This window comes from Eleutherodactylus coqui, chromosome 1, assembly GCF_035609145.1.
Source record: "Eleutherodactylus coqui strain aEleCoq1 chromosome 1, aEleCoq1.hap1, whole genome shotgun sequence".
Classification (NCBI taxonomy): domain Eukaryota; kingdom Metazoa; phylum Chordata; class Amphibia; order Anura; family Eleutherodactylidae; genus Eleutherodactylus; species Eleutherodactylus coqui.
The window spans coordinates 384,843,835-384,988,013 of record NC_089837.1 but is presented as its reverse complement, the minus strand read 5'-3'; the positions used below and the strand labels follow the sequence as shown (position 1 = coordinate 384,988,013).

The following is a 144,179-nucleotide window of genomic DNA, read 5'->3' as shown; positions in this document are numbered from 1 at the left end:
TGATTCCTCTGCTACGGTGAAAACGTCAAATCCGCAGGCATCTACAATTGTGTTTGTAGAATCGTCCACACCCATTGACTTCTATTGAGCCAATCCGCACAGAATCCACACTGAAATAGAGCATGTTGCCATTTATTTTCTGCACCAAACGGACAACATAAATCTGCATACTTAAATTCAGTTGCGGATGCCAATGCATCCCTATGGACACTTTGAATTGCGCAAATTAAATCTGCACGAGGAGATTTGGCCTAAGGTGGCAGTGGGAACCGTTACCTACTGGACTCCTGTGCAGTTACATATGCTGTATGTTGTGATCTCTCAATTTACAGGTTACTAGTGAAGAAATTTCCTGATCGGTAACCAACTATACAAAATTGGCTGCTATCTGCACCTTTCTTCATCCTCACATCTGTGCAGGTTTGCTCCGCATTGTCCCTTGAGAAGCATTCCACCAGAATATTCTAACCACATATATTTTGCCAGCCGGGGGGCTTCCAGAGGTTTTCTTAACCAGACTAACATTTCACTATTTGGAGTGATGCATGCAGAATAAATATGGAGGAAGTCTGTAGGAAATTAGACCATTGTGTTGTGGAAATTTGCAGTAAATCCACAAAGTGCATCTGGCCTAAAAGAGAAGAACTAGCTGCTTCTTGTAGGTGACAATCCCATCAAGAACTGGGCTGGCCGCCTACTGATCTTGTCCTGAAACATCTACTTGGGTGACAACAGCCCATATTCCATGAATTGGAGAAAAACGTATAATTAAACCATACACACGTCCGAATCAGAATCCAGCTACTCAGTTTTTTTAACTGTTTAAGGAACAAGCAGTTTGGAAGCAGAGAGCCATTAATGGTGATAACACTGAACGGTTTCATAAGAATAAGCTATAGACACGTCTAGTTTTTCAGAAAAAATCATTTTTATTTAAGTAGTTAGCAGATGTTTAATGATTTTAATAGGTATTCTAGCTAAAAGCATTAAAGGGTTCCAACAATTTCTATCTATGGAATAAGGGATAATTAGCTGATCCGTGGCGGTCCGACCACTGGGACCCCCACGGATCACAAGAACAAGGGCCTGGTCAGTACCCGAATGAAGGAAGCGCAGGTGGAGCAGAAACACTGTACTCTATTCATTTCAATGAGAGTGCTTGACTCGGAAATCTTTGGCACTCTCATTGAAATGAATGGAGCACATTTTGCTTGCCTGGGCTTCGCGCGCTGCCCAACCTGGGCTTCCTTCATTTGAGGATCGACCGGGCCCCTGTTCTTTTTAATCTGTTGGGGTCCCAGCGGTCGGACCACCCCCTGTTCAGCTAGTTATCATTTATCCAATGGATGGGGGGTAACCTGTTGGAACTAGAATACCCTTTTAAAAAAATTACCAAATTTAAAATATAAATATCCCATAAACCCCCACTACCTCCCACCACCTTCCTCCCTTTCCCTTTAATTATTTATTACCGCATGTCCTATTATGCTAAATTCCTGTAACAGTGTTGTGTTTGGAATTGCCTGTTCAGCAACTGCCCTACCACAGTCAGACTTGGCGCTGGCTACTCTAGGTAGCAGAGGCTAGGGACCGCAGGTTTTCACCCTTTAACCCCTGTACAGGGATCTGGACTTCGCTGATACGAATCCCTAGGTTGCATCTCCAGAGTAGTCGCTGACTGGTGGAGCAAACAGGCAACAAAGAAAACAACAAGCCCTGGAGTCCATACTGGGTAATCAGTATAGCTAGGCAACAGGCCAAATCTAAATCAACAAAAAGAATTAGAATCAGTGAGCAAAACTACTTGCTATGATTGTTGCTCAAGGGCACGAAGAGGGAGTACTATTACTATTGGGGACACACTATTATTGGGGCCACTAAAGGAGTGCACCATTATTATTGGGGCTCTTATTTTTAGAGACATTATTACCATTGGGGCCACTATTTGGGGTACTATTGCTATTGGGGCCATTAGGGAGGTGCACTATTGCTATTAGGGTCATTAAGGGGGTGCACTATTGCTATTGGGGCCATTAAGGGGGCACACTTTTGCCATTGGGGTCATTAAGGGGGCTCACTATTGCCATTGAGGCCACTAAGGGGGTGCACTATTGCCATTGAGGCCACTAAGGGGGTGCACTATTGCCATTGGGGCCATTAAGGGGGCGTACTATTGCCATTGGGGCCATTAAGGGGGCGTACTATTGCCATTTGGGCCATTAAGGGGGCGTACTATTGCCATTTGGGCCATTAAGGGGGCGTACTATTGCTATTGGGGCCATAAGGGGGTGTACTATTGCTATTGGGGCCATTAAGGGGTGCACTATTGCTATTGGGGCCATTAAGGGGCGCACTATTGCCATTAAGGGGAACGCTATTGCTATTGGGGCCATTAAGGAGGCGCACTATTGCGGCCATTAAGGGGATGCACAATTGCTATTGGGGCAATTAACGGGGTGCACTATTGCTATTGGGGCTATTGAGGGGGGCGCACTATTGCCATTAGGGCCATTAAGGGGGCGCATTATTCCTATTAGGGCCATTAAGGAGGCGCACTATTGCTATTGGGCTATTAAGGGGGCGCACTATTGCTATTAGAGCCATTATTGGGGCGCACTATTGCTATTGGGGCAATTAAGGGGGAGCACTATTGTTGTTAGGGCCACTAAGGGGGCGTACTATTGCTATTAGGGCCATTAAGGGGGAGCACTATTGCTATTGGGGCCACTTAAGGGGTGCACTACTGCTATTATGAGCATTAAAGGCGTTTTCCATGGAAATACTATCCTGAAGATAAGTCATCAATAGTTGATTGGCCAGGGGTCCGCCGCTCAGGACACTGACCGAACAGCTGTGTAGGTACGAGATTTCAGCACCAACCTCCTTGTAGTGGCCGGTGCTTGTAACCGCAAGTACAGCTCTCATTGATTTCAATGAGAGCTGTGCCTGCACTAACAAGTGCTGACCACTACATGAGAAGTCGGCGCAGAGGCTTCTGCTCCGACCTCTGTTTTTGTGGTGCTAACGGCTTGCGCCCACACAGCAGATCAGTTGGTGTCCCGAGCAGCAGACTCCAGTCGATCAATTATTGATGACCTATCATGAGGAAAGCTCATCAATAGTATTTCCACAGAAAAACCCTTTAAGGAGGCACACTATTGCTACTGGGCCCATTAAGGGGGCATACTATTGCTATTGGGGCCATTAAGGAGGTGCACTATTGCTATTGGGGCCATTAAGGGGGCGCACTATTACTATTAGGGAGATTAGGGGCTAACCTGTTGGAACCGGAATCCCCCTTTAAAGTATTACCAAACATAAAATATAAATGTCCCATACACTCCATCCCTATTCCACAAAACCCCACTACCTCCCACCACCTCCCTATCACAAAAACTCTACCACCTCCCTCAGTACCCCACAAATCACCACCACCCCCTTCCCTATCCCAGAAGTCCCCACCACCTCCCTCCCCAACCCAGATATCACCACTACCCCCTTCCCTATCCCACAAATTCCCACCACCTCCCTCCCTATCCCACAAACTCCCATCACCTCCCTCCCTATCCCACAAACCCCCACCACCTCCCTCCCTAACCCACAAAACCCCGCCCCTCCCCCATATGTCCTCTCGGAATTAACTTTCAAATTATTTAATAATACATTTTCTATAATGCTAAATTCCTGTAACATTGTTGTGTTTGGAATTGCTTGTTCAGCAACTGCACTACCACAGCCAGACTTGGCGCTGGCTACTCTAGGTAGCAGAGGCTAGGGACCGCAGGTTTTCACCCTTTACCCCTTGTACAGGGATCTGGACTTCGCTGCTACGAATCCCTAGGTTGTATCTCCAGAGTAGTCGCTGACTGGTGGAGCAAACAGGCAACAAAGAAAACAACAAGCCCTGGAGTCAGTACTGAGTAAACAGTATAGCTAGGCAACAGGCCAAATCTGAATCAACAAACAGAATCGGGATCAGTGAGTAAGACTGCTTGCTATGATTGTTGCTCAAGGGCACGAAGGGGGAGCACTATTATTCAGGCCAAAAGGTGAGTGCACTATTCATATTGGGGTCGCTATTGTTGGTGTACTATTATTTTTGGAGACATTATTACCATTGGGGCCACTATTTTGGGTACTATTGCTATTGCGGCTATTAAGGAAGTGCACTATTGGTTTTGGGGTCATTAAGGGGGTGCACTATTACTATTAGGGCCATTAAGGGTGTGCACGATTGCTATTGGGGTCATTAGAGAGGTGCACTATGGCTATTGGGGTCATTAAGGAGGCGCACTATTGTTATTGGGGCCATAAAGGAGGTGCATTATTGCTATTGGTGCCATTAAGGAGGTGCATTATTGCTATTGGGGCCATTAAGGAGGCAAATTATTGCTATTGGGGTCATTAAGGAGGCGCCTTATTGCTATTGGGGCCATTAGGAGGGTGCACTATTGCTATTGGAGCTATTAAGGGGGAGCACTATTGCTGTTGGGGCCATTAAGGGACTGCACTATAGCTATTGTGGCCATTAGGGAGGCATACTATTGCTATTAGGGCCATTAAGGAGGTGCACTATTGTTATTGGGGCCATTAAGGAGGTACATTATTAGTATTGGGGCCATTAAGGAGGTGCATTATTGGTATTGGGGCCATTAAGGAGGCGCATTATTGGTATTGGGGCCATTAAGGAGGCGCATTATTGGTATTGGGGCCATTAAGGAGGCGCATTATTGGTATTGGGGCCATTAAGGAGGCGCATTATTGGTATTGGGGCCATTAAGGAGGCGCATTATTGGTATTGGGGCCATTAAGGAGGCGCATTATTGGTATTGGGGCCATTAAGGAGGCGCATTATTGGTATTGGGGCCATTAAGGAGGCGCATTATTGGTATTGGGGCCATTAAGGAGGCGCATTATTGCTATTGGGGTCATTAAGGAGGCGCATTATTGCTATTGGGGTCATTAAGGAGGCGCATTATTGCTGTTGGGGCCACTAAGAAGGTGCACTATTGCTATTGGAGCTATTAAGAGGGAGCACTATTGCTGTTGGGGCCATTAAGAGACTGCACTCTTGCTATTGGGGCCATCAAAGAGGCACACTATTGCTATTGGTACCAATAGGGGGGCAAACTATTGCCATTGGGGCCATTAAGGGGGCGCACTATTGCCATTGGGGCCATTAGGGAGGCATACTATTGTTATTAGGGCCATTAAGGGGATGCACAATTGCTATTGGGGCCTTTAAGGGGGTGCACTATTACTATTGGGGAGATTAGGGGCTAACCTGTTGGAACTGGAATACCCCTTTAAAACATTACCAAACAAAGTATAAATGTCCCATACACTCCCACCCTCCCTATTCCACAAAACCGCACTACCTCCCACCATCTCCCTCCCTATCACAAAACCCCTACTACCTCACTTATTACCCCGCAAATCACCACCACCACCTTCCCTATCCTATAATCCCCCATCATCTCCCCTCCTAACCCAGATATTACCACCACCTCCCTCCCTATTCCACAAACTCCCACCACCTCCCTCCCTAACCCACAAACCGCCACCACCTCCCCCCCTGACCCCAAAACCCCGCGCCTAGCCCATATACCCTCTCAAACTTAACTTTTGAATTATTTAATACCACATTTCCTATAATGCTAAATTTCTGTAACATTGTTGTGTTCGGAATTGCCTATTCAGCAACTGCGCTACCACAGCCAGACTTGGTGCTGGCTACTCTGGGTAGCAGAGGCTAGGGACCACAGGTTTTCACCCTTTAACCCCTGTACAGGGATCTGGACTTCGCTGATACGAATCCCTAGGTTGCATCTCCAGAGTAGTCGCTGACTGGTGGAGCAAACAGGCAACAAAGAAAACAACAAGCCCTGGAGTCAGTACTGGGTAATCAGTATAGCTAGGCAACAGGCCAAATCTGAATCAACACAAAGAATCAGGATCAATGAGTAAAACTACTTGCTATGATTGTTGCCAATAAGTGAGTGCACTATAACTATTGGGGCCACTATTGTTGGTGCACTATTATTTTTGGAGACATTATCACCATTGGGGCCACTATTTGGGGTATTATTGCTATTGGGGCCATTTAGGAGTGCACTATTGCTATTGGGGCTGTTAAGGGGGTGCACTATTGGTATTGGGGCCATTAAGGGGGTGCACTATTACTATTAAGGCCAATAAGGGTGTGCAATATTGCTATTGGGGTCAATAAGGAGGCACACTATTGCTATTGGGGTCATTAAGGGGGCGCATTATTGTTATTGGGGCCATTAAGGAGGCGCATTATTGCTATTAGGGCCATTAAGAAAATGCACTATTGCTATTGGGGTTATTAAGGAGGCACTCTATTGCATTTGGGGCCATTAAGAGGGCCCACTATTGCTATCGGAGCCCATAACGGGGCCCACTATTGCTATTTGGGCCATTAAGAGGGCGCACTATTTTTATTGGGGCCATTAAGAGGGCACACTATTGCTATTGGAGCCATTAAGGGGGCGTACTATTGCTATTAAAGTTATTAGGAAGGTGCACTATTGCTATTAGGGGCATTAAGGGGGCGAACTATTTCTATTGGGGACATTAAGGGGGCACACTATTGCTATTGGGGACATTAAGGGGGCACACTATTGGTATTTGGGCCATTAGGCAGGTGCACTGTTGCTATTGGGGCCATTAAGGGGGCACACTATTGCTGTTGGGGCTATTTAGGAGGTGCACTATTGCTGCTGGGGCCAAAGGTGGCAACCCTAACTACTAATGACTTATCCAGCAGGAAGTAGCGGCAGGATTACATCTTCATTTTCACATCGAGCTCCATTTGTCGGCAACGTTGTTGCTTCCAAGTGCTGTATGTTTCTGTAGCAAATGTAAGACCCCCTAAGAAGAAATGTAGAAATTTCATGAGAAAATACCCCAATACAAATATGCTGTTAGAGGATTCTGAATGCCTGATCTATGAAACACAACACACGAGCCGCCTGTATGCAGGTGACCTTTAATAGCCGGGGAAGGCCATAGATTGTAAGCTCTTCTGGGCAGGGATTTCTTGGTACTATTGTATTTTCCTTTTGTACAGCGCTGTGTAGTATGTTGGCACTTTATAATTACAGAATAATAGTAATTATATCGCCCCTTTGTGTTTCTCTTCTGTTCCCGCTGGTTTATGGGATTTGTACTAATCATTTGACGACTTATAAAACTGATCTCTCAGGCGCTTATCCATACTGACAATGGGAGATTTATGGCCTCATCTAAAGTCAGTTGTCTTTGTTGCCCATAACAACCAATCACAACGCAGCTTTCACTGATTACGCCGCAGTTTTATCTCTATTATATAGGGACATTTTTGCTATCTGCTGTGAGTCCCTACTGAGGACCCGTTACTGTGGCTGACGGAGGAGGCTGTTACTTAGATTATGTGTAATGTACGGCATTGCGGTCTGTATTTGCCCCCATTATACAATGTACAGGGCAGGGTGGTCGTTACATACACAATCAGAATTGTATCATTCTCTCATATTTCTACAATTTCCAGAGCTTTCAGTAATTTGCATTAATCACATTTTATTTACTTCATATAATAAATCTCCTCGCCCTCCAGTTAGCGTGTTTTATTTTATGTTCCGTCTTTTTCCAACTTCTGACTTATCCGCTCTCTGTTTACTTTCAAGTCTACATGCCCTCTCCCTCTGAGTGTACCAAAATGGCTGCTGCGACCATGGCAACCGTGGTAACAATGCCCGTACTGGCTCTCTGACTGACCTCTGGATAAAGCTATTGTATCCAAAGTAGAAACCTCTGGATAAAGAACATTTTGGGGCGGAGTATGGCTGCCGTTAACTTTGATGTCCTAATTTATCAAATATGTCCATGTTGCTCATAGTAACCAATCACAGCTTAGCTCTGATTCCTTATACTGCTGAAGTAAAATGAAAGCTGTGCTGTGATTGGTTCCTAGGGGCAACAAAGATTTCCATGTACTCTTTGGAATGGGTGTAGCAAGGGGCTTCCATGGATGTACAAAGTGCCCCCAATATTGGATGCCAGGAGGGGCACCAATAGACCCCAGATGGGGTATTTACACCTGAGATGGGGCAGGGAATTAAATCTTTGCCCTTGGTGACAGAAATCCTAGCTACAGCTACATGTTAGTATGACCTTCACTGCACCTTCATCTTGGCGGGAGTTCGTTCTTCATCTTTATATTTTACGGCAACAGATGACTGGCGGATGATCTGTTCTCCTCGGGTGGCAGATGGAAATGATGCGCAATGGAATCTTAACGGCTAGTAGAACACGCAGGAGGCGGGGCTTATCCATTGTGACAATTGGAGATTTATGACACGTTTTAAAAGAACAATTGTCTTTGTTGCCCCTAGCAACCAATCACAATGCAGCTGTCATTGCATATTCTGCTATTGAAAACTGAAAGCTGCTTGTTCTTTCAGACGGTTTTCATAAATCTCAATAATGTTTTACAAGCAGATTTTGCTGCAGAATTCCTGTGTATTTGCTTAAGCCAAAATCCACAACAATTCTACGGGCATGCGGATTTGGGTGCAAGTTTTTTTGTCTCCTATGAAAGCACTCTCACATTGTAGTCAGATTTGCCACTGATGAGTCTAGGAATGCTTGTCGACAATCTCTCTTGAAGCTGTAACTCTTGCCATATTATTTGTCATCCCAATGTCCCAAGCGGAGCGACACATAATTGCAGAAACTGCAATGGAGATATACGTTACAATACCGTGGACACGAAAAAATCAATGACTGCAATAACATTATTTTGTGTTTTAGTGCCAATTCACATGGCCGTATATTCAGGCCATGTGCTCTCCATGTATTCCATGGACTGCACGCAATCCCATAACAGCTTATGAGGCTGCCACATTTTTCACATAGACTGATGTAGTTACATGCTCTGCATTTTGCTACAACCTGCACTGTATTCTCCTGGGATAATCTATGGATCATATCGTGTGTCCCCCAAAATAAGACCTACACTGAAAATAAGCCCTGCCCTGATTTCTGGCTATTTTTGGGGAGGATTCAAATACAAGCACTACCCCGTAAATAACCCTTCACAGAATAAAAGATCAATAAAAATTGAATTAAAAAAACGAACAAGGGTCTGAGAGGACCCTGACAATGTATAATGGGTACCTCTCAGCTAAAAGGTTCAGAAAAAGAAGTGCAACAAGAAAACTGTCCACATATATAGCTGACAGCTAATGGTGTTACACTCTTGATTATGATTGGCGACACACAAAAATTGATATAGATAGATGTGTTAAATTGCTCCAATCAAAATCCAGCCACACAATCAAGGTGACTTAATATTGTCCCTTAGCATGTTAGACTATATATTCATAGGACAATTCCATACAAGAGGACATTGTCACTCATGAAAGGTGACTTAATTCTGTCCTTCAGGATATTAGACAATTTTTTATCATAAGCCAACTCACTGAATAGGGGCGAAGAGGGCTGGGGATCGTTCTGACCCACCTACCGCCGTTTACAGTAAGCAGGCAGTCATGCAGTCGGTGCATCCATTTTGACTGAATAATAATCATTGATTCTCACGGGATAACAGGAGTCCAAACGATATGGTTCCAGGTAAAAACATCTTAAATTGAAGACTAAGTGGTAATGTTCCTTATTTTCGTGGCTTTCCAAAAGCCGTCCAGCTGGGCGGAAACCAGAAAAGTGGAATCCCCTGCGCAGGTGTGAAACCACAAGAGGGGAATAACATTGTGTTCCAGTAGCTAATGCAGTACCAACATGTTTTTTTCTCTGCATATCTACAATTTTTTTTTTTGTTTCTCTTAGCTAGGGATGATTTTCGGGTTAGGGCTTATATTTTAAACCCTTCCCCCTGAACATCATCGCTGTGGGGGTTGCCTTCATCCCATTCCTTTCAATGGGGCAGCAGCAGCGCCAGCCCCATTGAAAGCAATGTGCCAGTAGCATCGTGGTGCTTTCATCCCTGCTGGAAGTTCCATCATCACTGAACACTGTGACAGCGCTGCCACAGTGTTAAGTGATGAGGGAACCTTTGTAGAGCAGCTGCGCTTACCCAAGCAAAGCTGCTCCAGTGAACGGGCAAAGTTTCATGCGCTGCGCATATGAAACTTTGCCCGTTCACGCATTTTCCGCTTATACCAGCAGCACATTTTTTCGTACACCTCGGTGCATAAAAAAAACGCGCTCATCTGACCTTAGCCTAGTGATCAGGCAGGAACATTCACTTGCCTGATCATTGGCTTGTGTGAAGGTGCTGCTACTGTTTACGCTGCAAAAAAAAGGGAAGCCTTCATACAGCACTAGGTTTTAGGTATCAATATATGGCAACAAAAAGCACTTTTAATTTTTTTTTTAAGGGTTTTTTTTTAGAAGTAGTAAAACAAAAGAGAGACAAAAATAGATATATGAACCTGGTATCCTTGTAATTGCATTGAGTCGCAGAGGAAGCGATTCTTTTTTTCCTGCACCATGCATACCATAAAATCAAACCCCAAAACAAATAATAATCCTATCTTTTTTTGTTTTTCACCCCACTTGAACATTATATATTTTATGGTACATTAAATTGTGCCACTAAAAAAATACTTGTTCTGCAAAAAATAAATTATTATACAGTTATGTTAAGGGAAAAATAGAAATGTTAGAAAAACAGATCCCAGCAGCACACCTACACAGGTGTGGGATAATTGAACTGGCTGGGTGTGGAGTTTCCCCAGCCAGCCAATCCCCCTGGTCTGCTGCACATTAATACCAGCTCCTTTGATTAGAAGATGCGGGTCATTTATTCATTTTATCTAAGAGCTGGGTGTTTTGCATGTTTAGTCTGAGGAGTTTCTTCCATGAGGATGGTCTGGACACCTCTAGTCCCCATATGCATCTTATGCAGACCCCTTCTCCTCTTCCCTTTGACAGGTGCGGTCTCCATATGTCTGATGTCTTGATACTGTTCCCTTTATGTCAGTTTGGTGTCTGACTCTTGCCTCTTGGTGTGAGGACACCTAGACGAGCTATTAATTACTATCTGTATGGATTAGAGTTCTGAGTGGGATTCCTGTTCTGTGTTATTGGTATGAACAGCAAAATGTTCTGGTTGTCTGAGACAGTGGCCAGACATTAGGTGTGAATAGTCCTGCTCTGTATATAGGTGTGAACAGTGACATGTTTTGTGCATCTCTACAGGTACCTAATCAGGGATAGCCAGGTCCAAGGTGAAGAACATGGGACTGTCCTTGTTGGGACGCCTACCCTACTCTTAGCCAAGGGTGTCTCACTTCCCCTCATTAGTATGGGACAAGTTTTCTTCTATTTTTGCCTGGGTTGGTGCATTCTCACTTGCAAAGTGAGGTGTGGTGCGCCTGGCAGACGTAACAAGAAAGCTATAGATCTTAAAAATCAGAGATGTAAAAAATTAAACATGAAAAATGAAGGACCTTCAAGGGGTTAATACTACATGGGTTATTTCCATATTTACTATTCATAAAGGTGGAAATCTGTGCACATAGAAACAATCACTATATCAATATATATACACAATATATATCAAACAGGAACTTTATTACCTATCGATACTAAATTAAACAGTAAAAACTGTGCGTATATTTCCAAACTAAAAATGTAACTGATACTATTTAGTATTAATATTAATAGCATATCATTGTTAAATCCAGAATGCCCTTCATGAATTTCCTAGTACAAAATCTGTATAGTTGTTACTGTAATAACAATGGGTCATGCATCTTTCACATTCAAAGGACATTTGGAGAGCATACGTGATTCCATATGTTGGCACCTGCATTAGGAAATATTCTGCAGACAACATTAGTTCTTAATCCTGGTCTATGAAAGCTTTATTAATCAAGTAATGTAGTGACACTGCAAGTGCAAACTGTAAAACATGGATTTTCTTCCACTGCGCTGTTTAACCACAAAATTATTCTTGGAGAAAGGTTGGTAGAAGTGTTACTCTGTTTAACCAGCAAATGCAGTTGGTGGTATTCCTTTCACACCAAGTCCAGTTATCTGTAACACAATGAAAATGTTGTTCATTAGATTACAACTACACCATTACAGAAAAATCCTGTCCAAAAAATATAAGAATTTATCTACATCTTCTCAAAAATCAGTACAGCAGTCTGTTCACACAACTGAGTGGCATGAAGGATATGCCTTCAATTGGATCCAATGAATACCATTGGCTACCACTGAAACAATTAGCTCTTGTCAAGTTTCTATCAGGGCTCTGTGTTTTTCTAAAAAAAAAAAAAAAAAAATTCACACAAAAAAAATATAAAATGTATAAAGAGAGCACATTCACCATATTATATGATTCATGTCTAGACTAGGGACTGGGGGTTGAGGGCAAAAAGAGAAACAGTGGGGTAGACCATTTAGAGCACATCTGCTTGATAAAGTCGGTGTACGACGAAACGCGTTGCACATTGGCAATTTGATTGTCAATAAAGGGATATTTTTGCTTTAATTGGATTACATCTGTTCCCTGGAGTATTTTCTTCCTAAAGAGCGCTGGAAAGGCATTTTTTCTTTGCATTATTGCATCTGCTTTGCTATTTTAATGGGTCCTTCCTGCCAGTAGGACCCACACCCTGCAGCAGCTCTCCGGATTTAGCCCCTCTGGATTGGAAGCGTGGGAACCATTACCACAATATTTGCTACAAGCTCACTTGGATGTGGAGGTGATAGTGGAGTCCCCCCAGGACAAGTTCCCATACCATTGTTTTATGTTCACGTACTACCCGTACTCAGACCAGGAGCGCTATCCTAATATTGTTTGATCGGTAATATGGGTGAGCTTGAAGCGAGAATGTCTGATGAAAATTACGATATAGTTGGAATAACAGAAACATGGCTTGATGATGAGTGCAATTGGGCAGTGAATTTACAGGGCTATAATCTTTTCAGAAGTGACCATGGAATCCAGAAAGGGGGAGGGGTATGTCTGTATGTTAAATGGTACCTAATGCCAAGGCTATGAGAAGATATAGGTGCAGGAGATGAACATGTAGAATATCTGTTGGTAGAAATACAGGGAGAAAAAAAATAAAATCCTGATAGGGGTTTTCTATAAGCCACCAAAAATAACTGAAAATTTATTAAGATAAATAGAAGAGATGTCAAACCGCAATGAAGTAATTATTATGGTGGACTTTAATTAGCCGGATATAATATGGAAAGACAAAACCTGCAAATCTCACAAGGGTGATACGTTCTTGAGAACAATTAAAGCTAACTACCTTACCTAACTTGTGCGGGAGCCAACTAGAGGGAGGGCCACTCTGGACTTATTAATAACTAACAAACCAGACAGACTCTTGGGGGTGCAGTTGCAGGGACACTGGAAATTAATTATATTGTGGTCACTATTTCCCAGCTGTCATTCAATAAGAAGCCTTATCAGGGAGCGAGAAAAAAACTAAACTTTAGTAAAGCAAAATTTGATCAACTTAGAACTGATCAAACATAAACATCCTCATAAATAACAGTACAGACAACAAATGGGAGAAGCTTAAAAACATCCTAACTAGCTAATGTGAGCAGTTCATATTCTTTAAAAATAAAAGACCTAGAAGGAAAGCAATGTGGCTCGAAAAGACTAAGAGGGGCAATAAATGAAAATAAGAAAGCGTTTAAACTGCTAAAACAAGAAGACAATGAAGAAGCACTAAAATCATACAGGGAAAAAAAGAAATCATGTAACGAAAAGATCAAAATTGCTAAGGAGGCGGCAGAAAGACTTATCGCCAAAGAGAGCAAAAATAACCCTAAATGATTCTTCAATTATATTAACAGTAAAAGGATTTGCACTGAAAGCTCTGGCCCTCTAACAAATAATGCAGGAGAAATCATAGAAGATGATGGGGGGGAAAGGCAAATCTATGAAATTGTTTTTTTTCAAGTGTATTCACAAATGAAAAAGAAATGTCACATGAGATGCAAGGGAATAAAACGAACTCCCTACTAAATATTGTATGCCTAACACAGGAGGAAGTGCAGAGCCGATTAAAGAGGATTAAAATCGATAAATCGCCAGGCGCAGATAGAATACACCCAAGGGTTCTAGGGGAACTGAATGACGTGATAGCTAGAATGCTATTTCTTACATTTATGGACACTATAGAGACCGGGGTTGTTTCACTGGATTGGCACATTGCCAATGTGGTTCCAATATACAAAAAGGGGTCTAAAAGAAAGCCTCGTAACTTCAGGACAGTAAGTCTCACTTCAATAATTGGAAAAATATTCTAGGGGTTTGAGACCCGCCATCCTTAAATACCTCATGGAAAACAATGGCATAACTCCTCATCAGCATGGGTTTATAAGGGGTCGATCATGTCAGACCAATATGATCAGCTTCTACTATGAAGTAAGTTCTAGGCTGGACCTGGGAGTATCTATTGATCTTGTATACCTGGATTTCTCTAAAGCATTTGACAGTGTGACGCATAATAGGTTGATATATAAAATGAGACAACTTGGACTGGGCGAAAATATTTGTATCTGGGTAAAGAACAGGCGCAGAGATAGAAAACAGAGAGTGGTAATAAATGGTTCATACTCTGATTGCGCCACTGCTGCTAGTGGGGTGCCCTAGGGTTCAGTATTAGGCACCATTCTGTTCAATATATTTATCAATGACCCGATAGAGGGACCTGCACAGTAAAATATCAATATTTGCAGATGATTCAAAATTATACAAGATAATTAATACAACCGAAGACAATGTACGGCTACAAACGGACCTAGATAAACTGGGTGAATAGGTAGAAAAATGGCAAATGAAGTTCAACATTGATAAATGTAAGGTTATGCACATGGGCAGGAGAAACGGATGTCACCAATACACACTAAATGGGTCATTGCTAGGGAAAAGTGATATGGAAAAAGACCTGGGGGTACTTGTGGACTGTAGACTTAACTGGAGCAATCAATGCCAGTCAGCTGCTGCAAAATCAAATAAAGTCTTGGGGTGCATTAAAAGAGGTATAGGGGAGAGGGGCAAGAACATTATTCTTCAACTATATAAGGCACTTGTCAGGCCCTCTAGAAACATAGAATGGTAGGGTTTAAGGGACCTCCAGGGTCTCCTGGTCTAACCCCCTGCCCAGTGCAGGATTCACTAAATCATCCCAGAGAGATATTTCTCCAGCCTTTGTTTGAACACTTTTATTGAAGGAGAACTCACCACTTCTCGTGGTAACCTGTTCCACTCATTCATCACCCTCAGTGCCAGAAAGTTTTTTCTTATATCTAATTTGTGTCTCCTCCCTTTCAATTTCATCCCATTGCTTCTAATCTTTCCTTGTGCAGATGAAAATAGGGCTGACCCCTCTGCACTGTGACAACCCTTCAGATATTTGTAGACAGCTATTAAGTCTCGTTTCAGCCTTCTATTTTGAAAGCTTAACATTCCCAGATCCTTTAACCGTTCCTCATAGGACATGATTTACAGACTGCTCCCTATCTTGGTAACTCTTCTCTGAACTTGCTCCAGTTTGTCTATGTCTTTTTTAAAGTTGGGTGTCCAGAACTGGACACACATGGGATATACTGTGTACAGTTCTGGACACCGCTGCGAAGGAAAGATGTTGCAGTGCTTGAGGGGGTTCAAAGAAGGGCAACTAAATTTATAAACCAAATGGGAGGACTGTAATACCCAGAGAGGCTATCAAAATTGGGATTATGTACCCTGGCCAAAAGACGGCTAAGGGGCGATCAAATAACTATGTATAAATACATTAGGGGACAATACAAGAATCTCTCCCATGATCTATTTATACCCAGGACTGTGACGGTAACAAGAGAGCATCCTCTCCATTTGGAAGAAAGCCGGTTTCATCACCAACACAGAAAGGGGTTCTTTACTGTAAGAGCAGTGAGACTGTGGAACTCCCATGCATCAACACTCTTTGACATCTGAGGAGGTGGTGATGGCGAAATTCATAGAGGAGTTTAAGAGAGGACTAGATGTCTTTCTAGAGAGCTATGATATTGCAGGATATAGACATTAGGTGACCAACAGGGTTGTTGATCTCGAACGTTGATCCAGGGATTACTCTGGCTGCCATTATGGAGTCAAATTAGCTAAATTGGCTTGTTTTTTTTTTGTCTTCCTCTGGACCAACAAGGGGGAGGTTGAAACAGACTGAACTAGAACCAACTCCTCATCTGCCTCCCGACTTTTAACACTTACCTCCTCCCTTGGCTTATCACTAATCTCTGACTCCCACACTCAGAGATGGCAACACATTCGATTTAGTTTTCCTCCGTCTCTGCTCTGCCTCTCACTTTACTAACTCCCCCCTTCCACTTTCAGATCACAACCTTCTCTCTTTCTCCATCAGGCACCCTAGCATCTCCCGTGACCCACCTATCTATCGCACCTCTCGGAACCTCCAGTCTGTCCACACCCAACAGTTTAACGAGACAATTCAGTCTTCCCTGTTCCCTATCTCTCTCCTCCCTTGCCCTAACCTGGCAGCCGAACACTACCACACCACCCTCAGCCGTGCCCTGGATGACGCGGCACCACCCGTGACTCGAGCCGTTAAACACAGACCACGGCAACCTTGGCTCACATCCCGAACGTGCTTCATCCGGCGGTGCTCTAGGTGCGCCGAGTGGCTGTGGAGAAAGTCAAAGATGCCAGCAGACCTCCTCCACTTCAAATTCATGCTTAAAACTTATAACCTAGCCCTTCACAATGCAAAGCAAGTTTATTTCACCTCCCTTGTCTCCCCACTATCCTACAACCCCAAACAACCCTTTGAGACCTTCCACTACCTCCTCAGCCCCAAAGAACAGGCCCCTGCGACAGACCTGACTGCTGGAGAACTAGCTGCCTATTTCAAAGAAAAAAAAATCGACAACATTCAAGAATAAAACTCTGAAAACTGCATGGCTACCCCCGATCCCAGTTTCCACAGCACTGCTTCCAGAACTTACTCACTTTCTATGTTAGAACAGACGATGGAGGAAGAAGTCTCCAGGCTGCTTTCCGCTGCCCGCCCCACCACCTGCACCAGCGACCCTCTCCCCCCTCACCTCCTCCGGTCCCTTTCCCCAGCTCTCATTACTCACCTCACCACAATCTGCAACCTCTCCCTAACCTCTGGCACTTTCCCCTCCTCATTTAAACAATCCATCATATCCCCTCTGCTTAAAAAAACCAACACTGGACCCGACTGATGCTACCAACTACCGACCCGTCTCAAACCTCCCCTTCATCTCCAAATTACTAGAATGCCTGTTCTACTCCCGCCTTACACGTCTTTTCTCTGACAACTCACTCCTCAACGGCGTCCAGTCTGGTTTCCGCTCTCTCCACTTGACCGAAACTGTCCTCAGAAAAAGTAACAAATTACCTGATGACTGCAAAGTCGAGAGGTGACTACTCCCTACTAATCCTCCTTGACCTGTCTGCTGCATTTGACACTGTCGACCATAACCTCCTCACTATGCTCCGCTCTATTGGTCTAAAGGACACTGCTCTCTCCTGGTTCTCTTCCTACCTCTCTGACCGCCCTTTCAGTGTCTCCTTTGCTGGTTCTATCTCCTCTCCACTTCCTCTCACTGTTGGGGTACCCCAGGGCTCGGTCCTTGGTCCCCTTCTCTTTATCTATACTGCCCTAATTGGACAAACCATCCACAAATTCGGCCTCCAATACCATCTCTACCCAACTATACACCTCCTCTCGTGAGATCTCTGAACCATGCCTCCAAAATATCACTGACTGTCTGTCCGCTGTCTCTAAAACTATGTCCTCCCTTTTTCTCAAATTAAACCTCTAAAACTGACTTCCTTGTCTTTCCACCTTCCAACCGACCTCCCTTCAATATCTCCATTCCAGTCTCTGACACCATCATAACCCCCAGACGGCATGCCCGCTGCCTTGGGGTCACACTGGACTCTGACCTCTCCTTTACCCCCCATATCCAATCTCTGACCCAAACATGCCACATGCACCTCAGAAATATTGCTAAAATATGGCCGTTCCTCACCACAGACATGCTAAAGACACTTGTGGTCACCCTCATCCACTCCCAGCTTAACTACTGCAACTTGCTACTCATCGGCCTCCCCCGCACTAGACTCGCTACACTCCAATCCATACTAAATGCGGAAGCTAGGCTCAGTTTTCTATCCAGCCGTTACTCAGACGACTCTGCACTATGCCAGTCACTGCATTGGCTGCGCATCCACTGCAGAACTAAATTTTAACTTTATCTCACCCACAAAGCTCTGCATGGGGCCATGCCAGCATACATCGCCTCCCTCCTGTCAGTACACCACCCAGCCCGCTCAATCTGATCCGCTAACACACTCAGACTTAACACCCCTCTAATACGAACCTCACATGCTCACCTACAGGACTTCACCAGAGCAGCACCCATCCTCTGGAACACTCTACCCCAAGGCATCCGGACAATTCCCGATGCACGAAATTTCAGACCTGTTCAGGGAAGCATACCAAATCTCCGTCCTCCCTAGGGTGCCCCACCCCGTTTGCCTTCTAATAACGGATTTCCACATGAAATCCCCTATTGCCGTTTTCCCCATGCATTTCTCCTACCACCCCCCCCCCCTTTGAACCTCCTGTACCACCCCCAACCCATTTGTTTCAAACCGAATGTACCTCACATTGTGATTGTTGTATTGTTTTGCATTTATCTATGCCTGAAAGCACTGCGGAATAAGTTGGCGCTATACAAATAAAGATTATTATTATTACTATTATTATTAGATGGACATTGTCTTCATTCAGCCTAACCTACTATGTTACTATGTCTCAGTGGTTGAGTTCAGTGGCTTCCCTGGCATAGTGAAAGATCATACAGGTAGGCGGAGCCTGGTGTCAAACTACCTCAATCACCAGTTTTATCCAGGAATCAGGGTATGGTGACACAGCTAGTTTAGACTTTGAGACCGCAAACGCTGCAGAATTTTTTCTGGTGGAGTTACTGTGCAAATTCCGCAGTCATGTAAATGGAGATCTGGGAAATCATCTTTACATGGTGTGGAAATTTTCTGCAACGAATCTGTAGCATGTTTATTTATGCTACAGATTTCTGCTGCAGAATTTAAGCCTTGCAATACAAGGGTGAAATCCCATAACAGATTTGCTCTAAAAAGTCCTCACCAAAATCTGTGTTTACACGGGCAAGTTTGCTATGCAAGATAGGTGCATTGCGAGACGAATACAAAACTCGCACAAAAACAGACCCCATTGGGCCTATTTACATGTGCATTTTTTTTTCTATCACAGCAGTATTGCAAAATAGAAAAATCACAGCATGCTCTATTTTCTTCTACGCTTTTGCAGAACTATTTTGCACACTATTTCCTATGCCTGACTTAAAAATCACCCCTCACAGATAAAGATATAAAATATGTTAACTTTTATTAAATTATTAAAAAAAAAATGGGCTTACACTGACACTAACAAACATGGATCGAGACGAAACAAGGAAAACCAAAGAGGTGAAAAAAACCCTGGTTTAGAATTGAATGGGGAATTCACCACCTTGATAGTATGTGGAAACAGGTCTATTAGTCCCTCCTGATGTATTTAGGGATGACCTGTATGAATTAATGCGAATACTGCATGTCGGATCTGTTAATCAGATCCTGCCAGATTCTGCTCAACCGGGGTGTATATAACACCCTTAGGTGATTGATGGCAAATCACCTATCTGGATACACGGTTGTACGGTGAATCCCCAGTTATGCCACAATATTCATTTGCATATTCAAAAGTTTTTGTTTCAGGATCTGGTTATAGTGTACTTGGGTATTTAGTTAACCAGAACCCACAAACAAGTTCTTTGCACCTTGGTAGTGCTGGATCTAACAGCTCGAAAAACGAGCTAGCCGTGGCGTTCGGCAAATAAGAGTCTATGAGCTCACTGTTTGCCATAGCGCTGTGCAGTAATATTCAAGGAATAGGTTCATGCTCAAAAATAGGCTCGACGCGTTTCCCTATCCGATTTTTTTTTTGGATAGTTCCTCAGGAGCAAAAGGTACGTATACCGTCAGTTAATATGCAGTCCTTTTTGTGTGGACCAGTCGTCACCAGGGTTGGTGAAAAAATAAATTAACGATATGGTTTTTCCCGGTGGATTCACGGTTTAACCACCAGTTTCTATTAAAGGAATACCGTAGGATACGGTTATAAGTTCCTTTTTCTTGCTCTCAATATGCGCAACCAACGAGTCAACACTATCTGTTGGACCGACCAGTGTTCTGGTATAGATGTCGGTACCATTACAGAATATATCATTTAGTGAGAAAGGTTGGAGCTAAATGACCCTCGATATACATCAGTCACTTTCCAGGGACTTGTCTCGCAGTGAACAATCACACTTGCGGGCCCAGTCTCTGGAGGGTTATTTTACGTTTAAAGGCTCTATCCCCTAGCTTTACCTATAAGGGGCTGCATAAGCGAATCCCCTCTAGGTTTGTAATTGTCCCCTAATCTGTCAGTGATATAGCTGTTTGTCAGTATATAAACAGCCAGAGTCAATACTCCGTATATCACACAAAGAGTGACTATTAGTTTAGGAGAGAAGGAAGAGTGAACCCAGGTGGGCAACATCCAGGGTTGAACCCCAAAAGATACAGGGAGAGCCTAGATAGAAAGGACAACACCCCTAAATAGTCCCATCCACAGTCAGATGGGGCCCGGGTGTGTGGCCAAGACAAGGAGAGCAAGAGGTAGTGCCTGCGGCTCTGATGGTGATTATTAAAATTTAATAAAAGTTAACATATTTTATATCTATATCTGTGAGGGGTTTCTAAAGTTTACATAAAGATTTTCATACCACTGACTTTCTTGACTTAAAAATCACAATTTAAAAATTTTCTAGTACAGTTTTGAAAATCACAGCTGAACTGACTGCTTCCAATGGCCATTAGGGCTCTTCTGCAATGAGGCAGTTTGCATGCATGAGACTCAATGTGTATCGAGACTGAACTGATCCAAGTATGGAACAGCAATAAATTACCTTGTAGATTCCCCCCGACTGGGGCTGCCTTGCACTCCAGGCTTCATCCATACCATCACAGGCTGTCGTGACATACAGTTCTGAATAATCCTTTCCTCCAAAGCCACATGAAGTTGTCTTATCCACTGGTAGCTTCACAGTCTGGATCACCTTCCCTAAAAAACAAATATGTAGTTTTATATCTATTATACTATCAAATGGTCTTACAAGTTCATTATACCCAAGAATACAAATTGTACTGAAGGAGGCAGAGTTTCAGCACCAGTTGTTCAGTCAATGTGACATACTGTGTATGCATGAGGTATATGTAGCACGTTAAAGCACTCCACAAGTGTGAAAACAAGAAAGCCTCTACATACTAGAAACATCGGAGCAATAGGTCGATACCGGTCAATCCAAAACTGGTGAAAATAGCACCTACTGAACCCCCTAAATGAATACAGTATCCATGATAGAGAAATGAGTGTGGATGCAGCACACTGACACTCAACCTTCTGTTAGTAAGGGAGCACCTGTGGGCACTGATGCACGCCTTGTGGATGAGGACCCATCATCCAATGTCCCCCCAGGAAAATATTTCCAGCACATCATCGTGGAAGAGGAGAGGGGGGAAGCGTCATCAAAGAACACGTAAGAGGGTCCAGACAGATGACAACTCAAGATGGGGCAAGGCAACAGCCCCTGGCAATGACTTAGTGGTCATTATTTCTTCTCAGAGTTTGACGGTCATACAGGTACAGGTTTTGGCGAAGGGTTTAACGTTTTGTCCAATACGTGATATTGATTGGTTTACTCTTGACATAAACTGCAGAGCGTTCTTTAGAAGATTAAGATTGTGTACCTATTTTTCATCTAATGATGAGGGTGGCTCGGAGATTGGCGCGCAGTCCAACCCCCATGACTGTTTTACGTCGGTTAGGGTTGGACTGCGCACCAAGAGCCGCTTTCAACCACCTGATTGTGACCATGCGGTTGCCACATATGCTAAACATGTTGCTCATGATATTGCATCTTTGAAAACACAATGTTATAGGTTTACTGGTGGTAGGAACCTGAGTAAGGATGAATTTATGGCAATTAAGTCTTTGGAACAAAACCGCGCAATTACAATACGTGCAGCAAATAAAGGAGGAGCGGTAGTCGTCATGGACACTGAGATGTACCATGGGGAGATATTGACATAGCTGTCTGATTCTGATGTTTATGAGCCCTTGAATATGAATCCAATTGAGGGATATATGAATGAATTACGTAGCGCTTTAAGTGAAGCTTTGATGGTGGGCATCATTGACAGACAGTTGTTCGATTTTCTATGTCCATCTCATCCTGTTGTCCCCATCCTTTACACCCTACCCAAGATTCACAAGGATCTTAGGGCACCACCTGGACACCCAATTATATCAGGGAGGGGATCCCTTTTCAATAATACATCCCGGTTCTTGGATAGGGTGCTACATCAGTTTGCCACTGGAGCACATTCATATATTCATGATACGTCCGATTTTTTTCAATAAATTAAGTAAGATCAAGCCAGAGGAAGGGGCATTGATCGGATCTTTCGATGTAGTTTCGTTGTACACGAATATACAGCATGTATATGGTCTACGAGCGACTAGAGAATATTTACTGCAGTCTAGTTTATCCAACAGATGCATTGAATTTATTATGTCTCTGCTGTCTATGATTTTGGAACATAATTTTTTTTCTATATGACAAAACGTTTTACCGCCAAAAACAAGGTACGGCGATGGGGTCGAATGTGGCCCCAACATACACCAACGTGTTCATGCGTTTTGTCGAGGAACATCATCTGTGTGCCTCCCCCACCTGGGCTTCAGTGCGGGTGTGGTGGAGGTACATAGATGATGTTTTCGTCATTTGGAAGGGGACGGCTGAGGAACTTACAAGGTTTCATCATAAAATTAATGGTTTGGTTCCAAATTAGAATTTTACGCTTACCTATTCTAGTGATTCTGTCCAATTCTTGGGTGTATTTGTTCGCAGGGAAGGATCAATCTTCAAGACTGATTTGTTTACTAAGAATACGGACCGTAACAACTTGTTACATTATAGTAGTCATCATCCACTCAGTGCAATTCAGTCTTTACCCTGGAGCCAATTACTCAGGGTGAGACGCATTGTACATGATGATTGGGTAGAACCACGGTTAGCAGCTATGTGTGATAAGTTCACACATAGAGGCTACCCTAAAGAGCTGGTTGGGAGGCATAAGACTAGGGTTTTGAGAATTAACAGGGAAGAGTTATTAACACCAACTAAAAGAGCAAAAATCTGAGAGGATTCCCTTTGTGGCCACCTTTGGCACAATGAGTGGCCATATTAGAGGAATCATCAACAAACATTGGCATCTGCTCTCACTGACACCCTAATATTAAGGAATTCCAACAGTTACCGATTATGTCATATAGTAGGAGTCGCAATTTGAAGGACGATGTAGTGCACAATGTGAGAGCTGATGATATTGCCTCTAAACAGTGGTTGTTGATTCCCCTTAAGAGAGGTAATTTTATTTGTAGGAATTGCAGTAATTGCAATAATCTACTTAGAGGTGAGAGTTTTACCCATCCACATACGGGGAAGCTGTTTAGAATCAACAAACACTAAACCTGTCGATCTGACCACATAGTCTATATGATTACCTGTCCTTGCGGTCTATACTACATAGGAGAAACTATTAATGAAGTGAGGGTCCGCATTAATTCCCACAAAAGCACCATTAGAACTGGTAAAGTTGATCTTCCAATACCAAAACATTTTCAGGATGCTGGGCATTCCATCAGCCAGCTGAGGTTCAGAGTTATTGACTCAGTACCCAATAACATTAGGGGTGGTGACCAAGAAAGGCAACTGAAGATACTTGAAGCAAGGTGGATCTACATGTTGGATACTATCCATCCTAGGGGGCTAAATGTTGATTATAACCCTCTTCTGTATACATTGTGATATATTCTCAAATCATGAGTCTATACGTTGGTTTGCATATACAATTTTTAGGGTATATTGTAATATTGTTTTTATTGTTTTATAGGGACTCCAAGGTGGGCTGAAGAACCTCCGGCTGTGCTGCCTGTCTGTAGACACCATAAACATTATTGTGAAAGCCATTTGTACCAATATTTGTAAGCACAAGTGTGTTGACCTATTTGGTAGAGAGGATGTTTTGTAAAGCTAGGATTATGTTGCAAAAAGACATTGCCTACCTAGTTACAACAGTATACTCCAGTGCATCTAATCTTTACACATGCGCCGATGAGGTGATCTGGCGGAAGACGGGACACTTTAGAATCTGTGCATGCGCGGCCAATCAGGTGACAAAACAGATTGGTCATGTGAGTGGAGTAGGAGGGATCGAAAGTGACATAGATATGTCCGGCGGCTATTGCCGGCGGTTCCTGTGGATCTGGTATCGCGAAAGCTGGGGGAATCGGGCACCTGCGCAATGGGCGATGTCGGCGCAGGTGATCACTACAGACGCTGCAGACAGCAGTATGTTCATTATGTTCCTAGTGAACCGGGCATGGATTTAAACTACGGCTGTGATGGATCGGAAGTCCACTTATTCGGATGCTCCTCACCTGAGGGTAATATATATGGTGATTTATTAATTGTGATTGGTGGGGGCATGTAACTGTTCTGTATATAAAGAGGACATATGCATTGTGTTGTTCATTGGCAAGACTTTGGCAATAAAAGGAACTTTCTTTGGGAATACAACACTGCCTGTAACATTTGTACCCTGGATGCTGCCTTATTTCTGATTGATAAATGAGTACAGTAGGTGCTACATGTAATTGTGTGGCTCAGTTAAAAAGATACAACTATCAAGTGTGTCCCATTTCTCATATCCTTGATAAAAGATCAGGGGACAGAAGCAGACATTTGTCTGACAATAATATCAGTGCTGTGAGCATTTCAATCTTGTCCCAAAATTTCGAGAAAACGGTCAGGAACAACACTTATGGATTCATATTTACTGTTCTTAAACACATATACAACCTGTCTGAGGGTGGCTTCACATGAGCGTGTTTTTGTGCGTGCATACGCACGCACAAAAACACGCTTCTATTTGCAACAATGAATTCCCTATGGTGTGTTTACATGTCCGTGCTTTACAGGTGTGTGCCTGCATTGTTTTCAATGGAGCTGCGGTGCAGGGGTGCCGGCAGTCCATTGTTTTCACATATGCACACACACACGTATATAGGATATTCCACTTTGCAGCTGGATGTCTAGTTTTGCCCATTTGATGTGGATCTGAACTTCCAGACTAGTCCTTGTACATGGGATTGACACGTGTAGAGGGGCAGTGAGCGGAACATACAATAGTTTTCTTTTTTTTTAATCTCTATTTCTGTGCTGCACCTTTTGTTGCCGATATCAAGGCTTGCCGTGGGTGCAATTACCATGCAAAAAAACTACAATTCCCATGATTCCTCTCTCCTCTTACAAAAAACTAGGACAGAGGCGGGGCTAGCCGATGAGGGACTAAGACCCTCATCTGCCGAGCTCCCCGCACCAGCCCGCCTTACATAGCACCCAGACCCGCCGAAGGCCACAAAACTCACCCGAGGATGAAGGGTAAGAAGAGGAACACGCGGGGAAGGAGCCTGAGACCAGCCGCGGGCCCACTGTTGGCATTCGTGCGCAGCAATACACAGGTACACCGGCGGACCTCACCCGACCCAAAACCCTCCAGCAATGACACCGCTGAGAGAGAGGGGGAGGGAGAAGCTAGCAGCCGGAGCAGAGGCGCAGGCCCTGAGACAGAGGGCAGCGCGGGTGCCGTGGAGCTCAATGCCGGACACCTTCCCCCAGAACACCGCACACAGAAGACAGCAGAGGAGGGCATGAGAGCCCACAGTGCAGCCCAGATAATGGAGTGTGGAGACTCCAGGGCTGATACGCACACATCAACCCCTGGTAAAAGCAGCTGGGGTCAGCATCCAGGAGAAAGGCAGGGGCGGCAGACTGCTTCAGAAAGTGAAGCTTTCCCCCCCCCCCCCAACGAACACACACCAGCAGCAGCCACACAGGGGAGATATGCACTTTATAGATTGACTTTGGTCCAGGGTCTATCTGCCTCTCCCTCTCACAGCCAAACCCCATCAATCCTAGATGGAGAACAGGAACAGTGGGGATTGGAAGGCACCACAAGCCCCCTGGGGAAAACCAGGGGCCATCAACCAAGCCCCCCAACAGAACTTTTCCCCCCATGCCAGCCAGGGAACAAAAGCAAAAGCCAAGCTCCAAAGAGTCATTGCACCCCTCAGGTGACTCCAGGCACACCGCGACCCCCACTGCCACAACGCACCACTCATAGGCGAGGGGAGGAAACACCAGCTCCCCAAGAAGGGACTTCATCAGCAGACAGCGGGCAACGTGAAAGAGACACAGATGCCCAAAATCACCTAACGAAGACAACATACCTAAGCATTTCTCCAGCTACCAGCTTTCCCACCAGACGAGACACTGTAACGCAAGTCACCCGAGCCCAGGACGAGGGAGACGAATGGGATTGGAAGGAACACCTGAGAGCCATGCCAACCAGGCAAGAATTGGATACCTTATTTCGTCGGCTGTAAACAGAGCGCAAAAAATATGTCGCAGCCCTCCACCAAGAGATCCGCCAGGTGGGTCAAAGAGTAGAGGAGATAGAGGAGGCTCAAGGAAAAACTACTGAAACCATCGACGCCCACACACAAGAATTGCTCACTCAGTCCCAGCAAATTTCTGACCTGTTCTCACTTCACGATGATTTGTAAATACGTCATAGAAGAAACAATGTGAGAATCAGAAACCTACCAGAAGAGATCGAGCCAAACCTGCTGGAGAAGTAGGATCGAGAATTCTTCAACAGCATTTTGAAAAGACCAGCCGACACAGAGCTAGAGATTGACCGGATCCATCGTTCCCTGGGCCCAAGGCCAACAGATCAAGGGATGTCGTCTGTAGGATCCATTTCTACAAAGACAAGGACTTAATTCTACAGAAAACACGATCTCTAAAAGACCTATCCTTCAAGGAATCAAAAATTATGATCCTGCCGGACCTCTCCAGACGCACCCTGCAACTACGCAAAGCACTGAAACCCCTACTTTCGCTTGTTCAGGAAAAAGACACTCCGTACCGTTGGGGTTTCCCATTTCAACTCCATGCCAGAAACGACGGCAGAACAGCGAGTTTTCGAGGTCTGGGAGATCTCCCAGGATTTCTCAACACCCTTGGATTCCCTACAGTATCTCTCCCCGACTGGCCAGCTTCATGCGCCTTACCAATTCCACCTCCAAGAATGCTTTGGCAGACTGCGGGACAACAACAAAACAGCCAACGTAAAGCCTCAAGTCGGAGAACAAAAGAAAATCCCAGAAGCCCAACAGGAGACTGACTCCAAATCTGTGCTTTATCACAAGAGTCGTGTTTCTTCCCAAGCTCAATTAGCTTAAGTTAACTAGACGGGTCTTCGAGCGGCGGGTGGCTGCAATCTCCAAACAAGTTTTCAATTTAGTCTAATTGCAGTCGAGGGTGCAGGGGGGGGGCGGGTTCCTTTTGGGCTACTACCCACCCAACTAGGGAAGGCAGCATAGGAGATAGCCGTTTACTGTCCTGATTAGGCAGACTTTGGTTTGAGTTAGGGGTCGTAGGTCCTATGTGTTTTTGTTTTGTTCTTTTGCTCATTTAGGTCTATCCACATTTGTAGTTTTGTCCCCCCATACACCCTCTCACCCCCCCCTCTTTTGTCTTCTCCCCCTGCTTCAGTCCTGTCCTGGGGCCGGGGACGGTGAGCCTAGATCACGGATCCTGGAGCAGTGGAAACCATGGCAGACTTGACATTTTGCACATTTAATGTTAAGGGGCTGAATGTCCCTCAAAAAAGAAAGCAAATTCTCTACCATCTCCATAAAAAGGGGGTCATGGTGGCCATGCTCCAGGAAACACATTTCAAATCGGGTGGTGCCCCAACATGCAGCTCACGCCAATACCCGCTTTGGTTCCATGGTCCAGACCCGTTGAGAGCAGGCGGAGTGTCTATCGCCTTACATAGAACCTTACAGCACCGGCTGGTTACTTCTCGCATAGACCCAGACGGCAGGCTAATTTTTCTCAAACTAGAGGTAAAGGGTAATTTATTAACATTTGCCAATGTGTATCTTCCTAATCAGAACCAGACCTCACATGCATCCAGAATCCTGAGAGAAATGGCAGAGTTCGCCGACGGGTCGAAAATTGTCCTGGGTGGAGACTTCAATTTGGTGCTGGATCCTGTCCTGGACACGTCCTCGGGTAAGTCCTCCATCTCCCGTGTGGCTTTACGGTCCCTCAAAAAAACTTTAGATTCCTTACACTTAGTGGATTTGTGGCGAATACTTCACCCGGGTGTCAGGGACTACTCTTTTCACTCAGTGGCGTACAATTCCTATAGTAGGTTAGGCCTCCTTTTGGTCTCCCAGGGCCTCTTGGACTGTTCCGCGGGTTGCTCATTAGGGAGCTTCTTGTGGTCAGATCATTCACCGGTTTTTGGGGATCTGGCTCTAGGGAAAGTGGCGCGGGGAGGCCACTCCTGGAGACTTAATGACAATTTCCTCAGGGACCCCATCTGTGTGTCAGATATCAGAGACAAAATTCAGGAATTTATAGAGGTCCACCACACCGACTCCACACCATCTCCCGTGAAGTGGGAATCCCTAAAATGTGTTTTGAGAGGAGTCCTGATATCACACGGAGCACGCCTGAAAAGAGAGATCTGCCGCCCTGACCGCTCTCCTCTCAGAGCTTAACATCAAAGAGACGGCAAACAAACGACAACAATCCGACACGCTTAGAGCCCAAATTTCATCCCTAAGACAGCAAATCCTGTCTCTCCTCGATCAGAGATCCCTAATTTATAGAGACAAATTGAGGAGAGGATCATTCGAATACGGGGATAAATGCGGCAGCTGGCTTGCAAGAACCCTACATCCTAGAGCGCCATTAACACATGTCCCCAGAATTCAGTCACGAAAGGGGCATCTCTTTGACTCGATAGGGGATATTTTGGAGAAATTCAGGACCTTCTATAGTAAATTATACAATTTCGAGCCGGGAGACGGGACAGCAGGGGACTATCTCACAGCTAATGCCCCTTGAAGGCTGACGGATATGGAGAGAGAGGATCTGGAGCTACATTGTACACCACAGGAACTCTCCGAGATAGTCCAAAACCTGAAAGTGGGCAAAAGTTTGGACCGGACGGGTTCCATAAATTATTCCAGAGGGAACCTGCCCCAGTGGCGATTGAGGCGTTCAATGCAATTAGTCGGGGCCAACCCTTTCCTCCTCAGGCACTACAGGCTCATATCACAGTCATCCCTAAGCAGGGCAAGGACACCTCGGTTTGCGGAAATTATAGACCCATCTCATTAATCAACATAGACATTAAAATGTTTGCTAAACTCCTAGCCAATAGATTCCAAAATATTATTCCACGGCTGGTGCATAGAGAACAGGTGGGCTTTGTTCCGGGCAGAGAGGCAAGGGACAACACCATAAAGACACTGTCTTTCATCGATAGAGCCAGATTCTCCAGGACTCCCCTATGCTTGGTGGGGATTGATGCCGAAATGGCATTTGATCGAGTGAGTTGGCCCTTCCTCTCTGCCACACTGGACAGTATAGGCATGGGAGTGCGGATGAAGCTGTGGATAATGGCTTTATACCATGACCCCACAGCAAGTCCGGTTAATGGGATGCTGTCAGGGGTTTTCCAGGTGAGGAATAGAACCAGGCAGGGGTGCCCGCTTTCACCATTCCTGTACATTCTGACCATGGAGACACTGGCAAATGCTATCTGCAGTAATACATCCATCAGGGGAATGCAAACGGGGAAACTAGAACACAAAATGGCCCTTTTTGCAGATGACCTGCTCCTTTATATGACCAATCCCCGAATTGGTATGCCGATGCTCCTCGAAGAGTTCAAAAGATTTAGTAGGGTCAGCAATTACAAAGTCAACGCCCAGAAATCCGAGGCCCTGAACATCACACTCCCGCAGACCAAGGTGTCCCACCTGGAGGAGTCGTTCCCCTTCTGCTGGCGCTCCACGAGCATAAAATACCTTGGAATTCAGCTCCCTGCAGACGCTTCCCAGGCATTTAGACTTAACTTCCTCCCATTCGCGGCGGGTTTAGAGAGCGACTTAAGCAAGTGGGGTCCCCTGTTTTTATCATGGAGTGGAAGGGTCAATGTGGTCAAGATGGACTCGCTGCCTAGGTTCCTCTATCTATGCCAAATGATGCCGATCAGACTCCCAAGACAATACCTGAAAAAACGGCGATCCTTAATAACAGCGTTTGTGTGGAGAGGGCGCAAACCACGCATGTGCTTTTCGCTTCTGACGAGGAGAAAGGACAGAGGGGGCCTGGGCCTTCCTGACTTCACCCTCTATTATCGTGCAGGTATCTCTAATTGCGTGCTGGATTTGCTAAAACACAAAACATCGAAGCTGTGGGTAGAGGCGGAACACGAAGGCACATCAAGATATCTGCAGGCAGTTTTCTGGATCCCACCCAAACAGATCAAAGCCCTACCCATTTTATCCCCATTTTGTATCCAACTAATCAAAAATTGGGCAGGTTTCGCGTACTCGAAAGGCCTGGGGAGGGTGCCGGGCCCTCTCACTCCCCTGGTTTTCAACCCTCAGTTCGAGGCCACTCTTAGGAGCCCCGCGATCCTGGCGCTCCCGAACACCCCAATCCCAAGACTGGGGGATGATGTGTCCCAGTTGGGTCTGAGATCGCTCCAGGAGATTCTGGGAGATAGTGAGGCCCAGCCTGGGAATGTGGCTACAATACTTCCAGTTGAGAGGTTTCGTGCGGACACTGACGCCCCGGGTGAGTGAACTAGGCCCCCCCACGGAGTTTGAGCGACTGTGCCTTTCTTCTTCACGCCACAGGCACATGATCTCTAGACTTTACGGGCTGTTGCTGTCTCGGGAGATGGAGGACGAGGAACCTGACTATATGGGAGCATGGGAAACTTTTACCCCCGAGGACTGGAACAGGGTATGGCTCCTAACCCACACACTCTCCTCGGCGGGTAGGGTTCAGGATCTGAACTTCAGAATATTATCTAGATGGTATAGAACACCGGATCGGCTCCAGGGGATGTTCCCCCAGACCCCCTCCACATGTTGGAGATGTAACAGCAGCAGAGGCACGATGACACATATCTGGTGGAGCTGTCCTCTGGTGTCGAGCCTCTGGAAGGAGGTGATGGAGCTCTACAATCATATCTGTCACACGAGGGTGACTTGCACTCCGGAGTTGGCTGTTCTTTCTATGTTCCCCAGCCGATAAGAGAAGCAAGGAGGAGTCTCCTCCGATTCTTCATTATAGCAGCCAGAAGGATCATTCCGAGACTATGGAGCTCCACCGACACAGATAATGTGGGTGGAGGAGCTCCATACACTCATGCATTTTGAGGAGCTGGGGGCGGAGGAACCAGAGGACTGGGAAAATAACTATAACATTTGGCAGGCCTGAATGGCTTTTAGGTCCTCAGGTGGGCTAAGAAAGTGTCTGGAATTAGGCACCCCCTGAAATTGAGGATCAGTGGCGGACCTGAAGATGAGAGGATCCGGTTATGGCTCCTGTTTCCTCTCTGTCTGACCCTTCCCCTAATGTCTGGTCCTGGATGTGATCCTCCCTGGTCTGTGTACCCTTTTGTTGATTTCCACATGACTATTTGTATAGACCTCATCCTCAGGTATATTACTGGAGATATCGACCCATGGGGCCCAGGGCGGGGAGTGGAGGGAGTTCCTGCTGGGAGTTTGGGGAGGTGAATGCTAAAGGGACTTAACTCGAATGGCGCATCTAGCCCGGCTCATTCCAGTGGGGGCCTTGTCGGCCGACTTCGCTTGAAGATTGGTGAGCTCTGAGGGTTGAGTTAACCCCTCGGAGAGACTGTGTTACCAGCAGAATGTTGTGCACAACCTGGACAACACCCGGCCCTGCACTGCCCACTGTCTTTGGTTTAATTCACTACTTTGAATAATGCTCACGACAACCCCACCCTTTCCTAACCCTATTTCCCCCAATCTTCCTTTATTTCGGTTATGTTAAACTGTATGCTGGAAAAATTAATAAAACTTCCTTTGAACCCAAAAAACTAGAACAGATTTACCAATCTATTTACTACGCTATTTTGTCCTCTAGAAATTAAAGAAAATCATGTAAAATAGAGAGCAAAATTTCAGTTATATAAGACTGGTTTTACATTTGCATTAGAGGTTCAGTCGCAGATCCAGCTCAAAATGCATGCAGTGAGCTTTTTCTTCCATCCAAAAGCAAGGCACCTGAGCGCAAACCGAATGGACTCCATTATAGTCATCCTGAGACTGAGCCATTCGACTGCGGGGATTCCCCTTTCCCGCTCCCCAGTGATGTTTTCATTGGCAGTGAGTGCATTAACAGTTTGGATATCACCACATACCTAACATAGATAACACTCTCTATTGTAAATTATTCTACAGATTAGATGTCAACTTTGTTTCCTGTGGCTCTTATTATTATACTACATACATGTATAGTAAATCATGCAATGAAAATATTCAAAAAAGCTTAAATCAATTAACTTTTTTAGCATCCTACCAGCCTGCGGATCAATACGGATCACCCGTCCTCCATTATAGCAAGCAACCCAAAGTTTCCCCTCTGCATCTATGCACATGCCATCAGGAATCCCTTCGTCCTGCTGTAACTTGTACACATGAAGGCGGTTGGCTGCGGAGAGAAGCAGTTATTGTAATTTACACTAGTCAGCTCTAGCCCTGCATAGAAATACATAATTGTAAGTTTTTTCTTGATCAAAATTCAAATATTCTTGTTAATCTTATTCACTATTCTAGAGAGAAAATAATCAGTCTCTCTGATCGACAGCAACTGTGCATCTCGTTCTGTAGAGATCTGGCGTCTCCTAGTCAGCTGACCATGACTTGACCTAGTTTTCACAATGCTTGCTGTCAGTCTGTGCAAAATCATCTGTATTAAAAACTGTATAGTTGGTTAATCCCAATGGATTAAAAGTTTTGCTGTAAAGAGTTATTTTAAGGCTGCTACCACGAGGGCAAATTTGACAGTGCTACAAATCGCATGTAGGTAGAGCCCATGCCTTCCTATTGGTTCTTCCACATGAGCCATGCTTTGTAGCCTGCGGCCTTCCTATGTGTTGCATCGCATGAAAACATAGTTTTGATGCAATGCCAATCAGCCAATCAGAGCCAGTGCTCGAGGAACCAATCACAGCCATTCATTAAATGGCTGTGATTGGCTGAGCTGGGTGCTCGAGAACCAATCAGAGGCAGAGCTTCCTGGAGGTGGGAATTTTCAAAGTCCCAACCAGGAAGCTCTGCAGGAGAACTTCAAGCAACTGCCAGGGAGCTTCAGGAGAGATGACAGCGCCAAAAAGGTGATGTATTCTTTTTTTTTTCTTTTTTTTTTTTATGCAGCTAGGGATTATTTACAGGGTAGGGCTTATATTTCAAGCTCCTGCCCCGAAAATCTTTGCACGTGGTGCTATAAAGTTGCGTAACTTTGTAGTCACAAAAAAATGGCAATATTGCCGTGAGAAAACGCAGAGATATCACGCACAACACCGATGCGATATCGCTGCAATTTTCTCGCAGCAATATCACGTCGCTCGTGTAGAAGTGACCTTAAAGTGAAAGACCGCTATATTTTGGTATGACGTCGTATTTTACAGAAAATATATTTTGTATTTATCCATAACTTCACATTAAGATCCGGTGAGATTGTATAATGTCTTTGTAATGCTACGTATTGGAAAGTAACGAAAGAAAATTAGTACCCCTCCTAACCCATATCAAAGGCTTCTCAGAGAGCAAACCAAAACTCTGCTCTGCACTGATGGAATTTTTTTTTTTTTGAAGAAGAAGAAGAATCTAGTTTGGCCTATATCCTTATAGAGCCTGATTATCAAGCAGGAACATTTGCCTGGATGGTTGTTGGCCATTTTATACAGCCCAATGATCAGGCAAACAATCATCTGACATATCAGCAAATACTTGTCCATTGTTTGGGGTTTCTTTTTTTGCATATTATATATACTTATTGGTTGACTTCATATCTTCCCGTCTAAATAAGGAGATGTGCAGCTGGCCAATGATAATAGTATGAGGACAAACACAACCATTTGTCCCCATGCTGCAGATAATCTCCCTATGTACACAAGTGGAACTAGCACTGACCGGCATACTCATTGTTGGTCAGCGCTCATTGGCATGGACTGATTAGCTGCCCATGTAAAATCACTAAGGTTCATGTAGCAAAGCCTGTTAGAAAGCTGAACATTGACATAGGGAAGCTATTGTACCTTCCAATAGTACTACAGCGGTATTATACCAGCTACCATTAGTATTCACATTTAGAGCTATACTACCCTGTTTCCCCGAAAATAAGACGCGTCATATTAATTTTTGCTCCCAAATATGCGCTACGTCTTATTTTCAGGGGGTGTCTTATTTCGCCGTGGCAAATCCATCTGTGGCCGCTAATCCCTCAATTGGCCAGCTTTGTGGACGAAATTTCTCAGAAATCTCGTCCACATGGGACAGCAAATCTGTCACGGCAAAGCTTGGAATAGCCGGTTTTGTGGTGCGGATTCACCAGCCACAGAAACGGAAAAGCGTGCAGCCAGGTCGCTTCAAAACAAGCGGCTGAGTGCCGTGGGTTTTGAAGCAGCGCTTTCCTGGCGGAAATCTCGCTGTTTATCGCTGTGGCCAAACTGCGAGATTTCCGCTGGAAATACGCTCTGTGAGAACCCAGCCTTAAGAATCACACAGGGTGCCTGACTCTCACACAGAGCCATAAAAAAAATAAGGGCTGTTATGTAACGTACCTGTCTGCAGACAGAAGTTCCTGTACCACTTGTAAGCAGGGATGGTATTGCAGCTTCCGACCACCAGGGGGAGCTCATCACAGCAGACATGTACAGCAGGAACAGAACGTACAGTATGGACTTTTCCAGCCAACAAGGGGAGCTCACAGCAGCACACTCGTACAGCACAGCAGGGACAGGATAACAGCAGACTGTCTGCAGATCTACCTATACATCTGGAGGTAGGAGACAACGGGGATGGCAGCAGGGGACAGGCCTCTTGACTTGCCTGCACACTTTACTATGCCTTACATTTGGGACTTCTGCAAATTTCAGGGGGTGTCTTATTTTCAGGGGGTGCCTTATTTTCGGGGAAACACGGTAGCTTGTTTTCTTGACAAAATTACACGGAATCCATGTCTTTGTATTTCCGCAGATAACAAAAACAATATGAACTCATACAATGCTATGTATATACTAGAAGCTAAAAATACTGCTTACTTACATGTTTTTCCTGTTTTCACATCATAATCCAGTGCATCAACTGTATATGAGAGGCTGTCAATATAGTACATGGTTTTGTGATCCAAAGACCAGTCTAAACCATTCGAGATATCCACCATGTCAAAATGCTTCACCACAGAGTGGTCTTCGTACAAAGTGAATAATGAACCCTGGTTCCTCTCCACAACTGCTGGACGGATCTCCTGGGCCATGGTGCCTGCAAGAAGACTTGCTAAGTTAACTTTCTCAAATGTTTTGGGTCACATAGAGAAAAGAATGGAGAAAAAAAAGATGGTTGGTAAAGGAAATGGTAGTCTTTTTTATTTACACTAGTTTTCATAAATTACATTATAATTAATAATTACACAATTGTTTATAACATGACCTGTTCTATACATTTGATTTAATAAACAGTAGATTCAACGAGATATCGAAACATTACAATGACGACCATGAACCTCTCTCCATTAGGCCGCACTCGCATGAGTGTATTGGTATAGCGTGTGGGTCCAAGTTCTGTCCAAGTTTACTCTGTTACAAAGTCAGACAGAACTCTGAATGATATCATCCATGTGAATTAGGCCATAGAGACCAGAGCCGCTAAGTAAGAGCAGCTCCCATTTAGGAGAAGTTGGCCAGTCCATGTATGACATGATTACACACTCATCATGGCTGCATACTTCCCTGCCAATATCAACTGATCGGCAATACCTGGTTTTTAGAACCCTTGCCAATCAGCTGATCATCGGGTGAAATTTTTATTCTTTTGTTGAGGAGTTGTCGTAGTGAGACAACCCTTTCAGGGTGGTTTCATGCACAATGCTTTTTTTCTCCAAACATATTTTTTGTGGTATTTCTTTTTTTGTGTCAGAAATACGTTGCAGCTAGATGCCAGCTGTAAGTCAATAGTGAAATATGAAATGCACTACAAGCCGTTTATATTTTTTCATATGTAATTTATTTTTACGTCAGTGACATCACGCAGGCTGTAGATTTGATGTGTTTTCTGATGATTTTGAATGTGTTTCTCTATAGAATAAAAGCCCATTTAAAAAAGTTGTGTGAAGTAAAGAAAACACCACCCCCAAGACCTCTAAAAACATGAAATAATACTAATCACCACTTTTCTTTACACGCATTCGTTAGGGCGGAAAACGTCACCAAAAAGTGTATAAAGGAAGCCTGTGTCCGACTTCACATATAGCATACTAGTGGAACTTTCCTACACCAAATACCACAACTAAACACAGTGCAATGTTACTGAATGGGGTTTCAACCAACACCAATCACTAACAGTGGAAAAGGCCGCTGCAGGTAAGTCATGTTGCGGATTTTCAAATTCAGAGCATGCTGTATTTGTTGTGGAAAATTCAGTGCGGATTTCATTCGTTTCAATGTAACAAGTAAAACCTGCGGCTAAATCCACACTAAAAAAATGCAAATTTATTACCGATTTAGGGGTAGAATTTTACGGCAAATTTACAGCGGATATTTTTTGCTGTTTTTTAAACTTGTCTTAAGCTGGTATTGGTAATTAAATTCCACCGCACCTGCAAAGAATCTCCCCGCTGGATCCACTTTTCCATCATTAAAACGATTATTGGGCTTATCTTCATCAACCCGAGCAAGGGGGGTTACTGACTTGTCTTCCCAATTTAGGGCTGCAAATGTAGTGCCTGCGGCAACTGCATAGCCACCAGACTTCCGAAGGGCAACAGAGCCGACTGGTTCTTCTACAGTGGAGGCAAAAGAAGTTGAGATGTTCATGAAAGAATCTTTGTAAAATTACTTGTATTCAACTTCTTCTATTTGCTGAAAATCAGAATTCTATCCAATTTAGGCCGCCTGCAGACGGACAGGCCAAATCGGCGGCAAGGATTCTCGCTGTGGGACCCGACCCGAGCGCCTGCAGGGACCGGCGCGTACTCACCCGCGCCCGCCGGCTCTGGCTCTTTGATGTGCCGGCTTGCCGCGCAGCCGGCGCATGCGCAGACAGGAGCCAGCGGCGGGTGAGTGACATTTCTGTGCGGGGCTCGAAATAGAGCATGCCGCGATTTGTTTGCCACGCGGCCAAATCGCGGCTGTCTGCATAGGATTGCGTTTGTTAACGCAATCCTATGCAGGCTTCGAGCAGCGGAAATTCCGCGGGAAATCCAGCCGTGGAATTTCTGCTCATGTGCAGGGGGCCTTAACCTAAATGAAGCTAAGAAAAATGTAACTTCTTAATAAACAACCAGTATAAATACGTAGATCTCTGTATGACTATTCTGGAATTAACTCCAATATGGCATATAACAATGAGGAAAAGTAAATCAACCAAGTCAAAAAGAATCTTATCTGTATACAGTAGATCCCTTTTTTAGGCTGTACTTACACAGGCAAGCGTGATATCAGTGAGAAAAACTCTGCTTATATGGTGCTTGTACAGAAATGTGATTTTTTTTCACTTGTGAGTGTGATGCCATTTGTGAGAAAACGCATTGCTTCACTGAACATGCGATTTTCATATGCTTGAATCGCATGTTTCAATAGGAAAAAATGTAAAACTGCATCACACTTGGATTGAAAATTGCAGTGTAATGTGATTTTTGGCTTCCGGTAAACAAAATAATGGATGATTCTCAGACCGGAATAGCCCAAAAATGGAATATGCGTCAGCTTTTCTGTATCGTATCATCACTGAGAGGAAAAACGTCTGTGTAAACTAATCCATTGTAAAGAATGGGTTAAAACGTTGCATAAGTTCTGTGCATTGCGCAAACGCACAGAACTCGTGCGATTTTGTTTGCCCTCAAGAGTCTGGCCCAACCTTCAGTTGGAATGGAATGAATAATATAACATAGCATCTATTTAATAATAATAATACACATATGTCAAGCTTCACGGAACTGCTAGATAAAACTTTTTGGGTAAAATGAAAAAAAAGTATGAAATTTACCTAGAGATACGGACTGTATTTTGTTACTATTGGGGTTCCAGCGACAGACCTTCTGTCCTGTAATATCAACATATACTAACATGCCTTCCCGCTCATCCCAGACCGGTGACTCTCCAATTCGGTACCTCTCACTGATAACACATTCAATCTTGATGGAAGACATGGCCCTGTAATAATGGAGATATTAAGCACATATACACCACTTATATTAGAAGAGGTACAAAACATACCAGGCTTTTCTGCAGGTTTTACTTGTCTCAAAACTGTTCCACTTACAGGATTCAGATTTTTTGTTTCTCAGAAAGATGTTTTATTAAAAACTTAAAACGGTGATTAAACGAGATCCTTCCAACAAGTAGGAGGTTTCCCTCTAGAAGTTCATTTCCTGCAACACTTGTAGCTGGGAAGTCAAAGGATTAGTTTGCTCAGCAGAAAAAAAACAGCAGCTATCCAAGTAGGCCACCTATTGGAGAAATAGGGCATTTCACCGAAAACAGACATGTATTACATACTAAATGTGGGGAAAATAATGTTCTCATTTAATAAGTGCATTTTGTAAAGTCAAAACATTTACTGTATTTTTCTCTTGAACAACCAAAGCCTGCTTTTTAAAAAGGTTTATTGGTTTCAGGGCTTTTTTTGTGGATTTGTTTTGTTGGGGAGGGGGCTAAGGGGTTAAGACAAGTTAGGAGCCCCAAGATAAACTTTTGCACCCGGGCCCATGAGCCTTTAGCTACACCCCTAAAGCATATGTTTGTTAGTGGTCTAATTAAAAAGGTTGACACACACCTTTTGATGCCTCAATGGTATTTTTGGTATTCATAATTTCCAAGACACCTGAAAAAAATCTAAGGGGACCTTCACATGGAGCAAATTCGCTGTGAGCCTTCTGCAGCAGAAAACCTGCAGTAAATAGACTGGCAATCCTCAGTGACCATATTAACACTTATTCACACGAGCATATATTAGCCGCCGTTTTCACGGCCGGCCGATGTACGTTACCATCTAAGGCATTAGATTTCAATGCATCAGATCACACCAGCATATTCCCGCGGCGTAAAAGCGCCCGGACGGAAAATATAGGAGTATGACGGCCGCTGCATAGACTGCTATGGGTAGACTAGCTGTGGACAAAGGGCGGAGAGAGTTCAGGAGCTTAGCTCTGCCCCCCACCCATTGCAAACATCCGGAGGGGAGGAGAGCCATCGAGGAGGACGGCCATCGAGGCATTGCGGCCTCGGCGTATGTGCGCCGGGCTCGGGCCGTCTTGATTCCTTGATTTTATTTCCATTTCTCTGCTCCTAATATGGATTGGAGACACTGAAATGCTTAACTGAGCCCAGAGCCAGAGTGAACAAGCCCTTCGCTGCATTCACTTTAATTGAATGAGCTCCAATGCCATATGTAGCCCACAAACAAGAGCGGCGTTGCTATTGGAAAAGAAAATCGGATACTTTTTTACTTCTTGGACAACTCCTTCAATTTGTTTTTTTTTGTAAGTGCTCCATTTAATATTTTCACAGCTTTTTTCATCTCACAGGCTAAATCTTATTAGTAAAATTTACAAATCACAAAAAAAGAGCAAACCTAACCCCCCCTCCCCCCTATAGAGCATGTTCTATTTTATTGCGTGCACAGAATACAGAACTGGGTTCTATACTCTCGGTATTGCAGGAGACATTTTTCATGCACAAATATGCCCATGTGAAGGATTTTACCTGCAAAATTCTCCATAACACAATCAGCAGTATTTTCACTAGGTTACCATCCAAGTGGTCTACATTCTTTGGACATACAAAACACAAGCAGATTGTAATAGAACTAATCATCTTCCTGTTAAAACATAAAAGTGAATATTCTGGAGACATAGACGAAGCATAGATAAAAAAAAACTGCTGCATAAGATCAGTGCCAATAATAATTTGTAATTGCTATTATGTCACTGCATTTGTAAGAATTCAGAATATTATTGTATGATATATACGCAGGTCATAAACCATCCGGATGTAGAGTGATTGTCAGCCCTTTGAGCAGTTCTTGTCATTTAACTTTGATACAATATAGACATGTCATAAGTACATAAAATCAGGTTTTACCTACAGGTATTGATGCCCAGAGTTACTGCAGTGGCTTGATTGCAACAGGCTGTAATGAATGCCGATATATATATCAGCCTTTTAATATTTAACTTCAGTAAATAAAGTACCTATGAGATGTCTAAAAGCCTGTAGCCTAGTATGATTAACAAAATATTACTGTCTAATCAAGCAGAACCCTTAGGCTTCTTCAGCATTTTCTATATGCAGTGGAATGTAGCAAGGAAGTCCATTTTCACTAACACAGCACAAATCTATAACCAATGCCTTAACAGATCCTCACCATGTCTGCAGACTAGAGATGAGCGAACGTGCTCGTTTAGGACAATTACTTGATTGAGCATCGCTTTTTTCGAGTAACTGCTTACTCATGCAAAAAGATTCGGGGGGCGTAGAGGAGGAGCGGGGTGGTAACAGGGGGGAGCTCTCTCTTTCCCCCCACTCTCCACCGCAACCCCTCGCTCACCCCCGGCGCCCCCCAAATCTTTTCGCCTGATTAGGCAGTAACTCGAAAAAAGTATCACTTTCAAATCTAGAAGTGTCCTACTGTGAATTAAATATGGTTATGATATTTCAAAATTGTATATTTATTTATATTTCGGTGTCCTAACTTTTGTTTGAATTGGGGTTGTACAATGGAAATGACTAATCTATTATAACTAAATATATAAAAGGAAGTCACTTGTAGGTTGAGTTACAGTTAGAGATGAGCGAGCACCAAAATGCTCGGGTCGAACTTTTCGCGATGCTGGAGAGTTCGTTTCGAGTAACGAACCCCATTGAAGTCAATGGGTGACTCGAGCATTTTTTTTTATATGACCCATGCTCAGCTAAGGTTTTCATTTGTGAAAATCTGGAAAACCCAAGAATGTGATGTAAATGACATAGAAACGGATAGGGCAGGCGAGGGGCAACATGCTGGGCTGCATCTCAGGTTCCCAGGTCCCACTATTAAGCCACAATAGCGGCAAGAGCGGGCCCCCCCCCCTAACAATTTTTACTTCGGACAAACCCTCATTAGCAAGGCACACCTTAGCTAAGCACCACACTACCTCCAACTAAGCACAATCCCTGCCCCTTCTCCTGGGTAACATGCTGCCCAACCCCCCCGCACGACCCAGTGTCCACACCGCTCACAAAAGTGTCACTGCCAAGCCTTCAGCTGCCCTCATGCCACACGCTGGCTGTATAGCCACACCACCCTCATGTCTATTTATATCTTTCACTGTGAGGATTCTTCTATACTCATAAAAATTAACTTAATAAATTATCCGTCTAAAAGACTTCATGCAAAGCCTGACACAAACAACCACAAACAAAGTACCAAAAAGGTATATAATTGCCATGCACCTTAATGACCAGGAAGCATAGAGCCAAAGGGGGAGAACATATAACCCCTAGTACATACAAAGGAGGGATAATCCAATCTCTTATATAGAGACAAAAAAGTAGTATAGAGGACTAAAATTAAATCTCTATAACATATTTCGAAGATAATTGCCTCTACCCTCCACTAATAGTTCCCGTGATCCTATCTAGTTGTAAGGATCAATTACAAATAGTACCGGATCTATCCTATACGGATGATATAGCCATAAGAAAAAAACTGCTCTGATAGTCTGAATTTATTCGGGTTTAGGAATATCCACGAATGGATTCCAAACACCAACTATGGGGTTCAACACGTTTCCACCGTAAGTGCACGATTTCGTCAGGAACCACTAATAGGATAGAGAAATGAGGAGTACAAATCAATTAGAGCTGGAACTAGTTAAGCTTGATTAGCCGCCAGCCTACCATACAGGCTGGTGCTGCTACCTGTTTGTTATTTTGGTTCCTGTTTAGATAGAGGTTGGGGGTTTGTACGCTGGCCTAACTAGTTCCAGCTCTAATTGATTTGTACTCCTTATTTCTCTATCCTATTGAGAGTTGGTCCTTAAGATCATAGAGGATTAAACTAGAGCAACCATCTAACTACGCTGCTACTTAGTGGTTCCTGACGAAACCGTGCACTTACGGTGGAAACGCGTAAGTGTACTAGGGGTTATATGTTCTCCCCCCTTGACTCTATACTTCCTGGTCATTAAGGTGCATGGCAATTATATACCTTTTTGGTACTTTAGGTTTGTGCGTTGTTTGTGTCAGGCTTTGCATGAAGTCTTTTAGACGGATAATTTATTAAAAGTTAAGTTTTATGAGTATTGAAGAATCCTCACAGTGAAAGTGATTTACTTCCATCTAGTTGATTCTGCTGCCCCAGTGAATTCATGTCTATTTATAAGTGCGTCTGCGATGAGGAGGAACCGGAGGCACACACTGCAGAGGGTTGGCAGGGCCAGGTAGCGACCCTCTTTAAAAGTGGGTGATAGCCCACAATGCAGTTGAGAATCAATGAGAAATTGACGTTCGATCTTCATTCCAATAAAGTGCCAACCTCCGTCAGGAGCTGCAAACGTGGGCATGAGTTACATAGCTATGGGGAATCCATGTGCCCACACAGTATTCATTCTGTCTAGGTGTCAGATAGCTCAATCGACACCGCAAGGGGAAAGCCATCTGCACTCTGCCCCCTACCCAAGTCAGTCAGTGTTTTTGTGCCAGACAGGGCAAACACCGCAATGGGAAGTCTGTGTGCACCAACAGCATAGGTGGGTCCAATGCAACCCAAGGCATGAACAATAAAGGAATCAGATTGGCCAAACATGGCAGACTTACACTGTGCCGACGAAATAGGCCTCGGGCCACAGCTTCCGCAATCGTAGGCAGGAAGCGGACTTCGATGCTAGTACACCTGTGAAGGTCTCAGTAAATCCGTTACGTTTTCTTTCACCGCTCCAAAGACTGGATTAGCCAGGAAAAAGTTCCACAGGCCCAACCTGGAGCCGTTGCAGTTTCCCCGGGACATAGGCCTCGGCCAACAGCTTCCGCAATCGTAGGCAGGAAGCGAACTTCGATGCTAGTACACCTGTGACGGTCTCAGTAAATCCGTTACGTTTCCTTTCACCGCTCCAAAGACTGGATTAGCCAGGAAAAACTTCCATAGGCCCAACCTGGCGCCGTTGCAGTTCCCCCGGGACATAGGCCTCGGCCAACAGCTTCAGCAATCGTAGGCAGGAAGCGGACTTCGATGCTAGTACACCTGTGAAGGTCTCAGTAAATCCGTTACGTTTCCTTTCACCGCTCCAAAGACTGGATTAGCCAGGAAAAAGTTCCACAGGCCCAACCTGGCGCCGTTGCAGTTCCCCCGGGACATAGGTCTTGGCCAACAGCTGCAGCAATCGTAGGCAGGAAGCGGACTTCGATGCTAGTACACCTGTGAAGGTCTCAGTAAATCCGTTACGTTTTCTTTCACCGCTCCAAAGACTGGATTAGCCAGGAAAAAGTTCCACAAGCCCAACCTGGCGCCGTTGCAGTTCCCTCGGGACATAGGCCTCAGCCAACAGCTTCAGCAATCGTAGGCAGGAAGTGGACTTCGATGCTAGTACACCTGTGAAGGTCTCATTATTGCAGTTATGCTCCTCTCCTGTGGCCCAAACGAGTTTCTCAGATAACTGTGGTAACACGAGAGAAAATACATGATGCGCAATGCTGACCCCCTGACCCCAAGCAGGAGGAGGAGGTGACCTCACAAGGCCAAGAAACCATGACCAGGACCCGCTGTAGCCTGTGCTGAAAGGATGTGAGCGGGCCCTTGGCCAGACTCGGTCCCAGCAAACACCTTGTGTGTCCCAAGGTGCTGCGAGTGACATAGCAATGGGGAATCTGTGTGTCCACACGCTACTTATTCTTTTTGGGTGTCGGATACCTCATCGAAAACGCAAGGGGTAAACCATCTGCACTCTGCACCCTACCAGAGTCTGTTAGTCTCTTGAGGACAGACAGGTAAAACACCTCTATGGGAAGTCTGTGTGCACCCACAGCATGGGTGGGCCCAAGGAACTTAAAGACAGTACACATAAAGAAATCAGAGTGCCCAAACATGGCAGACTTTCACTGCGCCCAGGACATAGGCCTCTGCACAAACCCTCAGCAATCGCGGGCATAGAGCGGACTTCGACGCTAGCGTAGCTGTGAACATCTCATTAGCGCTGTATCGCTCATCTTGTTTGTCCCAATGCAGTGCCCCGGATAGCTGTGGTAACGTGAGAGAAAATGCATGTTGGCTTCAGCCCACACTCCATGCCCTAGTCAGTCTGGGTTTTTTTTTAAAGTGCCAGGCAGGTACAACTCCACTATGGGAAGTCTGTGTGCACCCACAGCATGGGTGGGTCCCAGGAACCCAGAGAATGTACATAAAGAAATCCCATTGCAGTGCCCCGGATAGCTGTGGTAACGTGAGAGAAAATACATGTTGGTTTCGGCCCACACTCCATGCCCTAGTCAGTCAGTGTTTTTTTGGGGGGCCAGATTGGTAGAACACCGCAATGGGAAAACTTAGTGCACCCATAGTATGCACAGACCCCTGTAATATTCCTGTAGCAAATGTATAAACTGACCCCAGTAACAGTTATGTTGCAGAAGTCTAAGGAGACCCCAGTAACATTTGTGTAGCAGCAGTATAGGCAGACCCCTGTAACATTTGTGTAGCAGCAGTATAGGCAGACCCCTGTAACATTTGTGTAGCAGCAGTATAGGCAGACCCCTGTAACATTTTTGCAGCTGAAGTATAGGCAGACCCCTGTAATATTTCTGCAGCTGACGTATTGGCAGACCCCTGTAACATTAATGCAGTTATGCTCCTCTCCTTTGGCCCAAACAAGTTTCTCAGATAACTGTGGTAACACAAGAGAAAATACATGATGTGCATTGCTGATCACCTGACCCCAAGCAGGAGGAGCAGGTGGCCTTACAAGGCCAAGAAACCATGACCAGGACCCACTGCAGCCTGTGTTGAAAGGATGTGAGCGTGCCCTTGGCCAGGCTCGGTCCCAGCAAATACCTTGTGAGACCCAAGGTGCTGCGACTGACATAGCAACAGGCAGTCCATGTGCCCACACAGTATTCATTCTGTCTAGGTGTCAGATAGCTCTAGCGACACCGCAAGGGGAAAGGCATCTGCACTATGCACCCTACCCAAGTCAGTCAGTGACTTTGTGCCGTACAGGGAAATCACCGCTATGGGTTCCTTCGACTCGCCTATGCTGTGGGTGCACACAAAGACAGCATTAAATATGAAGGAACCAGAGTGCCCAAACATGGCAGACTTAAAGTGTGCCAAGGCCATAGGCCTCTGCCCCCACCCTTAGCAATCGTGGGCATAGAGCGGACTCCGATGCTACCGTGTTTCCCCGAAAATAAGACAGTGTCTTATATTAATTTTTGTTCAAAGAGGTTTAACTTTTTTACATGTATAGCTGCCTGGACACTATTTAAATTGACTTTTTAAATTAACTGTTAGCAGGGCTTAATTTTGGAGTAGGGCTTATATTTCAAGCATCCTCAAAAAGCCTGAAAAATAATTTTGCATCCTCAAAAATTCTGGAAAATCATGCTATGTCTTATTTTCAGGGAAACAGGGTAGTACAGCAGTGAATGTCTCATTAATGCAGTTACGCTCCTCTCCTTTGGCCCAAGCGAGTTTCTTAGATAACTGTGGTAACTCGAGAGAAAATTCATGATGCGCATTGCTGATCCCCTAACCCCAAGCAGGACGACGAGGTGGCCTTACAAGGCCAAGAAACCATGACCAGGACCTGCTATAGTCTGTGTGGGAAGCACGTAAGCGGGCCCAGGGTCAGGCTCGGTTCCAAGCCTCCACCTTTGTGACCCAAGGTGCCCTGAGCTACATAGCAACGGGAAATCCATGTGTTGCAACATAGATAGCTCAACACTGGAAGGGGCAGTCTTTCAGTTCCTTGGCCTAGCCTATACTGTAAGTGCACAAAGATGGTATTACACAGGAAGAAATCAGAGTGCCCAACCATGGGAGAGTTTCGCTCTGCCAAGCAACTTGGCCTCGGCCAGCAATTCTGGCCTAGTCAGTCACTGTATTATTTGTGCCACATAGGTAAAACACAGCGATGGGAAGACTTAGTGCACCCATAATATAGACAGACCGCTGTAACATTCCTGTAGCAAAGGTATAAACAGACCCCAGGAACATTTCTGTAGCAGTATAGGCAGACCCCTGTAACATTTTTGTAGCTGCCGTATAGGCAGACCCCAGTACCATTTCTGTAGCAGAAGTATTGGCAGACCCCAGTAACATTTCTCTAGCAGCAGTATAAGCAGACCCCTGTAAAATTTATGTAGCAGCAGTATAGGCAGACCCCTGTAAAATTTATGTAGCAGAAGTATAGACCGACCCTAGTACCATTTTTGTAGCAGCAGTATAGGCAGACCCCAGTACCATTTCTGTAGTGGAAGTATAGGCAGACTCCAGTAACATTTCTCTAGCAGCAGTATACACAGACCCCTGTAATATTTCTGTAGCAGCAGTATCAGCAGACCCCTGTAACATTTATGTAGCAGAAGCATATGCAGACCCTGGTAACCATTTTTGTAGCAGCAGTATAGGCTGTGAGGAAGGAGGAGCAGCAGCCAGAGGATTCAGAGTTTCAGCAGTGGACTGCGTAGAAGACTGGGTGCCTGATACATTGCTGGATGCATTTTCTGCCATCCACGACAGGACCTGCTCACACTGCTCTGTTTGGAGTAAAGGTCTACTACGTGGACGCATAAATTGTGATATGAAGCTGGGGACCCCAGAAACTTGCCTCTCTCCTAATCCCGCAGCAGCCGGCTGGGATACACCTGGACCAGGAACTCGGCCTGTGCCCACACCCTCACTTGGAACTCCACATCCTCAACCCCTACCCCTCAGCATGGTGGATTACGAATAGAGCAGGCACAGACCGCTGTAAATAATTATGGAATTATATGCATACACTTTCACGCAGAGAGCGGAATCGTAACGCTAACTCCAGGCAGAAAAAAATGAAAGGAAGGCTGCAAGCAGGCCTAGCAACGCAATAGTGATGCACCAAAACTCCCACCAGGCACCCAGTAAAATGCAGACAGTCAGAGGAAGCCCAACGAGGGAGCTTTTGTTTTTTTTTAAAAAAAAGAAGACAGGCTATATACTATGTATATCACTTTCCCTCTATCAGTCGCTGTGGCCGTATGCTGTGCGTCTCTAATTCACTGCAGACACAGCCCGGTGTAAATAATCTTGGAATTATGTGCGTAGACTTTGCCGCTGAGAGCAGTATAGTAAGGCAAACTCCAGGCAGAAAAAAATAGTCAGGAAGGCTGCAAACAGGCCTAGCTGTACAATAGTGATGGACTACAACTCCCATCAGACAACCTGTAAAATGCACACCGTCACAGGTAGCCGTAAGAAGCAGCTTTTATTTAAAAAATTTTTTAAAAAAGAATACCGGCTATATAGCGTGTATATGACTTTCCCTCTATTAGGGGCTGTCGCCGTACGCTGTGTGTGAAGTTGACAGCAGACACAGAGGTGCAAAAAATTTTGGAATTATTGGCGTACAGTTGGAGGTTGACAGCGTTATTGTAACGCTAACTGCAGCCTGAAAAAAATTATACGGAAGGCTGCAAACAGGCCTAGCTGTGCAATAGTGATGGACTACAACTCCCATCAGACAACCTGTAAAATGCACACGGTCACAGGTAGCCCTAAGGACCGTTGGGGTTCTTGTACACAGGATCCTACACTACCACTCTCCCTATCTCAGCAACGCTGTCCCTATACTATGTAGTACAGACTGCAGTCTGAGAACGCTATAGCTGTAATGGGGCTGCACGCCCGACATACAAAAAAATATTTTGCAAAACTGCTACCAGCAGCCACAAGAGTAATGCACACGGTCAGATGTGGCACTAAGGACGACCGTTGGGGTTCTTGTACACAGGATCCTACACTAACACTTTCCCTATAGCAGCACCAGCACTGTCCCTGATCTCTCCCAGTGTGCGACTGTGGCCCCACTTTAAATACTCGGGGGTCACTTAATCTTACTAGTCACTCACTGCAGGGGGGTGGTATAGGGCTGGAACGTCACAAAAGGAAGTTGTAATGCCTTCCCTGCGTTTCTATTGGCCAGAAAATGGCACAAAACTTTCAGTGAAGGAAATGGAATTGACTCGAGTACCGCGTGTTGTTCGTCTCGAGTAACGAGCATCTCGAGTACCCTAATACTCGAACGAACATCTGGCTCGGACGAGTACGCTCGCTCAACTCTAGTTACAGTGTTAGAAGTTGTTTAATAGTGGACTTTAATTAAATTACACGCATGGAATAAATAGGTCTGATAATGATGGTAATAGCACTACATTTTTGCAACAAATCTGCTGCATGTTAATGTACTTTAAATACATATACTTAATGTTAGTGCTGAAAATTGTGTCTAAGCAGGACTTTGGTATTAAATAAACTAGTAGATGACCTTCATTTGCAGAGGTACTGTGCTTATGACCAAAGGTTACACATTGAAATAAACCAAGCATCAATATTTAACTTGGCTAAGATTAACTATTTATTTCCCTGTTAAGGGTGGAAAACCGATACATAACTATATATTTACTGCACATGGCTTTTAATTGTGCAGTATTAGTATAGTATTAAAAGACTATGGACACCTTTTGGGGTGGAAATTTTTTTCACTTAAATGTCAGTATTTTGGGCCAATGATGATTTTTACTACAGGGTTTAACTAAAAACTTTAACATAGAATAACCCCGTAAAGGTTTTGCATATCCAAGTAAAACGGACATAATTTTTTTGCCACATATTGTACTTCATTTAGGTGGTAAAAATAGACTGATAGAGTCTGTATATTTTTTGAAACGCCCAAATTGGGAGAACTTTTTTCAACTGCAATAACAAAATATGTGCAAACATCTGTAAAAATTTTTGATGAGATATGCATTTCCGAAGAATCAATAGAAAAAGTAGCAGCACTCCTCAATAAATGCCACAATCAGTGGGGGTGTGATGAAAAATAGCCATGCACGCTTTTGAAGAGTCCAGACTTCAAATGGGCTCAAATATCACAGTCCATTCATATATAAAAAGCAGCACGGCAGAGGAAAAAAATTAGCAAAGCTTCACATTTCCTTTAGAAGGTGAAAAAGCACTTATCTTTATTGAGACATCCCAAAAGAGACAGGCAGAGCAACGTTTCAGCTGATGTAACAGCCTTTTTAAGCATAATGTCAAATAACACAGACTCCATATTTATAACAAACATAGACCAATCAGAATGACATGAATAGACGTACCCCCAACATATAAACATGTGATAGGATCGCTGGAGAGGGCATCATGCAGACATCCAGCTGAGGATACTAATTGCCGTAACCCTTTACTTAGTGAAGTGGCATGACTCCTGACGTCAACGGTCGCGCGCATCATCTCCCAGAGTCCAAGAAGGTCAGCAAGCATCACAAGGGAATCCCGGGGTCCCGCGCATGCGCGGCGCAGAGGATCCGGACACATAATTATTCCTTTTGGGTCGGTTCAACACGTTTCTCTACCAATACAGTAGTTCCTCAGGAACCATTGTCCCTTTGTACTGACACCAATATCAGATTGTTATCTTCTAAAGCTGAGTTGAGCAGTTGAACAGTTGAGCAGCTTTCCACTTGGGTTTCAGACATTCCCTATATGCCAATACTGGCAACTAGAGAGAGGGGGGGGGGGGGTATTCCTGCTGCTGTCATTAGCTTAAGTAGTCCATATAGAGCCAAAATTGAAAGATAAAGGCTTGCTGGCACAGTAATTGCTAGTCACGCAATCAGTGACTGACTGGCCTGCTATAGAGCCAGTATCAATGCTCAGTTAGCAAAACAATAGATATTAGTCTAGCTTGCCGCTGAGATGCGGATGGTGCTTAAAGAGACGAGGAACTACTGTATTGGTAGAGAAACGCGTTTAACCAACCTGAAAGGAATAATTATCTGTCTGAACAGTAATTGCATCTCAAACCCTATATATAAATCACACTACTTCAGTACTTCCATATGGGAAGTTAAGATGGTAGCCTGTTCATGCAAAACCATCTAAGTTGCTCATAGGTTTGTGACTTAATTGGCAGTAAGGAATTCACGTTACAGCTGACTGTTATTGAGTCACGTAAACTCCATAGTAAAGAGTCCGCATTGTGTTTTTGTAGCCCACGAATTTTAAGATTTAATAATAAAGTATACCTTTTAGTTATATATCTATTCTGTAAGGGCTTTCTTTGATTCAATAGACTATTTCTGCCCCTGTTCATTTTTTTTGTGTTGAGAAATACACCCACTGTGGCCCTAATATTATGTCTGTATGCACAACGGGGCCCAAATTGGAAAAACAGCCAGTGGCTTTCACAACAGACATTTTGCTTGAAGGTGTTTCAGGCCCCATTGCACACTTGTAGAGCCCTTGAGTGGCCAAAACAATGGAAACCCCCACAAATGGCCTCATTTTGAAAACTAGACCCATTAAATTCATTTAGGGGTGCACTGCATATTTTGACCCCACAATTTTTGAATGAATGTAAGCAAAGCAGAAGAAAAAAAATTACGATTTTCATTTTTTCGGCAAAATGTGTCATTTTAAATAGTTTTTTCATACAGCACACATATGAATGACAACTTTCACCCCAAAATGGATACTCCTGTTTGTCCTGTGTTCAGAAACATACCCATTATAGCCCCAATTTACTTACTTGACACCTGGCTAGGCCTGTAATGGAGGGAACACCCATTGGATTTCAGGGAATAACTGAATACATTCCAAGCCCAACCTCTCCTCTGTGCAGAAAAAAAAAATGACTCCCTAAAAATATCCCCCCCCCCCTTCTTTGGCAGTCCCTAAATCTTAGATAAAAGTGATAAAGGTAGTAATTTTTTTTCTCTCAAAATAGTTAAACTACCCTAATTTTGGATCGAGAAACACGAATATGAAATTAGATATTGTTTATTAGCTCCGGTTTTAAAAAAAATCAATATACTAAAAATACACTTTGAAGTTCTTTCTTTTCTCAAAATAACTAAACTACCATAATTTGCATGTAAATGGGCCACCAGGAGCTGTTTGCAGAGCCCAGTGTGTGATTAATCACACGCCCAGCTGTGCGCACAGCTACATGTTTTTCATCGTAGTGTTCGCAGAATACAATGTTAAAGGCGTTTTTTTTTTGTTTTTGTTTTTTTTTAACCCCCCCCCCCCCCCCCGTTCGGCACGAGACAACCCCGATGCAGGGGTTAAAAAAACAAACCGGAGAGTGCTTACCTGAATCCCGGCGGTCCGGCATCTTCATACTCACCTGCTGAAGATGGCCACCGGGGTCTGCTCCCTCCGTGGACCGCAGCTCTTCTGTGCGGTCCATTGCCGATTCCAGCCTCCTGATTGGCTGGAATCGGCACGTGACGGGGCGGAGCTACACGGAGCCGGCATTCTGCACGAGCGGCTCCATTGAATACAGCAGAAGACCCGGACTGCGCAAGCGCGGCTAATTTGGCCATCGGAGGCCGAAAATTAGTTGGCACCATGGAGACGAGGACGCCAGCAACGGAGCAGGTAAGTATAAAACTTTTGATAACTTCTGTATGGCTCATAATTAATGCACAATGTACATTACAAAGTGCATTAATATGGCCATACAGAAGTGTATAGACCCACTTGCTGCCGCGGGACAACCCCTTTAACTGCTGGGTCCCTGTGGAGATAACAGCCTGTTGGAATAATTGTATACATATATAGATCAAATTCAATACTATACTGTATGAGATCATTATTTAGTTTTCCTAATGTGTATTTAGTCTGTAAGCCACTGACCTTCAATAAAGCTTTTTACAATGAGGAGATGGTTCGTGGCAAGGTTAGTATGTCTGGAGAAACAACCTTTAGACACCTTATCTTATTCCATTGTAAGGCTAACTTCAACATGTAGATGATGGGTTGAATTGTCAGCTCAGCACTTTTTACTTGATGGGAGGTGGAGGACTTTTAATTGTATATAAGCGAGAATGACCATAAAGCAGTAGACAATTGCCTTTCTGCATAGCTGCAATGTGTTAGCTGGGTATATACACTACCGTTCAAAAGTTTGGGGTCACCCAAACAATTTTGTGTTTTCCATGAAAAGTCACACTTATTCACCACCATGCGTTGTGAAATGAATAGAAAATAGAGTCAAGACATTGACAAGGTTAGAAATAATGATTTGTATTTGAAATAACATTGTTTTTACATCAAACTTTGCTTTCGTCAAAGAATCCTCCTTTTGCAGCAATTACAGCATTGCACACCTTTGACATTCTAGCTGTTAATTTGTTGAGGTAATCTTGAGAAATTGCACCCCACGCTTCTAGAAGCATCTCCCACAAGTTGGATTGGTTGGATGGGCACTTCTGGCGTACCATACGGTCAAGCTGCTCCCACAACAGCTCAATGGGGTTCAGATCTGGTGACTGCGCTGGCCACTCCATTACCGATAGAATATCAGCTGCCTGCTTCTGCTGTAAATAGTTCTTGCACAATTTGGAGGTGTGTTTAGGGTCATTGTCCTGTTGTAGGATGAAATTGGTTCCAATCAAGCGCTGTCCACTGGGTATGGCATGGCGTTGCAAAATGGAGTGAGAGCCTTCCTTATTCAGAATCCCTTTTACCCTGTACAAATCTCCCACCTTACCAGCACCAAAGCAACCCCAGACCATCACATTACCTCCACCATGCTTAACAGATGGCGTCAGGCATTCTTCCAGCATCTTTTCATTTGTTCTGCGTCTCACAAACGTTCTTCTTTGTGATCCAAACACCTCAAACTTGGATTCATCCGTCCACAACACTTTCTTCCAGTCTTCCTCTGTCCAATGTCTGTGTTCTTTTGCCCATCTTAATCTTTTTCTTTTATTGGCCAGTCTCAGATATGGCTTTTTCTTTGCCACTCTGCCCTGAAGCCCAAAATCCCGCAGCCGCCTCTTCACTGTAGATGTTGACACTGGTGTTTTGCGGGTACTATTTAATGAAGATGCCAGTTGGGTACCTGTGAGGCGTCTGTTTCTCAAACTAGAGACTCTAATGTGCTTATCTTCTTGCTTAGTTGTGCAATGCGGCCTCCCACTTTTTTCTACTCTGGTTAGAGCCTGTTTGTGCTGTCCTCTGAAGGGAGTAGTACACACCGTTGTAGGAAATCTTCAATTTCTTAGCAATTTCTCGCATGGAATAGCCTTCATTTCTAAGAACAAGAATAGACTGTCGAGTTTCAGATGAAAGTTCTCTTTTTCTGGCCATTTTGAGCGTTTAATTGACCCAACAAATGTGATGCTCCAGAAACTCAATCTGCTCACAGGAAGGTCAGTTTTGTAGCTTCTGTAACGAGCTAGACTGTTTTCAGATGTGTGAACATGATTGCACAAGGGTTTTCTAATCATCAATTAGCCTTCTGAGCCAATGAGCAAACACATTGTACCATTAGAACACTGGAGTGATAGTTGCTGGAAATGGGCCTCTATACACCCTTGTAGATATTGCACCAAAAACCAGACATTTGCAGCTAGAATAGTCATTTACCACATTAGCAATGTATAGAGTGCATTTGTTTAAAGTTAGGACTAGTTTAAAGTTATCTTCATTGAAAAGTACAGTGCTTTTCCTTCAAAAATAAGGACATTTCAATGTGACCCCAAACTTTTGAACGGTAGTGTATGTATTGTCTCTGTGTATCTATCTATCTATACACACACAAATAAAAGGCCTTACGCTTCAACTTGTATCTGATCAAGACTAATTGGTAACTGCAAATATTTCCAACACAGCCTGTGGTCTACTGACAGATAAAGAGGGTTGCTTTATCTCCAGCAGCTGAGCTATGGATTTTAAGTTCACCCTAAAATCATCGTTGAAACGAAAAGTGGCTGATGCTCGCATTTACAAGTAATGATTATCGCTCAAATTCAGTCATTTGAACAAATTTTGAGCAATAATCATAGTTGTGTAAATGAGCCTTAACTCTGGTTTTATGGATACTTAAAATAAAGTGCTTGTCCTGATCTAACTGGATACCGAAATATCGGTGATATGCAGTCTTTATGATTGAAGTTCTTTGACGTTTCTGGGCAGAAAATGTCACCTAACCACACACATAAAACATTTTCAGAAGAGTTTTTACAATTACATGGCATCCTGGATTCTGACCTGAAATTATGAATAAAAACAAGCTGGAGAACACTTTCATTGCAAGTTTTATTGTAATATATACATATCCATTCTAAGGTTTAAGCATTACGGTATCTGATTTACATTTTAGTTATTCAACTATTTTACTATATATACACACACTTGTTTATTCTATGAGGTCACTCATTTAACCTTGTGGATCTGAATAAAGGTATATATATTTATTCAATTTAAAAATGGGCTACATCTCAGATTCGAGAGCTAACTCAAAGTTTTTAATGTCATTTTCGTTTATTCCATGATGAAATGATTAAAAAATAACTAACTATTTCCAAGTCAGACAGATTTTCACTGTTGACCAGTGCCATCATTCAGTTTTGCTCGTTTGAACGATTTTCTGAATGATAATCGTTCAGTCTAAACACAGCATTGCGGGTCGTTTAGAGCTGCAGATTTGGAATTTGCATGAGCCAATGATGTCAGAGTTTACTCTGGTAGCCTATTTGTACAGTCAGTCAAATAAAATCGCTGGCTATAGAGAAATCGTTCACATTCACTATGTAAACAAGTGAGTAAGAACGACTGAACTTCCTGTATTTAAGCCAAGTTAGTGAACGAGCCAACGATTTTTATGCCTGCATAAAATGAAAAAGAAGCGAATGACTTATCGTTCTATTATTGGCTGGATTTACACTGAATGAGGACACTGGGGAACAAAAAAAATAAAATTTTTATATGGTGCCTGTAATTTTAGACCTTTTTCTGAGTATTTTTGTGCAGCTTTCGAAAATACCATCCATTTTGTTCTAGGAGCTCTAGTTTTTGAAATATTCCTTCTGTCATTATCGATTTTTTGTTCTATTTACTTTATTTTCCCACCTGCATTTGCTTACTATTAGTACATATGATACATATTTCCACTGCTGCACCTTCAACTTGGGTTGATTAAGCAATTTGTAAAGACATTGAAAAGTAATGGAACGTGTTTTGGCTACAAATGTAGAAAATTTCCCAGAGAAGCTAAAAGCAGGTAAATTTGTTAGACCACAAATCCGGGAACTCATGAAAGACCGGCGTTTCCAAGATTCAGTGGAGAACTTCAAAGCTGGTGCACGGTCATTATTTTGTAGGGTTGTAAATAATTTCCTTGGGAACTATAAGGCTGCAAACTCCGGTGAACTTGTGGAGAAGCTATTCACTTCTGTTTCTGAATACTTGGTTGTAACACGAACAGCAAATTGCAGAACCTGCAGTCATTTTGGATCGAATTCCAGATCATCTTTGCGCTGTAAGTGATGAACAGGGGTGAATAAGGAGTGGAAAAAGCGTACTGTGGACAATGGGATACGTCTATGATGGCAGACTACTGCTGTAACATCCAGTGCGAATGTCCAGGAACATCTCATCGCAGGAAATCATATAAATGTAATTGCAGCGACATCTCAATCAAGAAACTTTTGTTTCATTCATGTTCAAGGCTTCTTGGGATCTAGCTTTGTACTTTCAGCTTTTGATTGGCAATCATTACATGTAGGATATAAATGTATACATGTTCACATATTGTATGTCATATCTTAATAAGCAGACCTGATGGAGAAAAACTAATTTTCAGAATCTATGACCCCAAAAAAGTTTTAACACCTCAGTCACCGAACATTGTGTTATCGTTCATTTTCAGTTGTTTGAACGATAATCATTCTTGGTAAAAGGGGTATTAGGCTGCTTTTACACAGAGCGAAAAAGCATTCGCACTAATGAATAATTACAGTTGGCTCGTTCTAGCAGTTTATACAGGCAGAGAAATCTTTTGTTTAGACGTTCACATTAACTATACAGTTGTGTACAGTGAATATGAACGACTAAACAATCCCTGTTTACATGCAACAATGAGCAAACAAGCATTAATGCCTGCATAAAATGGATGAAACGAGAAGCAAATTAATACCCGTTCTTCCAATCGTTGGTCGAGTTTACTATTCACACTGAACGATTATTCAAATTTGCACGATCCAACAATGTTTTGAACAATAGTTACGTGTTCAAAGAAGATTGTTGGATGACTAAGGCTCATTTACACTGTAAAATGATCGCTCAAACGGCAGTTTGAGTGACAGTTTTGAGCAATCACTTTGCATAAACTCTTAAAGTAGCGTATTAGATACTTAAGAGTTTATTTCCTTGTAAATGAAGGCTCCTGCTATATGCAGATGACAGCAGGAGCTTTGTTATCTGCAAACAGCTGCTTTGTTCTTTGAGCTGTCAGCAGTATCCCGCTGAGAACTCCAAACGGGATAACAGCTGAGAGAATACTATCAGCGGTATCCTGCTGAGAGCTCAGCTTGTGGCGCTGATAAGGCTCAATGCTGACTTTAAGCTTGCCTAAAGTCAGGGATGAACAAATAGTGCACGAAAAGTGCACCATGGGAGCACATTTACACACAACGACTATCACTCAAAAAAGGACTTTTGAGCTAATTTTGAGAGATAATCGTTGTGTCTAAATGGGCCTTTAGTGCTCGACAGCTGTCCGAGCCGTTATCACTCCTGTGCTTTTATCACTCACTGAATGGAGGTGGGTCAGAATGAGCTGCAACCCCACCCACCTCCATTCACAGTAAACAGATACTTGTTCATAGATGAGCAACAGTCTGTTTACACAGGCTGATTGTTCAATTTCTGCAGGCATAAAAATCGAAGAAACAAATTATAGTAATTTGGGGGCTTTTACACGGTCCAATCATCATTCAGATTCTTGCTGGATTGCAGAAATACATGAGAAAAGGAAATTCAAATAATAGTGGTGCAGAATAAACATGACCATTGACAGGGTGACCAGCGATTATTTTCTACTAATTTTTTTCAGCTTACCAAAGAAGAGCCCCTGGTTGAACAAAAGTGGTATGGCGTCAAGTCACATTTGTTCGTATTTGAATGACGTGTGAATGAAATTGCATGGAGATCCCTCTATGAACGATAGCTCGGCAACAACGAATAAATAAACATCACTATGTGTAAAAGCAAATGTACAACTGTGGTTCATACGCTTTAAAGACTTTTCAGAGCAACTATCTTACAGACAGTTTCTGTGTAAAAGGTACCTTAAGACTGTAGGTTTCATATAAAATGATATACAAAGGCTGCAGCAGACAAAACAATATAACATTTTCACTCTTTCCAATCCACTGCTCACGTCTGAAGACACTCTGATTGAAGGCTGTACAGCTCTGATGTCGGAAGATGTCCGGCAGGGTATTCTTACTGTATATTACTGGCCGCTCTGTTGTTGGGGGCTTCTCCAGCATGTCCCATACCGCAGTACTGGCTCTAGCCAGAGATGGCGCCATTGTATAATGGCAGAAAGAGAAAGCCCTAGGACATGCTGAATCCAAAATTGGATTGCAAAGGGTTAAATCAAGCCCTATTGCAAAAATGGTAGTCAAATGCATCCATTTAAGGGAAAAAAATTGCCCACAGCCTCTAATTCTAATATTAGAACAGTGTAATCCTGTCAGTTCAACATTTTTACACTACCTTAACATATACTAAAACTCCAGTACAACTAATGTAATACTTGTGTTACATAGCTTGCATAAAATGTGCATTAAAAAGCTGTAAAACAACTTAGTGTAAATAAATTAGACTCTAAATATCAGGTTGGCAAATACATAATTTAATGAAAAAGTACTTGTAAAACATTAGGGACATCAGAAAAGGCTCAGTCCATTTTTGAAAATTGAATATATACATATTTATATATGTTTCAAAAAGTAAAAAAACAAAAACAAAACACCTTTCATGATGTACAAATATACAGGGGACGAACGGATCTGTAGAGGAGTCAAATACACTACAGTTGCCTATACTATGGCGTCACAGTCTTTGTAAGCCACGACTTGACTCCATGATTTTTTGAGAGACAGCATAACTTAGCGTGAGTGCAATACTGTTGGAAGATCTAAAAGTTGCCTTGCACCATCACCCATAAATACATCAAACAATGAATCAACTGTAGTAGGTCATTTTGGTTGCCAATTAGACATTTATTTTGCACGGATTAGATAGCACCAATATATTTAGCAGAGACATAGTCCTTACCTCAAGTGGAACTTCACACAATTCTGGTCATTGGGCATCTAGCTCCTAGTCCCCATACCAATCTACTGAACCGATCAATGCATTCAAAACACAAAGGAAGTACGTCAAGTTAGGGTGCTCATCTCTTGCACCAGCAGTTCTGGTTCGCTCTTGTGACATGTTGTTTACAAGAGAGAACCGGATTAACTTTCTTTAATATCAATACATAATGACTGTTTCCGAATTCACCCACTTCTCCATAGATTGTGGACCCAACCATCAGTGATCACACTTTTCTGTCATTTTTAAAACAACCCTTTAAAATAAAAGTTAGCTTAGTGTTTTAACAAATACTCAACAACCTTCACTGATGGCTAAACTAAATTTTATACAAAAATTTCATTTAGAGTTCAATCCTTATTACTTCACAGCCAGAGGTTTCATGCTTATTTTCACACCGGATATACAAAAATAATGAAATATAAATAAAAGGAAAAATATCATCCAATCCCTATGTATTTTCTGATTGTAGACACCTGGCACATCGTGAAAATACCATCAAGAACATTGCACTGCTAGACATGCTCAAGCAATTTTGCATCAAAGCAATGTCTTCACAAAATCAAGTAACATCAGTAAACAATTAAAGGGGTTGTCATAGTTAAAATATTTTTAAGAATCCTGCTCCCCGTATATAAAAATAAACCACTTGATACTCGCCTCTCCCAGCAGCTCCTGCACCACATCCTTGCGTCTTCGCTAGGATATCTGGCAGCAGCCTGTGTACAGGATGTCACAGGTTGCTACAGCCAATCACAGACCTCAGCACTTGAGTGTTAATGATTATGATTGGCTGTAGTAACCTGTGACATCCCATACACAGATTGCTGCAGCCCGAAAACAACATGTCACAAGAGAGAAGCCGGAACTGCTGGTGCAAGAGATGAAGGGACTCAGTAACGGCAAGTATAAGGTAATTTTTTTTTGGCATGTGGACCTTAAAGAAAAAAAAATATTTCTTGGATAACCCCTTTAAGTCACAGGTATCTTCTTACGCCTTTACTAGGAGGAAAATAATTGAAGAAAAACGTAGAAAGCCTTAACAAGTGTGATCCCCGATCTGAATATTGCACTTCTAGCTTTCATCATGGCACCATTTAAAAGCCAATCACGGGCTTTAATCAGATACTTAGATATAAGCTTTATGGGCCATTTTTGCAGGACAATTACCACTCAAAATGAATTCAAGTGAAGCAATTTGAGCAATAATTGTGAAGATAAATGAAAAAAAAATTGTTCACTATTCGTTATTACCGATTTTCAGTCAGCATAAAAACCAATCGCTGGATCGCGGGCTTGATGTTCAGTGTAAGCGCTCCCTCAGCGCTTTACATAGAAGGTGAAGCGCTGAGCGAGAAGCCCGTGATACAGCGCTAAGTCGGTCAGTGTAAACACTCTGCAACTTTAGCACTCGCGCAGTCATTTACCCAACGGTCGGCCCGTGTAAAAAGGCCATTAGCTGTAATCTTCCATCTAGGTGTTTAAAGTCATTGCATTTGTTCTTGGCATTGATGTAGAGAAAAAAAGGCTTACTCCACTATCTGAGTGTATCAATCAGAAGTGTTACAATTGCTGCTAGTGATGCATAGAATGAATCCAGTAGATGAATGCTGAAATGTAACATTTCCGTCATTCAGTATGTATTTGTAAGGCCATACAATAGCCTTAGTATACAATGCTGAACATAAGAGGCCTCAGGTCCACAAATGTCTCCTAGCTTTGTCAGTTGATACACGACGTATGTTAGTACCAGCCAAAAGTACAACAAATCTATAAAAAGGTAAACAAATGTGAGTCATGCATCAAAATGGTCTTCAAAAAAAAAAAAAAAGAAATAAAAAAGTCATGAAGCCCAATAGACTTAGTTATGGTTGTATATAGACATTGGTGATCAGGTATGTATATTATTTGCATACAATTATTGCCAAAACTGGTAGTTGCACCTTAGGCCAGGCCGCTCCACTGCTAAAACAGAATGACCGTGTTAACATATAATGTTGGATCCTGTAACTTCTATTGTAAAACCAAGAACACGATGAAAACAGCATGTCGATTTTTTTTTGTTCAAATTACAGAAAATAGCAGCCCGCTATATTTTTCAGACCCATCAATAAAAGTAGCATTGACTTATATATTTTTTAACAACAGAAGTTAACGTCAGGAAGATCCACCAAGGATGGTCTATGAAGAGTTAAGAGTTCTGTTTGGTTAAAATCACATGTGGCACAAGGGTAGGGCATTCTGGTGAAACTGCATATAATGTATTTCTAGGAGATTGCATGAAATCACAGCATTTTTAAGGGTTTTTCTCAGGACTAGTGTGAGGGAAAAAAGCGTTCAGGGAAAGGGAATCCTGTGGATGTAAACAAATAGTCAGGGAAAGGAGTCAGAGGAGGATGTCAAGAATCATTCTGATGACCAGGCGATGCAAAGCCAATCAGCGAAATAAAATGCTGGTGCTCCAACTAATGTGTCTGAATGCACAACTTGCTTCTTCGCATGGATGGGCTATAGGAACAGACAACCAGTTTGAGTGGCACGGCTAAGAGAAACAGAAAGGCACGACTCTAATGGGCAAAAGAGTGCAAAAATTGAATCACGGAGCAGTGGAAAAACATCACATGGTCAGACAAATCCAGACTTCTGTTGCACCGTGCTGAGATGGTCATAAATTGGCACAAGTAGCATGAAATAACCCTTTCTGTCAGCTATTCAGAATATAGCAGTACTTCTAAATAATCTACAACAATGCAAGAGGTTATAGCCTGCTTTGGCCAATATTCCTGCAGGACTATTTCAATACCTAGTGGAATCTATGCCACAACGAATTGTGGCTGTTCAGTCTTCCTATTACTGTGCATAGTGAGATACCGGTCAATCAACGGCGGAGGGTTGGTTGGTGGGGCCGGCTTATGAGTATCAAGGATTATTCTGTGTTGCTGCTACCAGTAAAATGCAATTTTCTTCCATCTACTTCAGAAATACATATAGCACACATGGAACTGTAATCATCATACCCATCACTAGTTTATGCTGCCATCAGGGAGAGCTGCAAAAAGATGGGGACAGATTCCCTTTAGTGGTCTGCGCTCATGTGCCAGGTGGTAAAGGGGTTAACCTGTTCTTTAGAAGCAAGTCGGTCAGCAGTCCTGACACTGCAAAAATGCTGACAGCTCTATGTAGGGACCAGGGAGCAGCTGTAAAGCATACCTGCGAGTATGTAGCCACTATCCTCAGCTTGTAGAACACTTAAATTTTATCCCCCTCAGCAATGCAATTGCCATTAGGCCAGGACTTCTCTTTGAAGTGCCCTTCTTATTCCTCATTGAAATGCTGCACAGCTTGAACTGACAGTTGTAGTATCCAGAGTAGATCAGTGGACAGTGCGGATGGCACCTCAGAGAGAAGTCCTGCCCTCATGGCACTTGAGGCATTGTGGGGGATAAAACTGCTCCCCGGACCCCACATAAAACGGTTAATAGTTTTGGATAGTCAGAACTACTAAAAGACTCCCTTTAAATGTGATGGTCCATCATTAACCCCTTAAGGGTGCGGCCTCCCCCCATCGTCTCATTTTTGGTTTTTGTTCCTTACGCTCCAAAAAAAATCATAACTTATTTATTTATCCATCTATATAGCTGTCTGAGGGCTTGTTGTTTTTGCTTTGTTTTTTTGCGAAGAGAGTTGTATTTCTCAAAAGTACTATTTAAATGTACCATATAATGTATAGAAAAACTTTTACAAAAAAATTCTAAGTGGAGCGAAATGGAAACAAACACAATTCCGCCATCTTTGGGGGTATGGCATACACACTGCAGCAAAAATGACATAACTTGGGTCAGTACTTTTGCGACAATACAAAATTTATACGGTTTTTTTTGCTGTTGTACGACTTGTAAAAAATAAAATCTATCTGGAGAATAAAATTATTTTCTGCCACCATCTTCTGACAGCCATAACTTTATTTTTTCCTTCCTTCAGTTGTGTGGGGGCTTATTTTTTATGGGACATCCTGTAGTTTCTACTGGTTCCATTTTGGAGTACATACGAATCCTTGATTGCTTTTGGGTGATGAAAAAAAAGCGCAATTCTAACTTATTTTTTCCGGACGTTCATTGTGTGGGTTACATCATGCATTACTTTGATAGACTGGACTTTTATGGATGCAGCGAAACATTTTTTTAAAATAATTAATAAACTTTTATTTTTTACTTATGTTTACACTTTTAGTCCCCATAGGGGACTTGAACCTACGATCAAATACTATAGTATTACATTATACTGCGATTTGAAAGGCAGTCTACCAAGCCACAAGCTTGGCTTCATAGGCAACCTGCAATGGCAGCCCTAGGAGACATCACAAGGCCCCCAGCTGCCATGGCAACTAAACAGCATCCCACAATCTCATGAAGGTGGGGCTGTTCAGGACCCTCGAAATCAAATTGTACCATTGAAATACTGTTGTCAAAATTGGCAGCAAGACTTAAAGGGATAACAGGCTGTTGCAGGAAGGAAGGGGAAGGGGGGTCCGGCTGTCAAAAACATCAGACACCTGCATTGTACAGAGCAAAATCTACCCCTAATCCCGCTCCATACAAACCCTAAACCTCCATGATGTAACTGTACATCATATAGCATTAAGGGGTTAAAAATTGGTGAAGGCCAGATACTTGGCACCCCAATCATGTTTGAGGGGACCACAGCACTACCAGTCACTGTTTACTAGGCACAGCTATGTGCTTTAAGTAGCTGCCTGGGCTGGTATTAGTTGACTAAAGCTTGGTAGCTTTCCCTTGATTGAGATAAAGCTGCAGTAAATGGAAATACCAGGCAGGAATGCTACTAAAATTACAGAGCGGTGCCTGGTAAAAGAAAAGAATGTGGTGGTAGTCTCACAAACTGATCAGCAGAGAAGCAAAGATTCAGACAACCAAGTATCTAATATTGGTGAACTATCCTAAGGATAGGCCTTCAAGTTTTAGAGAACCTGATGACCGCCTTTAAGTACAGATGTAGCATCTGGAGGGGTAGATCAAACAATGCCGATATTCCAACTGCTTAAAAAAAAAACGGTTCTTAGCTTTGTTTTTTTCTCTCTTTTGGGGGTGTTCGAAGAAGACGGGGTGTTCTGTTGTGAATTCTCAGTGCTATTTTCCCCAAGCTGCCATGGCTAAACTCTACAGATTATGTGGATGATTCTTCATGCACTTGCCCCATGCTCAACGTCTCCTTTTCAGTGTGACTGAAGTAGGTTGATAAATAATGTAATGTTACCATTTCCCTTGTAAACAATATTCACACATTTGCATCTGGTAGTTCTACATTTCCGATATTTACACCCATTGCATTCCACAACCAGCAGTCCTGTACAGTGCCGTAAAAACTCACATTAAAAACAAGGTATTTACACAATGTAATACTTTCAATTGTTAGCAAAGTGATTTAAAAGCATATTAAAATCATCATAGAGTTTTTCTTCCAGATAAATTAAACCAATGTGTTTGTATTGTTTATTTAAGAACATTTTGGTGTTAAACACTATAAAAATTGTGCATATTCTTCTGGGCTCCGCTTCATATAAAGTAATGCTGCAGCTTGTGCACTCTCCGAGATTAATGACACAATCACATCTTTAGAATGACCTTTCTACAAAAAATCCAGCTTTAAAGAAATTTTTTCCCCTTAATCACTGGATTTCTGGATATGGAGGCTCTCTTTTTGGCATTTCAATATGCACAAGCATTAAATAATTGGATTCAGGGAGTCACAAGCCATCACCTCTGTCCTGAACTGTGTGGAATCATACTTTTTTTGCTTTTGTTCCGACTGTTTCTAGTTGAGTCTCTGTTTGGGCTTTCTCGACTTAAGCTGCCTCTCCTCAGTCGCATGTGGTCCTTATTTTCATCACTTTCCGCTTCCGAGTCACTCAGTTCTAGGTCGGGACAATAGCCATCGTTGTCCTGGTACGGAGTCCCAGAAGACTGGCATTCAATAGTCTGCTTGTTCCACAAACGCTCTTTTGCAGACTGCTTTTTTTGAGGTTTTTCACAGCTTCGTAGCTCTTCTGCAGTCCTTACCAAACTATTGGTGGTCTCCTTGAATGATCGGCTAAAATGTTCAATGTTGGACTTCCTATAGGTGCCTGGACTGGAGAGATGTGTTGTGATCAAAGACTCCTGTTCACGAGAGGTTTGGCTTAAGCTGTCCCTTTGGATTCTTTCTGCAGTAGAACGTAAAATTCCATTAGACTTGCTTGACTTGAGATGTTCTTGCTGAACTTTTCCACTTCCATTTGAAGACTGTCCATGGATTACAGCTTGTAGAGACATGGGTTTACCTGAGCTCCTATACCGTGAAGTCTGCTGCGTCACTGGTTCCTGATTCTCAATCCGAGGATTACTACTGTCTAGTAATCCATTCCTTCTTTGCTCGGAGGCAAAGTGGGAGTAGTGTTTAGTGAGGACCTCTGAAGACTTCTGTAGTTCTTTGCCATGATGTGAAGTATTGTTTTTATCTAGAAGGCCTGAACGTTTTCCAGTTCTCAGTGAACTGTTTTTACAGTCTCCTAGTGTGGATTTTGGCATTTTTAACTTCAACGTTATCCTTGGAGGAGGGTAAAATAGTGTATTCTCCAGCGCACTTGTTAATGGTTGTCCTAAAGAAAAAACCAGCAAATATATTAGAAAGTAATCTCATGCACAAAGGAACAAAATATTACAGGCCAGGAATCACATGTGGTGATAGTAGAGTATTCATAAAAATTAAATAAAAGGCCACTTTTTACAAAGCATAATTATTGTGCAAATAATCGTTACAGCGAGCGGTTTGTACAATAATTGTTAGGTGTAAATGCGTGCAGACAGCAAACGTTCAGCTTATAAATCATTAACGATGATTGCTGATTGGATCTTCCATGCGGACCTGAAAATCTTTTAGGATAAATCGGCATCATACAATTTACCGAATAGAAAGCTTTGGCAGAAGGATTAACTAAAGATGTGATTATTTTCCAAATGAGTGATTGAAACTACCCAATTATTATTCAGTGTCAATGAATGCCTAGTAAACAGTATGGGATCAGTAAGTCTCCACTGGTGGTATATTCGTTCTGACTTAAATTCATGTGTAATAGGGCCGTAACCCCTTAAGGACCAGGGTGCTTTAGTTCTAAAGGACCAGACACTTTTTAGAGGATTTTACCCATGTGGTGGTTTTACTGCCCTTTTTTACATCAAAATGATTTTTGCTGCATTTTGCTTTAGTTTTTCATGTTTTTTTCCCATTTAGTTTTATTGGGGTTTGAATTTAAAAAAATATTTAAATGTTATACTAATTTTAAAACTATATTTACATCAAAATAAAGTAACGGGTTCCTTATTTTGTTTCAGATGTTTTGATATATAATATGTATAGTTTTGGATTACAGGGCGCATACATCGACAGTTTTGGTTGGCATCGGCTTTGGGTTATTTTCTTTATGTATACATTTTTATTTTATTTTGTAATTATTTTTTTATAACTATTTTTTTTACCATCTGTGTCCCTCTCTGACGTCCTATAAGACCTCTGGCGAGGGGAGTGAAGTCATTGACATTGTATTTCTTTTTTTTCACTTCATAATTTTCCACTGTACTTGGAGCCCCAGTTACAGAGAAAATTATTACCCTGTAGTAACTGGCAGAGCTGATCAAGGTCTGCTGTAACAAGGGGCACCCGGCGGCCACGTGATCACCAGGTCACATAGTGGAAGTAATACTTCCACTTTCACTCTTTAGTACATAGTGCTCGTTGAGCGCTATGTAGCATGGAAAGGAAAAGGCAGAAGCAGTTAAAAAACGCTTCTCCATTCGCCTTTGAGTCCTCAGCTGTGTCTGGCAGCCGAGAACCTGTCCTACTCCTGCTTGATTGCAGGAACAGAGGTTTTAGTCCCATGCCGTACTTCTGCTATCAGCCGGGATTAAAGTCCAGGACCAAACCTCGTCAAGGGACAAAATCCATGTGCAGAATTCCGGCATGGAAACTAAAAAGAAGTGACATATCACTTTTTGTTTAGGCTCTTCACGCAGATGTTGCCCATTGACAGGGTAAATTCTGTGTGTGGATCCGCACCCAAAATACAGATTGACATGTTTTTTTTAAAGGTGAAATTCACATGGAAAATTCTGCGGTAAGTCCCACCGTGTGAACCTACCCTTAGGGCGCTTTCACACAACTGATTTGCTGCAGAGTTTCTGCAGCGGAAAAAATGTGCAAGAAAATTGGTATGGGTTTTGGTGCAGATCCACCGCAGATGTCGCACGTTTAAAGGGGTTGTCCCGAGGCAGCAAGTGGGTCTATACACTTCTGCATGGCCATAATAATGCACTTTGTAATGTACATTGTGCATTAATTATGAGCCATACAGAAGTTATAAAAAGTTTTATACTTACCTGCTCCGTTGCTGGCGTCCTCGTCTCCATGGTGCCGACTAATTTTCGCCCTCCGATGGCCAAATTAGCCGCGCTTGCGCAGTCCGGGTCTTCTCCTCTTCTCTATGGGGCTCCGTGTAGCTCCGCCCCGTCACGTGCCGATTCCAGCCAATCAGGAGGCTGGAATCGGCAATGGACCGCACAGAAGCCCTGCGGTCCATGAAGACAGAGGATCCCGGCGGCCATCTTCAGCAGGTGAGTATGAAGACGCCGGACCGCCGGGATTCAGGTAAGCGCTGTGCGGGTGGTTTTTTTAACCCCTGCATCGGGGTTGTCTCGCGCCGAACGGGGGGGGGGTTTAAAAAAAAAAAAACCCGTTTCGGCGCGGGACATCTCCTTTAATTGAAATTCAACTGAAGGGCTGAAATCCAAATCATATCTGTATCAAATCGTGAGAATTTTGATGCCATTTGTTGCACATTTTTTGAACAGTTCAGGAAATCCAAATGAGAAAGAATCCTTATACTACAGATATCAAAGATTTGAGTTCTGTTGAGCCATGCCTGTGTGATCAGTATATAACCAGGATACATCCAGTGAATTAAGGTTCCTAATGAAGGACTTCAAATGAAAATTTAGAAAATTGTGAGAAATTCATACAATTGTATAAAAACATTTGTGCAAAAATTAAATTAGCCTTTTTTTTTTAAATCCAGAATACGAAGACAAGTTTTCACAACTAGAGGATTACCCGGCATCTAAATAAGACTGTCAGTACTGGAGAAAGTCATTATGTGTCCCAGTACAAAGAACGCATTCATTCATGAGGCCATCTAGGAATAACCCTGAGCACCTGGCTACCATGCATGCCACTTCCTGACGACAGTCCCACAGGAGTTGACTTTAAATAGAGAGTAAAAAAAAAAAAGACCGTAGAGAGTTTAGAATCTGCACTTAAGTATCAGTACAAAATCTAACTCCTGCTGCCCATTCACATACAAATATAAGCAATCTTTAAGAATGCCTCCATTCGCCAGCACAGAAGGACTGTCCAAAACATGCTGTGTGTTAAGAATATCAATCAGATTCATATAGCTCATACTGCAGCAAATTCTTGTGCTGTCACAGGATATTCTCTATGCAAGTGCCAAGTGCTACAAATGCCCATTACAGCACCTGGCCCTGGCTAGCAAGAGCCAGAGTATCTGTATGCGGCTCACAATGGACAAAAAGCCCATAGAAAGACTTTCCCTGTGTGCAAAGTCATCTTCCTGTTTTAGTTCTGAGAATAGTTGTGTAATTTCCTTCCAAAATTTCAACAGCAAACATATCTGTGAAATACTTACAGCCAGCGAATCATCAGAAAATACACATCAGACTCTTAGTGCTTCTATTTTACCGAGATTCTGCACCAGAAACCCATGGCATCTGCGCAGTTTTCTGATACGGATTTTCATTGAAACCCACCTAGCATTTTTCCAACATGGATAATATATTGTGTGAGTGAGACCCAAGACTAAATGCATAATCTACATGCAGATATAATGTAGTGGATTCTCCCACTTAACCCCTTGAGTGGCACGGCCGGAAATTTTCCGGGACGAGCTCCACTGCTCATAGCAACATAGCCCGGAAGATTTCCGGGCCATGTATCACTATGGGAGCTGCAGAGCACAATGCCACAAGCTGTGACACTGTGCTCTGCCTGCACAGACCCACAGAGAACAAAGCAAGGGCTTTGAAAAACCAGCAGAAGATATTGCCGATATGTCGGCAATCTCCTGCTTTGTTTACAGGTTGCCATAGAGACCATCGGCTTGTCAGAAGCAAGCCGATGGTCTCTGTGGCAGGGAGAGCTGGTTGTTAGCTGTCAGAGGACAGCTAGGTACCAGCTCTTACAGCAGAGATCAGAGAAAACCTCCGATCTCTGCTGTGTTAACCCTTTACATGCGGCAGTCTATGTGACTGCGGCATGTAAAGGGCTGTCACTGCAGCATGTAAAGGGCTGAACCATCGGACCCCCAGAATGTGATCAGGGGTCCTGATGGGTCCCTGTGGAAGTCCCCTAAAGGGACAAAAAAAATAAATAAATAAATAAAAAAGAAGTTAAAAAATTATTAAAAAAATTATAAAAACACTTGTCTCCCTTTACTTTGTAAAAAAATCCAAAATACAATCACACATGTGGTATCCATGCATCGTAATGACCCAGAGAAAGAAAGTTAATGCATTATTTAACCCCTTAATGACATGGCCCCTTTTTTTCTTTTTTCCCCATTTCTTTTTTTCCTCCCCCCTGTTTAAAAAAATCACAACTTGTCCCGCAAAGAACAAGCCCTTATATGGCCATGTCAATGGAAAAATGAAAAAGTTATGGCTCTTGAGACGCAACTGCAAAATTAGTTGAAATTCAATGATTAGACCATTTTAAAAAACCTGCCCTGGTGGGCACGACAGGGTGGTAGGAAACCCGCCACTCAAGGGGTTAAGGAGACTTGTCAAAGTATAAGCTCCATAAACTTAAGGTATATACTAATAGTTTAGGTGACGTGCAGTCCTGGGAGGCTCTTTTTGATATTCTCCCATCACACGTTCCTGTGGTGTTCCCCGATGAAGCAAGTGCACTCCCATAGAGATAAAAGGTAGTGCGTGGTGGATACAGCCTTCTGAAAAAGTCAAGCTTGCTGTGTGCATGCTGACCCTGCCAGGGGCACCTCAGGAACAGGGGTCCAGGTAAGAAAAGAGGCTTCCAAGACTCCATATTACCCAAACTACAAAACTGAAGAACAAAAAATAAAAAGGGGAGGCGTGTGCTATGTTTGAATGATGGAACCGGCGGTGCCTGTCGGAAGCCACTGACTAATGGGTTCCATCTGACTGAGTCGTTTTACCAGGGGAAAAAAAATACAACATGCTTCACTATTTTTCCTGCATTTATGATGGAAACCACAGACAAAATGAAATGACGGAATTCTGAACAGTCTTACATACTGTGCGGACATTAAAAAAAACTATGATACGATAAAGTATAAAAATAATTTTTACAGCAATACCTTGTCTAAACCATTTGGTACTGAATTCCCTCACAGAGACCAATTAACCTTTTTAATGGCTTAGTGAAAAGTAGGTTACCTGCTGCCATCTCCTGATTGACAAGTTGTACTTGTAAATTGAAGATTTGCTCATGGACTTTACTGTGGGAAAGTTTGAGTTTCTCTCTTCTATTGACCATATAGCACAAATTTCGTACCTGTTTTAACAGAAAAACATACATCAAAATCAAAAGATAAAAGTCACACACAGACCTCTTTAGAACATTTGTTGTCTTAACAGATATGTCCCCAACAGAAGTTGTATCTCCGATCATTGGGAGCGGTCATAACATCTAGCAATTTGGTCCACACTGATCCGGAGAACAAGTCAATTTTATAGTTGCAGAGCAGACCACATCTATGGTTATTACTTACGGACATGGCAAGAGTACTTTTCTGCAGTGGTTTCCATAATTCCCATCCATTTCATGCTCTGCTACACATGAGCATGGCCACCCTGTGCGATATGATACTGTGAAAGGGGCGAGCCTACCTACTCCAGAAGGGAGGCCAATGCCCCCAAGCAGTGGGTGCCGAGTGAAGGGGTTTACCCTATTGATTGCCTGGCAACAAGATAGGCTGAGATCCATGCTGCCCCCAGTCAAGGGTGTTCTATGGTCAGGGTATTACCTCTACAGCTGTCATAGAGGCCGTAAATGGTTTCCAAAGTAAGCTCCGGGGGCTGTGAAGAAGTTAGGTCTTGCTCCAGAAAAGTCATGTTTATGAAATCTGACTGGTCATAAAGGGGTAACAGTTAGTCCCTGTCTGGGGGCATTGTATGTCTGTGTGTATGAGGGAAGAAGGCGAGATACGAGTATAGCATCCCTCAGGCTGACTGGCCGTGTAGGGTGCTATAAAACCACATATCTATGCTTCTGCATATTCAACTACAGAGGGAGGGTGGCAGTGAGAGTAGAAAGACCTAAGGCGAAATTGATGTGGGGTTGGAGGTAGCTGACAGTCTGCAGCGATACAGAGCAGGAGACAGGAAGTCCCAACCCCCACCTATATGTCAACCAGAAGTGCCAACTTCTGCAGCGGCTGGTAGAGGCCTAGAAGCCGAGAGCTCAATTAGAAGCGCCAGCCTGCAAGAGGGAAGTTTGCCCAAATCAGCATGCCAATCAGAAGTTGGAGCTGCCGGGCGAGACAGACGTTCCAACTTCTGACCACAGCCTATGAAGGCCTAAAATCTGGGACAGAGATTAGAAGCGCTGACCCAGCAGAGGTGCCGGGCGCAATGCAAAACAGCACCATCCTGGAGAGACAGTAGTGAGAGGACAGGAATCCTATATGCTAGTACAGGTGTGCGCCAACAAAGTGAGAGGGGTTGGGCGGAGGATCATTGGCCATGGATGGCGACTAGTGTTTGCATGGTGGGCAGTCATACAAAGAGATGAACTGTAAGGAATGGCGGGAAGAGTAGGATCCTGTAGTTATCTGTTGACTTAGGTATGAGAGAAGAGGATAAGGAGGTGGTACACTCAAGGAGTATTGTGAGGTGTCGAAGATGTGGAGGAGAGGGGCGATTGTGACATACTTAGCTAATTCCGTTTACTCATGTCGTCTTCATCCTCTTCTCTTGGCACTCCTATAGTCAACCTCCTCAGCGAATATCAATTAGTTGTGAAAATTGTTGGAATTGGGAGAAGCAGGTAGGAGTCACTGGGATACAGAGAAGTTAGTGCTACTCTGTTCTAGTTTGTCTTCTTAGAGGAGGAAGTAACAGTGTGTCTGATGCAGCGCTGTTCCCCCTCCCCACTTTGGGACAATCAGGAAAGTCAACTCATCCCTAATTCTACATGGGAAAAAGGTAAAATAATAAACTATAAGAAAGACAGAAGACCTGCAGAACAGGACATCTGCCTCCTACAGATACCAAGCTAAAATTGATTCAGTTCAGTGTCTGCAGGAAGGGTATAAGCTGGTTGGAAAGTACACTTTCTTTGCTTAGTGTCGCCTCCTAGTGGCAGGCGCTATACCGAATGACCCCCAAATGACACAGAAGAGGCAAGACTGTAGTAGTCCTTAGTTAAAAAAACAAAGATATAAACAAGGGCAGCACACTCCAGATTTGCATTGTAAAAGATGCATCTTTTAACCCCGATGTTTTGGCTCTGGTACATAGAGAGGAAGGATCAATGTAACAGAGCTGAAAGACCACGAGTGAATAAAAAAAAAAATCAAACTTGCAAACTAGAAAAGATGAAAGTGCCTCCCTCATGATTTCTCCCTTTAAATATACTTAGCATGGCTCAATACAAGTTTTTGCATTAGAAAGAGGCTTCTGACCTACAAAGTTTCTGCCATTGTCCTATTTATCCGTATGGGGCTGTAGAAACAACCACATTCAGATGTATGCAATAGATTTTTCAGTTGCAGAAACTTCCGTAACAAATCTGCCACAATTGAACATATCCTACAGCTCAGCTCCTAGAATGTAGAAGGACATTTAGTATTTTCTACAATCAGATTGCTGGACATTAACCCTTTCCAATCCACTGTCTGCCGTCTAAAGACCTTCTGATTGAAGGCTGCACAGCTTCTGATGTCGGAAGACGTCCGGCAGGGTATTCTTACTGTATATTACTGGCTGATCTGTTGTCGGGGGCCTCTCCAGCATGTCCAATACCACAGTACTGTATCTAGCTAGTAGGTGGCGCCATTGTATAATGGCAGAAAGAGAAAAACCCCTAGGAAACCCTGAATCCAAAATTGGATTGCAAAGGGTTAAGATGAGTAGAGACTAAGTTTCCTAGAAGGAAAATCACCAGAGTTCACTGTGCAGTCGACAAGTAAGCATGCCGAGAGATTTAAGGCCTGTAGAGTTGTAAATGCAGTTCTACACAATCATACAGGCTGTACCTCAAGACCAACACAAGATAATACCTGCTTTTACAGTAGTTACTGAACTTATGTGGATCAATTCAAAGGTGAACATTCACTTTAAAGTGGTTTTCCAGGCAAAAACTATTGCCCACCTATCCTCATTATAGGTTGCCAATAGTTAATTGCCAGGGACCCGCCACACTGTATCTCCTGCAATCACTTGATCTCTCAGCCTGCTGTCACTGCAGCGGGCCGGACGTACTTTATGGAAGATGGGATTGAATTGACCTAACTGGCTTTACTTCCATTGAAATGGGAGCTGAAGCAGCTATTACATTTCTGGCACTTTCTCCTCAGACACTGAGGTCAGATGCGGAAGTGAAATAGAAAACATTGATTTCAATGGGAGTGAAGCCCGCTGCACTGACAGCAGGCTAGACGATCTGGAAATCGCCAGGGAGTCCGTGCGATGGGTCCTTGGCGATCAACCACTGATGACCCATCCTCAGGATAGGTCATCGAAGTGGTTTTCCAGGCAAAACCCAAAGTTCGCATAACAAATAGTAAAAAGAAATATAGCCAGCTTGGGGAGAGTAGGTCAGATAAGTTACCACTCTGGCACTGCTGTGATTTTACACCTAACTTACTCTCTCAAGGTCTTGCCTAAGGTGCATGAACATTCTCATCCTGGTATGAATGCTGTCCTCCTTGGGTTGTATCAATCCATTCTGTTCCTCCTCTTTAGGTGGTAAAAGCGGTCTATTAAAATTACTTTTCCGTTTCAACATCCAGAAAGAATATATCAAGTCCACAGTTAGCTTGGGCAATCCCATTTCAGCTGCCACATCATCTATGTTCACCATAGTGTAAAAGTCTTCCTCCAACTCCTTCAGTTTCTGAGCGCGGAGGCTGGTTTTCTCACTCTCACTTTGTGTTTGTCCATATGAGCTGTCGTTGTCTACATGAGGTTTGTCAGGCTCGTCCTGGTCTGCCGGACAGTGTTTGTTCTTACTGTGCTTCAAGCAATAAGACTTGAATTTAACTTCATCCCCTTCATCAAGTATAGTCTTCATGTCCAAACTGTGCTCAAATGCACAAGTGACGTGAAAGGCTATGATACAGCTCTTAACTGAGCACTGCGCAAAGAAAATAGAATCAGTGACATAGAAGACAATATGTGAAATATAAGCCCTACCCCGAAAATAAGCCCTACCTGAATTACATTTTTAAAAAAAAATTGAATATATTACCTAGCAGGCTTGGCCCGAGTCCCTCCTGATGCTGCGGCGTGCTTCTTGCAGTCCTAGGCCGCCCACAGAAGATCACTTCCTGGTTAAGGGATTCATAAATCCCACCTCCAGGAAGCAATGGCTCTAACTGATTATCGAGCTCTGCTCAGCCAATCAGTGTAGCGTTCAATGAACCTATATGATTGCTGTAATTGGTTCATCAAGTGCTGCATTGATTGGCAGAGCAGCACTTGAGAACCAATCGGAGCCATCGCTTCCTGGAGGCGGGATTTATGGATCCTGTAACCAGGAAGTAATCATCTGTGGATGGCTGTGGACTGCAAGAAGTGTGCCGGAGCTCCAGAGAGCAGCCGGAGGGACCTGGACCAAGTCTGCTACGTAAAATAAGGCATTACCCGAAAATAAGACCCAATGCCTTACTATAAATTAATATAAGACAGTGCCTTATTTATGGGGAAACACGGTTACTACTGCAGCACCTCTGCTTCGCTCTCCCTCCTCTTCAGAGACCTCTATGTGCATCATGAGTCATCCCCAACCCCCACCCCCTTCGACTTCCTGCTATTTGTCTTGAAATCTTTATAACTAGAGGGATTTTCTTTGATAACAGGCAGTGGTCAGCAAATTAGAAGGAAGGGAGACCCCCTAGTGGTGTTTTTGAACTAAATGATCATTTTAGGTAAAGTGATTTGCACTTTTGCTAGATATCACATTGGCTATCATATTAACACAAGTTATCTCAAAATGCAGTAAACATTTAAGCAATCAAGGGGGAATTCTTTAGTACAAAGAATATCTTTAAAAGTAAAATGAGATTTACTCTACCTGTATGCATGCTCCTGTCTTAAGTTTACAGAGGCTGCAGACCAATGCCCATCGGCTTGGAGGTATATGAGAAAGCTTTGTGATAGGTTCCATCCTTTCAGGGCAAGCAATGCTCACCTGCATGAGTTAACATTGATAACACTTGTTCAGAGTAGAAACCCTTTCATACCACAACATATCATAGCAGTGATTTCAATGTTTCAGAGGTCATTACGTGAAAATGTAAAAAAAGGACCATTCTGCATAAAGTAAACCTGTCACTTTAGTAGGTTATCCTAATTGAGGGGATTCTCCGAGCATTTAGTCAATGACTTAATCCTAGTATAGACCCTCAATGTATGATCGGTGGAGCGACACAGCCATTTCAATGCCTATTCAGAAGCAGTATCATACATATGAGATGGGCAGTGCCTTGTACTAGAATCCAGCCCATCTCAGTTAATTTATGAGTCTGCTATAATTACAGGCCTAATGCTGCCACCATGTTCTTCTTAACTCCTAAGTGATAGCAGCCTCTCTATAGGCACTACCACAGAAGCGAGGGTTAGGATGGCGGCGCAGCCATGGCTTCATGCATCAGTGGACTCAAAGGTAGTTCTGCTTATGATTCTGTTCGATAACTTAGTATTTTACAAAATGGCTGCATAGGTTGACCTGAAATATGCAAAACTGGCTCTCAAGACCTCGTTTTAAGCCAAATGTATTTAAAAATGAAAATCCAAAAACAAAGTCAGTAATTAGTTGATTAGCATTTGCTACTAATTGCCAAACACATTTCAAAGTCATCTCGACTAGATCCCCAGTAGCTGGCCTACTAGCAACAATTACTAATATGGAGACGAAACATTTATATCTGCACATCTCTGTTCAAGGATTAGTGACACTGCCTACCAAGTAGTGATCACCGTGACAATGCTTCCCCTGTACATCCAGACTTCTGTAATAGAATCCACTGTCAACAACCAAGTTGGCGCTTCGAATTACAAGTTTCAGATGACAGTTGCATAACATACGGTGTAAGCGCCACTCAGAGATGGTTGAGGCACAACACATACATTGCTGGCATTTTCCGATGCTTAAAACAGACGGTGTGGTCAAGTGGCGGGTGCCAAGGTCCGGCAAATAACTATTATGTTGCTGAATATGTCAGGATGTTAATGCAGCTTAATGCCAAGTTCGGACAGAGAAGGTCACTCTTTAATAATAGTGTAGAGTCAGGAATACTTTCTGGCTCAAATAAATGCTAGGAGGACAAAGTCTGCTTATAAACCTTATTAAGGAATAGAATCAACCTTTGGCTTTATAACAATGCATTAAGGCTGAACGAGGTCTATATCGTGGCAGGCGATTCAGAACAGCCTGCATCAGTGAATATATTGTTGTTGTAGTTTTAAAACTGTTGTTTTACTCCCATTTGAGCTTAAAGGGGTGGTCTCGCGAAATCAAGTGGGTCTATACACTTCTGTATGGCCATATTAATGCACTTTGTAATATACATCGTGCATTAAATATGAGCCATACAGAAGTTATTCACTTACCTGCTCCGTTGCTAGCGTCCCCGTCGCCATGGTTCCGTCTAATTTCGGTGTCTTCTTGCCTTTTTAGACGCGCTTGCGCAGATCCGTCTTCTCCCTTCTTCTCCCTTCGGCTCCGCTCGGCAGCGTCGGCATTTTGGCTCCGCCCCCTTGTACGCATCATCGCGTAGCTCCGCCCCATGATGTGTGCCGGTTCCAGCCTCCTGATTGGCTGGAATCGGCACGTGACGGGGGCGGAGCTACGCGATGATGCGTACAAGGGGGCGGAGCCAAAATGCCGATGCTGCCGAGCGGAGCCGAAGGGAGAAGAAGGGAGAAGACGGATCTGCGCAAGAGCGTCTAAAAAGGCAAGAAGACACCAAAATTAGACGGAACCATGGCGACGGGGACGCTAGCAACGGAGCAGGTAAGTGAATAACTTCTGTATGGCTCATATTTAATGCACGATGTATATTACAAAGTGCATTAATATGGCCATACAGAAGTGTATAACCCCACTTGCTGCCGCAAGACAACCCCTTTAAGGCTGGGTTCACACGGGGCGGATTTGCTGTGGAAATTCCGTCCGGAATTTTGCCTCGGCAAATCCGCCTGCGGCCGCTAATCCCGAGATTAGCCAGCCATGTGGACGAGATTTCTCAGAAATCTTGTCCACACGGGACGGCAAATCTGCCGAAGCGGCAGCCGGCACTGCAGTGCGGATTAGCCGGCTGCAGCAAGCTCCTTTTTCTTTCTCCGCTGCGGCCACGCTCTCCTCTATGGGAGTGCTGGCCGCAGCGGAAGAGCGAGCGGCCAGGCCGCTTCAAAACCCGCAGCTAAGTGCTGCGGGTTTTGAAGCAGCGCTTCTCCCAGTGGAAATCTCGCGGTTTATAAGTGCGACCAAACCGCGAGATTTCCGCCAGGATTCCACTGTGTGGGAACCCAGGCTAACGGTACTTGTGTTTATTGGTGATGTTTACATAACATTTGTTACATACATACACATTATATTATTTATATCTATCTATATACATTGTTGATTGCAGCAAGAGATTATATCGCAGTCTAGATGTGGGGATTCATTCAGGGATATGTTTATCTGCCAAGAGGGCCCTGCGATAGAGGCTCACTGAAACTCCTAATTGATGTATGTGGATTATATTGTTCATATCATTTTTCTTTGTTTTATGATTTTTTAAAATGGATTTTAAATAATTTTGGTTTAAAAAGAGGACCTAATAACGGGCTTTGCATATTATATAGTAAAAAAGTTTCTAGGTACCAATAATAAATGTGAACTCGACCTCATGTTCATACTAAAGCTCTGGTGAGTTGGCCATTATCTTTTCAACATATTTTGGCCCACACCTATACTATGTTGCCCTTGTTTAAGGCAGCATAATAAAAGATCTACTTCAGCTAAAGGAAACTGGTAAGGATTACTTTTTTCTTATGTGGGTTTACTTAGAGGGCTTCTCAACATATATATATATTTTTTTATTAATGGTTGAACATACTGTAAAAACAAAATAGATACGTACCTCTCTTCAACACCTTGTAAGCAGCAAAGCAGCTCCAGTGACTTTCCCACTGTCAGCACTGGCCAGAGATCAGGTGACCGCTGTGGCCAATTACAGGCTGCAGCACCACCTCTTGTGCTCCTGACACCAGTACACACATCCTGGGTCCCGTGCTGCTAGTAGTACGGGACGTTGCGGCCTTAATTAGTCGCAGCGGTCACCTGACTTCCAGCCAGCACTGATGGAGGAGTAGGAAGGGGGTCACTGGAGACACTCTGTTGCTTGCTGGAGGATAAAAGAGGCAAGTACCTATTTGTTTTATTTTACAGCATGCTCAGCCTTTACAAAAAAATTATACTCTGACAACCCCTTTAGTTTTTATGAAAACAACAATTGTAACTAAACGAATGATTAATGCAAAGTCAGCACAACTCTCATTCAATTCTAACTGCAGACAATGACTCCAGAGGCAATACCTAAAGACAGCCCACAAAGAAGAAAACCAGTACCACCACAGAACAAGTACCTCTGGTATCCAGAGCGCACAGCTGACATGGGCCCACTTTGTTCCAGTTCTTGTAGGCTTCATGGCTCCTCCTCTCTTTGGGCACAAAATGCATTGTGGATGAACACCTAAGACACAGGTGCGACACAACCAGCTGCCTTCTGGAACCTTCAGGATGCCATAACACGCCTTTCAACAGAGAAGAAAAAAAAATGTCATCTGGTATAAGCGTCATTATAGTTTATCAGAACATCCAGGTTTACATTTAAGTTACACTTTTTGTTGTTGGCTGGCTATGTAGAAAAGTGCGCAGTGTGATGAACTTTCTTATACAGTAAAAAGCAAAAAAAATTGAATCCTACCAAAATTCTGAATAGTAGTTATAAACAGTCTTGGCACTGAATACGGACAGTATAACATCCTACAGAATCCAACGAACCAAAAAAAATAAATTAAGAATATAGATTTTATCTTAATGACAAAACATGCCTGGCAGAGGCAAGGGCAGTCTTTTAATATCTGCCAGATAGACTTCTATGGGACTGCACACACACGGCAATTTGAGAAGAGTCACGTTGCCATTTGACGGTGCTGGAACCAAGAAATAGGAGAGTATAAAAAAAAATACATCACCCAGTTTCCCTGTCACTTCTACTAACAACACTATAACTTAGTTTATGGGGCTGTTAGGAGTTGACAGGTTCCACTTAAATGCATTTCTCAATAGATAAGTCAAGTATACCTACTGAATTCAGTGTGAATATAGCCTTATATATGAACCTATACATTATTAGTTTTATAATTTTATTTTACACAGAACAATCGCTTCATAAATGCACAATGAAACATTTACAAGTAATACAAAAACCATAATATTCATAGTTTGGCAAGACAACTGGTACCAAAGTTTCATTAGCTGAGAACGCTTTGAGTGTACAAAACCCAAGCTATAAGCTATATTTTCCTTGGTGTTGGAACTAGATTTCAATTGGTTTGCCTGAAACCATTTAATAATAATGCAATTATTTGTACATCACAAAATACTCAATGTAAACCATGAACCCTACCTGGTGAACACAAATGTTGCATCTGTCACAGAACACCATATCATTGCCTTCCTCACTGTCGGGAGAACGACACACATCACAAATGACATCTTCATCATACTCAATGCCTAGGCCTTCTTCTGTCTCTATGGCGTGACTCATGTTTTCATGGCACCGACGTTCAAGAACTTCTAATGTTTTCTCCATAGTGCTCTCATCCAAAGGAGCACATCCTACCAGAAGAAGAACACGTAGAAACTGCATGAAACCCTCTCAGAAGAAAATTTGAAGAGCACATTACTAAAGTATGTACAGCATATATCAAAACTGAAAAATTATGGTAACAGACTTCTATCTAAGCACACAATGGCCTACATTTGCTAAGACCTACGACAACAGTTGACAGGCAAGTGGCTTCCAAAGTCACCACAGTGGCCACCACAACTGCAGGATGCTGATGGGTTGCCATAAGAGCAGGAGGCCCAACAGTGGCCTGCAGGTATGCCCTGTATGAGCATGATCTTTGGAGATGAGCTAATTGCTGGGGACAGTGTAGTAATATTAAAGCATGTGAATCTGTAACTATAACTATGAAATCTGAATTTTGGCCAAAAATGTAACCAACTATCGCAGTGACAAGGAATGCTGAAACAATGGAGATATTTCATTCTGTCAAAAATGAATCTTAGACTTTGATCCACCATGTTAGACATCCGCTTCTTAAAAAAAAAAAAAAGGAGGACCCATTAATTAATTAATATGTCTGTTAATTACCCATATCTGCTAACTCAAGGTTGCATTCTTGAAGCCAAAAAAGGTCCACATCATCAAGATCATAACGACACATGCTCTCTGCCAGTTCTAGAATGTTGATATAACCAGGCTCTGTGGGTTCTTGGCCTGAACAATGGATGTACTTTCGTGGACGGGAATATAGCACCTCCTTCACTTTTTCAGCAATGACCCTAAATAAAAAAAAAACAAAAACACAAAATGATAAAAAGTTATGCAAACCAGTAAGCAATTTACACCATAAGCCAGTGTGGACCCCTCCAGTTGTGGCTATACTGAAGTGAAAAAAATTGTTACATTATTTTAATAGCAAGATCATTGGCCCTTTTAGGCTCAGAGTACAAGGGTAACACGTGAATTTCCATGAACTAATGTCTGAGTGAACTTCTATTTACACATAGCAGCTAACAAGCAATGTAAAACATGGGGAAGGGAAAGTGCAGCAGCTTAGAGTCAAAGTGGATTTGAGTTAAGGTACCTTTCAAAAGAGCAACTATAGTTTAGAAACAGTCGCTCAGAAAAGTCATTGATACGTACAAACAACAGAGCACCGATTGTTTATTAGTTGTTCAATGGGATATGATTCATAGAGGGGATCTCCATTCAAATTTGTTCACAACTGAGACTTAACACAAGATGACTTGATCAACCAGAGAATTTTTATGGCAAGTTGAAACAAAACTAACAACTTACACTAGGTCAGTGGCCATATTGACATTGAACAACTATCAATTGAATGCACTCTTTCAAGGATTACTTAGCCAACAGTCATCCTGTAAAAAGGGTACCTTAAAGTGAGATTTGCAGAGAAAATTCTCCTCGGAAAGGAGGGTGAGGGGGGCTGTATATTGCCTGCCGTTCTCTGTCCCTCTGATCCACTGGCTCTGGGTTATTTTTTTGGCCATCAGAGATGCTCAATGCAATCTTCAAACTACCTAAACACCACATTGCACTGGTAGTGTTAAGACTACCAATGCATTATATCTGCTCTCAGATTAGCCAGAGTTACTCACATGATCAGCACTGGCCAATCAGAGCAGTACAGTGTGCATTCGGTAGTTAGAAAATTGCTGCAGCTATCTTGGAAGGGCGAAAACGGAATCTGAACCCAGCAGATTGGAGCGGCAGCAGAGAACTGCAGACAATGTACTCCATCCCCCTCGGGTCCCAGAACAGAACTCTGTCCCAAAACTGAAGGGTCACTTTAACAGATTCCCAGCAGATCAAAAGTCAATGATCATAGTGTGTTAATGTTATTTTTATGGGTCAGTATGGTTATGGTGATAATGAAGGTGTTTTACAACTTTTATACCATAAATACTTTAAAAAGCAGGTTTTTATTTTTCTATATTCTTTGATCCATAACTTCATTTTTCAGTCAATAAAGTTGTGTAAGGGATTACCTCTCAGAGAGTGAGGAGTAATTTTTATTGGCACTGTTTTCAGGGACAATTTTTCATTTTTTGTTTATTACTTTTTTGTGAGGCAGGATGAACATAAAACCCACAACACTGCCATTGTTTTTCATCCATTTCTTATACTGTTCAGTAAAAATGGCATATGGACTTTGACAGTGGCAGCTGATGGGTTCCTCTACCAGGATTTGATCTCCGATCCTGGCCATTGCAGTTGGTCACTGGCTGTCATTCACAGCCAAGGTCCTGTCTTGATCATATGGGCACAGTTCCTGTGCCCGAGCAGTCACCATTATACATTATTATGGTATGTTAATTTGCAGGAATTATGTAGTTCCCTTGATGTAATGGTACGTCAAGGGGTGGAAAGGGGGGGGGGGGTTAAAAAACAAAAAGGGCAAGTATACCTATTTAAAATAGACAAAAGTAATAATATAGAAAAACATATTCCTATTATAAGTGAAAAAAAAATATAACCTCAAATAAAAAATGATTAATGGGAAAAGTCAACATGAACGATCATCATTACATCCTGGTCCTATATAGGAGGAATATAACCATCAAATAAAATAACTGGCAAGAGCGAGGTGTTCAAAAGAAGAAGAAAGGGAGGGAGAGAGGGGAGGACTATTCTTCCTCTGTTCCCTCCTGACAAATTCCATTGCCCTCATTCTCTTTACTTTTAAACATTTCTCTGTACAAAAGGGTATTCAAGAGCCTCAATAATTAAAAGCTGTATGCCAGGCTCCAGCATTCTTTCGTATGATCCTAAAAAGAAAAAGGTTTGTACCATGTCAACCAGTAGAACAAAATGTTATTGCTCTCAGTAAGAAAAACTACATCTTGTAGATGTGATATCTTTTGATAACTACAAGAAATAATGTTGCAGCAAGCTTTTGAGACTACTTAGGTCTCTTCATCAGGCTGGTATTACAAAATGCATCTCAAGAAAAGGAGAAGGAAGAGGACTTCCAAGAAAATGAACATAATTTTGGTTGCCAAACAGAAAATAATTGACAGAAATAAGGGAGTGGATATGGGAAGGAATCTTTGGTATTCGGTAATAAGAGAGCTCTAATAGGATCTCCAAGTTGCAAGAAGTAATAACAAAATAAAATTAGATACACAAATCTATAATCTCTTGACCTTGGAAAGAGACATCCAAATGTGGCACATGAAATCCTCTACAGCAAGTCTCCAAAACACAATTCAGAGATACCAAACGAACAACTTTATGCAATCAGAGATACCAAAAGGAACCATTTACCATCTCAGGAGGACTTTAACATTTGCCTTTGCTAGAGACACATTAAAAATGAGCATCAACGGTGGTGCCCATAGCAAGGTCAACTTCTTGAGATTTCAGACCTTGGAGAAAAAATGTACCATTATATAATATTTCCAACTCCTCCGCCAGAAACAGATTGTTGGTACTGCTTGCCAACCATTCAACGAGTGGAAGGAGAACTTAAAATAGTGTAGCATTACTAAGGGATTATTTAGACATCGTAATTAACCCAAAACAGTCACATTAAAATTGAAAAATCCCTCCTGAAAATCTCCCTTATATAAATTGTAGATTTTGAATTTATGTAAATATATTTGGGCAGAATTCAGTCGCCTTAAGTGTATTTTAACTCCTTCATGACATAACTAATTTTAGCCTTAAAGGGGTTGTCCCGCGCCGAAACGGGTTTTTTTTTTTTTCAACCCCCCCCCCCCGTTCGGCGCGAGACAACCCCGATGCAGGGAAGTAAAGAAAGTTTACCGGAGCGCTTACCTTAATCCCCGCGCTCCGGTGACTTCAATACTTACCGCTGAAGATGGCCGCCGGGATCCTCTGTCTTCGTGGACCGCAGCTCTTCTGTGCGGTCCATTGCCGATTCCAGCCTCCTGATTGGCTGGAATCGGCACGTGACGGGGCGGAGCTACACGGAGCCGCTCTCTGGCACGAGCGGCTCCATAGAAGACTGCAGAAGACCCGGACTGCGCAAGCGCGGCTAATTTGGCCATCGGAGGGCGAAAATTAGTCGGGCTCCATGGGAACGAGGACGCTAGCAACGGAGCAGGTAAGTAAAAAACTTTTTATAACTTCTGTATGGCTCATAATTAATGCACAATGTACATTACAAAGTGCATTATTATGGCCATACAGAAGTGTATAGACCCACTTGCTGCCTCGGGACAACCCCTTTAAGAGTCAGTAAATCATATCCCCTTTTGTGTTTAGCGATCATAACTTTTTCATCTTTTCATGAGTGTAGCTGTGTGACAGATTGTTTTTTGTAAGAGTTCTAGTTTTTATAAGAAGCAATTTTTTGGGTTCATGTAATTTACTGAATAACGTTCTTCTGGGGGCGATGGAAAAAGCAATTTCACAACTTTTTTTACCGTTTTACGTTACAAATATTATATTGCCTTTATTCTACCAGTCATTACGATTATGACACTTAAATTCGTAGATGTTTTATCACTTTTTCACAATATAAAACCTTTTTTTTTCTTAACAAAAGACTTCTAGTGTTGCATTAGATTTCAGGACTAGAGCAGGGGTTTTTTTTTCAGTCGACTGAGGACTTGCTTTATAGGAAAACTTTAAATCATATCATTTTGAGGTATATATGACTTTTTAATTAATTTTTTTTATTCCTGGCTTGGTGAAGTAAGATGAAAAGAAAATGTCTATTTTGGTGGGTTTTTTTTTTTTTTTATATAGACTTTACCATGCTGGAAAAAATAATGTAATATTTTTCAGCATGGTTTGTTATTGGATGTGGGGATACCAATTATATGTAGTTTTTGTTCTTTTTACTTTTTCAAATACCTAACAGCAGTGCGTAAGGAGGAAAAGGTTTGAAATTTTCTTTCTGTAAAAATGGTTAAGAGGCGAAGGTCAGCCATGATTGCAGCATCTGAGGGGTTAAACTGTATAGAGGAGCGATTAGATAAGCAAGTCCTCATTATGTTACTCTTTTTGGGGAAAACACCATATCTGACAATCAGACAGCAAATATGCTCTCTGAGTGATGTGTGGGTGATGACATGAACAAAAATATGGTGGTGCAGAGTGTAAGCTCTCGCCTACGACCTGAAGGTTGCAAGTTCAATCCCTGCATGATTCAGGTAGACGGCTCAAGGTTGACTCAGCCTTCCATCCTTCCGAGGTCGGTAAAATGAGAACCCAGCTTGGTGGGGGATAATAAATAATTACCTCAAAGCGTTGCGGAATAATTTGGCGCTATACAAATAACAAGTTTTTATTTTTTTTAATTAAAATATGTCACACTCTCTGAGGAAGGGGGAGAAAATTTAGTATTCCCGACCCCACTTCAAATGGCTGTAGCTCGGGTTTTCAAAGAGCTACTGGCATGCTTTTGGTGTCCTTTTAAAGCTTGTCATTAGCCCTGAAAGAATCTGAGCCACAGCTGTTTAAAAGTACAATGAGCTCTGTTAATCTAAAACTGTAATGTCTTTTTTGGTAGAACGAACAGAGCTCATCCTAAACTGCTAGATGGAAATAAAGATGAAGTTAAAAAAAAAAAGTATATATATATTATATATATAATCTATATCCTGTTTCCCTGAAAATAAGACATACCCTGAAAATAAGACATAGAATGATTTTCCCGAATTTTTGAGGATGCAAAATGATTTTTTAGGCTTTTTGAGGACGCTTGAAATACAAGCCCTACTTGTACTTAAATTAATCCCTGCTAACAGTTAATTTAAAAAGGCAATTTAAATAATGTCCAGGCAGCTATACATGTAAAAACGTTAAACCTTTTTGAACAAAGATTAATATAAGACACTGTCTTATTTTCTGGGAAACACGGTACCTACCTGAGTTCCTACATCTTGAGGGAGTTGTACCATCCTGGAACTAGCAGAATTATACTATCAGTACACCTGAGGATGCCGTTTGTGAGTGTTTTCTACTGATGGTGAAGAGCAGTGTACTTTCCTGTTCTGTGTGAGCTTTACATTCAGTGGTGGTATATTATATCAACATTAAGCAGTGAGGTGCATTATATTAAAATTTCAGTAAATTTATTAGACTGCATTTTTTTCTTCATTTGTGCAATGGAATATTTTGTGACCGTTCTGTTTTTACATATGTAACCCAGAATCCAAAGCATCAGACAGAAAGGTGTGTCGAAGGTCTGCTGAAGAAGGCTTATGAAACAAATTACTTTACTGCAAATTATTGTATTTCTACCTGAGAGAAGGCTGTGGGATGGAATCTGGATTAGCAGGTACTTGGACACCCTTTTCCCACTCCTGTTTCCACGTGTCAGCAAAGTGATAGTAGTCCTCCATACTGACATGTTGGGAGTCTGGAATCTTCATGGCACTGATTAGGTCTTTCCTGAATACCTGATAATACACAAAGATACTCATGTCAGAAAATTAAATACAAGATACTACAACCTAAAAAGTCAGCAGCTTTGCTAAATAAACAAATGTTTTGGGTATATTTGGGTAGCACTAGACGTATGTGCATTATATTCCAACATCCCACATCAGAAAGGTATAGAAGCAGTGGCCCATTTCTTAAAAATCGATAAACTCATGCCCGATAACCAGAAACCGTTTATCTTGGAAGGTTTAAAATTTATTTTAAATATGAAAAACAATATTACCTTCAGACCCGCGGAACAGCTATGGGCACAAAATGTGCCCCCTGTTTCGCCAACCTGTATATGGGGGCATTTGAAGAATCAATTAATGATCCCCACATTCGTTTCTATAAACGATTTATTGATGATGTGATCTTTATATGGGAAGGCACTACAGAGAAGGTTAACAAATTCATACAACAACTAAATATAAACTCGTGGAATTTGAAATTCACAGGCAACCATAGCCCAACTAACATTACATTCTTGGATTTGGACATTAAATATCGAAAAAGGTATAATTCAAACACAAAACACACTTTAGGCAAGTAGACGCCAATAATCTTCTTGATTTTAGAAGCAACCATGCCAAGACATGGAAAATAAATGTCCCGTACGGACAATTTAAAAGAATAAGGCGTAATTGTTCATCTATAGAAACTTTTGAAAAGCAAGCTAGGATATTGTATAATAAATTCAGGGATAAAAAAATATCCAGACACACTCATTCAAAACTCCTACACTAAAGCTAAAGAAGAAAAACGGGAATTAGGGAGGATGAAAATACAATCAAGTTCAAAAATACTTAACAAAAGAGAATTACGCTTTATTACGAAATACAACAATAAACATAAGGAATTAAAATCCATCAAACAAAAATTGGAATATGCTGAAAAATGACCCTCATTTAATAACAGATCTTCCTTCAAAACCAACATTAACGTTTCGTAAAAACAAGACATTCGGTAACATATTGGCCCCTTTCCGACCCCGATCATTAGTGCTTCCACAGATTATGAAAGAGACTACCCCTTTACAAACATTGGGGTCGTATGAATGTGGGAGAATGGGCTGTAAATGTTGCGATAATATCAGCAACAAAAAAAAAAACAGTTCCATTAGGACCAGATATTCCACCTTTCCAAATAAAACAATTCTTAAACTGTGGTTCCGAAAACCTCATATTTGATAGAGTGCCGCTGTCCATTACAATACATAGGACGAACAACAAAATCACTGCGTTGCAGGTTGAACCAACATAGGTATAACATCAAAAGGAAATTTCTCAAACACAGTGTCTCAAAGCATTTTGCGTTATTTCCACAATTCAGACCCTTCAAAATTATTAATTACCCCTTTAGAGAGGCTCGCACCTGGAGAATATTCAAAATTAAGAACAAGGGAGGTGTTTTATATCTACAAATTTAATACATTATACCCGTCAGGCCTCAATGAAACACTAGAAAAAGTTTATTAAATTATACAATTTTTGATAATTTTAAATAAAAAAATTTTATGCTGATAATTTTATAATAAAAATATGGCTGATAAATTTATTGATTATCTTTAATGTATATGTGAATTTTTATAAAGTTTATATGACCTAATCTCCTTAGCCAATAACACTATTGCATATCTCATTCAAATTCATATAGTAACATAGAAATTAGGATTTATGCATAATAGCAAATTCAGGATAATTAAATTAATAAATACATACAAAAAACTAGTTCCATAAGCATGTTATTTATATGTTTATTCTAACAAGCAGGTATCTTACAAACTATAATGAAAAAATGGAGGCTCTATATATCGGCTAACAGAGATAACATAATAATCCATTGACGTCTCATGACACTATTATGTAACCCTATGATTCCATCCAGTCATGTGATAGATATCACATGACAAAGGAGCCTCCACCCACATCACGCTATAGACGCTAGAAAACAAAGACGTCATCCCGTAGTTGCGCGGCGTCACGTGACTATCGGGACGTCTAGACCCGCCCCACACGCCATCGCGCACTTCATCAAGCGTGCCCCCTGGGACTGGCGACCCTACACTACGTGGGAGCGCGGTGGTATATGGGAATGTTCAGTGACGTCATCACACTCCCTCCTCCCTCCCCTTTTAAGAGCAAAAGGAAATCAAGGATGGTAAAATTTTGCGCGAAAGCACAGTATATTACTCACTACATAGTGAAATATTGGCTAAGAGTGAATAAAGTCATTTTGGACTTTAAACTATAAGATGCTATATGGACTATTGTAAGTGAACGCCCAGAAAGGGGGCAGTACACTACTGATTTCCCTGCCCCTTCCTTGTTCACTCACTATAAATATAGGTATGTGGTGACATAACATGTATGCTTGAAAAAGGCTTAAGAATAAGCCGAAACGCGTCACAATAAAAGAAGTGTATTAAAGAAGCGTCTCCTTGCATCTCCCTGCAACTTAGAAGTTCTCCTGGATAAGGGGGGTGCCACGGAACCGGCACCCCCAAACAAGTAAGACCCTCAATATTATTCTTACACTTAAAGTTCACGGAGCGCTGAGGATTTTTTCCTTGTGTGATCATATTGATAATACACAGATACTCAAGTCAGAAAATTAAATACAAGATAATGCAACCTAAAAAATAAGCAGCTTTGCTAAATAAACAAATGTAAAAATAATTCAGTCAATAGGGAAAAAAAAAATTCCATCCTTCTCTAAAACTCCAGCTCCTACCGACAAGGAGAAACTGCTAAGCCTTCGTACAATAAATAACGAAAGTTAAGATCTGTTCACACCGATTTCATGACTTCTTATGCAAGGTTTCTTTTACCCATACTCTACTGCGATCTGCTACTCGATAATTAATGATATCATATCTATTGCGGATTCTGCAAAAACACAAACCATGGCACCTAATCAATATCTAGTCCTTATCCAGATGCCAGAGTATGTAATATATCTTGCGTCTTATTTTTGTTAATGTTACTTGCATAATCCTGTAAATCTAAAAGAGCAATGCTCATTTTATTGAAGGCAAATATTTGTAGAATTCTATAGTAAATAGCGTATTCCAAAATAACCAAATAACTTAAATCTTCATCAGTACTGCGGATGGTTCGCACGGCTCACCGGACATGTGCAGTACAGTTTTGGGTTTTTTTTAAACTCCTTTTCGCATGGAATCTACAGCCCATCCACAATGCCGCGGGTCGGACGGCTTCCATTGACTTCAATAGAAGCCGTCCGTGCCGACACTGCAGGAAAATGGAGCATGCTGCAATTTTTTATCCACGAGCGGAAATTGCAATTGGTTTCCGCTCATGTGCATAAAGAATCATTTTGCTATGGGCGGTGTTTGTTGCGAAATCCGAAGGCGGTCCCTCGCTCCGGATTACGCAATTCAAATCCATCCGTATGCATTAGGCCTTAAGCTTACATAAAGTAACAGCAAGGGGAAGATTTTAAAGCTGCAACGATCATCTACAAATGTAATGCAAGATCGGCTTGGGGGGAAAAAAAAACGAAAACCTTTTTTGACTTAATTCTGAATTAGGACACAAGGTGTCTAGAGATCTATTGAGACATAATGTAGCAGCTGCTCCTGGCAAATATCCCAGACCTGGCAAGACATTTCCATCAGGCCATATCCGACACTTGGAAGGATGAACTGCCCTGCAGGAGATTATTCAGCAGTGAACTGAATGTGTATCGTTTAGTAAATCCGTAATGATATTAAACATATCTGTATAATAAACTGACAGGTAACAAATCGCTGGTCTGAGGATTTGGTTTAACAAAATATTTATTGGTTTTAGGATGTTCCAAAATATATCAATCAAGAATTCCAACATTACAGTCGTGTGTAAAGTCCAGCGGCAAGTAGATTGAACAGATAAATCAGGAGTTACACTGCCAGACGTCATTTCTTGTCTGAGTATTTTGAGTTACATTAATCTCCAAGTATTTGAGCCATTATGCCGTAAGATACCGGTTATCTTTCTCATGAAATATCATATGGCAGTTAGATTTGTGAAACTAATTCTTTGCTATGTAAATCCTGTTCTTTAGTGGTGTTGTTAATAGAGTGCCAAGGGAATGCTATTCATGAGGTAATCCTCAGTAATACCTTCAACACGGTAATCTTCATGGCATGGAATATAATAACTCATATCCTATAACATGCATTTTTAAGTCTGACTGTACTGACTGTCAAAATCCTTCTCTTGAGGGATGCTGTAAAATGTATACACTGATGCATGCACATATCTACGTATCCGTGGTGAGTGTTCAGTCAACGCCTGAGTCAAGGAGTCAGTTAATGACCTCAATAGGCACAGATTAGATTAGGAACACCTCATTTTAAGGCCCTTTTACACAAGGATTATCGTTCAAAAAACAGTTAAAACGAGGGGAAATGAATAATCATTCAGTGTAAACATGGCCGATGATTAAATGATCATTTGTTAACTTATCGTTCATGTCGCGGAAGCACAAAAATTATTGTTAGCTAGTTCACAAATAGTTTGGTTTAAAACGCAGATCATTCAGTCCTTCTCATTCACTGACTGCCTGAGCGAATGAGCAGTCTGCGACATAGTTTGCTCGGGGCGAGCGATTATCGCTGGGGACAACTGCCAGCTGCTTCTTCGCTCGACAATAGTCTTGTGTTAAAGGGCCCTTAGATGGACAAGAAAAGGATGACAGATCCCACTCCTCTCCCGAAGGGCTGCCGGCTTGTCCCCTGCGGCCCACCCCATCCTCCTTAACACAGATTGAGGTGAAAGCTGCAAGTATATACAGGTCACACACTGCAGCCTGCTCTAAATTCAAGTTATATCATGGATAGTCAATTTGGGGGGCCTTTTGGTTTTCTGGAGTACTTTATGTGAAATTCAAGTTGGTGACCTCATTGTAGGCCACGAGTTTCCCTCCTCCATTCTATCTCCGCTCCTTAAATATAGGTTGCACTTGGTCCTCCTTAGGCCCCCTGTCCAGGGCCATGACGGAATATCGCTAGCGATATTCCGCTGCAGGGAGGAGGACTGACAGGTCTCAGCGGTGAGCCTATCTAATTTACAGGCTCACTGCGGAGAATCACGGCAAATTGTAGCAGGATTCTCACTATGATTCTCCGCTCGTGGACGTCGGGCTGTGCTTTCCATAGTTAGCCTGTGGAAAGCGTTCACTGTGTTGACCGCGGCCGGATTACCACCGCAGATGACACAGTGACATTTCGCCCGTTGACAGGAGGCCATATACTTTTACTTTGCAAAGAATTGTTAGATTTTACTGGTTTCTTACAATGTCCAGCAATCTATTAGATGGTTGAAACAATGTTATGTTTCTCCATCCAATCTAGTCATTAGATTTCCAAACCATATGTGAAATTGCTCACCAGTAGTGGACCTGCTAAACCCTTTAGATCTTCTTGTGAGATGGACCACGGTACCTTATTCTTTCCCTCTGACGTTTTTTCTCCTTCAGATTTTGAAGTGTTCACATGGCTGTTCTAGATGTAGGACTCAATTACCAGATATCCTAGCTAAATGTTTTTGCGGCTCCCCAAACAAATGCTGGAGATGTAGCCATGGCCAGTGTTCCCTACTCCACATTTGGTGCAAATGTCCCAAAATCTGGCCTGATATTTGCTCATCTAATCTCACTTTAAAGGTAGTAGATCACCAAAATATGTTCGTATTAAATAAAACCTGTTAGTGAAGTATTTTCAGTTTTTTAAAGGCGTTTTTATTTTCAGAGTGTAGAATTGTTTATTCTGTTGTCTGTACATGACTATGGGGGTTGCCATCTTTCTCGGGTTACATTTAATAGCATTAAGAGCAATTAGAAGATATGCTGCTTCATGGGCCATTCACACGATGGACAGGATGGGACCCATTGACTTGTATGGGAGACTGTTCTAGGCATGATCTGTGCAGAGGCCATTTTGCAGGGACGGAGAACCCCGTGTTATCTACATATAGGTGTTAATATTTCAGTGTAATTCTGCCTCTAATCTTAGTGAAATAACTGCTGCAAAGCTTTCTGCACAGATCAGGAAGTATTAGACTATTATTAGGCTCTGTGGTCAGTGTAAAAAATGTAGAATTTTAGGAATTAAAAAAAAAAAAGATTGTGACAAAAAAAATGGAAAAAATTCTTTAAAAAATATGTTGAACACAAAAATGTGATTTATATAGCAAGTCATTTTCTGATGACACATGCCCTTTAACTCTCGAGCTGAACCTCTTGAATTCAGCCAGACTGCACAACATCTTCCAAAAACTTACCCAGCCTTCTTATCACGACTGCTAAATGGTTTATTCCACTCTATTAGCTTAACAAAGAGCTGCCAAAAACCCACCTGTGGTGTGCCAAAAATCAAACAATGTTTTCCACTTGGAGGAATTATCCAGCCATGGATAAAAAAAACTCATGAGCAATTTGTTCTTTGTAGCACATCCACACTAGTAACAAAAGTACCCCCGTAGTGCCACACAGATACTGCTCTCCAAAATAGTGCCACACAGAAGGTCCCCACAAAAATAGGTGGAAGACCTTCTGGGGAGAGGGAGAGCCTCTTCCACCTCGCAAAGACAACCCCCCCCCCCCCCCCTTTCCCACCCAAAAACTAATCTCACCAGGTATAGTTAGCATGTCGGTAGTGATTGGAGGTTGATTCTTGGCCTTTGTAGGGGCAGGTACAAAGACAATAAAACTCCTCCCACCACCTCCTACTATGGTCTTCTAAGTAACTACAGTGACATAAAGTCTTCAATTTCTTTTATTGGGTATTTAGATCATCATAGTAAAAAAAAGATAAACGGGGGGTGGGGGGGGTTGTAGCAGCAGGTAGTCTGTTCTCTGGATTCAGCTCCTTTGTTCTGCCGCAGGGCTGCAAGCTGAATACAATGTAATCAGCACTCCTGTGGAGAATACAGCACCATGGACAGCAAACACAGCATGCGGTCTGTGTTATCTTCTCTCCAGCTGAACAATGGAGGTTATTGCTCTCCCTAAAATCATCGTTCAGCCGAAGAGTGAAAGATGAGAGCATTAACACACAATGATTATCGCTTAAACGATGGCTTTTGAGCGAATTTTGAGCGATATTCGTTACCTGTAAATGGGCCTTTAAACTCTTGTAAACAGGAGCAACAAAGAAAGGCGTTTTGAAAATAAGCTACCCAGCCCTCCTAGTTGGCATCTCAAAGCACGCAGTGAGAAGAGCCAACAAACTCATGACTTCCCTTATAGTGCAACATTTTTATTTACGGAACCCCTGAATCTCAGATTAAATTATCCAGTCTGAGTTTTGTTATAAGGACCAACAACTGGCTTGTTGTACCGAGTGCCAACTGATAAAGCAAGTTGATCAGCACTCGCTTACTGCCATTCATGGAAAAGATTTTCCATCACTGTCCCATACAGAAATCACTGGTTGGGTATTCATCTCCCCGTTTACACAGGAAGATGCAGCTAACGAGTGAACATTCATAAAAGTCAAGATCAGATGACGAAAAAGCACTTGCTCGTTGATCAGCTGATCATTGGCATATTTACATGGCCCGATTATCGGTTAAACAAACATTCCACTAGACTTTCTTGCCTGTATAAAAGGCTCTTTAAAGAAACTAGAGGAACTTTCTCTGTTTTGCTTGAATGAATCCCCAATTTATTTTATGAACCAACACAGATCCTTCAGCAACTACAAGGAAATAGAAAGATTTTCCAACACCACGAACTTGGATTCAACAACCAGTAGAAAGTCATGCAGATACGGGTCCACTACTCCTTGTTTCCTTAGGGCTGAGACAATGTCAACCACGACTTTTGTAAAATATTCTCAGGACGGATTAAATCTCAAAAAGGAAGCAATGTGCATGGAAAGTGCCAAATTCATCCTGCGGTTGGCATTATTGCAAATCTAGAAATCTTTGGAATGCAATAATATGCATCTTTCATAAGCAGGGAACATTTGTACATTTTTCTTTATAAAGTGGGTTCTAGATTACAGAGACTCAATTTTTACATTTTATATAGGCTCTCTAAAATTTTTAGATTATACACGATCAAAAAAAACAAACAAAAACAAAACATCAAACTCCTAGAAAGAGTTATCAGAATGTATTGGAACTGTATATATAAATTTAATTGATCATTTATTGCAGGAAACTGAACACTTGAATGCAGACTCTAGGACCCTGTTGTATGGCCTCTAGCTTGGATGCAAGATGTGATACAGGTGGGCATAGAGACTCTAGGACCCTGTTGTACCGCCTCTAGCTTGGATGCAAGATGTGATACAGGTGGGCATAGAGACTCTAGGACCCTGTTGTACCACCTCTAGCTTGGATGCAATACTGACAGGCATGTAGGCAGACAGGATCTGTACAGTATCCTGCAGCATATCGGTTCACATTTGCTATGACTGAGCCTCTAGATTGTGCAAACTCATAGGCCGTCAAAGTTCGCATCCCAGAGGGTCCCATACGCGTTCTATTGGCGATAAATCTGGTGACCAGGCAGGCCACCGAAGTGTTAGAATGTTGTGCAGGCATTCCTGTTTTGTGTATGGCCTGCTGGAAAATGCCACTTGGAAGCCACCAAATCGCTGAGCTGTCATTGTTCCTTGTACCACTCCTAGGAGTAATGGACTGTCATATGGGATGGCCCCCCAGACCAGCATACCAGCAACGGGGATTGTGTGCCGCTCAACAGCAAAGGCAGGATAAAGGCGCTCACCCCGAGGTCTCTAGACACAAACACAGTTGTAATCAGTGACCAAACTAAACTTGAATTCATTGCTGAAGACAATCTGGTTCCACTTTGTAGCAGTCCGATTTCGTCATTCACGACACTACCGCAAATGGAGGTGACGGTGGGTGTCAAAGACAGTACATGTAATGGCGCAGTGAGATCAAATGTCCTTCAGCCAAGCACCTGGAAATGGTTTCTAGATGGAGGAAAACAAAATAGTTGGAGCTGCTTGTCGGATGATCAAACGATCCTCTCTACTGGTGGTCTGTTGAGGACATCTTGAGCCGGTCACCGAGGTCCACTACACACAAGTTGCCTCTGAGAACTTTTTAACAGACAGCGGTAGAAGCACTTTTAAGGCCTCAGGTGGCAAAACCGTTCATCTAATCACACCACAATTCTAATCATTAACATATCTGCCTGAGATGTAACTGCATGCCGAGTTTTGCAGCAAAACAACTACTCCTAAGTGCTTGATTATTCATTTTTATACAAAGAGTGTAGTTCGATAACTTTCATGAGGTTGCTTTACCACAAACAGCCTGGAATAACATGTTCGCTCTTCTTTCTGGCAACTGGAATAATTACACCTGCTGATGAGTTTTTTTCACTTCTTGAAGTAAAAGGTTCTGTGGAAATGTTCTGGGTTACCTTGAAATTTTCGTGGGGGAAGCGATGTTAATTTTGTGCCCATCAATGGTGTCCAAGAGCTACCTGCTACCAATTTGGATTTTTTTAAAGTCATAATTTTTTTTTAAAGTCATATAAAACTCTCTTCAATAGGCTTCTCAAGTCATCTTTATCCCTTATTTTACCAACCTCGGAAGGATGGAAGGCTGAGTCAACCTTGAGTCGGATTGAACCTGCAACCTTCGGGTCGTGAGAGCTTAGGACTGTATTCTGCTGCCTTAACACTCTGCGCCACACGAGGCTTGTATGTTTTATACAACTTTATAAAAGCTGTTTGGAGCTAAAATGGTGCATGAGTGAATAAAGATTCCAAGTTTTCACTGGACTGCTGCCATGAATTTTATTGCTTATTTTCCATCTTCCATATTTACATTTTTGTCACCCGCAGAGGAACTCAGTTATGTGTAACTGCCATGTATGTGCCTCTTGTATAGTAAGAACACACATTTTTAATGAGCTATATAATGAAAATGTAAAATGCAGTTGTTGGTCTTTTCACCCAATGCAGAGTGGGAAAAAATATATATTTTTAACTCCTTTCCTTAAAACCTCACAAGTTGCTGTTAAATGGATCCGTTCTTTTATTAGAGGCCTATATGAATGCAAAATCTTGTCCCACAGTAAAAGGGCTGTGGTCCAGGGTGACTTCAATATTAATGAATAAATCCGCAATGCATATGTTAATCAGCTGAGATACAAGTGTTATTAAAATGGGGTCCCGTCAATGACCGTGGTGGAAAAATAAATAAAAACATACACAAAAAAGGGGGTGGTAGTTCACACAGCAGATTTAAGTGTCCCATTCACGTGAACGGGAATCATCAGCGTAGTTACCACAGCATGGATCTCCCCCCTCCCCACCCCCCTTCTTTTAACATGGAATTAGCATCTGGAAATCCACACTAGGATTTACCCGTTGAAAAGAGCTAACCCTGCATGCAGATAGTTGGTAAATTGTGTGCAAGGATTCTGAGGCCAAATCCACGTGGAAAAATCTGATAGGGATTCCGCAGAGATGAGATTAGAAGCCATTTACAGCAGAGAGCCCATTGAAAAAGCTTTTTTAAGCAGTTTTCTTTTAGCCTGGGTTCACACAGGGCGGATTTGCTGCGGTTTTGCCGCGGATTGCTGTTGCATATCCGCACTGCGGCAAAACCGCTGCGTTTGCAGTGCAATGCAGCACAAATGAGTTTTGCAAAAAAGCTGTTCTCACAGGCAATTTTTTCTGCACAGCCGCAGTGCGGAAATGCAACTGCGGCGCGGTTTTCAGAGATGCAGCATGTCCATTCTTCTGTCTTTTCCGCAGCGCTTTTTCGTCCATAGACCTCTATGGACGCAGCAAAATTCGCACCAAAATACGCAGCAAAAAGTAAAAACGCTGCAGCAGAAACCGCTTGCGGGTTTTTCCGCAAGAGAATCCGCAAGCCAAAATTAACCTTTGAAGCGGTTTTGCCGCAGAAGCATTTCTTCTGCGGCAAAATCGCAATGGAAAAACCGCAGCAAATCTGCCCTGTGTGAACCCAGCCTTGCATAAGAAAGTTAAAAACAAAACAGTATCCAAATAATATAATAGTTTGCTTTTGCCGAAAAATAGGCACCCCAATGGTAAAAAAAAAATGCCACTAATGTGGTTATGTCAGCACACTGGGCAGCAGACATGCATCACTCAATGTACATTCTTTAGGATTCATTATGGTTTTTCACAGGCAGCTAATATTTTTTGCAAAGTTGTTCAAAAAGACGGGAAAAAAAATCTGATCAACAGATATGGTCAGGCAGTAGATTTGGAGACGTTCCTATAGCTGGTTGGGTGGAAGACCATGTTTGCGCTACCACAATGAAAGTTTTTGCATGAGGTTTCTACATTATAGAGTCATCTACATTAAATTCAATGGGGGAACTTAGACAAAAATCAGACTGTGTAGGAACGCCCCTTTGACAAGAAGTATGACAACATTCAGTTCCCAATTTATTCGTAAGTACTCAAAAGGAACTCAGTTGAAGGGAACCTGCCACCAGGTTTATACAATGCAATAGTGGCAGATAATGTACTAGTAGGTGCACTGATACCTTTAGAATCCTCATCTGAAGTTTTCCTACCAGGTATGCTAATGAGGCGGATTTTCTCTACTCCCTGGGCAGGCACGCCTCCCGGATTTAATGAACAGGTATGTAAATTTTCTTCAGTCTCAGTAAATCTCGTGCAAGTGTGGTGACAAGGGATGGCGGCGCCTGCATACTATCGATCACCTGGACTGCGCTGACTTCTTTAGCTAATTGCGTCTGCGCTCTGTTGGCCATTAGTTTAGCGTGTGACTTGTAGTCCGGCAGCTTCATGCTCCCCCTTGATATCTGCAGCTATATTCCACCAAATGTAAATAAGCTGCCCGCTGAACACCTGCAGCAGGTTGTTTACTAACATTAGGTGGAATATAGCTGCAGATAAGGGGAGAAGAATGAAGCTGCCGGACTGCGGGGTCACGTGATAAACTAATGGCCTACAGAGCATAAGCGCATTAAAGCTCAAGAAGTCAGCGCAGGTCCAGGAGAACACTAGTGCAGTATCAGCACTACTATAACATTAGCTTAGATTGCAGTATGAAAACCTGATGGCATGTTCCCTTTAAGAAAAAGAATGATCCAGAGTTGTTATTTCATGGGTAAAGGCAAGTATTTAGTATAAGGATCACCTTTAGAAGAGCAGGATGCTCCAGTTATATAGAATGTAACATATTGGTAATGGAGCAAACATGGTATACATTTCTCTGTGTAAATGTGCTATACTACAAAGCAAAACGGCAAGTCTTCTAACCGTCACAGTGCCATGGTATCACATGAGAGACATTTAGACGTCAAGATATCCCTTTCCTAAAACTGCAAATGTTGATAAGACTTTACTAGCTTTACCAGCTGATCCAGCAGAGGGCAGTATCGCTTCAAGAAGAACATGGGAATAAGAGGAGATAAATGGTGGCTGCTTTGTGACATGGGGACAGAATCTGTGGCATTGGAGACTGTAGGCACTAAGTGGGAAATGGATGCATTATCAATAGAGGCAACGTATAAACTGCTACTACACAAGTTATGTTTGAAGTTGTATATGTGGGTGATGAATTATACTAACTGGTAAATGTACGCTATCATTATGCAGTATCTTTGCATTGATATTAGGAGCTGTAAGGCACTGTCTACACTGCACTCTACAGGCAAGATGTGGGCAATTTATCTTGGTGCTGTACGACGCAACTAGTCCAGCGACTATATGGTGCTGTGACGGGCATATTCACCGCCTCCTAGACTCATGCAACCTTTGATAAAGCATACCTCAGCAGACTTCTTTTCCTCCTCTGTTGGGTTTTTTGCCTTGCTCCTGTATTGAAAACAGGAAGAGAAGGACGTTGAAGGACCTGAAAATAAAATGAGAATACATTAAGGATGTGCACTACAAGGGCAAGTACTTCACTATATATTATGAATTTCATGAAGTCGTGGTTACTTCAGAGCAACTGAGGAATGCCATATGTTTACATGTAGAGGAGCCTTACACAAGAGCAGCACAGATTAGAGAGCAGACTTCTTGTCCACTAGCACATTTGAAACACAGCAAGTATCGCGCATGTAAACATGCCACTCTTTGCCTTCTATCACTGGTCTCCTGGAATGAACTAAGCAATCTAGTAAGTAGCATGTTTAGAGCTTTTCATACACATTACTTCTAAATAAAAAAAATAATGAAAAAAAAAATTGTGGAAAAAAATATATTATAAAATAGCCCTGTGTCTCTGAGGGCAGCAAAACCCCACACAAAGTCAAAAAAAGAAAAAAGCACAAATACATTTTTGTAGCCGAAGTGGGGGGAAAAAATAGGGCCATAAAACTACCATATGCGTTAAAAAAAATAAAAATCACTAAAAAGTGTCTGGTCCTTTAGGAGCGAAAACCCCATGTCTTTTAGGGGATCGCCTGGTTGTAAACTATAGATGCACTATCCTCAAGATAGGTCATCAATAGCAGGTCTGTTACAAGCTTTCCCTACTGATCAGCTGTTCTCTGGGCTAGTGTACTCATGCAAGGAGCTGACTTTTGCAGGTAGCAAGCAGTTCTGCAGTGGCCAGACTTGGTAGTACACCCATTCATTTCAATAGGAACTTAGCCTGCAGTACCAAACCTGGCCACTGTGGTGTGAACGGGGCTGTCTGCTTCATGCAAAAATCAGCTCTGTGCATTAACTTGTCACGCCAGAAAACAGCGGGAATCCTGTACGACTGCTCCCATCAATCTACTACTGCTGGGATATCGTGAGGATAGTCCATCCCCCAGGTACTCCTCGCCTGCTTTTGGACCACTTTGCTGCCTGGCTCCCCCACTAACTATCCTGCGAAATTCCAACCCTCATCTTAGGTGATTTTAACATCCCCACTAATGACCCCATCTGCCTGTCAGCTGCTTTCGCTCACCTCCTCCCTTGGTCTCTCTCAACTCACAGCCTCTCCCACTCACAGGGATGGAAACACTCTTGATCTGGTCTTCCTCCGTCTATGCTCTGCTTCCAACTTCACTAACTCCGCTCTCGGATCATAACCTGCTCTCTTTCTCTGTCACGCTCCCTAACATCTCTCCAGACCCACCTACCTTCAGGAACCTTAAGGCCATTCACACCCAGGACTTTGCTGAATCCCTACAGTCCTCTCTGTCCCCCATCTCTCTCCTCGCCTGCCCCAACCTGGCTGCCGCTCACTACAACACTGCTCTCAAACATGCCCTGGATGAAGTGCCCCCCCCCCACCCCCCAATGACCCAAGCCATCCGATGTAGAATGCGGCAACCCTAGCTCACGCCTCAAAACGCGCTTCATCCGGCGGTGCTCTAGAAGTGCTGTGGAGGAAGTCGCAAACGTCCGCAGACTTCCTCCACTACAAATTTATGCTCAGAACCCACAACCTCGCCCTCCACCACGCCAAACAAGTCTACTTCACTTCTCTTGTCTCCTCACTATCGCACAACCCTAAACGACTGATACTTTTCACTCCCTTCTCAGCCCTAAATCGCAGCCCCCTGTGACAGATCTCAGTGCTGTAGAGTTGGCTGCCTACTTCAAAAAGAAAATTGATGACATCCGTCAAGAAATAACTTTCCAATCCCAGACTAACCCTGACCCTAGTCTCATCAATACCTCATCTAGGTCCTGCTCACTGTCTGTACTCAGACCAACGACAGAGGAAGAAGTCTCCAAATTGCTCTTCTCTGCTCGCCCCACCACCTGCACTAGCGACCCTCTCCCATCACACCTCCTCCAATCCCTCTCCCCAGTGGTCATCTCCCATCTCACCACTATGTTCAACCTCTCTTTGACCTCTGGCATCTTTCCCTCTCCTTTCAAACATGCCATGATATCCCCACTGCTAAAGAAGCCGACTCTTGACGCGACAGATGCTGCCAACTACCGACCCATCTTTAATCTCCCCTTCATCTCAAAAACTACTAGAACGCCTAGTTTACTCCCGCCTTGTAAGCTATCCATCAGAGAACTCTCTTCTCGACCCCCTACAGTCTGGCTTCCAACCCCAACACTCGACAGAAACTGCCCTTACAAGGGTATCCAATGACTTACTGACAGACAAATCGAGGGGCGATTACTCCCTACTGATCCTCCTTGACCTCTCTGAAGCATTTGACACTGTTGACCACAAACTCCTCCTCAGTATGCTTTGCTCCATAGGCCCTCTCCTGGTTCTCTCCCTACCTATCTGACCGCTCTTTCAGCGTCTCCTTTGCTGGCTCTACCTCTCCTCCTCTTCCCCTTGCTATTGGGGTCCCCCAGGGCTCGGTCCTCGGCCCCCTCCTTTTCTCTATCTACACAGCCCCTATTGGACAAACCATCAGGAAATTTGGCCTCCAATACCACATCTACAGCTATACACCTCTTCCGGTGACATCTCTGCACCTTTCCTCCAAAACATCACCGACTGTCTGTCCGCTGTCTCAAACACTATGTCCTCTCTCCACCTAAAACTAAACCTCTCTAAAACTGACTTACTGGTATTTCCACCCTCCACTAACCGACCTCATCCTGACACCTCCATCTCAGTGTGTGGCGCCATCATAACTCCCAGACAGCATGCCCGCTGTCTTGGGGTCATATTCAACTCTGATCTATCATTTACCTCCTACATCCAATCTCTTGCTTAAACATGTCAGCTGCACCTCAAGAACATCACAAGAATCCGCTCTTTTCTCACTGTAGACATGCTAAAAACTCTTATTGTTGCCCTCATCCACTCACGGCTCGATCATTGCAACTCGATGCTGCTCGGCCTTCCCTGCACCAGACTCTACCCTCTCCAATCCATCCTGAATGCGGCAGCCAGGCTCATCTTCCTGTCTAGCCGCTACTCGGACGCCTGTGCCGGTCACTGCACTGGCTGCCTGTTAAATACAGAATGCAATTTAAACTTACTACCTTCATCCACAAATCCCTCCACAGCGCAGCGCCCCCCTATATTGCCTCCCTCATCTCAATTTATCACCCAGCCCGGGCTCTAGACTCTAACAAAGCTAGACTGCGCACCCCTCTAATTCAAACTTCTCATTCCCGCCTCCAAGACTTCTCCAGAGCAGAACCGGTCCTCTGGAACGCACTACCAAAGGCTATCTGGGCAATCCAGGACTCGCAGAACTTCAGGCGTGCTCTAAAAACGCACCTCTTCAGGGAGGCATACCGCATACCCTAAACAAACTCCTCTGTACGCCGCCTGATAACATGCTCCCTGATCTACTGACTGCAATCCCTGCCAGCCATCATAAACCGCTCCTGCAGTCATAACGATTCTGCCGTCACACGGCTAAATGTCTGACCATTGTCTATGTGTATAGCATCCCTCACTCTCCACCTCTCCATACCATGCACATCTTCAGCCCCTTTACCTTCTGTATCCCCCCATTACATGTAGTATGTAAGCTCGTTGGGGCAGGACCGTCATCCCTATTGTTTCTATCAACTGATTACTATGTAACCGTGGTTCTGTAATTTTTGTCTTTCTGTATTCCCCCTGTCTATGTAAGTGCTGTGGAATATGTTGGCGCTATACAAATAAAGATCATAATTATCAATAATTTACAACTAGACAACCCCTTTAATATAGTTTAGCATTTTGTTGTTTTAACCCTTTCCAATCCACTGTCTGACGTCTGAAGACATTCTGACTGAAGGCTGTACAGCTCCAATGCCGGAAGACGTCCGGCAGGGTATTCTTACTGCATATTACTCGCCGCTCTGTTGTCGGGGGCCTCTCCAGCATGTTCCATACCGCAGTACTGGCTCTAGCCAGCAGCTGGCGCCATTGTATAATGGCAGAAAGAGAAAGTCCCCTAGAAATCCTGAATTCAAAATTGGATTGCAAAGGGTTAATACTCACTTTCATTGTCAGAGCTGTCGCTGCTGCTGAGATTCCTGTGTCGCTTCATCCTGACGCATCCTCTTGAGAAAAAAAAAAATTGGAAATGTAACCAGCAGTAAAGACAGAATATACAAAAATACTCAATACAAATCAATTATTAACAACCTATATAGCCTACATTAAACATAGCCCTTCACATAGAAATTAGGGTCAGGAATGGTCATAACATTTCAGCATTTATACCCCTTCTAAACAATTTTGGCATGAAGAAATACCATAAACACCTAAAAACCCCATAACAGTTGGAATGTTAGTCAAGGTTTCCATGGAGCTTTCCAGATTTATAAAGAAGCACTCCAACATCACTTATAGAGACTCATCTGCTCCATCACAAGATGGGCATATACTTTTTTATAATGGGACATGGAAAAGTAGAAAAGGCAGATATCAAAATAAATTCATTATAATCTTTAAAAGGAAAGGGTCATCAGAAAAGGACCTATTATATAAATCACATTTTTGTATCAAACATATTTAAGAACTTTAAAAAAAAAAATTTTTGGTCACAATCTATATAGTTTTAAATCCTAAAATCTTGCATTTTTCACACGGACCACAGCGCCTCATACTAATCTGTCACTTCCTATTCTGTAGAGAAAGCTTTGCAGCAGTTGTCTTACTAACGGCACAGGCAGAATTAAGGGCCATTTCCACGGGACAGTTATTGCACTAAATTTGTTCAAAATAACTAATTTCGCGATATTTGTTGTATCTAAATGCCCAGCCATCATGCACTATTTGTTTACAGTTTGCTGGTCGGTCACTTTCAACCAGCACGAAAATCATTGATGGATTGCGGACTTCTGATCGCTGAGTGTAAATGCTCCCCGCTTCAAATAGAATGGGGCCTGATGGATGCATCGATATAAATTATGCAATTTTCTTGGACTTCTAAAGAAAGCACTATGTGTGCAAAAAGAGTTTTGTTTTTTCCCCCCTCTTAATTAATTTATGTTTTTTTACATTTACTTTCATCGTAGTAGCAGACTTGAGCATGTGATGATCACTAAGATAATACATATTATTTTCTATATTTTGCACTGATAGCCATGGCAACCCATAGGCCTTCTGTGATTGCATTGCAGAAACCCTGGGACACGACAGAGGGAGCCTCCTCTATGGTAACAGCCGCTTTTAGCATTAACTGGGTATTTAAGGGGATCAGAGTCCTCTCCAATCCTGGCCATTGCAGTGGGACCTCAGCTGTCAGTTACAGCAAACTTCCTGTTGTGGATAGTGTGGGCTTAGTTCCTAAGCCTATGCCTTCAATATGCTGTAAGTAGGATTGTACGATTACCTTACCAGCTTCGCAATTTTATACAGCACCGCTAAATTTGATTTTAGAGATAACAATGGTAGGCAGGCACTTCAGGCAGTATCTTATGGTGTCTCAGAGTGCCAGCTCCTCCCTAGCAGCATTAAGACGCTGCTTTGACTGATCTTCATGGGACATTTCCCATAATCCCAGGCATGCTCAGTGCCTATCGCAGCCCTACACGATCTCTGCCGGCAGAGCATAACTCGAGGCGTTGTACTCATACGCCCATGTGAATAAGCCCTAAATCCAATACAGAACTGTTGAACCTTTCATTAGTTCTATATTGCACTAAGGCTTACCTGCTATCCCTGTCACATTGCATAGCGCTGTGTGTGTGTGTCTGTCCATTTACTTATCAGTTACATCATGGCATTGGCCCAGCCAACAGTGACAGTATTCAAAAAAAAAAAAAAAAAGAAGCCAGAATAACTTTTTTTTTATTCACCACCCTTTCAAAAAACGCTATAAATACCAATCAAGAAGTCACACGTACCGCTAAATAATACCAGTGAAAACTACAATTTCTCTCTCAATAGACAAGATCTCATACAACTCATTTGGCTAAAAAGTGAAAACGTTACGTGTTATAGGGTGCGGCGATGCAAATAGAATTATTAATAAAATGTTCTTGTGGTAAAAAAGGAGTAACAAAAAAAATTATAATTTATACTGTGTGGTGAAACCACTAAATAACAATAACTGACTTATTAAATTTAGAGGTGGACAAAAGTACTAAGATATTACCTGCATCTTAAAGTGGTAGCATTGAATATTAAGACTCGTCCCGCAAAAAAACACAAGGTCTCATATACCTATTTTCAGTTAATTTAGGGGGAAAAAAATTATTAAAATCAAGATTTATCTATACATTTTAAAAAATTGAGATTTACATTTTTGACAAAAATCACCCATTCCTAATTATAAGTCTACGTAATTTCATGTTAAAGCCCTCCCGGACATGATAAAAATACAAGTCATGACACGGGAAGAGGTTAAAAGGTAATTCTAAGTTTATTTACATTGGCATTTTGTTTTATACTTGCCAATTCCTGGAGAACTCCAACTGGACATCTGCCAAAGCAACCACTTCCCCTACCTGCCAGGCAAGCAGCGGGTTAATTAAACTTGGCATTGAAGAGAACGCCACATTTCTTTTTCCAAAAAGATAAAAACGACTCAGTGGCCAGGTGTTTGCTGTAAGGCAATGCGCAAATACCAAACACTATAAATGTGTGGAGGTTTTTGGTGGCATTATTGCCTTACTTTTGCCTAATTTTTTTTTTTTAGATTCAGTAAATTTTTCCAAAATACAGAATGCTCTAGGTATGGCTTTTTCTCAGGTGGTTTCCCAGAGGCTTCTCTACAGGAAAGCAAAATGCTGGAAAAAAAATAGCAAAAAAAAAAAAACTAAACAAAACAAAAAACAGAAGAAGCTTGTAAAAAATGCACATAAAGTATCAAGTCTTACAAACCAGAAAAAACATGTGCATAAAAAAGGAAGCATAAGACAAGCTTCAAGCTTCCTAACAAGCTGAATACCACATTGATGCCTTCTCTATCCATTTCAGAATGTAACTCCCAGTCAGAAAGGTGGAAAATTAGAGTCTGCAGAAGAAACCAATGCGAAAAGCAACTGGAAAAAAAAGCAGCTGCAGACACATGAATCAAGAAACACAAACTTGTCTACTGCAGGAAGCCTTGAATTTTGACAAGCGTGCTTTTCATCACCCTGTTGCCTGTTGGTGTAGCATATACAGCGTTTTGGCAGCATCCTGTGTGTATCAATGGGATTGACGAAGTCTCACCAGGAGCAGCCAGTGACCGATTAGTGTTGGGCAAACTCCTTGTCTGAACTTCCACTGGCTGTTCCATAGATGTGAATGGGGATTGTAAGAATCCATGGAAATGCTGCAGAATCAACCCCAGTAATATATACAGAACAGGATTTGAGTTGCAGAAGTTTTTGCATGATTGTAAGTTCATACGGGGCGGAAATGCTACGAAAACTCCATGGCAAATTCCACAGCATTACCGCATAAAACCTGCATCAGTACACGCCGACATGGGCCCTCGGGAACCTCTAGTGAGCGCGGAGCCGCGGATCAGTGGATGTAGAAGCAGAATCACCTTATCAGTGGCGTTCACCAGAAGCTGCCAGGGGGAGACAGTCCCTATGCCAGGGTGCGCTGACAGCGCCATGTATTCCAGGATATGGGGGATATGGAGGATTTTCTGAAGCAGAAAATCTGCACCAAAAGCAGTGTCAATTTCCGTGCCAAAATCCACACCGTTGCCGAGAATTTTGGCATGGATACAAAGCTGATTGAAAGGGTGAAATGTGCTGCATATGCATGGCAAAAACCTTGTCGAAATCCGCACCAAATGGTTCAGATCTTGATGTGGACTTGCACCAAAAACAGCAACGTGTGACCATAACTTTAAATTTGCCACATGAGAACACATAAGCTGTGGGAGACTTGGGGATGCCTCCTTTTAAAGGGACTAGATCATTTTTTTAAAAATAATAATTAAAACCAGATACTGAAAGACCCTTTACACGCAAATTCATCCAACCAGCCGAAAATGAGCAATAATAGTTACATGTAAACGTGGGCATCGTGCACTTTTCGTTTGAACGATGGATTTTAGTTAAACTTAAAATTCATCGTTCAGCCGCTGAAAGACGGAGCAATTACCTTCCATTGAGCCATCAATCATCTCTGAAGTCATCCTTTGACAGTGAGCAGTTGCAACTGCCCATTTTACAAATTCAAAGTGGCAAAAGCCGAACCCTTTGGGACTCTATACAGGTGAACAGAGATGCAGGACAGTAGCAGAAGAAAATCTGTGATAGAGTTAGTGACGCCACGATTATACAACTATGCAAGACTAGGTTGGGGCAATTCGTATTACCAGTAGCCCCCAAAGCTCTTGTACTAGCACCCATAGGAACCTCTCACACATAAACATGGCAAAGCGCTGCAATTAAAATTGTGGTGCTTTGCCGTGATTTTACCTTCACTTTCTGTGTCAGACAGTGTGTTTTAGCGCACCCCATCATTGTGATGGGTGATGAGGTGCACTAAAGGGAAAAAGATAGAGCAGATGGCACTCAAAAAATCACGCCGCTGGAAAAATCCTCGTGCAGCGCAGCGATGGAATGTATGTCTGCGAGGCCCCATTGATTTAGATGGGAACGTTCTAGCACGATTAACGCAGAACTCAAAACGCGGCCTTCTGCTGTCTTTACACAAGCGAGATTCTCACGCAAGAATTGTGCATTGCGAGACTCCTAAATCTTGCACGAATATGAACACCATTCTATTGGATAGGGTCAGACACAAGCAATCTTTTCCCCTCGTTGCTGTGCGGTAAAAAATTGTAGGCGTGTCCTTGCATCGCATCTCCGATTGTTTTCAAGGAGGATGGCTGCAGCACTGCTCCACGTGCTAGGTGCATGCATTGCGAGGTTTCCCTCTTGAAAACAATGGGAGAAACTCTGCGATCCTACGCCGCCGCGGATCGCTTCTATCCTGCAGTGATGCAAGGGGGGTTTTGATACAAAAACGCCTCACATCCGTGTGGAAATCACAGGTTGGCGAGCAGGATATCATGATTCACGGCCTGATATCACACTTGCTCCTGTAAAGTTAGCTTTATTCTAAACAAGTATTTCTCAACTCCAATCTAGAAATGCTCCAAAAGATGCCGGATTTGAGGAAAACCTATGAAATCCTAAAAACATGACCTGTTGGGGTACCGGAGGACTAGAGTTAAAGGAACACTGGTCTAAACAGAGTCCTCAATGTTGTTGTGGCTCCTAATCCTCTACATCAGTACAAGGTTCTTTACTGAGCAGGCATGCAGAGTCTGGTCATTCAGCTGCTTCTGCCCAACTGTTCCAGTCTGCAGCAGCAGGGAGGAAAAACAGAAAAGTGACAAACGAGGTTTAGCACTGAGAAATGTAGGGTAATGCAAATGGGCGGAGGAAATACATGTCACCATTACACACTAAATGGGAAACCACTGGGTAACACTGACATGGAAAAGGACTTGGGGATTTTAGTTAACTGGAGCAACCACTGTCAGGCAGCTGCTGCCAAAGCAAATTAGATCATGGGGTACATCAAAAAAGGTCTAGGGACACATGAGGAGAACATAGTTCTTCCTCTTTACAAGTCACTGGTCAGTCCACACATGGACTATTGTATACAGCTTCGGGCACCAATACTCAAGGTGGACATATTAGAGCTTGAGCGGGTACAAAGTCGGGCAACTAAAGTAATAAATGGAATGGGCGGACTACAATACCCAGAGAGGTTATCAAAATTAGGGTTATTTAGTTTAGAAAAATAGACGGCTGAGGGGTGACTTAATAACTATGTATAACTATATCAGGGGGCAATACAGAGATCTCTCCCATCTATTTATACCCAGGACTGTGACTGTAACAAGGGGTGTCCTCTAGGTCTAGAGGAAAGAAGGTTTCTACACCGACATAAAAGGGGGTTCTTTACTATAAGAGCAGTGAGACTATGGAACTCTGCCTGAGGACATGGTGATGGCAAACTCGATAAAAGAGTACAAGAGGGGCCTGGACGCAATATTATATGTTATAATAATCATTAATAACTTCAGAAGGGTTGGTGATCCAGGGATCATTCCCATTGCCAGATTGGAGTCAGGAAGATATAATTTTCTCTTAAAAGGGAAAAAATTGGCTTTATCTTATTGGGGGGGGGGGGGGGGTTGCCTCCCACTGGCTGAACTGTATGGACTTTTTTCAGCCTTACATACTATGTTATTAATACCAATTCACCAAAACTCAGGGCATTTTTTATTTTAAGTGACAAGAATTGCATGTAAAAGGTGATGAGATAACTTTACTGCCAAAGGACTGGACATGTACGGCCATATTCAGCTGTGGGCAATACCAACATATTTAGCAAACTTTAACTTGACATATAACTGCTGTTAATACAATAGGGCTCATCTCATCTCCTATACACATTGGCATACTTTTAAGAAAACATTCTAACAATATCAGCACCGTTAGGGTGCCTACCCACTAGCGTTTTTTTTCTGCTGCGTTTTTTTTTCCAATTGTCAATGGGAATCTCTAATGTTAAAAACACAACGCACCAAAAACGCAAGTTGTGTTGCGTTTTTAACATTAGAAAGTCCCATTGACAATTGGGGGAAAAAAAAGCGCAGCGAATTTACGGCGGAAAAAAAACGCTAGCGAGTAGTCACCCTTAGGGGGGCCTCACACGGGCACATTGTGTGCTCAAAATTTGCATGCGCAATACACATAGAATAGAAGCCACTGATTTCAATGGGTTCAACTACATTTCCATTTTTTGTATCCGTGGAATAAAAAAAAAAAAACACATGATGCCCTGCAAATCAACCTTGTTCATAGCGCAAGCACATTGCACTGAGGCGTATGCAACTATGCATACACCCGTGTGAAGCTGTCCTTGCAGGAACTGGCTTGGCCTTACGGCCGATGCTCAGATGGGACGGCTGTGGGTAACTTCAGTGCAAGATTCTGTAGTAAGAACAAAGTGTTAGGCCGGCTGCACACGAATGGGTCGGATTCCGTAAGCAGGAGCACGCGGCGGAATCCAACCCCTGCGCCTGCCAGCATCCGTGTGGACCTGTATTGTGGACAGATAATCTGTACTGTGTATGAACCCAGCGGCTCGCCATCGGACATGTGCAGTACAGATTTTTTCTTCACATTTTTGTCAATTGCAGAAGGGCTGCGGGTCGGATGGCTACCATGCGGAATCCGCACAAAAATGGAGCATGCTGTGATTTTTCTTCCGCTCGCGGAAATTGCAATTCGTTTGCACGGGTGTGCATTTATCAAACGGCACTTACAAGATAAATCCAATGATTTTGCAAAGAGCACGCGGGACTTAAAACTTCACATCCTCAGAGGCATGTTTATTACGTCCAATTAAAAGGCAACGTTTTGGCCCTACGCAGGCCTTTTTCAAGAGCTTGCTATCTCAGCTTCTGCTGGTGATGGGGCTTTAAATACCCCGCCTCCAGCCAAGCGAGCGCTGTGATTGGCTGCTGGCACTCGATGAGCCAATCACAGTCGGCGCTCAATAAGCCAAATCACAACCATTCACTGAATGGCTATGATTGGCTCATTGAGCGTCGGCTATGATTGACACTTGATTAGCCAATCACAGCGCTTGCTTTGCTAAAGGCGGGGTATTCAAAGCCCCGTCACCAGGAAGAAGCTCAGCTGTGAGACAAGGAGGACGCAGTTTACCGCAGCGCCGCCGAAGACCATCGGGAGGCATCGGGACGCCGCGAACCAGGTGAGTATAAGCCCCCCCACCTCCCTGAAAATAAGACACTGGGCCCGTTTTGGGGCAAAAAATAATATAAGACAGTGTCTTATTTGGGGGGAAACACGGTAGCTAGATCTCATGTGTAGTAAAATGTAGTTATGGAAGCTTCCGGTCCCAAATTAGTACCTTAGACCCGTAATGTTTATCTCTGTTATAGGCATGTTTACGGTTTTCTTATTTTTAGGACTGGTCCATAGTATTTTTCTTACCTATATTACAAATAAAGAGAGTTACTATACACTACTGGTGAACCTCGGTAACTTCTTGTCAGTGTATTATTACTTTAACACCGCATTACAGATTACAAGGCAGCAAACTTAAACTGACATTTAACACATTGCATACCGTTTTGTATGCTACATCTGTCTATGTATTCATACAATGTTGGGTTCTTATACTTCATGCTGCTACATCAGATTCGTCTATATATCATACAGGGATTACCATTATTTGCCATCCCATTAAACAACAATAGGAAATGGGAAGACATCAGTGGTCCATGGAATGTGCTGATAGCAGGGTCACAAAGCCAGCGGAGCCAGGAAGAAGAGATCATGAACATATGGGACGCTGTGTGAAGGCGGCAAATGGTTTCCAAGTTTTCTGTCCGTCTATCATGCAGGTGAAGAAGTCAAATCTAAATCGAGGAAAATACTTTTCATCTGTTTCTTAAATGTCAAATAATATTAAAGGAATTCTGCCCACCAGTTAGAGGGCCTGTAAACTCGGCTGCCGAGCTCCGCTAACTATTGCCACTTCCTTTTTCTTGATACTCTCCTACGTTCGCCTGTATGGCCTCTTCATGCATCCGGCTCCCAGAGCTATGAATTTGTCAAGTGGGCGGTCCACTCTGCTCCACTTGTTTCACACGTGTCAATGGATCGGTAAATATTTCATTGTTTGACAGTCCCATTGAGAACAATGGGAGATGCGTTTCGTGGCAAGCAAAAAGACAAAAAAAAGACATGCAGTGTTTTTTTACCTCGCAGCATCGCTGTGAAAGAAAAACATCACTCATGTATATGACTCCATTCAGATAAGGGAGATGGAACAATACCTCTGCAGCGCCACCTATTGGAAGGCAGCTTTCCTGCAAGTCAATGTTAGATTCTTTATGCAAGCCTTGTAACAATGACCCGGAATTAAAAGCCAAGTCAGAATCCATACACAGACTGCTGTTTCAGTGTGCAGTAGATTTCTGTCTTGGCTAGCGAGAGGCCTATGATGTGGGTCAGGGACGCTATTATTTCTCCTTAGGGAGAGCACCTAGAAGGTGAGTGAGGAGACTTATAAGACCATTCATGCTCCTCTGGGTAATATGCAAATAAGGGAGATGGAACAATACCTCTGCAGCGCCACCCATTGGAAGGCAGCTGTGAACATAGCCTCAGAGTGCTATTACATGTTGTAGTTAAAGCCGGTCTTACATGCCCCTCTGCTTTTACACAGAAACGATTGTCGCTCAGTGTCTGGAGGAGGGAAAGGCCGGGGATCATTTTGGCACACCTGCATCCATTTACAGTCAACAGGCCGTCATTCATAGATGGAAGATGGCCTGTTCAAACGGAACAAGGCAGTGGCAGACCAACAATGATTTTCAGATCACTCTTTCACGGCATGCATTCCAACAGCACAACAGACCACTCGATCTAGCAAGTGATTGGCACGATAATCATGCCATGTTAAGGGGGCTTAAAGCTCATGACCTACTATTAAACTGCCGGATTGAAGTTGTAGGGTCAAGTTTAGCCAGGTAATTAGTGGTAAACTAACACAATTTGCTTTAAGGCTGCTATTACATGGGCACTAGCACTTTCCCAACAACTGCCAGACTGAAGCGGCTAGCACAGGTGCAGCCCGGCAATTAGCACTATTACATCAGCAATAACGGTGCTCGCATAATCGCATCCAACAAGCATCAAATCTAAACTGAAAAGACAGCTAATAAAACCTCTGCTGCCTAAAATAGACTGATCTGGCACAGAATGAAAGTCACAACCTGAATGTCGGATAAAAAAAGTTAAACCGTGACTGCAAGTGTCCAAGCATGACAGCGTTGTTGTGTTGAGAGATGCACAAATCTTACACTAATATAAACCCCATTCTTTTGAATGGGGTCATACATATAAGCGTTTTTTTTCCCCCCCACATCACACCGCAATGTCATGCAGGAAACAAATCACGGAACGTCCTATCTGTGGGCGTGCCCTTGCATCGCATCAACCATTGTTTTTAATGGGGCAAGCGGCAGCTTTGAACCGCGTGCTAGGTGCCTGCGAGTGCGATGCAAGGTCTCACCACTGAAAACATTCACTACTTCCCCGAAGTGATGCAAGGCGGTTTTGATATACATGTGAAAAGGAAATCACATGTTGGCGAGCGCGATATCGCCCATGTGAAGTTAGCCCAACAGTGGTAGAATATCGCTGCAAGAGCTTTTATTATCATTGTTTTGTACTGTTGCATTGTATTTCAGGGTTGGAGAATTCCCAAGAGCCAGGTAGCCAATACCCAACCATTTTTTACAGACACCTAACTTTTTTTTTAATTAAATGGGTTGTACCAAGATTGCATGTTATCCCCTATCGTATGGTTGAGACCCCTACTGATATTGAGATCAGGCCCCGGTTTCCCCATCCTCCTCACTATGGGGTTACTTACTGCACCCCCTGCAGTAAGGACAAGACTGAATGGAGGGCTGGTTGCGTAAGCTCCATTCAAGAGAGCTCTATTCACTTCTAAGTGCGGCTGTGCAGATACCCGAGCAGCACCCACTTAGGTATTTCCGTCAGGCCTACTGAGATGAATGGAAGCTGACCACATACGCTGACAGCGTTCGAACGCTCATCTGAGAAGTCCCGTTGAAATCAATGGAGGCGTTTACAGCACTGAACAGCTAAACGCTGTAAAAAAAACGGCCCATGAGTGGCTTTAGAGTATTACAGTTGCAACAAAGCAGTAAGCTGTGTCATATTCAGTGCACATTAAGGCTGGGGTCACACGGGGCCGAAATCTCACAGAAGGACTTCAAGGAAATACCGTGAGATCTCCGCAGGAGAAACGCAGCTTCAAAATCCATGACTTTTCCCTGTGGCTTCGCCGCCTGCATTCCGCTCCGGCCATCTCTCCCCATGGAGAGGAGAGAAGCCGCAGTGGAAAGGGGGAAAGAATGGACATGCCACATTTTTGAATTCCACACGGGATGTCAACTTGAGAGCGGCTTGGCCGCAGCGGGTGCATGAGATTTTTGCAAATCTCGTCTACTTTGCTGATTAATCCTGGGATAAAAAGCTGCGGGCAGAATTACACCCCGTGTGAACCCAGCCTTACAAGTCCACGACACGCCCTGAAGTTCACACAAGCTGATTACACTACAGAAAGGTTCTGAAAACTCCATTCATATTCATTGTACTGAATTGTGTGGTGAATTTGCAGTTCCTAGTGCTATTATACACATTCGGAGAGACAGTAGGACTGCATAGAAGTGTATGAGGAGAATGTATTAAGCAGTTAGAACCACTTGTCGCATAAAAAAGTTGCAAATTATGGTGGATGTCATTTCCTCAATCATTAGAGACTTTTCTCGCACCTTTTTTGAATATTTTGGCTCCCAAAGAGGACTTGAATCTGTGGTCACTTGCACAATATAGTGTTTTGAATATGTCCGTATGTCTCCACAGCCAGGGCTGAGAGTTTGGTAAGCAAACACTCTTAGGCTGCCTGTCCACAGGCGGGTTTTCATTGCGTTCTCTGCGGCGATAATCCGGCCGTGGGGAACGCAGTGAAAGCTCTCCATAGTGTTGCTATGGAGAGCGCTTCCACCCTGTCCACGAGTGGAGAATCATTGCGATTCTCCGCTCGCGGCCGGCAAATCGCAGCATGCTGCGACTTGCCGCGATTCTCCACGGTCAGCCTATCTGTCAGATAGGCTGACCGGCGGAGATCCGCCGCGGGGTACCACAACGCCTGTGGACAGGCAGCCTTACTGCAATTCTGACTCAGAATTAATTACTAATACATTTACTGCACTAAGTGGTAACATCAGGCTCAATATAGTATATAAATCTTATTTTTATTTTGAAACTGGAGTACCAAAACGGATTACGACTCCACAACCACGTCTGTAGCACACCCCCGGGAGAAACATGGAGGACGTTATATAGCAGCACTGAGCAGTGTAAGTGTGACTCTAGCACTGGGGTGAGACAGTTAAACACTTAGGGCTCATGCCCACGGATAGAGCGGGATATGCCTGCGGTTCTATGCCACATGAATCCCGCAGGGATAAACAAAAAAAGTCCCCGGTGGCGATCGCGGGAAAACACATTTTACTGCGTTTTTCCGCAGTCTCCATTAATACTATATTAATGGAGACCTCCTGCAGCTGAAAAACGCGGTAAAATAGAACGTAGTCATTTTTTCCCGCGGCAGAATCCCGCATATGAGGACTGAGCTATTAGGTTCAACAGAACCTAATAGCTGCGTTGTTCCGACGCGGGGAACACAGCATAAATCCGTCCGTGGGCATTAGCCCTTACGAACCTTTCAGACGGGTGGAATTTGGCTGTGCCACGTGGAAACTTCTGCAGCAATTTCCACATGCCTCTACGGAGACTTTGATGTGGAATTGAAAATGGCTTCATTCTTCCAGCAATTCCACATTAAAATCTGCATATACATATGTGGGTTTTGGTGCAGATTTCCACAGCAGACGATTCAGCTGCATGTTGTGGGCAAAATCAGACCCGTGTGAAAGGCCCCTTATTGGAACCTACAGTGCCTCTCCAGCTCACAGCAGCCACTCCCTCCGTACTCTGTCCACAGTTGTAATCTGATCCCTCAGTGAAGCCGAAAAGGTGTCTCGTCTCCATCTCTCTCAAGATGAATTTTAGTGGTAAAGTGAAAGTGGCTGATTCACTGAAGGGCCAGGGAAGCAGAGGAAAAAAATCTGCTAAGGCAATGAAGACACATTTTTCTTCAGTTTATCCAGAAGAGCATATCCAATTTGGATCTGTGAAAAATGCACAGATTTTAATCCTAGAATGGAAGGGACCTTGTTAAGATAGTTCCACTACTATCCTGATCTTTATTGATAGATAGTCTATCCATACTATTCTTTGATAGGTTCAAAGTTATTAAGGGTTCCTGATGAGTCGCTTATACGACTGAAACGCGTCAAACCAGTTGTTACCATCATCATAATGGAACTATCCTAACAATTTCCATATCTACTATGTTAAACCACCTTGAAATTTAACGTTGAAACATTTTCAGAACCATTATTCATTATTGAATAAATTCAGATCCTTGGGCTCGGGTAGAGTGATACCGACATCATAAGGGCCCCCTATCAGTAAGGGAAGGCCTTATAGACACCTTCTGTCCGTCCCTTGTGTGTTTGGACAGAATTTTTATCCGCCGGTTATTAAGTAGGGGTTAATGAGCAATAATCTTTTTGCCCCTTCCCAGACGGTCTTGACACATTTTTCGTCATAGGTGTTGTCTTGTGTGTCTGTGAGGCACATTGTTTTAAAATATCTAACAAAAGTTAATTTTTATGGGTCAATATAGTGACAGTGTTTCCTATTTTCCATTGATCCCTCTGCCTCAGTGATTTGCATCACATTATTGACTCATGTTCAGTCTATGATCTAATAGTTTACCCAAGTGTTTTTCACATACATGTGCTGCTTAGCCCAATTCCTCCCATTCTGCGTGGCTTTTTTTTTCTTGCCCAGATGTAGAACTTTGCATTTCTCCTTGTAAAATACCATTCTGTTAGTCGCCGCCCACTGTTCAAGCTTTTTTAGATCTTTTTGAATCCTCTCTTTCTTCTCTAGGGTTAGCTATCCCTCCTAACTTTATGTAGTTAGCAATTTTTGATCAGTTTCCCCTCAATTCCCTCCTTTAGATCATTTATAAAAATGTTGAGCAACACTGGGCCTAGGACAGAGCCTTGTGGTACCCCACTTGATACATCCTTCCACTTGGATGTGCAGCCATTTATGACCACTCTTTGAGTATGATCACTCAGCCAGTTGTGAGTCCATCTAACAGTTGCCTTGTCAATCCCGTATTTGGTCATATTTTGGCATGAGATACTTTGTCAAAGGCTCTACTAAAGTCACAATATTAACTTTAGTAAGGCCTCCCTCACATAGCGTTTAGCGCAAAAAAAAAAAAACCCGCTGTCAGAGGCTCCCATTGTTCTTAATGGAACCTCTTACACAGCCTCACAATCGCAGCGCTTTTTGGCGCCTCAATTTTCAAGCAGAGTCTGTTCTATGTTTTGCTGAATACTGCCACGTTTGCTGTGTTTTACAGCTCATATTTCCCTATGGAGCCTTGTTTATTGCATCGTATAGCACGTACTTGCAATTTTCGTGCTATGCGATACATTTTAACATTAGAAATTCCTATTAACTTTATGACAAAATCGCAGGATTTTATCACGTGAGAAAATCGCGGGTAGCAGCGATGCGATGTGACACTCTTCACAAAAAAAAAAGCATCACTGACGCTACAAAATCATGTGTACAAAGCTGCGATACCGCTGTCGCCCCTTCGAAAGAGGCCCAAAAAGAAAACCATTTGTCTGCATAGCCCTATTGAGTGTAATAGGTCAGTGTGCTCGCCATGTGCGGTCAGCTGCAAACATGCACAGAACACGGATGTCAAAATCACCCATGTGAAGAAGTCCTGAATTAGGAAACTTTGTAATACAGTATATCTATCTTGTACTTTTAATTTGGGTAGTTTTTTGAAAAAACAGGGCCTACTTAAGCATGGAATATAGTAAAGTGAGCCTGCCACTAGGTTCATGCTGCCCAAACTACAGCCAGCATGAAGTACAGACAGGCGCCACATTACAGGACAGTATACCCATGCTGAAGTGCTGAAAAAAAAGCAATTAAGAAAAAAAAAAACATTCCTCCAAAAGCTTCCTGGAAAGTAAAGAAAAGGCGCAGGTGCAGGCCCCACTGACTTCTCCCCGCCTGGATTAATTAGATTGATAAATCTCTGCCCATTTTTCAATGGATTATGCAAAAACAAACGAATGCTTTTGAAATCGGCGGTTGTGAACTTTGCTGCGCAGCCATGAGAAATCTGCGGCAAAATCTTCAACACAGTGTAATGACGATTTAATGCGGATTTTAACCTCCCCACTGAAGAGCGGAAAAACCAGCAGGAGTACTAAAAATCTGCACCGCATGTCAGTTTTGTGCAGCGTGTGGATTAGATTTAGGGCATTCTGCAGTATTTTCAGCACGTCTTTACCCTAAATCCAAATGGGATGTAAAGTCAAGGGAAATTAGCAGTTACAGATTGCATGTAAACTTTGTTGCAGACTATACTGTGCATGTATCCAGCTCGGTGAAGGGATGAATCCGTGGTCAAATTAGGCACGGTCTGGCTGCACACGGGCAGGTGGGATTCCGCAGCCGACATCCGGGCATACCTGTTTTTCTTCTTCTCTTCTGTACTACAGATGGTCCACACAGAGAGCTGTTGGACACGCACAGTACAGATTTATTTTTAAAAACCCTCTTCTTTCTCCGCTTCATTGCCTAGCTATAATGCAGAATCCGCGACCTTTACACAATGTCATTGCGGAAGGGCCGCAGATTGGACAGCTTCTATTGACTTCAATGGAAGCTGTCCGCGCAAAAATAGAACATGCTGCGATCCTTCCTCTGTGAACAGAAAAATCGCAATAGATTTTCACTCATACACCTACCTGCCTTCCAGTCCCTCCACGGTCCTCCTAGGAAGCCGCTGCTCAGTCCACACATCAGACTCCTCTCTGATTCAGTACATACACAGAGAAGTGTGTGCATGCGCATTGAATGCAGACATGAGTCTGAGGCATTAATCAAGCATCAGCTTCCCGGGAGAACAGCAAAGGCAGTGGGAGGCAGGCAAGTACAGAGAGCACACCCCTGCATGCGGTGATCCCTGTCCCATAGGAGTCCACAAACTTAGTTTATGGTGCTCATAGAACCCAACAAGTTTGCTATAAAGTTTGGGCTACTGCCTTGCAACAAGCGCCAATGAGTGCCTACACAGGGGCCATGGAGACCAGGATAGTAGTCTACTGTGTTGGAGACACGCCATTAGCAGGTTCTAAGACATCTACTACATCCTAGAATAAGGGGCGCATCCACACGGATGATATTCTCGCATGAGTTTATTACGATGCGCAAAAAAAAGCGTACAAATCTGAAAACCATTTTTTTTTTATGGATTCATTCACATGAACAAAAAAAAAAACACAGCATGTCCTATGTATGGGTGTTCCCTCAGAACGTCTCACCCATTGTTTTCAATAGGGCCTAGGAAGATATTGCATGGCATTAGCATGCTGTGTGATGTGCGGTTTCCCATTGAAGTCAATGCTCTTCTGTGTGTGAAGATCGCAATTTCTAATCAAAAATCACCATGAAAATCACATGTTGACAGGCGCAATATCATGCTCACCCATGTGAATGTCATTTAGGGGAGGCTTTACATGGGCAACTATCACCCACTGAATAGTCGCTACAGCGAGTTAGCATATGAATGTCTGCGTACCTCAGGCAGAATCACAGTCGTTCAAGTTAGAGGTGGAGAGAACTGCGGCTAATCGTTTAAAAGGCGTTTTCACATCTAAATTGGGGATTTTGCTTTCCTGCTCCATTTGAGTAGGAAAGGGGAATCCCTGCAGCCGAACAGTTCAGTCTCTGGACCGAACCAAACTGCGTCGAGCGTACCCCACTGACTATAATGTGGTCCTTCCACTTTCCGCCAGTTGACCGACCTTTGTACAGAAGAAAAGGCGCATGCGGCGCTTTCTCTTCCGGTATTTTTGGCCACATCAGTGACAGAGCCGGAGGACCCAACGCAGATGTGAAGCCGGCCTAAGGCCTCATGCACACGGGGCAAACTAAACTGCGGATCTCACGCTTGTCAAGGGCGACCTGCTGTTCAATTTACCCATAGATGTGTGTGGAGATTCCTCTGCTCCAAGCACACAAGCAGATTTTATTTGCGGACGCTACGTGCCGAAAATAAAATTGTTGCATGCTCTATTTTAGAGCGCATACGCAGGGAAAGCTTCCACTGAAGTCAATGTAAGCCGTACGTCCCACAGCACTTCCGCAATGAGCACTGCAGAAGTGTTGTGGGATCTGTGTCATCACGGAGAAATATGTACTGCGCATGTGCGCCGGTGGTACGTCTGCAGTACAGAAGAAGTGGCAGGTGAGCAGGGTCGCTGGCAGCGGGTACGGGCCGGGTGCATGAGGCCCAAGGCCTCATGTCCACGGGGAAAATCAGGCCCACCGTGGATTCTTCATGCAGAATCCCGCAGCGGGTCCCTCCTTCCCCGCGGACATGAGGCCTAAAAAGATGATTTACTTACCTGTCTGGACGCTGCGGATCTTCCCTCCGTAGTGGCTGGATCTTCTTGGCACGCTGGCAGCGTGCCGCGCGCATGCACCATGCACTCTTTTTTTTTATAACTCCTGCTCTCCCGCGCCCGAGAGCAGGAATTCAGCTGCGGGTGTGCCACGGATCCGGACGGCTTCCATAGGCTTCAATAGAAGCCTGCGGTAGACCCGCACTAAAATGGAGCATGCTGCGGGTGTTTTCCCACACACACAATCCGCGCCTCAAGAGAAAATGACATCCGCAGGTATCTACCTGCGGGTGTCCAATGCATCCCTATGGGGCGCGGATCACACGTGCGGGTGACCCGCTGTGGATCTGTCCCCGTGGATGAGGCCTAAGAAATATCTGCCTGCTAACACTAGATGATACATTTATCAACTAATGACTATGTAAGGAGCGCTCCCTCGTCACTGCGCTGGTGGCCATGTTTATAGGAAAGAACTGTCCCATTCGCTCTATTGAGCAACTATTTGGTCAACAGTTGTCCTGTGTGAAGCCTTCCCTACACTAGAATCAGGAGCAGGCGGCCATGTGTACATGTGCTGGAAGTGTAGCAGCACGTGGAGGGGAGGGGAGTACGGCGAGTCGTGACCGGGGGGAGGTGGGGGTACGGCAAGTCGTGACCGGGGGGAGGTGGGGGTACGGCAAGTCGTGACCGGGGGGAGGTGGGGGTACGGCAAGTCGTGACCGGGGGGAGGTGGGGGTACGGCAAGTCGTGACCGGGGGGAGGTGAGGGTACGGCAAGTCGTGACCGGGGGGAGGTGAGGGTACGGCAAGTCGTGACCGGGGGGAGGTGAGGGTACGGCAAGTCGTGACCGGGGGGAGGTGAGGGTACGGCAAGTCGTGACCGGGGGGAGGTGAGGGTACGGCAAGTCGTGACCGGGGGGAGGTGAGGGTACGGCAAGTCGTGACCGGGGGGAGGTGAGGGTACGGCAAGTCGTGACCGGGGGGAGGTGAGGGTACGGCAAGTCGTGACCGGGGGGAGGTGGGGGTACGGCAAGTCGTGACCGGGGGGAGGTGGGGGTACGGCAAGTCGTGACCGGGGGGAGGATGTGGTGGTAGTGGGGTGGGAGAGAGGGTGCAGGGGGTACGGCAACTTGTGACCGGGAGGGGAATTTGTACGGCAAGTCGTGACCAGGGAAGGTGGTTGGGGGTTGTACGGCAGGGCCTCATGTCCGCGGTGTATGCGGATGTTTGCAGCTGAAGACCTGCGTGCCAGTGCAGAAATGTTTTTTAATGCTTGCCGGTGATTGTAGGTGCATGTTTTTTTTTACTCGAGCTATGACCACGGGGTGTACGGAAAGTCGTGACTAGGAAGGGAGGAAGGATGGGGCTACGGTAAGTCGTGACCGGGTGTGGGGGGTGTACGCTAAGTCGTGACCAAATTATTTCTCCACAAGTAGTGACCGGAGGCGGGGGTGTACGGTTTATCTTGACCAGGGGGGGGGGGGGGGGGGGCGGCGTGTACGATAAGTTACAACCTGGGAAGGAAAGGGGGCGAAAGAAGGTTACGGTAAGTCGTGACTGGGGATGGGGGGGGTGTACAGTAAGTAATGCCTGAATATTACAGTGCTCTCAAGCCATCCCCAGTAACTGACAATAAGCCATACTATAAGCGCTCTGCCTCAGGGAGCCGCAGTGCTGTCACCATGGTGACGTCAGGAGCCCGGGTCCCTGACAGCGCTTGTCCTCAGGTTGCCTTGGCGCCAAATTTCAGTAGTGTCTGCAGCGGAAGGAGGACGCGCCGCCCGGCGTGCTCACAGCGGCCACCGGCGTGTACAAGGCAGCGGCGTGTGCACACTGCAGGGCAGCACCACCGCGGCATGTCAGCAGCTGAAGGGCCGGGGCACACACCCGCATGTAGCGCCGGGCTGGCCGCACACGGCCTGCAGAGACAAATACAGCAGCAGCAGGCTCTCACCTTCTCTGTAGCTCGTCTGCCCTCACGTCCTCCTCCTCAGTGGTGAGCCGCACGCATAGCAGACCGCGGTGCCCGGAGCGCAGACAGCCTGCCCGCCTCAGCCTGTCCTCCCCGTCCAGCAGCAGCGCACATACACACAAGAAACCTATTGTATTGACACTGCTCGCTGGCTTCCTCCGCTCCGCCTCTTCCACTTCCTCCCTGGTGTCCATCCCTTCCTCCCTCCCTGCACACACAGGGACGAGCCGCCGCTCCCTGCCATTGCCGGCATCACAGAGCGGCCTCAGTGCTTCCCCGGTAGCCGGGACACTCTAGTCGGTCAATGCCGAGGATGGCCGCCCGCATTCGCTAGTAGTCAGTCAGTGCTGAGGATGGCCGTCCGCAAGTTCTAGTAGTCGGTGCCGAGGATGGCCGCCCGCATCACTCTAGTCAGCCAGTTCTGAGATGGCCGCCCGCGCTCTCCAGTAGTCGGTGCCGAGGATGGCCGCCCGCGCTCTCCAGTAGTCGGTGCCGAGGATGGCCGCCCGCGCTCTCCAGTAGTCGGTGCCGAGGATGGCCGCCCGCGCTCTCCAGTAGTCGGGGCCGAGGATGGCCGCCCGCGCTCTCCAGTAGTCGGGGCCGAGGATGGCCGCCCGCGCTCTCCAGTAGTCGGGGCCGACGATGGCCGCCCGCGCTCTCCAGTAGTCGGGGCCGACGATGGCCGCCCGCGCTCTCCAGTAGTCGGGGCCGACGATGGCCGCCCGCGCTCTCCAGTAGTCGGGGCCGACGATGGCCGCCCGCGCTCTCCAGTAGTCGGGGCCGACGATGGCCGCCCGCGCCCTCCAGTCGTCGGGGCCGACGATGGCCGCCCGCGCCCTCCAGTCGTCGGGGCCGACGATGGCCGCCCGCGCCCTCCAGTCGTCGGGGCCGACGATGGCCGCCCGCGCCCTCCAGTCGTCGGGGCCGACGATGGCCGCCCGCGCCCTCCAGTCGTCGGGGCCGACGATGGCCGCCCGCGCCCTCCAGTCGTCGGGGCCGGCGATGGCCGCCCGCGCCCTCCAGTCGTCGGGGCCGGCGATGGCCGCCCGCGCCCTCCAGTCGTCGGGGCCGGCGATGGCCGCCCGCGCCCTCCAGTCGTCGGGGCCGGCGATGGCCGCCCGCGCCCTCCAGTCGTCTGGGCCGGCGATGGCCGCCCGCGCCCTCCAGTCGTCGGGGCCGACGATGGCCGCCCGCGCCCTCCAGTCGTCGGGGCCGACGATGGCCGCCCGCGCCCTCCAGTCGTCGGGGCCGGCGATGGCCGCCCGCGCCCTCCAGTCGTCGGGGCCGGCGATGGCCGCCCGCGCCCTCCAGTCGTCGGGGCCGGCGATGGCCGCCCGCGCCCTCCAGTCGTCGGGGCCGGCGATGGCCGCCCGCGCCCTCCAGTCGTCGGGGCCGGCGATGGCCGCCCGCGCCCTCCAGTCGTCGGGGCCGGCGATGGCCGCCCGCGCCCTCCAGTCGTCGGGGCCGGCGATGGCCGCCCGCGCCCTCCAGTCGTCGGGAACGGCGATGGCCGCCCGCGCCCGCCAGTAGTCGGGGCCGGCGATGGCCGCCCGCGCTCTCCAGTAGTCGGTGCCGACGATGGCCGCCCGCGCTCTCCAGTAGTCGGTGCCGACGATGGCCGCCCGCGCTCTCCAGTAGTCGGTGCCGGCGATGGCCGCCCGCGCTCTCCAGTAGTCGGTGCCGGCGATGGCCGCCCGCGCTCTCTGTTCACTTTCGAATTCCGCAGCAATAACCCTTCATAGCCTGCTATAGAAAGATGAGTTTTTTCATGAACACGAGCAGAAACCAATTGCGTTTTGCGCCTGCGGATGCTGATATCTTCATACAGCAAATGAAGCTAATAATGGGCATTGGTGCCCATTAGCAGCTTTTGCAGAATGATCGCTCAAACTGTCATTCTTTCTATCTCTTGAACAAATTTTGAGCGATCATCTTTGCATGTAAATGGGGCTTTATTATGGCCTCACACAGACGTACTTGCAATACAAAGAGAATGGAAGACATTGATTTCAATGGGTTCGTTCTCATTACTCTTTTTAGTTTATGCAGGTAAAAAACACAACATGCCCTATTTCTGGGCGCATTTGTGCACCAAAGGTCTAATTAGAAGTCTATGGAGTCGCTCAAATCCACACGTAATACACTGCTTAATTACAACAAGAACACATCTGAAACTCATTTTAAATCGGTGTGGTAGAATCCCATGCTTAAAAAGTAAAGTAAAATGCGCAGATACACGTGCAAGTCTACCTAATTCATAGCAGAAATATGTTGCGCTGAAGTGTGCACAATGGCACACACACTCAAATGAAGTGGCTCTCAGTCCACATAGGGAACTGCAGATTTCTGAGGGATTTTTCTGTCTTTAACCAGTTGTGTGCCAATATCCCTAGCGTACAACACACCGACATATATTCTGCAGCAAAAAATCCATGGCAAAATCTGCAAGCTTTACTTGTGGATTTCATCCCCTAATTCGAAGGGGCAAATCTGCAATTAAAAATGTATAATCCACACTGCAGGTCAGTTTAAACAAGCAATTTTTTTTAGCAGCCCGGGATAAGATTTGGTAAGATTTCCATCAGCTTACTGCTGTTGTAAAAGTCCCATGTGGATATACACTTAGGTATCGTCACATGATGAAATCCAAGTCAGAAAACTGCAACAAGGATTGTAGTGGAAAACTGTCAGCAAACCGCACACTCAGGGCTCCTGCACACGGGCAATTTTACACATGTTTTCGCTTGTGCTCACCATAGACAATAGAACCCATTGATTTCAATGGGTTCCCTCACATTTTGCGTTTTTGCGCTCAACTTTCACGTGAGCAAAAATATTCACGACATGCTCTACTTTTGTGCACCAAAGGCACCATAGGAGTCTGAGGGTGCACCCCGTCCACAGGAAATCACACGAAGGCCGCCTGCACACGAGCGGGTCGGATCCGGCAGCGAGAATTCTCGCCGCGGGACCCGACCCGAGCGCCTGCAGGGACGAGCGCGTACTCTCCCGCGCCTGGCGGCCCCAGCTCTTTCATGTGCCGACTCTTTCCAGACCGGAGTCGGCGGCCGGGTGAGTGCGTGCCCCGCACAAAAATAGGACATGTCGCGGTTTGTTTGCTGCGCGAGATGTCGCGCGGCCAAACCGCGGCTGTCTGCATAGGAGTGCGTATTGTAATGCACTCCTATGCAAACTTTCAGCGGCAGAAATCCCGCGGCGGGATTTCCGCCCGTGTGCAGGCAGCCGAACTGTGTGATTTTCCTGTGTTAATTGATAACACCTAGGGACGAATTAGGCTGCCCAGCCCGTTCAATCATGGAGCGGTTGTGTCCCACGCCAATGTGAACGGGCCCGGAAATGTATAGTAAGTATAGTAAACAGCTGCTACACCCGCGAAATAACGTAATAGCACTCCTTGCACAAAAAAATATGACATCTATTTATTTAGTTTTGTTAGGTTTCAGTTTCTTTTTCACATGAATAGTGTAGTCTGCAGAACCATTTGTCCCAGGGATAAAAAAACTGAAATCTAACAGGATGGAAGCAAACTGACAGCATTCTGTTTTTATGAAAGTTCATTGAACTCAATGGAGAAGGAAACAAATGTTTAATTCATTTTTAATTTAGTTTCTCTGCTCCAGAAACAGAATGGATAGATAGAGCCCTGAAGTAGATGTGAGCAGGACCTCTCTCTTTGAAGGGGTTATCTAGGATTCAAAAACACCAGCATCTGTTGAGTCAGAACAGTCACTTCCAACTTTGGTCCAATGAGCAGTCACATGGTACTGCGTCCATATGATGCCACTTTTTTGTGATTTGGCATTCTTTGCAACTTTTTCCCCTGTAGCCCTAACTGGTGCATCCAGATGTTAGCTGTAAGTCAATAGGGAATTATGAAACATTGCATTTTTTGTAGCGGTTCTTACTTTCAATGTTTTTTTGCTCCATAGTGGGGTTTTTTTTCCAAAATTGCAGCATGCTCTTGGTATGGCATCCTTCCACAAGCAGAGAAGAGGCTTGTGAGAAATGCATGCATTTATAAAGTTACACAAGCCAGGGGAGAAGAAGAAAAAAAAAATCTATTGAGAGAGCCTATAGCGCTTTGTCTCATGCCCAAAGTTATTCCCAGCGCTTTTCCTCCTGGTATACTTTTGTCCCATACACTGCTATGCTTTACCATCCTATATGTTCCAAAAGCCAAAGGTAACAGGAATAAAGTCTTGCTTCTCAACCTTTGAAGTCACAGTGGCTGCAAACTGAGTGGAGAGTATAGCACTAACGAGAAATAAGCCTCCTGCACACGAACGTAAATTCTGTGGCGGGATTTCCGCCCGCTGCCATAGGATTGCATTAGATAATGCAATCCTATGCAGACAGCCGCGATTTGACTGCGTAAAAACTCGCATGGTAAACAAATTGCGGCATGTCCAATTTCTGTGCGAGCTTTGCAGAGGCCCGCACAGAAACGTCATGGCTGACGCACCGGCTCTGCTCTGCTATGTGCCAGCTGGGCGGCAGCCGGCACATAGCAGAGCGGAGGAGACAGCGGACTAGTTGAGCCGCGGTGGTCACTGCAGGGGCACAGCTCGCAGCGAGAATTCTCGCAGAGGGATCTGGCCCAGCCGTCTGCAGGAGGCCATAGGCAGATATGCAAACTGCTGCAAAACAGATTCTAAGAGTATATTCACATATGGCAGATTTTCCACAGCAGAGAGATCACTGCTCATTTCAGCCCCCATTAACCCTTTCCAATCCACTGTCTGACGTCTGAAGACATTATGATTTAAGGCTGTACAGCTCTGATGTTGGAAGATGTTCGTCGGGGTTCTCTTACTGTATATTGCCAGCCTCTCTGTTGTGGGAGCCTATCCAACGTGTCACCTCATGCAGTACTGGCTTTAGCCAGCATATAGCACTGTCGTATAACAGCAGAAAAAGAGTAAGCCCCCTAGGAAAACCAGGATACAAATTGGATTGCAAAGGGTTAAAATAGTTGAAATCGGGGTGTGGCCTGGCTATGGAGAACTCCTAAACCAGACCCCGGAAAAAGCCACCCTATACCCCAGGCAACACAGACCCACACACCATGGGCAACCAAAAGAAGGCTAGAGGTGCCAAGAAACACCCTGAGATCCCGGGACCGAGTGGCAGCATCCAAAAATTCATGCAGGAGGTAGAGGAGGGAGCCGTGGAGCGGAAGATCACACAGCAGCCACAGAGCAAAACAAATCTCCCCCTCCCACCCAACAAGCAGAGGAGACCCAGGAATGGGACTCCTCAGCCACAGACAGCTGCTTACCTGCTGTGACCAGAGGGATGCCCCCGCAGAGTACCGGGCCCACATATACACCCACAGGATGGGATGCCATTGACAGAGGGCAGCAAGCGAGGAAGGAAGTACTCACCCACCCCCCACCTTGACGTGGACCGCTGCAGGAGGATCCAGAGGTGGCAGAGGGCCCGCTCGGCCTAGTTCTGGGGTGACATGTGCTTCAGCAATGGGAGCCGCCCTCTTGCCGTAAAGATAAATTTTTAATTTCTGAGCTTGATAAAGACCTGTCTATATAGGTTGAAACATCACCAGCTATTTATATCATCAAGAAATAAAACATGTTTGTTTTTTTTAAATTCAGCTGATGCTGCCTTGACCCTATATTATGGTGGACGTTTTGGTGGTCTTTATCTAGACGTGGTCTGGCTGAGCATTTCTCTCCCTGCCTAGTGAAGGTTGGAATATCGGTGGATAATTTCTGGATCCACCTATGCTGCTGTTTATCAATTTATAGCTTATGCCATCTTGCCGGAACCAGGGCACCACCCCCAACAAGATGATGCAGGACACAAGGAGGGGGATCCCTCAGCCCCCCCATCCGCATGCAGGACACCGGACTAGCAGCAGGGGAAGCAGGACAATGTAACCAGGACCAGGGGACTTGGGTAGCCTGGTGCCCATAAAAAACAGAGTTTGGAGATGGGCGAAGCCAAAGCTGCAGGACTGCCCGACTCAAGCCATGCCCTCAGCCTCTGGAACCACCCCCTTAACTTCCAGCGAGGCTATTGGAGAGCAGGGTCAGAGAGATGAGACCCCTAGCTCTCCTGTAGTTGGTGAATGGCACAATGAGGCCACATTCCCCAGCAAAATGACACAAGAAGAGACAGAGCTCCCAGGTGTTTTACATGAACCTATATCAAATTAAAGGCCAATTAGAGAACACGGCACCAGAGGCCCTGCGCGCACGCTGAAAATCCTACCTGCAGGAAACCGGCCTCCCCTTGTTTCCAGGGAAACTCACGATCTACTGGAGGGGAACATATCTCAAGAAGAGGTGGAGAAAGTCATTAAGGGATCCCCAGTGGGTAAATTTCCCGGCCCTGATGGATTCACACCTCAGTTTTTCAAACAATTTCCAGAGCCGCTCTCCCCCTTTCTGACATTTGTCTTTAAAGGAGATGTCCCGAGGCAGCAAGTGGGGTTATACACTTCTGTATGGCCATAATAATGCACTTTGTAATATACATTGTGCATTAATTATGAGCCATACAGAAGTTATAAAAAGTTTTTTACTTACCTGCTCCGTTGCTAGCGTCCTCGTCTCCATGGTGCCGACTAATTTTCGCCCTCCGATGGCCAAATTAGCCGCGCTTGCGCAGTCCGGGTCTTCTCCTCTTCTCTATGGGGCTCCGTGTAGCTCCGTGTAGCTCCGCCCCGTCACGTGCCGATTCCAGCCAATCAGGAGGCTGGAATCGGCAATGGACCGCAGAGAAGCCCTGCGGTCCATGAACACAGAGGATCCCGGCGGCCATCTTCAGCAGGTGAGTATGAAGACGCCGGACCGCCGGGATTCAGGTAAGCGCTGTGCGGGTGGTTTTTTTAACCCCTGCATCGGGGTTGTCTCGCGCCGAACGGGGGGGGGGTTTAAAAAAAAAAAAACCCGTTTCGGCGCGGGACATCTCCTTTAATAGTGTCCCTTGCTTCTCCTTTCTCACATTAGTCACTAATTGCTCAAATTGTGAGGATCCCCAAGCCAGGAAAGGACACACTGATGTATGGAAACTACCGTCCCATCTCATTGATTAATGTCGATGTCAAACTTTTTTTCAAAATTATGGCAAATAGGCTGGGCTCACTTCTGCCCTCAATTATACATAATGACCAAGTTGGGTTTGTCCCAGGCAGAGAGGCCAAAGATAATACTAATAAAACACTTCTTTTGCTATCAAAAGCACCAACCTTAAAAGAGTCGCTCTGCCTACTCTCGATTGATGCCCAAAAGGCATTTGACCGGGTGCACTGGAGTTTCCTGCGTGCTGCCCTTGAACAGATTGGCTTAGGTCCCAGCTTCCTGGGTAAAGTGATGGACCTATACTCAGATCCTACGGCCTAGGTAAGGGCCAATTATCTGAAAAGTTTTCAATTAATAATGGGACCCAAGAAGGCAGCCAACTGTCCTCAACACTATATGCAACAGTAATGGAACATCTGGCTGTAACTCTCCAGAACAATTCAGATATACATTGCATAACCATCGATCAGGAACAGTATAAAACAACCTAGTATGCTGATGATCTCCTTAGTATGTCTCGCAGCCTCGGACTTCTCTCTGTCATTTTAATAATAATCTTTATTTGTATAGCGCCAACATATTCCGCAGCGCTTACATAGACAGGGGGAATACAGAAAGACAAAAGTACAATTACAGAACCACAGTTACATGCAGTAATCAGTTGATGGAAACAATAGGGGTGAATGTCCTGCTCCAATGACGGCAGAATTGGTATGACTGCAGGGGCAGTTGCTGATGGCTAGCAGGGATTGCAGTCAATAGGTCAGGGAGCATGTTATCAGGCGGCATACAGAGGGGTTTGTTTAGGGAATGCGGTATGCCTCCCTGAAGAGGTGCATTTTCAGAGCACGCCAGAAGCTTTGCGAGTCCTGGATTGCCCAGATAGCCTTTGGTAGTGCGTTCCAGAGGACCGGTTCTGCTCTGGAGAAGTCTTGGAGGCAGGAATGAGAAGTTCGAATTAGAGGGGCGCACGGTCTAGTTTCGTTAGAGTGGAGAGCCTGGGCTGGGTGATGGATTTAGATGAGGGAGGCAATATAGGGTGGCGCTGCGCTGTGGAGGGCTTTATGGATGAATGTATTGAGTTTAAATTGAATTCTGTATTCGATGGGCAGCCAGTGCAGTGACTGGCACAGGGCAGAGGTGTCCGAGTAGCAGCTAGACAGGAAGATAAGCCTGGCTGCCGCATTCAGAATGGACTGGAGAGGGTAGAGTTTGATGCAGGGGAGGCCGATCAGCAACGAGTTGCTATAATCGAGGCGGGAGTAGATGAGGGCAACAATAAGCGTTTTTAGCGTGTCCACGCTGAGAAAAGAGCGGATTCTTCCGATGTTCTTGAGGTGCAGCTGACATGTTCGAGACACATTTTGAGAGAATTTGCACACTTCGGCCACCTTAGCAATTTTAAGGTCAATATGAACAAGACTGATACTATGAACATACCTCTACTGGCAGAGGTTGAGCAGCTGGCCAGTCACTTTCCCTTCAAGTGGAGGTCCTCGTCCTTGAAATATTTAGGTGTCCGCGTATCTGCTGAATTGGTTAAAAATTTTCAACTAAATTACACACCATTGCTGGAGAAAAGAACCCGGGAGCTAAATACTTACGCCAGAAACCGCTTGTCATGGTTCAAACGAATCATTGTTCTCAAGATGGAGATAGGTCCCTGATTGCTCTACCTCTTCTAGACACTCCCTATTGAGGTCTTGGCTTCGTATTTTCCTGCCTTCACTGCCCATACTCCAGGCCAGACGCCCAGACATGACACTCTCATGGTTCAAATTTAGGCAGCTATCGGCCTTGCTCAACTCCCAAAGGGGTTCTTCCCACCTGGGAGTAAAGCCCTACGGCAATCGAAAACCTATTTCTATAGGCGTCCCTTCCTCCTCACAGCCTTTCGAGTTTATACAATGTACTGCTGGGAAGCACTACCTCAGACACCCCATCTTTTGTCCTTGGTTGGGAGAGATAGTTGGCTGTATCGCTACCAGGCTCTGATTGGGACAGGGCATCTCAGCTGTCACACACACTAGCGATGGCCTGCACTGCCCAGGGGAAGAAAAAAAAAACCTATAAAATTCTCTACAGATGGTACAAATGTCCAGTTCTAATCCATTGCATATATCCATCAGTGATGGCGATGCTCCACATTTGGTGGGAGTGCCTGGATCTGAAGCCCTTCTGAAGAGACGTGTTTTTTATGTATGAGAAGGTGATGCACGAACAAGGTCTCTTGCGTTTTTTTTTTTGTTTTTTTTACAGCCGCAAGGGCCATGATCCCCAGGCATTGGTGGAGCACCCACCAACCCACGATAGTAGAATTTGTCCAAGAGTTAGGCCACATGAGACCTATGGAGGAACTTATGGCAGAAGATCACCTGCAGCATGGGATTCGCTGGGAAAATTGACAGCATGGTCTCTTTTCCTGGAGACGACAGAGTTCCAGGAATTCTTGGAGTAGGTGAGCCAATATGGACATGAACCTGCGGGTAAGTGGGTGCCCTCCTTTGCAGGCATCTGCAGATATTCCTGTCATTCCTTATCTCCCCCTTCCTTGATACTTTTCTCTTTCATTTTTTTTTCTATTTCTCCTTTCATATATAGATAGGCTATTGTTGAATATATTAAAGTGTCGATTCTAGTCAGTGTCCTACTGACATACTACAGAACAATAGACTCGCCGTTTGTATTAATGCAGTTATTATAAGTGGCAGCAGAATCCCTCGGCTCTCCCCTAGGGCTCCAGCCAATAAAGCTCACAGCTAAAGAACTAGCATTTAAACAATTGAGCACAACCGAGGTGCTGTGAGGATACCCACCGGCTATGTATATGTGGAGATGTTGATACAGTTTTGAACACAGTATGCTGTATACTTACTCTGTTAAATACTAATAAAAAAAGTTTAAACATAAAGTTGAAATTCGCACTGAAAATCCAAACCGCATGTCCATTTCACTGGGGATTCAGTGTAAAATTTTTCTATACTATACGTATTTATTAAGCATCTCATTCCCATGGCTTGTACTGTAAATGCTGCAGACTTCCCATGTAGACATTCTGCAGTATTTACATGGTATGCACAAACCTCGATGGTAGGTGTAGATGGGTGGCAAGAATTTGTGACATAAAAAGGGCATACTTGCAAATAGACATCATGCCACATTTTAAGTCACAAGTACATTGGTCCATATTTATCATGCAGTAAGCCCACCATGTCAAAACATGGCCTAAAGAAGGAAGAGGCTACAGCGACTGAATTCATCCTTTATTTTTTAAATGCATGCATCTGATTGATATAAAAGCATGAATTATCCAGTTGTAAACTATTAAAAATACAAACAGCATTAAGATATGAACAGTTATCAAGCACTCTGAGATGTACATTTTCTAGTAGTAGGAATAAATCTTTCCAAACTTATACAGTGAGGCAGGATTCTCAGAAGAGCAAATGAGACTTCAGAAAATGCTTTGTATCAGGCATAATATAAAATGAAAAAAAAAAAAAAGAAAAAAAAAAGGGGGTGGGGGGGGGGGGGGCTTCTTCCAGATACACTTGTTCAATGGTTTTGTCTGGTATTGCAGCTCAACTCCAAAAATGAATAGGGCTGAGCTGCAATACCATGTACAATTTGTGGTCAGGTATGAGGAAAAGAAGAAGGAAAGAAAAAAAAAAAAAAGTTTGGTACCGTGTTAGTCAGTACCGTGTTGGAAGAAAACGTAATTGCTCTCTGTAAGGCCGGGCTGACACGAACAGGTTAGATTCTACGAGCAGATATTCACAGTGCAAGACCTGCATATGGTGGCGTATGCGTGCCATTTTCCATGCGGATATACAGCATATCGTCCACGCAGAAGATCGACCGCTAGCAGGGACTGACATCAGAAAATTGCCCAACTCCCCCGAAAACACCGTTCTTTCGCTCAGGTAACATTTTCTTGTGCTGTCGTGGCGAGAGCCTTCAGAACTTGATACTGCGCTCTGGGCTCAGCTGGTTTTATACTACTTATTTTGGAAGTAGTATAAACCATTTTAAAAAATTAAAATGAACATTCTTGTGGAGGAAGAGCCCAGAAGAACAAGCGGAGGTTGCAGACTGCAGTCTGGATGGTTGTGTTGCTCCCCAGACTGTGCTGAATTGTCTGTCCACAAATTCCTGCTTTCTTTATACAATTTGTTATCTGGTCTTCTAACATGTGTACGAATCCATGTCCATGCGCAATTTGTTTTGCATATGCAGTATGGATTGAATGCATCAACGGAGATCAATGAAGCTCATACACACGGAATTAGCGGTAAAATAAAGCATGGTGCATATTACTGCAAATTGTACGCACGGACGGCGATCGCAGAATCCACAGTTTAAATTGCTTGTGTGAGACCAGCTTAAGAGAAACAAAATAATCTTATAGATATGATAGCCTTTTAATGGCTAGCAAAAAGAAAATTGTTACAGCAAGCTTTTGAGCCTACTTAGGCGTTGTCAGCCTGATGAAGAGGCCTAAATAGCCCCAAAATCTTGCATAACAATTAATTTTTGCTAGTCATTAAAAAATATATCTATAAGATTTGGTTTCCCTTCTGTCGGGCATGATTCCCCTTCATGTGTGCATGATTAATGTATATTAGGTGTGCGGTGTACACCTGTGTGATACACGGTAATTTGCAGGCAATTAGTCTTATGCAGTTTTGCTCACATTAACGTGTTTATCGCATAATGTGCAAGGAAAAAACACAGCATATTATATTTTGCGGCACATATATGCACGATACAGCCCATTGTTCTCTTTGGGCGCGCCCATACATATTTACATTTCGCATGGGCGGCGTGTATATGTGCCGCCACGAAATATAAACAGGAAAAAAAGGTATACGCTGCCATGCGTAGCACTACATCGGGCCATCGCCGGCTCCACAGAGGTGAAACACTATGACCCATGCAGCGTCTTACGCTTACGACCGTATGAGCCCGGCCTTACTGAGAGCAACAACATTGTAGACCGGTATGACATGGTTTTTGAAATTCCGTACAACCCCCTTCGTAGGGAAACAGATCTTGTGTAAACAAGCCAAGGTGAGGAGCCTTCTTTTAAGGTAGCTATACGGAGGTTGATAGTTGAACCACCATTGAACAAACGATCATCTAGGGAACAATTGTTGCATGGACGCAGCCGTACTTTTTAGTACACGTTGGCTGATAGTCACCGAAATTGGCCATACATGTTCAATGACACCGGGTGAAGGCCGAACGTTCTTTTACTGCACATTGGCCGAAGTACTATCAGCTAAAAACTGTAACCATTACCGACTTCTTTCTAGACGATGGCGGTCAGTCACCTGTCGGCTCAGACAATGGTTTGTTGTAACATTTTCACCAGACAATCTTTTTGGTCAGTTTTGATCAACTTTAGACTAAAGAGTATAGCCAGCCACTGTTACAGGCAAAAAAGCCAATTGTAAACTTACTACCAGTTTCCAGAACTGTGCATGATTTTGAGTAGCATTCACCATTATTCACATGTAATACAAAAAGGACAATTTACAAAGTTTTGCCTACAAACATTCTGCTTTCACAGTATAAAATAACCGGAGTGCATTTTATAAACCATAATAAAATGTATTTGTGTAAAATTAAAAAATAAATATTACATTTATATCACATTGAACCTCCATCCTCCTCGGGGTGACGGCCCACAGCCATTTGGAATGGAAACAGATTGTTAACATTATCGTTTTTGATTCAGAGAAGCGCTGGCTTGATGAGACTCATTATACAAAACGACATGATGAAAGCTTGTGGAACGTTACTTTCAGGGGAGGCCAAACAATAACATATTAGATCTTCATTCATTCATTCACACTTTCATCATTTGGAGTTTACTTGGACTCTGAGTTTGTATTCTATGTAGTTGTCTAGGGACTTGGCTTTGATATCATTTGTTGTCCCAAACTTATTTCTTTAGCGGGTTTTGTTTTCCCACCAATCTAGTATGGGAAATCTACTTTGCTTTTCAGGCTGTGGTAGAAGAAAAAAACCTTATTATACAGATGTACCATTATACGCCGCTTACTGCCAGTTTCAGACAAGCATATTGTAACATGTCGGCAATCCTGAAGTCTCACAGATGACATTACCACCGGATGTCATCTGAGGAGCGGTTTTTCCAAAATGAGTCCATTTTTAAAACTTTTTTAATATAGTACGAATCCCTTTTCTTCTGTTTACATGTCTACAAGGCAACATTTAAGCAAAGAGAGTTATTTCTTATATAAAAACTGTATTTAATCTGCAGGCATGACTTGCTTTGCTTGGACTGCATGTAGCGTTTTAGATTTTCTCTAAAACAATTCCTTGCAAGCTCGTTCATTTTTGCGCGGATTCCGTGCGGACGGCTTCTATTAAGGTTAATGGAAGTCAGTCCTTCTGCAATTGACAGCAAAGTCTAAGAAAAAAAAAAAAAAAAAAAAAAAAAAAAAAAAAAAAAATCGGTACTGTACATGTCTGACAGTGAGCCGTGCGGACTATCTGCAGTACAGAAAAAGCAAAGAAACTGCAGGTACGTGCATACAGGCCACCGCCGCTGCCACCAAGGCCGGATCCCACATGCAGGAGGCCATACAGAATTAATTAAAAAAAAAAAAAAGGTCATGCTGAGTTTTGAAAAACTGGCTGTGAAAAATGCGGCACTACAGTCTGCAAAATATGGACCACATATAGAATTAAAACACGCTTGTCTGAAAGTGGCCTAAATCAAAGTATACATTAGTTTTGTTTTAGATGAAAGATGGAGTTTCACAGTAAGCCGTTTTTGGACGTAGTTGCGTGTCGACATTACAAACAGTAGATCTCTAAATTCCCATCTGTATATCAGCAAAGTTGTAGAAGTTGTCAATATCATGAGAAGAGGAAGTCTTGCTTTCCGAAACAAATACCTATTTTGTGTGAAAATAGATAAAAATGCTTGCGTTAACTCTGATAATGTAATAAAAATCATCAAAATTCATACAACGTTCATGAGACAGTAAGTTAGGGGGAAAAAAAAAAAATCAGCCTGAGCACACGATTGTACGCACAATGCCCTATTACTACAAACCATCCGTTGTGATAAATGTGATAGAATACTTTCAAACATCTCCATTATTTCCTACACCCATATATAAAGAAGATCTCACACATGATGCAAGATTTATGGCGTGTTCACACATTACCCATTTGCTGCAGATTTCCCCCTGTCATTCAAATTGAGAGGGCGAAATCTTTAGCAGACCTGCAGCTGATCAGCAATGTGTGAATGCATCGGCTGTACCAGTGATGGAAAACCCAGTACAATACCAGCAGGTAGGTGAGATTGTAACACATTTCATATACACACTGAATCTGCCACATGTCAAGTGTTAATGCGAATTTCACCCTTTGCCATGTAGAGGATGAAATATCCATCGATCAAGATTTTGCAATGGAAAAGCCGGCATAAATCTGCCCCTTAGGCTAATTTCACACGAGTGATTTCGGTCTGATATCGCACTCGCCAACGTGAGATTTCCCTATAGATGCAAGGAGTTTTTGTATCAAAAACGTCTTTCATCACTTCATAGGAAGTAGCGATCCTCTGTCACAGAGGAGGATCAGCAAGTAGTTCCAATTTTTTTCAATGGGTACATTCGCGTCACAGCACGTGCACCTAGCATTTGGTGTGATACTTTGTTGTCCCATTGAAAACAATGGGTGATGCAAGGTCACACCCCAAAATAAGACATGCCTCAATTTTTTTCCGGCATCGTGGTGCAGGAAAAAAAAAAGGGGGGGGGGGGGTTCATGTTGGTGAAAGATTGTGCATATTTCATTGCACAAATCTCGCGCCATTTTCTCGGCCATGTGAAATTCTTGTGATCGGTGCTAGTTCCAGCAGTTGGAGCTCTGATGATCAGAGAGTCAGACACCATGCTGTGGATAAAGCAGAACTTATTTTGGTGGGACAACCCCTTCCAGAATGTTGGAAGAGCTAGTTCAAAATGTATTAAAAAAAATAAAAATTATAATTTAAGATCAGAGAGACTTTAAAGAAATCGATTTGAACTCACCTTTGTACCACTAAATATGCTGGACGTAACAGTCTGGCAGGTCTCCACTGCTCCCTCTCCATTAAACTCCAAAGCAACAACCGACCCTTTAAGAACAAAAGTAACATTTCAGATAGTGAAACCTTTTTGATACGACCACCCAAAGTTGCATTATAGAGTGGTTATCTGGATTAGGACTTCTTAAAGAAGAGGTCCAGTATGCATAATAGTTATTGTCAAGAGAAAAAAAATAAATAAATCAAGCACTTAAAGTGTCATTCAGTTCCAACAACTTGTATAAGTGATTGTAAGGCTGCATTCCCACGAAGGTATATCGGCTCGGTTTTCACGCCGAGCTGATATAAGTTGTCCTCATCTGCGGGGGGGGGGGGGGAATTCTCAGAATTTAGCCCCGCCCCACCTCCTTTCATTGCAAATAGTGAAATAGTGCAGAGGGGCGGAGAGGAGGCAGAGAGGGGGCGGGAGCTCAGTGCCTGCTCCTGGCTCTTCCATCCTCCCCCCACTGCAAATGGGGAGGACGTATATCGGCTCGGCGTGAAAACCGAGCCGATATATGTTCATGTGAATCCAGCCTAACATTGATATAAGGGATTACAATATCGGAGCAAAAGGATCAATTATTGCAGGAAACTGAACACCTGAAGGGAGGCTCTAGTACCCTGTTGGGCCGCCTCCAGCCCTTTTCCCCCTTCAGTTTCCCCCCCCCCCCCCCCCAAAAACAAAAAACAAACCAAAATTTAACTCCTTCATTTATCCATCGATCTAGATGTATGAGGGCTTGTTTTTTGCGAACGAGTTGTAGTTTTCAATGGTAATATTTAATGTACTGAAAAACTCCTAAAAAACTAAATTTAATTCCGACATCTTTTGGTGCGTCTTATTTGTACGGTGCACAAACTGCAACAAAAGTGACATGACGACCACAGAGGCCCTTCCGCAGTGATCTGAGGAGGGAGGGGAGATCTACAGATGCCTTACGGAAGAAACAGAGAGTAGCAGAACTAACCAAAAGAAATATGCGAAATATTGTGGATGTCATTGCCTTGATCCATCATTACCTCTTATGTTGTTTTACAAACTTTTTCATTCTGGAATCCCCCTGCGTGGGGCATATTTTTGGCAAATATACTGCTATATTCTGATGAAAATTAATAAAAATTATTTGAATCTATCTATTCTAAGGGTCAGTATGATTACTAGAATACCAGACTTAAATAGTTGTTTTTTGCTGTACTACTTTTTTTTTTCAAAGATATTTAATTTTTTAACGTTTTATTGACATAGCCGTGCGAGGGCTTCTATTTTGCGGGAGGTCCTGTAGATTGCGTTGCTACCATTTTGATTGCTTTTGAATCACATTTTTTCTTGGAGATGGGGTGTAAAAAAAAAAAAAAAAAGGCGCTATTCTGGCCTTATTGTTTTTCTTACAACGTTAATCATGCAGGTTAAATAATGCGTTACTTTGATAGATTGGACTTTTACAAACAGCAAAACCAAATATGTATTTTTGTTTTATTATTTAGATTCTTGAATTATAAATATGGCAAAAGGTTGTTTTTTTTTACTTTTATTTCTTTTTTTTTTCAAATAATTAGTAAAACTTTATTGATCTTATTTTTACTCTCTTAATCCACAGAGGGAACAAGAACTTGCGATGCCTTGATCGCTCCTGCTGTATGATGTAATGCCACAGCATTACTGCGATCGGGCAGGCAGTGTATCAAGGGCGTACGTGGGATTTTAAATGCCGTTGACAGAATTGACAACGGCATATAGAGGGTTAACAGCTCAGATCAGCCGCGCAGCTTATCGGAGCAGTTGCCGCCGGGTGTTGGCTGTAAGAAACAGCTGGCACCCGTGTTGTATGGAGGGAGATTGCCATGCAATCTCCCCTCATGCATACCCCAACGCTGCAGGACGTAAATGTACATCCTATAGCATTAAGGGGCTAGCTTGTATACAAGATGTGATATGGGTGGGCATGGAGGCGTACAGGTTCAGTATGGCGTCCAGCAGCATATCGCTCCACATTTGCTGAAACTTGTAAGCTGTTGAAGTTGGCATCCCAGACAATCTATTGGTGATAAATCTGGTGACCGGGCAGCCATAGAAGTGTGACAATGTTGTGGAGACATTCCTGTGACCCCCTTGTGTGTGCGGCCGAGTATTGTCCTGCTGGAAAATGCCTTTTTTGAAACCCTGCATGTGAGGAACACATGTGGCTGCAGGATGTCCTGAACATATCGCTGAGCTGTCAATGTCCCTCGTACCACTACTAGGGGTGACTGACTATCATATGTGGTGCCCCCCTCCAGACCATCACACCAGTAGGGGGCAGTGTGCTGCTCCACAGCAAAGGCAGGACTGAGGAGAAATTTCTGTCCACAACAGTGACCAAGGTCTGTTGTGGACAGAAACATGTCCTTTCTGTGTGACTTATGCTTTGACACTTTAATAATAAAGGCTTTGAATCTTCAAATGCAAGCAGCATTTAAATCTTTTTGAAAATTTCTTGGATGAACAGCCGTGGTGGACTGTACGGTTAAGCTGCCTCTAGAGAAGATGATCAAGCCAGACTTTGAAGCGGGGACCCTATGAAGTGAGGTGGTGAGCATACTTATTTTTCTTGCATAGGCAGGATTGAGGAGCTCACCCCCAGGTCTCCAGACACGAACACAGCCATCATCAGTGCCCAAACTAAACTAGTCTATGAAGACAACCCAGTTCCACTCCGTAGTAGTCCAGTTTTCTCATTCATGACACCACTACAAGTTGAGGTTATACCTCCACCAATCAAAAAGGGATGACATAACCATGTTATGCGACTCTTATTGTTGGGCTATCAAACAGATACCATACCATGCTCCAACAAAGGTAAAAATTCTGTGGCTTGTTCTTTAAAAACTCTTTTTGCGTCTTCCAGTTTCATTGTAACCTCTTTAGTCTGAATAAGGGATAAACCCTTGCCGATCATCTGCAAATTAAGACAATGGTTAGAACTTTTTAAAACAAGTGTACATAGAAATTGCCAGATACTTCCTTAATAGCGAGACACACTAGGATTTATAGCATAATGATCTGCGTCATTTCATCAATTCTTACAGGGAATTTCCATTAAGGATGCCCACACAGAGATGAAACTCAACCAAACCCAACCCAACTTTGGGGGTGTCCAGTCCTTACCCCAACAGCAGATGACAGGGTAAATAAGGATCAGGCATGTTGGATTTTAACACGTCAGTTGCTTGGCCACATTTTACAATATGGGTTATGGACGTGGCAAAAGTTTTTTTTTAAGTTCTTTTTGAAAGAATTACCTGTGAAGGGGGTGGGGGGTGATAAAAAATTGGGTGTTACCAGTTGGGGCTGTGCCCACATTGACACAAGCAAATCAGTGCTCACTGTCAGACTGTAGGGGGTCACACCCCCTTGACAAGGAGAACACTAACACCCAATTGTCAATTTAGGGGGAATAACAAAGAAGCAACACAATGCAGAGTCATAAGAAAACATTCTCCAGAATTGTTATTTCATGGAGGATACAAGTATTCTCTAGAAGACATGTCAGGAGAGGGGGCAGTTACTCTTTAATATACTCGTAAATATTACAATTACCTCATCAATCATCTTTCTGGCATTTGCTATGGTATAATCTCCAGCAAAGAAGACCACCAGACAGGACTCGTCACTTTTCTTCTGTCTTTGCCCCCAAGTGACAGGAACTATGCTTCTGTTCACATCCATGGAAACACGTACAGTTTTCAGTTCCTCGTTGTCCGGTAGGGGGACACAATCCTGGATTTTGCAATCGTTGGGAAGAAGACTCCAGTTGGTCTCTCCAGACACCGGGGTGAAGTCATGAATGTTGCTCCATGTGTTATTAAATATACTCAAACCAGCATCCTTAAACTGTGCGGCCAGTTCCGGGTAATAGAACTGGAAACAGCCAAATTTCATGCCGGTGGAGGACTCTATGATGGGTTGAGTAGAACAGCACAGGAATATATCCATTTTCCTACAGTCCCTTGTGCGAAACTGCTGGCAGGCCACAATACATTTACAATCCTTACAGTCCCGGAAGAACACGCTGCCTTTAACGGGTCCCAAGAAGATGCGACAATTTGTACAATCATCAATGGTGATGGTAGCAGAGTGGTCAAATATATAAATGTTACAGTTCTGACATTCCTGTATGACAAACTGTTGGCCTGCAACCTTGTCTGGCAACCGGCCTATGGTTTCATCTTTGAGGCCATTAAACATGTAGTCCTTTGGGTCCACCTGTGGGGTGGAGATTGAGAAAAAAAAAAAATTAAAAATCAGAATGAACTAAAGCTTATCAATGACAAAGTGTGAGCAGAGTTTTGCCCAGTTCAATACAATGATAAATAGTGGCCGTAAACGTGTAGAGGGACTAATCCGCCTTTATCCCTCTACGAGAACTACACGATTCTCGTATGAACTAGCTGGGGATCTGATCAAGCAGGATCCGTTAAAGCAGGATGACAAGTGAACGAGCCAACGATCTTTTATAGTCCTGCAGAAAAGATTCTCATTCAATCACTGGCTTGAGTTTAGACTGAGCCATTTAAAGAATTTTTTGAACAAACAGTTCCGTCTAAACGCACCTTAAGGCGGCCTGCACACAGCCGTGTCGGACCCCGCATGCAGGATCCCGCAGTGGAGTTTGACCCGATGCCTGGATGGCGGCCCCAGCGTACCTGTCTGGCATCTTCTTCCTGTGCTGCGGATGTGCTGGCCCGGCGCAGTACAGATGACACCGTGCTGTCGCTAGGCAATGACATGGCTCCCACGGGAATGGCCGCGGGCCAGACAGCTTCCATTGACTTTAATGGAAGCACTCTGTACACAGCATGCACAAAATCACAGCATGCAGCGATTTCTCCCCTGCAAGCGGAAAATTGCGATCAATTTTCGCTCGTGGGCAGGAAATCATGTATTGTCATAGCATGCTATGGGTTAGATTTGCTGAGCTATCTCACTCCGGATTTCGCAATGCAAATATTCCCGTGCGCAGACAGCCTAATACAGCACAAGGTGATAACCACAGACAGGGACCATTATAATACTACATAGACTATACAAATTAGTGTAAATGGGTACAAAATATAACACGCCAATACAGATAATCAGAAAACATGTTCAATCCCCATGAGTGGACAGCCCATTACGTCAAATTCGGGTATAATATATTGAAAAAAATTGGTGGCAGTGTTTTAACTTGTGGATTGGCAATGACTTTACCGGAGTGGGACAACCCCTTTAAGTCGCTTCATACTAGAGCGGTTCGGTTTACACCTTTCTCAATGATGTACACTGAACAGAATCAGAAGGAAATTTCCATGTTTTAAACAAGTCTTAGTTAAATAAGACTCATTGAGCAACAAGGCAACATCGGAATAGTTTGAGCTTGAGGTTTAACTGTGAGAATGCGCCTATTGAGCTAGTTTGGCAGCAGTCCCTCATGTATACCCTGTAAGTATCCTGTGCTGCGCAGAGCTGCAACCACCCATGTTGGCTTCACAAAGACAACATTCACCAACTCGGGGACTAGACGAAGAACATTCCTGGAGATGCCGTTATTGAAAGAGTTATCAAAATACCAGCTAAGCAGAGATAGCAATCATTCACGGGCGCGAACACTTTATGCAGCTGCAAGAAAGTAAATGAACCCTTTAGAATTGCCAGATTTCTTCATTGATTACTAATAAATATGGTCTCCTTGTTATGCAAGTCACACGGTTATAGGCAATCTAATAATATGTACACAGTTATACCGTTCATGTCTTATTGAGAAAAACATCCACAGTACAGGGAGAGAAAGTAAGTGAACCCTTGAATGTAATAACCTGCAGATCCCCTTAGTGGTGATCATCGCCACCTCCTGGAGCTGTAATTAAGGTGTGCACAACTTTGAGGAGGGATTTTGAAGCATTCCTCCTTGCAAATGTGTTTGACTCCATCAATATTCCTTGGATGCGCACAACCCTCTTCAGGTCGTGTAGAAGAAGTTGCTGCGGGAAATCAGCAGCATTTTGCAGCACAGTCAGGTGACCCAGCGCTGCCTGTGATTGGCTGAGCACTGTGACCAATCATAAGCAGCTCTCAGCTGTCATTCAATGAATGGCTGAGCGCTCAGCCAATCAGATACAGCTCTTTCAGCAGGCAGGGATTTTAAATCCCCACCTACCGAAGAACTTCACTGCACTGCCAGAAGACCAAGCAACTGGACGCGCCTGAGCCAACAGCGGCGGAGAGGTGAGTATTTTTTTTTTTTTTAAACACGATAGAGATGATTTTCAGGAAAGGGCTTATATTTAAAGCCCCCCCCCCAAAAAAAAAAAAAAAAATCACTGCACACAGCCCATTGCTTTCAATGTGGCCACCGGCAGCAGCCACACTGGAAGCAATGGTGCACGGACCTCACTCGAGTAGACACCCACCCTGGGCTTCTACTCGAGTCAACAAGTTTTCCCAGTTTTTTGGGGTAAAACTTGGTGCCTCGGCTTATACTCCAGTATATACGGTACATAACCAAGAAGCGCTGTCCAGCTCTGTTGCAGCTTCCTCCCGTCTCCCCACTGATCTCGATCTCTTCCCGACGGGGATTGAAACAACCCTGCCTCCTGGAAGCGCTGCTTTGGTTCATCAAGCGCTGGCTATGATTGGCTAAGCGTCGGCCAATCAGAGGCAGCGCTTCCAGGAAGCA

General features: G+C 43.7%; 3 protein-coding genes across 5 annotated transcripts in view; all 3 read right to left on the bottom strand.

Annotated features, from left to right (window-relative positions):
• Positions 1–11,585: 11,585 nt before the first annotated feature.
• LOC136579141 (regucalcin) lies at positions 11,586–38,787 on the bottom strand. Of its 3 annotated transcripts, none has more exons than XM_066579489.1 (7): positions 38,676–38,787; positions 38,400–38,566; positions 37,012–37,194; positions 35,463–35,678; positions 32,713–32,844; positions 21,064–21,218; positions 11,588–12,063 (listed from the first exon to the last, which is right to left on the bottom strand). In XM_066579489.1, the coding sequence occupies exons 2-7, from the start codon at positions 38,560–38,562 to the stop codon at positions 12,013–12,015; spliced, it is 900 nt and encodes a 299-aa protein (XP_066435586.1). In that variant the 5' UTR covers positions 38,563–38,566; positions 38,676–38,787; the 3' UTR covers positions 11,588–12,012. The 3 variants fall into 3 exon arrangements, with proteins under 3 accessions (XP_066435602.1, XP_066435586.1, XP_066435594.1); XM_066579497.1 differs by having other exon boundaries at positions 38,630–38,743; XM_066579505.1 differs by lacking the exon at positions 37,012–37,194 and having other exon boundaries at positions 11,586–12,063.
• A 19,485-nt stretch (positions 38,788–58,272) lies between these two features.
• JADE3 (jade family PHD finger 3) lies at positions 58,273–122,432 on the bottom strand. The gene is made up of 11 exons (XM_066579478.1): positions 122,290–122,432; positions 103,209–103,270; positions 99,118–99,200; positions 86,167–86,324; positions 80,518–80,708; positions 79,765–79,976; positions 78,719–78,886; positions 75,159–75,275; positions 73,731–74,219; positions 70,298–70,415; positions 58,273–65,412 (listed from the first exon to the last, which is right to left on the bottom strand). Exons 2-11 carry the CDS (start codon positions 103,255–103,257, stop codon positions 64,532–64,534), a joined length of 2,466 nt encoding a protein of 821 aa, XP_066435575.1. The 5' UTR covers positions 103,258–103,270; positions 122,290–122,432; the 3' UTR covers positions 58,273–64,531.
• A 13,415-nt stretch (positions 122,433–135,847) lies between these two features.
• RP2 (RP2 activator of ARL3 GTPase) overlaps positions 135,848–144,179 on the bottom strand; it is a 12,649-nt gene continuing 4,317 nt past the window's right edge. The window contains exons 2-5 of the mRNA XM_066579465.1: positions 141,065–141,730; positions 140,309–140,423; positions 137,450–137,535; positions 135,848–136,300 (exon numbers count right to left, since the gene is read on the bottom strand). Coding sequence (XP_066435562.1) covers positions 136,217–136,300; positions 137,450–137,535; positions 140,309–140,423; positions 141,065–141,730 — 951 coding nt within the window. The 3' untranslated portion in view covers positions 135,848–136,216. The remainder of the gene's footprint in view (positions 136,301–137,449; positions 137,536–140,308; positions 140,424–141,064; positions 141,731–144,179) is intronic.

What these genes read in the sequence shown, in the direction of transcription:
- LOC136579141 (XM_066579489.1), bottom strand. Translation starts at nt 38,562, where the DNA reads ATGTCTTCCATCAAGATTGAATGTGTTATCAGTGAGAGGTACCGAATT. An exon ending in AATACAGTCCGTATCTCTAG is followed by an intron (nt 37,195 to 38,399) that starts GTAAATTTCATA and finishes CCTCCACTGTAG; the next exon opens with AAGAACCAGTCGGCTCTGTT. An exon ending in AGCGGGGAGATTCTTTGCAG is followed by an intron (nt 35,679 to 37,011) that starts GTGCGGTGGAAT and finishes GTCTTCTTGCAG; the next exon opens with GCACCATGGCCCAGGAGATC.
- JADE3 (XM_066579478.1), bottom strand. Translation starts at nt 103,257, where the DNA reads ATGAAGCGACACAGGAATCTCAGCAGCAGCGACAGCTCTGACAATGAA. An exon ending in AGGAAAAGAAGTCTGCTGAG is followed by an intron (nt 86,325 to 99,117) that starts GTATGCTTTATC and finishes GTGTATTATCAG; the next exon opens with GTATTCAGGAAAGACCTAAT. An exon ending in TTAGGCAAGACCTTGAGAGA is followed by an intron (nt 70,416 to 73,730) that starts GTAAGTTAGGTG and finishes CTGTTAAAACAG; the next exon opens with GTACGAAATTTGTGCTATAT.